This window comes from Callithrix jacchus, chromosome 1 (genome assembly GCF_049354715.1).
Source record: "Callithrix jacchus isolate 240 chromosome 1, calJac240_pri, whole genome shotgun sequence".
Lineage (NCBI taxonomy): Eukaryota > Metazoa > Chordata > Mammalia > Primates > Cebidae > Callithrix > Callithrix jacchus.
In genome coordinates this window covers 99,143,239-99,275,225 of record NC_133502.1, presented here as the reverse complement: position 1 = coordinate 99,275,225, position 131,987 = coordinate 99,143,239, and the positions used below count along the sequence as shown (strand labels likewise).

At 38.2% G+C, this 131,987-nt stretch overlaps 2 protein-coding genes across 2 annotated transcripts; one reads left to right on the top strand and one right to left on the bottom strand.

Moving 5' to 3' along the window:
* Nucleotides 1–19,984: 19,984 nt before the first annotated feature.
* GKAP1 (G kinase anchoring protein 1) lies at nt 19,985–116,795 on the bottom strand. Its single transcript, XM_002742794.5, has 13 exons — nt 116,505–116,795; nt 115,973–116,103; nt 105,201–105,459; nt 100,975–101,118; nt 81,640–81,717; nt 78,108–78,231; nt 74,337–74,359; nt 61,633–61,785; nt 41,851–41,952; nt 31,355–31,418; nt 23,127–23,197; nt 22,534–22,611; nt 19,985–20,308 (listed from the first exon to the last, which is right to left on the bottom strand). The coding sequence occupies exons 3-13, from the start codon at nt 105,414–105,416 to the stop codon at nt 20,261–20,263; spliced, it is 1,101 nt and encodes a 366-aa protein (XP_002742840.1). The 5' UTR covers nt 105,417–105,459; nt 115,973–116,103; nt 116,505–116,795; the 3' UTR covers nt 19,985–20,260.
* LOC144578677 (uncharacterized) lies at nt 115,984–127,105 on the top strand. The gene is made up of 5 exons (XM_078345676.1): nt 115,984–117,063; nt 117,407–117,525; nt 118,748–118,812; nt 119,252–119,380; nt 125,293–127,105. Exon 1 carries the CDS (start codon nt 115,984–115,986, stop codon nt 116,935–116,937), a length of 954 nt encoding a protein of 317 aa, XP_078201802.1. The 3' UTR covers nt 116,938–117,063; nt 117,407–117,525; nt 118,748–118,812; nt 119,252–119,380; nt 125,293–127,105.
* Nucleotides 127,106–131,987: the final 4,882 nt, after the last annotated feature.

Below are 131,987 nucleotides of genomic sequence, written 5' to 3'. Positions count from 1 at the left end.
TTCTGCAGGCTGTACATGAAGCATAGTGCTGGCATCTGTTTCTGGTGAGGGCTTCAGAAAGCTTACAATCGTGGCAGAAAGTGAAGGGGAGCTAGCATGTCACATGACAAGAGAGGGAGCAAGAGAGATAGGAGGAAGTGCCAGTCTCCTTTTAATGAACAACTCTCCTGTGAACTCATTACTATGGGGAGAATATCAAGCCATTCATGAGGGGCCCACTCCCATGAACCAAATACCTCCAACTAGGCCCCACCTCTATCACTGAAGGTAACATTTCAACACGGGATTTTAGGGGACAAATATCCAAACTGGTATCACCTGTTTGCTGTTGTTTCTTTTGGATATATGTCTATGTCTTTTCATTGAGGAATTAGTTCTTTCAGTTTTCTGTTTTCTGTCTTTACTTGCTCTAGAGCCCAGGCTGGAGTGCAGTGATGCTATCTTGGCTCACTGCAACCTCTACCTCTCAGGTTCAAGCAATTCTTGTGCCTCAGCACCTGAGTAGCTGGGATTACAGGTGCATGCCAACATGCCTGACTAATTTTTGTATTTTTAAAGTAAAGACAGGGTTTTACTGTGTTGGCCAAGCTGGTCTTGAACTCCTGACCTCAAGCAATCCACCTGCCTCAGCCTCCCAAAGTGTTGGGATTACAGGTATAAGCTACCACACCTGGCATAATTTTTTTTTTTTTAGACAGGGTCTCATTCATCACCCAGGCTGTAGTGCAGTGATGCAATCTCGGCTCACTGCAACCTCTGCCTCCTAGGTTCAAGCAATTATCCTGCCTCAGTCTCCTAAGTAACTAGGATTACAGGCACATGCTACCATGTCCAGCTAAATTTTGTACTTTTAGTAGAGACAGGGTTTCACCATGTTGGCCAGGCTTTTCTGAAACTCCTGACCTAAAATGATCCAACTTAGGCTCCCAAAGTGCTAGGATTACAGGCATGAGACACCATGGCTGGCCTGCTTAGCAAATCTTTACTGCTAGGTTCTTCCTCTTTTTCAGCTTTACGTGGTGCCTTAAACCCAGATTAACCTCAGCTCCAGTAAATTATTGGAGCACTGTCTGTCCTGAATGGAGGAGGTTCTAAAGGAATCATCATGGCAGTGTGAGAACGCTGGCAAGGGGTTTGTGCCCAAGGGATATGTTAAATTACCTCCTTATAGTGTGGAGCTGGTGAACAGCCACTCTGACTTGCCATCCCATTTGGCTGAGTTACAAAGCAATTTCCAGAGCTAAGGATGGTAGTCACACCTTCCCCTTTTGTTTCTACCTGTCCTCATTGGCTATTTCTCAATACTGTCCCTTCAGACAGTCACAGTGTTTCCTGTGGGTAAAGGCAAGGATAAGTCTCCTGCCAGGGAAACCAGGATGGTGGAAAAGTTGGTTGGCCACCTAAATCTCACTTTTTTCAGTGTAGAAACTGAGTTGGGGAAATTTTTTTTTTTCTTTTTTTTTTTTTGCACGCTTACTGCAGGGCAGAATGGGGGATGAGGTAGGCTTTGCAGATGAGAAAGTCTAATTCTCCTACTGTCTGCTCAGAGCTTATTCACTTCTCTGTAGTCCTGGGATCTGTCTCATCCTTCTGTTTGAAGTCTGGGTTGTTGCTGGTGTAAATCTCATCACTGTTTATCAGGTTTTTGTTTTCTGTGGAAGAGAAAGTGAAGCCAGCTTGTTTCTATGCTGTCATTTTAAAATCAGAAGTCTCTAATTTCAGTTCTTTTAAATGTACTAAAGCTTATTTTGTTGCCTAGCATATGATCTATATTTGCAAATATTCCATGTGCCCCTTAAAAAGATACATATTCTTACAGTTTATGGGGATTTTATAAATAACAACTAGGTCAGATTGGTTGATTGGTTGTTCAAGCATCTTACGTCCTTACTGATTTTCTCCCTGCTTGTTTAATCAATTAACAAGTGTTGAAATCTTCAACTATAATTATAAGGTTATTTCTGTTTTCAGTTAAGTCAGTTTCTGTTTCATGTACATACACATTTAATACTTTATTATAAAAGGTTCACTATTGTTCTAAGTAATAGTCCTTGTTTTGTCTCCTATTAGGTAGTCAAGATTTATTAAGATCAGTGTTTACAGAGTATATATTATTCCATCCTTTTACCTTTAATCTGAATCTTTGTATTTAAAATGAGATTTCTTGTAGATAGCACATCCTTGCTTTAAAAAATCTAGTTGGATAATCTTTGCCAATCATTTGGGAAATTTAGATCACTTACATTTAACGCAGTTATCAATATGCTTGGATTTAGATCTACCATCTTATTTTTATTTTCTCTCTGTTACATCTGTTTTTTATTTCCTTGTCCTTTTCCTGCTTTCTTTCAGAGTATTTTAAGTTCTGGGATACATGTGCAGGTTTGTTACATAGGTAAACATGTGTCATGGTGGTTTGCTGCACCTATCAACCCGTCACATAGGTATTAAGCCCAGCATGCATTAGCAGTTTTTCATGATCCTCTCCCTACCCCTGGCAAACCCCAACCCTGATAGGCCCCAGTGTATGTTGTTTCCCTCCCTGTGTCCATGTGTTCTCATTGTTCAACTCCCACTTATAACTGAGAACATGCAGTGTTTAGTTTTCTGTTCCTGCATTAGTTTGCTGAGGAAGCTGTTATTCTTGGCAAACTAATGCAGGAATGGAAAATGATCATGTTCCTTTTTGTGGCTGCATAGTATTCCATGGTGTATATGTACCAACTTTTCTTTATCCAGTCTATCATTGATGGGCATTTCAGTTGATTCCATGTCTCTACTATTGGGAATAGTGTTGCAATGAACATATGCACGACTCTTTACAATAGAATGATTCATACTCCTTTCAGTAATGGGTTTGCTGAGTCAAATTGCTGGTACTTCTGGCTCTAGATCTTTGAGGAATTGCCACATTGTCTTCCACCTTGGTTTAACTAATTTATATTCCCACCGACAGTGTAAAAGTGTTCTTATTTCTCCTCACCTGCATTTGTTGTTTCTCAACTTTTTAATAATTGCCATTCTGTCATGAGATGGTATCTCATTGTGGTTTTGATTAGTATATCTCTAATGATCAGTGATTTTAAGCTTTTTTTCATATGTTTGTTGGGTACATGAATGTCTTCTTTTGAGAAGTGTCTGTTCATTTAGTGTGCCCACTTTTTAATTTTTTTTTGTAAATTTGTTTAAGTTCCTTGTAGATTCTGAATATCAGACCTTTGTCTGACGGATAGATTAAAATATTTTCTCCCATTCTTTAGGTTGCTTGTTTCCTCTAATGATAGTTTCATTTGCTGTGTAGAAGCTCTTTAATTAGATCCCACTTGTCAATTTTTGCTTTTGTTGCAATTGCTTTTGACATTTTTGTCATGAAATCTTTGCCTGTGCCTATGTCCTGAATGGTATTGCCTAGATTTTCTTCTAGGGTTTTTATAGTTTTGTTTTACATTTAAGTCTAATCCATCTTGAATTAATTGTTGTATAAGGTGTAAGAAAGAGGTCCAGTTTCAATTTTCTGCAAATGGCTAGCCAGTTCTCCCAGCACCATTTATTAAATAGGAAATCCTTTCCCCATTGCTTGTTTTGTCAGATTTGTCAAAGATCAGATGGTTGTAGATTTGTGGTCTTATTTCTGAATTCTCCATTCTGTTCCATTGGTCTATATTTGTGTTTTTGTACCAGTACCATGCTGTTTTGGTTACTGTAGCCTTGTAGGATGGGTTGAAGTGTCTGATGCCTCCAGCTTTGTTGTTTTTACTTAGAATTGTCTTAGCTATATGGGTTCTTCTTTGATTCCATATGAATTTCAAAGTAGATTTTTCTAATTCTGGGAAGAATTTCAATGGTAGTTTAATGGGAATAGCATTGAATCTATAAATTACTTTGGGCAGTATGGCCATTTTCACAATATTGATTCTTCCTATCCATGAGCATTAAATGGTTTTTCTTTTTTTGTGTGTCCTCTCTGATTTCCTTGAGAGTGGTTTGTAATTCTTCTTGAAGAGTTCCTTCACTTCCCTTGTTAGCTGTATTCCTAGGTATTTTATCTCTTTGTAGCAATTGCCAATGGGAATTCATTCATGATTTGGCTCTCTGCTTGTCTATTGTTTGTGTATAGGAATGCTTGTGATTTTTGCACATTGATTTTGTATCCTGAGACTTTGCTGAAACTGCTTATCAGATTAAGAAGCTTTTGGGCTGAGATGATAGGATTTTCTACATATAGGATCAGGTCATCTGCAGACACAGTTTCTGACTTCCTCTCTTCTTATTTGAATACGCTTTATTTCTTTCTCTTGCCTGATTGCTCTGGCCATAACTTCCAATTCTATGTTAAATAGGAGTGGTGAGAGATGGCATCCTTATCTTGTGCTGGTTTTCAAGGGGAATGCTTCCAGCTTTTGCCCATTCAGTGTCATGTTGGCTGTAAGTTTGTCATACATGGTTCTTATTGAGGTATGTTCCATCAATACCTAGTTTATTGTTTTTAACATGAAGCAATGTTGAATTTTATTAAAGGCCTTCTTTGCGTCTATTGAGATAATCATGTGGCTTTTGTCATTCATTCTGTTTATATGTTGAATTATGTTTATTCATTTGCATATGTTGAACCAGCCTTGCCTCCTGGGGATGAAGCCAACTCGATCATGGTGGATAAACTTTTTGATGTGCTACTGGATTCAGTTTGCCAGTATTTTATTGAGAATTTTTACATTGATGTTCATCAGGGATATTGGCCTGAAGTTTTCTTTTTTTGTTGTATCTCTGCCATGTTTTGGTATTAGGATGATGCTGGCCTCATAAAATGAGTAAGGGAGGAGTTCCTTCTTTTCAGTTGTTTGGAATAGTTTCAGAAGGAATGGTATCAGTTCCTCTTTGTACCTCTGGTAGAATTCAGCTGTAAATCTATCTGGTTCTGGCTTTTTCTGGTTGGTAGGCTATCTATTATTGCCTCAATTTCAGAACTTGTTATTGGTCTATGCAGGGATTCAATTTCTTCATGGTTCAGTCTTGGGAGGGTGTATATGTTCAGGAATTTATCCATTTCTTCTAGATTTTCTATTTTATTTGCATAGAGGTGTTTATAATATTCTCTTATGGTTGTATGTTTTTCTGTGGGGTCAGTGGTGATGTCCCCTTTATCATTTTTATTATGTTTATTTGATTCTTCTCTCTTTTATTGTTTATTAATATAGCTAGTAGTCTTATCTATTTTATTAATTTCTTTCTCAAAAAGCAGCTCCTGGATTTACTGATTTTTTGGGGTTTTTTTTTTGTGTGTGTGTTTCTGTCTCTTTCAGTTCTGCTCTGATCTTGGTTATTTCTTGTTTTCTGGTAGCTTTGGGGTTTTTTTGCTCTTGGTTCTCTAGTTCTCTTAGTTGGGATATTAGGATGCCAAATTGAGATCTTTCTAGCTTTTTGATATGGACATTTAGTGCTATAAATTTCCCTCTTAACACTGCTTTAGCTGCATCCCAGAGATTCTGGTACATTGTCTCTTTGTTCTCATTAGTTTCAAAGAACTTCTTGATTTCTGCCTTAATTTCATTATTTACCCAGGAGTCCTTGAGAAGCAGGTTGTTCAATTTCCATGTAATTGTGTAGTTTTGATTGAGTTTCTTAATCTTGAGTTGTCATTTGATTGTGCTGTGGTCTGAGAGACTGTTACGATGTTAGTTCTTTTGCATTTACTGAGAAGTATTTTACTTCCAATTATATGATTAATTTTAAAGTGCCATAGGGTGCCAAGAAAAATTCATATTCTGCCATTTTGGGATGGAGAGATCTGTAGATAACTATCAGGTCCACTTGATCCAGAGCTGAGTTCAAGTCCTGAATATTTTTGTTAATTTTCTGTCTTGATGATCAGTCTAATATTGATAGTGAGGTGTTAAAGTCTTCCACTATTATTGTGTGGGAGCCTCTTTGTTGGTTTCTAAGAACTTGTTTTATGAATCTGAATGCTCTTGTATTGGGTGCATATATGTTTAAGATAGTACCTCTTCTGGTTGAATTGAGCCCTTTATCATTATGTAGTACTTTTCTTTTTAATTGTTGTTGGTTTAAAATCTGTTTTATCAGAAACTAGGACTGCAACCACTGCTTTTTTTCTGTTTTCCATTTGCTTGGTAGATTTTCCTCCATCCCTTTATTTGGAGCCTGTGTTTCTTTGCACATGAGATGAGTCTCTTGAATACAGCCCACCTATGGGTCTTGACTATCCAGCTTGCCATTCTGTGTCCTTTAATTGAGGCATTTAGCCCATTTACATTTAATGTTAATATTGGTATGGGTGAATTTGATCCTGTCATCATGATGCTAGCTGGTTATTTTGCAAACTTAATACTGTTGCTTCATAGTGTCATTGGTCTGCGTACTTCAGTGTGCTTTTGTAGTGGCTGATAATGGTTTGGAATTTTTTTTTTAGTGTTCCATTTGATCTCCACCTCTGGGTGTGTGTGTGTGTGTGTGTGTGTGTGTGTGTGTTATGTCTATATATAGATACAGATATATACAGACACACACATATACACATTCTTTATATATATTGTATATATATTTTTGTGGCTGCTCTAAGGCTGTAAAACAGTGTTTCTCAACCAGAGTTGATTTTTCCTCCCCAAGGGATATTTAGCACTGTCAAGACATTTTTGGTTGTCACAACTGGGGGGCAGGGAAGCCTGTTTGGCTACTATTGGCATCTACTGGGTGGAGACCAGGGATGCTGCTAAATCTCCTTTTGTGTACAGGATAATGCCCCTCAAGAAAGAATTATCCAGACCCAAAGTCAATAGTGCTAAGACAGAGAAACCCTTCTCTAAGTTTCACAAGTAGCATCTTGAACTCATCACAGTTTACCTTCAAATAATGATATACCATTTTTCATATAATGTAAGAATCTTGAAAGACTATACTTCCATTCTTTGAGCAAGATAATGTTGTCCTGCACTATATATGTAATCAACTCTATAATACATTATTATTACAGCTATCTTTAAAGAAATTAGACTATGAGGAAAATGATTTTTTAAAATATACTTATTGAACATTCCATTTCCACTGATTTCTATTTCTTGGTGTAACTCGAGATTTCCATCTGCCATTATTTTCTTTCTGTATGGGGTATTTTCTTTAACATTTCTTGTAATACATATCTGCTAACTGTGATTACCTGAGTCCTTGTTCATCTGAAAATGTCTTTAAACTTTATTTTTAAAGAATACTTTCACTGGTTATACAATTCTGAATTGATAGGGGTTCCCCCCTCTGCCCCAACCTTTCAGCACTTGAAAAATGTCATTCTGTTTTTCTGGCTTGTAATTTTCTGAAAATAAGTCTATAGACATTATTTATTCAGCTATTAAGAATTTTTTTTTCCTCCACGTGCTATTAAGCTGTTTCTATGTGTCACTGGTTTTCAGGAATTTGATTATGAAGTGTTTGGACATAATTTTTAATTTCTTTTATGTACTATCTTTCTTGGGGTTTGTTGAAGTTCTTGGACCTGTGGGGTTATAATTTTCATCTAATTTAAAAATTTTCAGCCATTATTTCTGCAATATTTTTTCTGTCCTCACCCTATCTTCTGGGACCCAAACTACATGTATATAAGCCTACTTAATGTTGTCCCCAAATTTCCAAGACTTGGCTAATTTTGCTCAGCAGTTTTTCTCTCTTTGCTTCATTTTACATAGTTTCTATTTCTATGCTTCAATTTCAATAATCTTTTCTGCAACAGTGTCTAATCTGTATTAATTCCATTAAATTTTAAAAATACCATATATATTTTTCATCTCTAGAAATTATAGTTTTAAAAATTTTTAATTTCTCTCCTGCTCATTCTTCCTTTTGAATACATATAGTTATCATAGTTATTTTAACACTCTTATTGCTAGTTCCATCATTTTTGTAATTTCTGAGTCTGTTTCTATTGACTGGATTTCCTTTTATGTGCTACATTTTTCTGCTTTCTAGGCACTTGTAATTTTTTATTGGATGTTGGATACTGTTAATGTTGATTAGTTCAGATTAGGTTTGAATTCCAACTATACTCAGAAGTGAGAAGAAAAGTTTTCAGTCTTTTGCCTAATATGTATTTCTCATTAGACTGACAAATTTGTAAGACATTTAAATCTTCTGACTGGTGATATCTAGCTTTTTTCTCCTTATTGCAGGATGTTAATGTTGCTTGAAAATTAGTGTGATTACTCCTGAACTTGGATTTTACTTTGCTGTTTTGATCTAAATCAACCACACCTTTCTGCTTTGAGTTGCCTTGTCCACTGCAAATTCAGCAACTGATGTCTTCACAAATAAATCCTGGTGAATTAGTAAAATGCTTATTTTTAGTTAATATCACTTTTTAAAAGTCAAGCTGGGCTGGGCATGGTGGCTTATGCCTGTAATCCCATCACTTTGGGAGACTGAGGAGGGTGGATCACTTGAGGTCAGGAGTTTGAGACCAGCCTGGCCAACATGGTGAAATTTCGTCTCTACTAAAAAATAAAATAAATAAAAAATAATTAGCTGGGCTTGGTGGCAGGCGCCTGTAATCCCAGCTACTCAGGAGGCTGAGGCAGGAGAATTGATTGAATATGGGAGGTGGAGGTTGCAGTGAGCCGAGATTGCACCACTGCACTCTAGCCTTGGCGACAAGAAGGAAACTCCATCTCAAAAAAAAAAAAAGTCAAGCTGGAGCTAGTTGACATTTTTTTCACAAGGTACAGTGGGTCTGTTGCTAAAAGAAAAAAGAGGCAGTTATCAGAAGTTATCTGTGATAACTTATTTTTGAAATATTTTCATTATAAAATTTTAAATCTTTTTTCTCTTTGTAGTTTAGAAATATGGTACTTTACAATGAGTTCATTTTATTCACAATGTACCATTTGAAAGCAGTTCTATTTCAAATGAAGCTCTTTTAAAATAGGCTTCCACATATAGGAGACACTGTTACCTCTAATCTTTTTGGGTGATTCTCTCCCTACCTTCACATAGATTTCTTGTGTGCAAGCACTTGTAAGTACTCTGTTGGATGATCTTGGTAGAGCACTGCAGATATATGGAGTTCTCGCTGTGTGTTGCTCTCTTTTCTCAGATATGTTGTCCTGTAGACTTTAGCTGCTTTGTTCACTCTGAACTCTCAGATTCATCTCCTTAACACAGGGAGTGTGCAGGGCTCTGCCTGGGTTTTCCTGTCTGATCTGTGGCCTGGAACCTCTTTGAAGGCAGTAAGCTGGGGCAAGAGTAGGGCTTATGTTAGTTGTTTACCATCTCTCAGGGATCACTGTCATTTGTTGCCTGATACCATTTTGAAAACTGCTGTATCATACATTTCGTCCATTATTTAGTTGTTTCAGGTGGGTAGGATGGAGCCCTTGGTGACCTTAGAGAACAGTTTTAATGAAGTAGTGAGAACAGCAGGGTTGAGTGAATGAGAAGTAAAGACATGTATCGTTTGAGAAGTTTTGCTGTTAAGACAGACGAGAAGTCAGGTTGTAGCTAGAGGGGAATATGGTTTAAAGAGGTTTTTCCTTTAAATGATAAATGATAGAGCATATTTGATGCAGATAAGAATTATCTAATTGAAAAGAAGAGGTGGATAAAGCAGTAGAGAGGGGTGAAAGATTGAGGCCTTTCTAAAGACACAGGATGAGACCCAGAGTACAAGTTCAAAGAGTGGACTTTGATAGGGCCAGAGAAATTTTTTCTCTTTAACTTGGAATATGATTACAGATAAAAGTTCTGATAGTGGTAAAGAGAAATAACTCAACTCATTGCTTTCATTTTTCCAATAAAATATAAAAAGGGTCATTAGATGAGAATAGAGTGTGGGAAGGGAGGCAAGAGAGATGTGTGAAAGAAGTTGAGAATGGAAGAGAAGCTATGAAACGATCATTTTGGAAAAGTGGAAAGGCAAACTCGCTAGGGAAACTTGGCCTGCTTGGCAGTGTTCAGTGCCCACTTGAGGTGTGTGTTAGGGTTCTCCAGAGGGACAGAACCAATGGGATATATGTATATTAAAAAAGAGTTTATTAGGGAGAACTGGTTCACACAATTACAAGGTGAAGTCCCACAACAGGCCTTTTGCGAGCTGGGGAAAGAGAAGCTGGTAGCATGGCTCAATCCAAGCCTGAAAGCCTCAAAACCAAAGAAGCTAACAGCGTAGATCTCAGTCTCAGGCCAAAGGCCTAAGAGCATCTGGGAAGCCGCTGATGCAAGTCCCAGAGTCTACAGGCTGAAGAACCTAGAGTCAGAGACACCCAAAGGCAGGAGAGGAAGCAAGTGCCCCGCAGGACATGGGAAGAGACAGCAGGAGACTCAGCAAGCTGCTTATCTCCATTTTTCTGCCTGCTTTGTTCTAGTTGTAATGGTAGCCGACTGGACAGTGTCCACCACACTGAGGGTGGGTCCTCCTCTCCCAGTCCACTGACTCAAATGCCAGTTTCCTCTGGCAACACTTCATTCACAATCACATCCAGAAACAATGCTTCATCAGCCATCTGGGCATCCCTCAATCCAGTCAAGTTGACTCCTAACATTAACCATCACAAGGTGTATGATCTTGAATTTAAAGTAAAACCAACCAACAAACATTGTTATGCTTTTTCCTTGACAATATCCATTACTTTGGTGCTAGTATGGAGAAGACAGACATTTAGATTCAATCAGAGTGAGGCTTTGTGGTAAATATGATAGAGTAAGAGGGAACAAAGGAGTCAGCAGTCTTCACTAGTATATGATTTTAATGATGTATCATGAAACTCAAGCTGAGTAACAGCAAAAAGGGTAATGGTTTGTGGACAAAGTACTGGAGTTAGAAAGTAAGGAAATAATCAAATAATTATTGAGGCATACCAAGAGGAAGAAGCCAATTTGAAGAGGCACCAAGTGGCCAAATCTGGGGAAATCTGAGCAACACAGTCACGATAGCTAAAAGATATCCTAAAGAAAAAAATGTGCCCTAGATCACGTCAGGGTCACCACCTGAGATGTGGGTCCCACCACCATGGAAGTCTGACCGGCAGACCCTGACTCAACGATGGATGAATGAATGCATTTTCACACCATTACAGCATTCCAAGTGGGCTAGGGAATGGCCACTGGCTGCTTTCAGAGGGCGAAATGCAATCAATCCACCCAGACCCTCTGTCTGTCCATACTTTCATTCATAACAGAGGTTCTAAGTTAACATACTTGTGAATAATTAACATGGTTAAGAGAACAGTTTTATGACTGACAAAAGCTTTAGGTTTGGGGCCCAGAGTAAATGCTATTCACAAGTAATTCCGCTTAGATCTTCCCCAAGGCCATCCAACACAAAATTAACATGAGTAAACAGAGTGGAGACAAATGGGTGTAGGGTAAGGCCTTTGATCATCTCTCTCTCTCCCTAACTTAATGCACTGGCCGCCTTCGGCCTGCCCCAATAAAACCCTTTGGCCTTCCAAAAGGTTTGAGGCTAATCTTTAACTTTCCCTAATATATATTTAATATTTTCTGAAATATTTTGACAACCACATCGAGTGAATCTAAACAAAACAATAAACATCTAGGATTCCATTTTATTATTTCATTTATTTTTGAGACTGAATCTCAATCTGTTGCCCAGGCTGGAGTGCAATAGTGCAATCTTGGCTCACTGCAACTTCTGCCTCCCAGGTTCAAGTGATTCTCCTGCCTCAGCCTCCCGAGTGGCAGGGACTACAGGCATGTGCCACCAAGCCTGGCTAATTTTTGTATTTTTAGTAGAGACAAAGTTTCACTAGTTTAGCCAGGCTGGTCTCAAACTCCTGACCTCAAGTGATTTGCCTGCCTCAGTCTCCCAAAGTGCTGGGATTACAGGCATGAGCCACCATGCCCGGTAGATTCCATTTTAAAACAAACAAACAAACAAATGGTGCAAAGGAGCTGCTTTTTATTCTAGTAGAATAACAATTAATAAATGCAAGAGTAATGGTAGCAATGAAAATCACCACTTGGCCAACACCATATTATGCTGCAAGCAAGAATCATTGACCATGCTAAAATTTGTGGGCAAATGCATGATGGTAAGCAGGATATTTCCACAGTGTCAAAGTATCTCTTCACAAAATACTCATTACCAAGAGAAAAATGGTAATTCTGCAGTAATAAAACTGGCAGACAGCACCTTAAACAAGTGATCAAAGTTAACATCAGCACTAATAACAAATATTGACATCATGTACTCCCTTATGTGATGGGTTGAAAAGGCCACAATATCCATTCTGTTATATTCTTGCCAAAAATGCATAATTTTCATTTAAAATTATGAGAAAGCAACATCGAAATTGAAGAACATTGTACAAAATAGCTGGTCAGTGACTTCAAAACTGTCAAAATCATGAAAGATGAAGACTGAGGAAGTATCCTAGGTTGGAAGAGATTAAGAAGACATGACTACTAAAGGCTATGTGGGATCTTAGATCTTGACAAGAAAATGAGCAAAATTTTTGCAGTTTGTGAAATTTAAATAAGGACTGTTGATTAGTTACTTGTGTTTTATCTGTGTTAATTTCCTGTTATAATTGTATTATGGTTATAAAAATGTTAATCACAAGAGAAGCTGGATAAAGGATATACTGCAACTGTGTACACTAGTTTTGCAACCTATTTGTAGGTGTAGAATTCTTTTAATTCTTGATAAAAAGTTAAAAAGTCAGGAGTTAGTGGATTTAGAGATCTGAATGAAATTAAACAAATATTTTTATGACGTACTAGCAAAAGCCCTGGAAATATAGGTGCTCTTCAGGGAGTGGAATGTTTGATGTTAAGATTTTGGGGATGCTAGAATGTTAAAGTGGTGTAGGAAATGTAGAAAATTACTACATCAGAAGTATTTACTCCTAATAGTTAGTAGTATTTCAAGTGGGATGCAGGAAAAGAGAGTTGAAGGTAAAAATTTTAAGGAAAGAGGCCACTGGCTGGGCACAGTGGCTCACACCTGTAATCCCAGCACTTTGGGAGGCTGAGGTGGAGGGGATTACTTGAGCCCAGGAGTTCGAGATCAGTCTGGGCAACATGGTGAAACTCCATCTCCACAAAAAACACAGAAATCAGTTGGTCACAGTGAGGTGTGGTCATAGTCCCAGCTATGCTGGAGGCTGAGGTGGGAAGATAGCTTGAGCCTGGGAGATGGAGATTGCAGTGAGCTGAGATTGTGCCACTGCACCCCAGCCTGGTTGACAGAGCAAGACCTTATCTCAAAAGAAAAGAAAAGAGGCCATCAACTCAACAACAAAAGACAAGTAACCCAATTAAAAATGGGCAAAGAATTTGAAAAAACATTTCTCTAAACAAGATGTACCATGGCCAATAAAGCACACACAAAGATGCTTCACATAATTAACCATCAGGGAAACACCAACAAAACCCCAGTGATACCACTTCACATCCACTAGTGTGGTTACAATAAAAAAGACAGATGATAATAACTATTGGTAAAGATGCAGAGAAAGGAACCCCCATATATGGCTGGAGGGAGTGCAAAATAGTGCAACCACTTTGGAAAACAGTTTGGAAATTCCTCAAAAGATTAAACTTAGAGTTACCATATGACCTGGCAATTCCACTCCTAAGTATATACCCAAGAGAACTGAAAACGTATGTCCACACAAAAACTTGTATATGAATGTTCACAGCAACATCATTAATAATAGCAAAAAAGTAGAAACAATCCAGATGTCTAATAATTGATGAATAGATATGCAGAATGTGGTATAGCCATACAATGAAATACTATTCAGCAAGAAAAAGTAATAAAGTGCTGGTACATGCTGGTTGTCCTGAGAACACTGGTGCCATTGAATTTCTCTCAAATGGCACTGGTTTATCACAGCATTTTCAAGGTTCATCCACGGCTCTGGTTCCTCAAAGTTGGATCAAAGTTCATCAAAGTCACTTACTGGCCCTGATATACATGGGAGTATGAGAGGATGTATCTGCCATTAGAGAGGACTTTAATGACAACAGTGTTCTTAGGATAACCAGATTTCAACTAAGTTGTAAGGAGCTTGTGGTAGAGAAAGCAGATCACATAAGCTTATATCGCAGTGAGTATTACAGAAGGAAAATAAGTTTTTACCCATTTGAAAGATTAAAATGATATATGCTATAAAAAACTAACATAATCTTCTTGCCTTTGTAGAAATAGGTCTCTATTGAATGTATTTTGCTAGATATTTTGGAATTACTTTGTTAACATATTCACTTACAACACTGTCATGAATGCCATGTAGAAATAAAAAATTCAGTTGGTTTAGAGTCCAAAATTCAAACACTCCTAAACTTGGACAACAAAAATGATGATGAGTTCACTATCTGAACTCATAAACCTTGCAAAAGTAACACCATCCTCAACTGGGCAACATAAGGTTTTTCCATACTGTTCAGGCTAAAAAGGAGGTTTAAAAAGTGCTGAAGCTTCAATATTGTTGCAATTTCAAGATGTTCATGATTCTTTATAAATAGGCAGCTGATGCCAAAAAGGAAAGACAAAGGTGGTTTTAAATATTAGAATATTGTATCTCTTTAAGCTACTTAACCAATAATCCAACCACTATTTTGTATTATCTCTCATTGTGCAGTGAATTGACTGAGTTCAGCTTGTCAGATCTTTCTCTGGGTCTCTTGTGTTTGCATCAAATGAGGGCTGGAGTAATCTGAAAGCTAGATTGGACTGGATATCTAAGAATACACAGATAGATATATATATGTATATATTATTTATGTGTAAACATAATATATAGATACATATATACATATATTCTTGTGGAATTCACTATATTCCACATTTTAATTACTTTTGTGCTATGCTCTTTTATTCCAAATTATAATGAAAATAATTTGAGGGTAGAGAGTGTGTCTTACACAGCTTTCACAGTACTTTCACAATTTGTTCTCATTTGAAACTCAATTTCACTGTCAGTTGCTTACTGAATACCCAGTATGGATCAAGGTCACACAACTAATAAGTAATAGAACTGGGACTTAAAAGTTGCTCTAGCTCCTCTGGCTTTACTAACACATTATAAAAGATATCAAAAATATTTGTTGAATCTGACTATATTGCCATAATCACATTTTAAGACATTAATGGACTTTGAAATAATTAAATGTCTAAAATACCTTTTAAAACAGTAAGATGTATTTTCTTTTATAATACAATCAGTGTGAACATACTAGTATTATTAGAATATTTTATGATTATTTCTTTACATTTCTTTCCTCCCAAATGACTGCAGACACCGTATCAGGATGTCTTATTAGATTTGCATCGCCAATATTTAACACCATGCCTGGCACATAATGAACTATCAATAATTTCATGCAACATTCAGAAACCTGAGAAGAATCTAAGCAATGATATTTATTAAAATGAAATATATGAGAAGTCAATTAACAAAAGAAATCACCAATTGACCACTGACTATCTTTTCTTTTTCTTTTTTTTTGAGATGAGAGTTTCACTCTTGTTGCCCAGGCTTGAGTGCAATGGCACGATCTTAGCTCACTGCAACCTCCACCTCCCAGGTTCAAGTGATTGTCTTGCCTCAGCCTCCTGAGTAGCTGGGATTACAGGCTTGTGCCACCACGCCTGGCTAATTTTGTATTTTTAGTAGAGACAGGGTTTCTCCATGTAGGTCAGGCTGGTCTCAAACTCCCGAACTCAGGTGATTCACTTGCCTCAGCCTCCCAAAGTGCTAAGATTACAAGCATGAGCCACAGCGCCCAGCCTGTCTTTTCTTTTACTAAAGTTTTCCCTGAAGAAATTGATATATTGGTCTAGACTCAATTAATAAAGCCACAGGAGTGAATACATCAATAAAAGAAGAATAGCAGGCCAGGAGTAGTGGCTCATGCCTGTAATCCCACTGCTATGGGAAGCCAATACAGGAGGATTGGTTGAGGCCAGCCTGGGTAACACAGCAAGACCCCATCACTAAAAAAAAAAATTTTTTTAAATAGCTTGATAAGGTGGCATGCACCTGTACTCCCAGATATTTGTGAGGTCAAGGTGAGAGGACTGCTTGATTCCAGGAGTTGGAGGCTGCAGTGACCTACCATTGCTCCATTGCATTCCAGCCTGGGTGACAGAGTGAGACCCTGTCTATAAAAAAATGAAAATTTAAAGAGAAAGAGAGAGAATAATTTAGGGGCAAAAGCCAGAGCTATGAATACAGTACTCTAGGAATGCCCAACACAAAAAAGAATGATCAATGGAGAATTTTATGTCAATGAAGAATTTTCTGTGTCCAGGTGATTTTTAACCAATAGGCATGAGTAGAAAATAGCATATCTGTTGAGTGTCTACTATGTACCAGCCATTGTACAAGGGTGCTAGATAATGTACCAAATGGATAATGTGCAGGTAGATAATCAAAAGCAGGTGATAATATAGTGTGCTTTGACAATGTAGGTCAATAACAACTTGGATAATTAAATTACAATTGAAACAATTCTGATACAAGTTCTATTCTTGTTTATATAAGACAGCATTAGAAATCTTTATCACTGGTTTGAAAAATTTGTTATCATGGAATACTACCATACGTTTAATATATTAATTACCGATTCTTAACCAAAGGTAAACTTAGGAGAAAACTATCTTTAAAAGCCTTACGATTTTGTTAAATATTTCTTTAGCACCTATTCTGTACTTCATAGTAGACTAGCCTCTGGGAATATAGGAAATAATAGGTTGAATTCTTTGCAATGTTCATATAACCTCATGGGAGAGGCCAGACATATATAGGTGATGACAATTTCATTACCTTTGTGTTTTATTCTTCAAAGACTGTCATGAAGTGTAATTTTTCATATAATGCTGGTTTTGGAGGCCAAGACCAGCATTTTAAAAAGTTTTAAGTTCATGGGTACATGTGCAGATTTGTTACATAGGTAAACTTGTGTCACAGGGGTTTGTGGTACAGATTATTAAATCATCCAGGTATTAAGCCTAGTATCCATTGGTTATTTTTCCTGATCCTCTCCCTCCTCCCACTCTTCACCCTCCAGTAGGCCCCAGTGTATGTTGTTCCCCTTATGTGTTCATGTGTTTTCATTTAGCCCTCCACTTATAAGTGAGAACATGAGGCATTTGGTTTCCTGGTCCCGCATTGGTCAGCTAAGGATACTGGCCTCCAGCTCCATCCATGTTCCTGCAAAGGACACAATTTTTTTTTAATGGCTGCATAGTATTTTATGGTGTATATGTACCACATTTTCTTTATCCAGTCTGCCATTGACGGGCATTAGGTTGATTCCTCATCTTTGTTATTTTGAATAGTGCTGCAATGAACATATGCATGAACAATTTATATTCCTCTGGGTATATACCCAGTAATAGGATTGCCGGGTCAATTGGTATTTCTGGTTTTAGTTATTTGAGAGATCGCCACCCAGTCATCCTCAATGACTGAACTATTTTATACTCTCACCAAGAGTGTATAAGCATTCTTTTTTTTCCACAACCCCACCAGCATCTGTTATTTTTTGACTAATAGCAATTCTTACCAGTGTGAGATGGTATCTGCCTTTTGATCTGCCTTTCTCTAATGATAGTGATGTGACCTCTTTTTCCTATGACTATTGGCCGCATGTATGTCTTCTTTTGAAAAGTGTCTGTTCATGCCTTTTGCCCACTTTTTAATGGGGTTGTTTTTTTCTTGTAAATTTAAGTTCCTTATAGATGCTGGATATTAGACCTTTGTCAGATGCATAGTTTGCAAAAATTTTCTCCCATTCTGTAGGTTCTCTGTTCACTCTGTTGACAGTTTCCTTTGCTGTGCAGAAGCTCTTTAATGAGATCCTGTTTGTCAAATTTTGCTTTTCTTGCAATTGTTCTTGGTGTCTTCATCATGAAATCTCTGCCCATTTCTATGTCCAGAATGGTACTGCCTATGTTGTCTTCCAGAGTCTTTATAGTTGTTTTACATTTAAATCTTTAATCCATCTTAATTTTTGTATATGGTGTAAGGGGTCCAGTTTCTGTTCTCTGCATATAGTTAGCCAGTTATCCCAGCACTATTTATTAAATAGGGAATCCTTCCCCCATTTCTTATTTTTGTAATGTTTGTTGAATATCAGATAGTTGGAGGTGTGTGGCCTTATTTCTGAGTTACCTATTCTGTTCCATTGAAGACCAGCATTTATGTGTTCATCTTTGTTACCACACATACAAAATTATATTTTTATTTTTTTGAGACAGTCTTGCTCTGTCACCCAGGCTAGCATGCAGTGATGTGATTTCAGTTCACTGCAACCTCCACCTCCAGTGTTCAAGCAATTCTTGTGCCTCAGCCTCCTCAGTAGCTGGGACTACAGGCATGCACCACCACGACTAGCTAATTTTTGTATATTTAGGAGAGACAGGATTTCACCATGTTGCCCAGGCTGGTCTGGAACTCCTGGCCTCAGGTGATCCACCTGCCTCAGCCTCTCAAAGTGTTGGGATTACATGTGTGAGCCACTGCACCCACCCTACAATCCAGTATTTTAATAAATCATAATTGCATTTTACTGCCTCTACTAAAAGCAACTGAATCCCACAAACTACTAATTATTCTAGCAATTGATTAGCCCAGTGAAAAAAATCTCTCATTTATTCCTCCTACACACCAATGCTTTTTTTTTTTTTTTTTTTAAAGACAAGGTCTTGCTCTGTTGCCCAGGCTGAAGTGCAGTGTTGCAATCATGGCTCACCGCAGCCTCAACCTTCTGAGCTCAAGCAATCCTCCTACCTCAGCCTCTGAAGTAGCAAGGACCCCAGGCACATGTCACCACACCTGGCTGATTTCAAAAATTTTTTGTAGGGATGGGTTCTCACTATGTTGCCCAGGCTGGTCTCAAACTCCTGGGCTCGTGATCCTTCCACCTCAGTTTCCTAAAGTGTATGAGTTTCCTACAGGTATGAGCCACCAAACCCAGCTATCAGTACTCTTTCTATTCCCAGCCCTTATGGTGAAAGCATTCATAGACTTATTATTTTTATAGAGAAAGGGTTTCACCATGTTGCTTAGGCTGGTTACAAACTCCTGGGCTCAAGAAATCTATTCACCTCAGCCTCCCAAAGTGCTGGAATTGCAGGTGTGCCCTAGCCCTAATTCCTTTGTCTTCCAGGACGCAGTGGTAAGATCACAGGTTACTGCAGCCTTGACCTCCCAGACTCAAGTAATCCTCTCACCTCAGCCTCCTGAGTAGCTGGGGCTACAGGCATGTGCCACCACACCTGGCTTTTTTTTTTTTTTTTTTTTTTAAGAGACAGGGTCTCACTATGTTGCACAGGCTGGTCTCAAACTCCTGGGCTCAAGCACTCCTCGTACCTCTGCCTCCCAAAGTGCTGGGATTACAGGAATGAGCCACCATTACCAGCCTACAGACTGTTCTTCATTCTGTCTGCCTGGAATGCCTGTCAACAAATTTACAGAAAAAGTATCTATCCTCTAAAAACTATCTCATGCAAGTTTTCTCAATATCCAAACAGTGCGACTTCACACTCATATCTATGGTAATTATTTTTTGCTCGTTTTACCCACCTCCCCTTTTTTCTTTTTTTTGAGACAGGGTCTCTCAGTGTCGCCCAGCTCACTGCAACCTCTGCCTCCCAGGTTCAAGCGATTCTCCTGCCTCAGCCTCCTGAGTAGCTGGATTACACGTGTGTACCAGCATGCCAGGCTAATTTCTGTATTTTTAGTAGATATGGGGTTTTGCCATATTGGCCAGGCTGGTCTCAGACTCCTGGCCTCCAGTGATCTGCTCACCTCGGCCTCCCAAAGTGCTGGGATTATAGGTGTTAGCCACCACACCTGGCCTATCCACTCTCACCTTCTATTTCCCCCATATTTCATCTTGCATGTCCTGTAGGATTTAGTGTGCAGAAAGTGCTGAGAAAATACTCACCTAACTGATAGGCTGTGCTGTAAGCAAAAATACTTTCACATTTCTGAAACTTAACATATCAAACATATTAGTGGAAGAGTAAATTAACTTTATTGACTGATGAAAAACTAAAGTGATAAGAAGTGGATAGTAAACAATAACCACTGACTTCTGCTGGAATTCTCTATTTCTTCTTTTTCACTTTAAGCCAAAAGAAATAAAATTATAGACTGTTAGTGAGCTAGTTGCTTTTAGTTCCTTCAACAAAACTGCATAGTTTAGCAGTTGCACAGCATTAAATATATACAATTTTGCAAAATCTTGAAAGTTTTAAACTTTGTGTTGACTTCAAAGGCTAATGTAATCACCTACACTGGTCAGATTCAGAGTTTCTTTTCCCTTTTCTGCCACCCTGTAAAAAAAAAAATAGAGCAAATTATTTAGGACACACCATTTTGGGGCCATTTCATTTTAAGAATATAGACCAAAGGCATTTTGGGGCATGAGAAGGAAGCAGTTTCTTTTTTGATTTTGTTGTAAATTTGAGTCTACACACCACTAAATTATTTTAATATGGTTATTTTTATAAATGGTTTAAGTCGGTTTTTGAAAAGTTACTTCTATTTGAGTAAGTCTTGCCTTAGGTAAGATTACCGGTATCTTATTTTTATAGAGCTCATTTTGACTGTTCCAGAATTTTTTAAAAAAATAGTTTTTGATCAATACTAAAAGAAACCATACACTTAATTTGTTCCATATGATCAGAAAATTTACTAATTCAGTTCATTACCTTTTGGGTAATTCAATTTATAATTCAAGTTCTGTTTAGTGTTGCTCATACTAGCAGTAGAAATTTGATTTTGTTCATTAGTGGACTGAAAACTAGGTTGGGCTTTTCATATTGCTCAGTTGCATATATAATATGTATTTAATCTGTTCCATATGAAACATCACTTATGGTATTTGACTTGAGCCAAGGAAAAGGAAAGGCAGCATAAACGACAAGAAGAGTTTTACATAACTATTTTAACATAAGCATAACATCTTCTGTTTATTCTGATTTAAAAAGCAAATACTCATTTGTAAAAATATGGAAAGTATAAATATAAAAAGAAGAAAATTAAAATCATCAATAGCTATTCTATCCCCCTTCAACTTAACCATAAATAATTGTTTGATATATTTACCTTATAATAGTTGTATGCATAGTTTTTCCCATTTTATAAACTTTGGCAATGGTATCTAAACTTAGCTGATCATCAGAATCACTTAAGTAGTAATATTTTTAGAATTCTGACATCTAGGCTTTGTCCCACACCTATTTAATTGGATAACAATCTGTAATTCAAAGTTTCCAACTGATGCCAATGATCAGCCAAGTTTGGGAACTACTTTCTCTGTGCAAGTGCATTTCTTAAAGAGAGGTAGTTGTATTATGGGCAAGCCCAAACTCATTTGATAATGATAGCAGCTTCTCTTCATTTCTTTTACTGTTTTTCTGACTATCACCTCTCTCTCGGAGTCAAAAACATTTCTACAACAACATTATAAAACAAAATGAAATAATACTGAAGTATAATAATGCTGTCATTCACTTCTGACCATATAAAAATTATCCCAAGATTTATTCAGAGAAAAAGAGTATGAATAGATTTTTCGGAACATAAGATGTGTAATGATATATATTAAAAACAAGATTTATTTCCTGGTAGCAGAAAAATTAAAATAAATTTAGCAAAAATATTTTTTGAAGTAGATACCCCCCTAAACTCCTACCATGCTTCTTGATGGGATTTCTTAAAAATCCAAAACAACACACACACAAGAATTATTTTCAAGGTCTCTCAGGTAAAGGGAATTCTCTTTCCTGGACTGATTAAAATTTAAAGCCAGGGCTAATCAACTGCTATGTTCTCCACATTAGTGGCTTTTGAGCTTTTTTGGCTATGATCCCAGTTAATGTATTTTATATAATTTTGAAACACATATATACACATAAATATATATTACACACACACACACACAGAGAGAGAGAGAGAGAGAGAGAGACAGAGAGAAAGAGACAGAAACAAAGCAGTGGTATTTTTAATTGCTTCATCCAGGAACAAAATGCTGAATGCTAGCTTATAAATGCAGAAGAAATGGTAAGAGTTAGAAAATCACTATTTTGCAATCACCAAAACAAAAAACAAAAAACAAAAAAGGATGCTAAAGCCACTGGATGAAAAGGATATTCATACAATCTCAAAGTATCACCTCACATGTTAATTACAAAGGGGAAAAATATATATTTACAATGGAGCTATCTAGGAGGTATCACTGTATCCAAGTGATCAACCTTATAAACAAGACAACTGTCCTTTTGTACCTATCCCCAATATGATTCAATGGTATGTATGCTGTATCTATGTATTACCAAGGATTTTCCTAAATTATGCTAGTTATTGCTGTATATACCACTATCTAGAATAACTTTAACATCTTCTAAATTGTAAATTATATGACCAATAACAAAATTGTCAATATATTTGTGAGTAAGTTTTGGCCTAAGAATAAAATACTGCATTTATTCCCACACAGTATCTACTCCAAATGTATTATTTGTGATAAAAACACTTCTAAATTATAAAAGCATACCTGGTATTTGGCTAATTCTGCTTGTAATACTTTCACTTTAGATCTTTCTTGTTCTAATGCAGCATGAAGTGAAGTCACCTATAACCAAATATTCAATCATAAAAAGACATTTTTGGGTCTTTTTTGGCAAATACGCTACTTCTTAACATATTCACAACGATAGGTTTTTGACAACTAAATGGATAAGCAGCAGAGAAGAAACTCTCCCCATAATTTCCATTTGGTATTTTACACAGCTCTATATTAAAGATGGGGCAAACTGACTGTCCTGAGAGAAGAAGACAATAAGGATGTGAAGGGAGGAAAAATCAAGCCCGGATATAGAGTAAGTTCTATCTGCCCTTTCTGTCTCTACAGTCACAGTTCATTAAAATACAACCTTATTGTCCCCCATTCTTCAGGGAGAAGGACATATCTACCTCTTTTAGTGCTATAAGCAGAATCTTCATTTATGTGCTATCATATAATAATAAAGTATAATTTATACCACTTTCTTACAGTATTGATGGGCTATATTTGTTTAGTCAAGTTTAATAATTCAAGACTAGAGACAGCTTAAGAAAACCAGTCATATATACTCCACAGTTTCTCACCTGAATAGTGAGCTCATTCTTGATACTTTGTGATTCATCAACTTGCAGAAGTATTTCTGCCTTATCTTTCACTGACAAAAAAAGAAAAACAGCAGTTGAAAACAATACTTCAGAGAACTAAGACATAGCAGTGCAATCAGAACAATGATTTCTTGTCTTACTTAAAGAATGTACTTCTTGACCTTGTATAGCTCTTACTTTTCATTGGTAAATTTTTGTTTGTTTTACATTTTCACCGGTAAACTCTGATCATTATCACCACAGCATTTTTTCTTAGAAATTTTACATTTTCTATAGTGTTAAAATATTTATTGCTAGGCGTGGTGGCTCATGCCTGTAATCCCAGCACTTTGGGAGGCTAAGGTGGGCAGATCACTTGAAGCCAGGAGTTGGAGACCAGCCTGGCCAACATGGTGAAATCCCATCTCTACTAAAAAATATCATACAAAAATTAGCCAAGTGTGGTGGCACATGCCTATAATCCCAGCTACTTGGGAGGCAGAGGCATAAGAATCCCTTGAACTGGGGAGGTGGTGGTTGCTATGAGCCGAGATTGTGCCACTGCACTCCAGCCTGGGTGACACAGCAAGACTCTGTCAAATAAAAAATACATACATTTTTTAAATTGCACAAATATGACCCATGATTAATTTTTAATCTTCTCTAGGAGAAGTATACAAGAAAATAAATACATTTCACATATGGCAAAAACTTTAAATACCTTGAAAAATCTTAAAGCAAGATTTTAAAAACAATCTTGGTAGCTCACACCTGTAATCCTAGCACTTTGAGAGGCCAAGGTGGGCAGATCACCTAAGGTCGGGTTCAAGACTAGCCTAGTCAATATGGCGAAACTCTGTCTCTGCTAAAAATACAAAAATTAGCTGGGCATGGTGGCGCATGCCTGTAATCCCAGCTACTCGCGAGGCTGAGACAGGAGAAACGCTTGAACCCATGAGGCAGAGGTTGCAGTAAGCCAAGATCGTGTCACTGCACTCCAGCCAGGGTGACAGAGTGAGACTGGTCTCAAAACAAACAAACTATAAAAACAATGTAGTGTTTTTTTGTTGAATTGTTGGGGTGAGCAGACTATAATGCCAATAAAATTATTCTTTGACTTTTCATACCAATAAAGCACTGTCAACTAAATGTAGCTCATGATCACAAATGATCGTATGACATGTGTGGTCTCTTAGAACTATTCATTTGTCTAGAAGCTTCTCTCTCAGGAGAAGCAAGATATCTATATTTTGGCCCTATGCTTACTAAGCTTCAGAAATTTTCACATGGCAAGAACGTCCTTAATTCATGGTAATGGCTAATGTATGAAAAACTAACTCCCCCCTCTAAAAACAAAGTAGGAGAGACTAAAGAGGTAAAACCGTAATAAAATTAGCAAAAGAGGAAATGTTGAAATATGTAAGTACTGATATGATATGATACACAGCTCTGCCAATGTAAGATTGTAGTTCAAATTTATTTTCATGTTTAATATGACGCTCAATAAGATGAAACACCCTATCAAGAATCAATTCAGTCTCTCAAGAATCAACTAGGCAACTTTTACAAATTATGCTTTCTATTCCTCCATTCCCAGGATTATAAGCACTTGCTAAAAACTAGTGATTTTTAATAACTATGTAATATTTCAATTATAGCCAGTTCTCCTATAATCCTTGTTTTGAAAACACAAATTTGTTTCAATGAGGTTGACGTATTAGGTAACAACTTGAACATAACACATTTTCAATCCACTTAAGTACAATTTTATGAACAGAGAAAACCACACCCACATGTACTCCCTGAATATCTACCAGCTACCTTGGTTCACTATGTTAGGGGCCCAACTTTCAATCCTTCCATCATGAAACAGTAACACACAACCTGCAACCCTTCCAAGACCTACTCCCCACAAGCAAGCTTCAGGTTTTTTTCAAGGTAAAGCACCATATTTATGTAATATTTATGTATTTAACCATTTTAACATGTGTAAAACTGTGTTACTGTTTTTATTCGTTTCCCATCTTTTTTTAAAATTATACTTTAAGTTCTGGAATAGATGTGCAGAATGTGCAGGTTTGTTAATATAACACGTGCCATAGCGGCTTACTGTACCCATCAACTGGTCATCTACATTAGGTATTTCTCCTAATGCTATCCCTCCCCCAGGCCCTCCCTGCTGACATGCCCTGGTATGTGATGTTCCCCAGCCTGTGTTCATGTGTTCTCATTGTTCGACACCCACTTATGAGGTGTTTGGTTTTCTGTTCTTGTGTTAGTTTGCTGAGAATGATGGTTTCCAGCTTCATCCATGTCCTTGTAAAGGACATGAATGCATCCCTTTTTATGGCTGCATAGTATTCCATGGTGTATATGTGCCACATTTTCTTTATCCAGACTATCACTGATGGGCATTTGGGTTGATTCCAATCTTTGCTGTTGTGAACAGTGCTGCAAACATTCGTGTACATATGTCTTTATAGTAGAATGGGTATATATACCCAGTAATGGGACTGCTGGGTCAAATGGTATTTCTGGTTCTAGATCCTTGAGGAATTGCCACACTGTCTTCCACAAGGTTTGAACTAATTTACACTCTCACCAACAATGTAAAAGCGTTCCTATTTCTCCATATCCTTTCCAGCATCTGTTGTTTCCTGACTTTTTAATGATCACCATTCTAAGTGGTGTGAGACAGTATCTCATTGTGGTTTTGATTTGTATTTCTCTAATGACCAGTGATGAGGAGCCTTTTTTCATATGTTTGTTGGCTGCATAACATCTTCTTTTGAGAAGTGTCTGTTCAAATCCTTCACCCTCTTTTTGATGGGGTTGTTTTTTTCTTGTAAATTTAAGTTTCTTGTAGATTCTGAATATTTAGTCCTTTATGAAATGAATAGATTGCAAATATTTTCTCCCATTCTGTAAGCTGCCTGTTCACTCTGATGATAGTTTCTTTTGCTGTGCAGAAGCTCTTTAGTTTAATTAGATACAATTTGTCTATTTTGGCTTTTGTTGCCATTGCTTTTGGTGTTTTAGTCATGAACTCTTTGCCTCTGCCTACGTCCTGAATGGTATTGCATAGGTTTTCTTGTAAGGTTTTTATGGTTTTAGGTCTTACATTTAAGTCTTTAATCCATCTTGAGTTAATTTTTGTATAAGGTGTAAGGAAGGGGTCCAGTTTCAGCTTTCTACATTTGGCTAGCCAGTTTTCCCAACACCATTTATTAAATAGGGAATCCTTTCCCCATTGGTTATTTTTGTCAGGTTTGTCAAAGATCAGATGGTTGTAGATGTGTGGCATTACTTCTGAGGCCTCTGTTCTGTTCCATTGGTCTATATATCTGTTTTGGTACCAGTACCATGCTGTTTTGGTTACTGTAGCCTTGTAGTATAGTTTGAAGTCAGATAACATAATGGCTTCAGCTTTGTTCTTTTTGCTTAGGATTGCCTTCGCAATGCGGGCTCTTTTATGGTTCCATATGAAATTTAAAGTAGTTTTTTTCTAATTCTGTTAAGAAAGTCAATGGTAGCTTGGTGGGAATAGCATTAAATTTATAAATTACTTTGGGCAGTATGGCCATTTTCACGATACTGATTATTCCTATCCATGAGCATGGAATTTTTTTCATTTGTTTGTATCCTCTCTGATTTCCTTGAGCAGTGGTTTATATAGTTCTCCTTGCAGAGATCCTTTACATCCCTCTTAAGTTGTATTCCTAGGTATTTTATTCTCTTTGCAGCAATTGTGAATGGGAGTTCACTCATGACTTGGCTCTCTGTTACTGGTGTATAGGAATGCTTGTGATATTTGCACATTGATTTTGTATCCTGAGACTTTGCTCAAGTTACTTATCAGCTTAAGGAGATTTTGGGGTGAGATGATTGGGTTTTCTAAATATACAATCATGTGATCTGCAAAGAGAGATAATTTGACTTTCTCTCTTCCTATTTGAACATGCTTTATTTCTTTCTCTTGCCAGATTGCCCTGGCCAGAACTTCCAGTACTATGTTGAATAGGAGTGATGAGAGAGGGCATCCTTATCTGGTACCAGTTTTCAAAAGGAATGCTTCCAGCATTTGCCCATTCAGTATGATATTGGCTGTGGGTTTGTCTTAAATAGCTCTTATTATTTTGAGATACATTCCATCAATATCTAGGTTATTGAGTTTTTAGCATGAAGGGTGTTGAATTTTATTGAAGTCCTTTTCTGCATCTATTGAGATAATCATGTGGTTTTTGTCACTGGTTCTGTTTATGTGATGAATTACATTCACTGATATGCATATGTTGAATCAGTCTTGTATCCCAAGGATGAAGCCGACTTCATTGTGGTGGATTTTAATGTGCTGCTGGATTCAGTTTGCCAGCATTTTATTGAAGATTTTTGCATCAATGTTCATCAGGGATATTGGCCTGAAATTTTCTTTTTTTGTTGTGTCTTTGCTAGGTTTGGGTATCAGGATGATGCTGGCCTCATAAAATGAATTAGGGAGGAGACCCTCTTTTTCTATTGTTTAGATTAGTTTCAGAAGGAATAGTACCAGCTCCTCTTTGCACCTCTGGTAGAATTTGGCTGTAAATCCATCTAGTCCTGGGCTTTTTGGTTGGTAGACTATTAGTTAATGCATCAATTTCAGCACTTGTTATTGGTCTAATTCAGGGATTTGACTTCTTCCTGGTTTAGTCTTGGGAGTGTATGTGTCCAGGAATTTATCCATTTCTTCCAGATTTTCTGTTTGTGTGTGTATGTGTGGAGAGGGGTTTATAGTATTATATGATGGTAGTCTGTATTTCTGAGGGATCAATGGTGATATCCCTTTTAATATTTTTTATTGCATTTATTTGATTCAGCTGTCTTTTCCTCTTTATCAGTCTGGCCAGCAGTCTATCTATTTTGTTAATAGTTTCAAAAAACCAGCTCCTGGATTCACTGATTTTTTGAAGGGTTTTTTTTGTGTCTCTTATCTCCTTCAGTTCTGCTCTGATCTTAGTTATTTCTTGTGTTCTGCTATATTTTGAATTTGTTTGCTCTTGCTTCTCTAGTTCTTTTAGTTGTGATGTTAGGGTGTCGATTTTAGATCTTTCCTGCTTTCTCCTGTGGGCATTTAGTGCTATAAATTTCCCTCTCAATACTGCTTTAGCTGTATCCCAGGGATTCTGGCACATTGTGTTTTTGTTCTCATTTGTTTCAAATAATTTCTTGATTTTTGCCTTAGTTTATTTTCCCAGGAGCATGTTGCTCAGTTTCCATTTAGTTATGCAGTTTTGAGTGAGTTTCTTAATCCTGAGTTCTAATTTGATTCCACTGTGGTCTGAGAGACTGTTTGTTATAATTTCCATTCTTTCGCATTTGCTGAGGAGTGTTTTACTTCTAATTATGTGGTCAATTTTGGAATAAGTGCAATGTGGTGCTGAGACAAATGTATATTCTGTTGATTTGGGGTGGAAAATTCTGTAGATGTCTATTAGGTCCGCTTGGTCCAGAACTGAGTTCAAGTCCTAGATATCCTTGTTAATTTTCTGTCTCGTTGATCTGTCTAATATTGACAGTGGGGTGTTGAAGTCTCCCACTATTATTGTGTGGGAGTCTAAGTCTCTTTGTAGGACTGTAAGAACTTGCTTTATGAATCTGGTTGCTTGTGTACTGGGTGCATATATATTTAGGATAGTTAGCTCTTCTTGCTGTATTGATCCCTTCACTATTATGTAATGCCTTTCTTTGTCTTTTTCAATCTTTGTTGGTTTAAAGTCTGTTTTACCAGAGCCTAGAATTGCAACCCCTATGTTGTTGTTTTTTGCTTTCCATTTGCTTGGTAAATATTCCTGTATCCCTTTATTTTGAGCCTATGTGTGTCTTTGCACATGCGATGGGTCTCCTGAACACAGCATGCTGATGGGTCATGACTCTTTATCCAATTTGCCAGTTTGTGTCTTTTAACTGGGGCAGTTAGCCTATTTACATTTAAGGTTAATATTGTTAGGTGTGAATTTGATCCTGTCATTATGATACTAGCTGGTTAATTTGTCTGTTAGTTGATGCAGTTTCTTCATAGTGTCTGTGGTCTTTACAATTTGGTATGTTTTTGCAGTGGCTGGTACCAGTTTTTCCTCTCCATATTTAGTGCTTCCTTTAGGAGCTCTTATAAGGCAGGCCTACTGGTGACAAAATATCTCAGCATTTGCTTCTATGTAAATGATTTTATTTCTCCTTCAATTATGGAGCTTAGTTTGCTGGATGTGACATTCTGGGTTGAAAATTCTTAAAGAATGTTGACTATTGGCCCCCACTCTCTTCTGACTTCTAGGGTTTCTGCAGACAGATCCACGGTTAGTCTGACGGGCTTCCCTTGGTGAGTAACCCGACCTTTCTCTCTGGATGCCCTTAACATTTTTTCCTTCATTTCAACCTTGATGAATCTGAAGCTTATATGTCTTGAGGTTGCTCTTCTCAAGGAGCATCTCTGCTGTTCTCTGTATTTCCTGAATTTGAATGTTGGCCTGTCTTGCTAGGTTGGGGAAGTTCTCTTGGATAATATCCTCAAGAGTGTTTTCCCACTTGGTTCCATTCTCCCCATCACAACAATCTTTGGTCTTTTCAGAGTCCCATATTTCTGGGAGGCTTTGTTGGTTCCTTTTCATTATTTTTTCCTTAGTCTTGTCTTCATGCTTTATTTCATTAAGTTGATCTTCAATCTCTGATATCCTTTCTTCCACTTAATTGATTTGGCTATTGATACTTGTGTATGCATCATGAAGTTCTCATGCTGTTTTTTTCAGCTTGATCAGGTCATTTATGTTCTTCTCTAAACTGGTTATTCTAGTTAGCAATTCCTCTAAACCTTTTTTCAAGGTTCTTAGCTTCCTTGCATTAGGTTAGAATATGCTCCTTTAGCTCATAAGAGTTTGTTATTACCCACCTTGTGAAGCCTACTTCTGTTAATTTATCAAACTCATTCTCTGTTCAGTTTTGTTCCCTTGCTGGTGAGAAGTTGTGATCCTTTGGAGGAGAAGAGGCATTCTGGTTGTTGGAATTTTCAGCCTTTTTGCTCTGGGTTTTCCTCATCTTCATGGATTTATCTACCTTTGGTCTTTGATGTTTGTGACCTTCAGATGGGGTTTCTTTGTGGACATCCTTTTTGTTGATGTTGATGCTATTGCTTTCTGTTTGTTAGTTTTCCTTCTAAAAGGCCCTTTTGCTGCAGGTCTGCTGGAGTTTTCTGGAGGTCTATTCCAGACCCTGTTTGCCTGGGTATCACCAGTGGAGCCCGAAGAACAGCAAAGATTGCTGCCTGTTCCTTCCTCAGGAAGTTTCTTCCCAGAGAGATGCCAGCTGGAGCTCTCCTCTATGAAGTGTCTGCTGAACCCCTGCTGGGAGATGTCTCCCAGTCAGAAGGCACAGGGCTCAGGAACCTGTTTGAGGAGGCAGTTGGCTTCTTAGCAGAGCTCAAGTGCTGTGCTGGGAGATCCACTGCTCTTTTTAGAGTAGGCAGACAGGAATGTTTAGTTTAAGTCTGCTGAAGCTGCGCCCATAGCCACCCGTTCCCCTAGGTACTCTGTCCCAGGGAGATGGTGCTCACCCAGGCTGCAGGACAGTGGTGCAATCTCAGCTAACTGCAACCTCTGCCTCCCAGGTTCAAACAATTCTCATGCCTCAGTTTCCCAGGTAGCTGACATTACAGGTGTGCACCACCACACATGGCTAATTTTTGTATTTTTAGTCAAGACCTTGGTCTCTACTAAAAATACAAAAATTAACCATGTTGGTCAGGCTGGTTTCAAACTCCTGGCTTCAAGTGTTCTGCCCTCCTTGGCCTCCCAAAGTGCTGGGATTACAGGTGTAAGCTACCACGCCTGGTCAGCTATCCAGCTTGTATCACTCTGAGAAACCTTTTTACTTTGAGTCTTTTTTTCAATTTTTTTATTGGCACATAATAATCATAAATATTTATGGGGTGCCTGTAATATTTTGATACATGCATACAAAGTGTAATGATCAAATAGGTATTTAAGATACCTGGTAATGCAAACATTTATCATTTCTTTGTGTTGAGGGTACTTAAATCTTTTCTTCTAGGCATTTTGAAATATACAAATTATTGTTAACTATAGTCACCCTATTGTGTTATCAAACACTATTTTGTTGAGTTGATAAATCACATATTTGCAAGTTATCTTCAGATATTAAGATAAACTTTTAATTACAAAAACATAAAATTCACTTACTTTCACCTTCCTGAAGCATTTTCAGTAATTGTGCATTTCTTGCCTTTACTTCCTTATACTTTGCCTAATAGTCAAAGAAAAAATATTTAGTATTTTTAAAAGTAAGTGATATAATTTACTGTCAACTTACAGAGCTCTGAATTCTAGGCTTGCTTAAAGATATAATAACTTTTAAAAGAAAAAGGATGGAGGAAAATGTATTCAGAATTATCTATAACTTAAAGGACTGGCAAAAATAATAGATATCAATATTATACATGACTGAAAATTAAATAAGAGAGGGCTAAAAGTGGAGAAAACTCAGGAAAATACTAAATTTTCTAAAGAATCTTCTTTTCTTCCTCAGATAACCCTTATACAATTCAAAATAATTTAAATGAAAACCAAAAGGAAAATGAGTCACAGTTCTAAACCAGTACTGTTCGGCAATATACTAGGACTTTCTACATCTGCTCTGTATTTGCCACTGTCCAATATACAGCTACTGAAAGAACACTAGCAATGTGGCTAGTGTGACTGAGAAAAATTAATTTTTAAATTTAAGCTTTAATTTTATAGGGCAGTTCTATACCTTCTCAGTTGAGGATTCACTAATTGTTAGTTATTTCACTGACTAATCACCATTATACTTTTTGGCTTGTGTGCATTAGTGATTTACCCAAGTATCTTTCAAGTCTTTTTTAATTTCTTTTTCCAGATGGCTTAGCTTCTTCTCACACTACATAAATAATACAACTACATATTTATGAGCAAGAAGGATTGTTCCCACATTAATATCCAGATTCTAGGCAATTTTACCCCTATGCTACCTTTATTCAACATGTCTCATAACACTCTCTGAATCACTTATTTACTTTTTATTTTTTGAGACAGAGTCCTGTTCTGTCACCCAGGTTGGAGTGCAGTGGCATAATCTCAGCTCACCACAACCTTCACCTCCCGAGTTCAAGCAATTTGCTTACCTCAACCTCCCTAGTAGCTGGGAATACAGGTGTGTGCCACCACACCTGGCTAATTTTTGTATATTTAGTAGAGATGGGGTTTGAACATGTTGGCCAGGCTGGTCTTGAACTCCTAACCTCAAGTGATCCACCTGCCTTGGCCCCCTAAAGTGCTGGGATTACAGGCATGTGCAACCATGGCCAGGCCTGAATCATTTATAAAGCTGTAATACATTAATACACTAGAAAAAACAATGCATTTAACATAGTATAGAAAAACAAGATGGTGCTGTAGGACAAACTCAGGATTGCAGCTCCCAGTGAATCCGCAGAGGGTGAGTGGACACCACATTTCCACACGGATCTTTATTGTCCACAGACCAGGAGATTCGCAGGTGTAAGAGCCCCATGGGCCGCCAGTGCGGCTGTTTGGGCCGGCACGGCTGTTTGAGCTGAGGCCGCAGCACAGTGACACTCCATACAAAATACACTGGTTTGGTTGCCCTGTTAAACCGGCAACTGGAGATGTCAGAAGGCAGAGTAGCACATTCATCTGATTAAATGGGACTTAAACAGAAAGCCAGGCCAGAAGATTCCCAGGCAGCAATGTGGTTTGAGCCGGTGCAGTGGGTCGCTGCACAGGAAATCACACAGATACCGGCGCCCCCTGCAGCAGGCGACAGGAACACCTGGGAAAGAGTCAACCATTCAACTTAAAAAAAAAAAAAAGAGCTCTGAGGCAGGGAGCCAGGTAAAGAGGTTCGGCGGGTGCCACCCCCACAAAAACAAAACAGCAATTGGAAACACTCAGGGTTGAGAGTTTCACAGCAAGCACAGCTGAACCCAGGACAGTACAGCTTGGTGGGGGACGGTCGTCTGCCACTACTGAGGCACGGGACCCCTACAGAGGTACTCTGCCATTGCTAATGCAGCCTGCCATTGCCGAGGCAACCCACCATAACAGAGACAGTCTGCCACTACAGAGGCAAGCCACCATTGCCACTGCAGTTCTAACCACACCCATATAAACAGGACTACAGGGAATTACACACCACAGCAGGGCAGAGCCCACGACACCAAGACAGAGCCCACTGCAGCAGGGCAGAGCCCACGGCAACAGGGCGGAGCCCACAGCAGCTCATCATAGCCACTACAGGCACGCAGTGACTAGACTGCCTCCTCGCTGGGCAGGAAAGTGCAACAGATACTAATAAATGAAGCCCTAACTCCCCAGGAGAGAGTACCTGAGGGAAAAAGAAAAGGGGGCTTTATGAGTTCTGCTGCAGCAGACTTAAATATACCTGCCTAGCAGCCCTGAATGAACAACGGAGCTCACAGCTCAGCATAGGGCTCCTATAAAGTACAGACTGTCTCCTCAAGCAGCTCCCTGTCCCGCATATATCCAAAGAGTCACCTCACAAAGGACTGATCATACTGACATTTGGCGGGCCTTATTCAGAAACAAAGATAGCAGAAGAAGAATCTGGTAGCAACCCTCACAGTACCACAGCTGCTACAGGAGTTCAACAGGCAAGCAGGGCCTGGAGTGTACCTCAGCAGTCCTACAGCATTGGGCCAGACTGTTAGAAGGAAAACTAAGGAACAGAAATACTTCATCTTCAACAATCTGGACGTCCACTCAGAGACCCAATTGGAAAATCAGCAACCACTCAAATGACAGGTGGATAAATCCACACAGATGGGAAGAAACCAACACAAAAAGGACGAAAACACTCGAAACCAGAACACATCACCTCCTACAAAGGAACAAAACTCCTCACCAGTGAGGGAACAAAGCTGGACGGAGAATGAGTGGGATGAAATGACAGAATCAGACTTCAGAAGCTGGGTAATGAGAAACTTCCGTGAGCTAAAAGAACATGTTCTAAATCAATGCAAAGAAACTAAGAACCTTGAAAAGAGATTTGAAAAAAGATTTGAGGAAATAACAAGAATAAACAACATAGAGAGGAATATGAGTGAATCGAAAGAGCTGAAAAACACAATACGAGAACTTTGTGAAGCATGCACAAGTTTCAACAGCCAAATTGACCAAGCAGAAGAAAGGATATTAGAAGTCAAAGACCAACTCAATGAAATAAAACGAGAAGCCAACATTAGAGAAAAAAGCGCAAAAAGGAATGAGCAAACTCTCCAAGAAATGTGGGACTATGTGAAGAGACCTAATCAACATTTTATAGGTGTACCTGAATGTGATGAAGAGAATGAATCCTTCTCTTCGTCCTGGAAAATACTCTTCAGGATATTATCCAGGAAAATTTCCCAAACCTAGCAAGGCAGGCCAATATTCAAGTCCAGGAAATACAGAGAACACCACAAAGATATTCCGCAAGAAGAGCAACCCCAAGGCACATAATCGTCATATTCACCAGGGTTGAAATGAAGAAAAAAATCCTAAGGGAAGTCAGAGAGAAAGGTCAGGTCACCCACTAAGAGAAGCCCATCAGACTCACAGCAGATCTCTCGGCAGAAACCCTACAAGCCAGAAGAGAGTGGGGGCCAATATTCAACATCCTTAAAAAAAAGAACTTTCAACCTAGAATTTCCTATCCAGCCAAACTGAGCTTCATAAGTGTAGGAAAATTAAAATACTTTGCGAACAAGCAAGTACTCAGAGATTTTGTCACCACCAGGACTGCTTTACAAGAGCTCCTGAAAGAGGCACTACACATAGAAAGGAACAACCAGTACCAACCATTCCAAAAACATACCAAATGGTAAAGAGCATCAACATAATGAAGAATCTACATCAACTAACGGGCAAAACAGCCAGCTAGCATCAAAATGGCAGGATCAAATTCACACGTGACAATATTAACCCTAAATATAAATTGGCTAAATGCACAGATCAAAAGACACAGACTGGCAAATGGGATAAAAAGCCAAAACCCATCGGTGTGCTGTATCCAGGAAACCCATCTCACATGCAAGGATACACAAAGGCTCAAAATAAACGGATGGAGGAAGGAAGATTTACCAAGCAAATGGAGAGCAAAAAAAAGCAGGAGTTGCAATTGTCGTCTCTGATAAAATAGACTTTAAAGCAACAAAGATCAAAAGAGACAAAGAAGGACATTACATAATGATAAAAGGATGGATACAACAAGAAGAGCTAACGATCCTAAATATATATGAACCCAATACAGGAGCACCCAGATATATAAGGCAAGTTCTTAACAACTTACAAAGAGACTTAGACTCCCACACAATAATAGTGGGAGACTTTAACACTCCACTGTCAATATTGGACAGATCAACCAAACAGAATATTAGCAAGGATATCCAGGGCTTGAACTCAGACCTGGAACAAGCAAACCTGATAGACATTTACAAACAAGCAAGTTCTGATAGACATTTACAGAACTCTCCACCCAAAATCCACAGAATATACATTCTTCTCAGCACCACATCACACCTACTCTAAAATTGACCACATAATTGGAAGTAAAGCACTCCTCAGCAAATGCAAAACAACTGAAATCATAACAAACAGTCTCTCAGACCATAGTGCAATCAAGTTAGAACTCAGAATTCAGAAAATAACTCAGAACCGCACAGCTTCATGGAAACAGAACAACTGGATCTTTAATGTTGATTGAATAAACAATGAAATGAAGACAGAAATAAAAAAGTTCTTCAAAACCAATGAGAATGAAGACACAACATACCAGAATCTGTGGGACACATTTAAAGCAGTCTCTAGAGGAAAATATATAGCAATAAGTGCCCACATGAGAAGAGTGGAGAGATCCAAAATTGACACCCTATCGTCAAAATTAAAAGAGCTAGAGGAACAAGATCAAAAAAACTCAAAACCCAGCAGAAGACAAGAAATAACTAAGATCAGAGCAGAACTGAAGGAGATAGAGACACGAAAAACCCTTCAAAAAATCAATAAATCCAAGAGCTGATTTTTTGAAATGATCAACAAAATAGACCACTAGCCAGATTAATAAAAAAGGAAAGAGAGAATAACCAAATAGATGCAATAAAAAACGATAAAGGGGAAATCACCACAAATTCCACAGAAATTCAAACCATCATCAGAGAATATTACAAACAACTCTATGCACATAAACTAGTAAACCTGGAAGAAATGGATAAATTCCTGGACACTTGTGTCCTCCCAAGCCTAAACCAGGAGGAAGCCAAAACTATGAATAGACCAATAACAAGGTCTGAAGTTGAGGCAGCAATTAAGAGCCTACCACACAAAAAAAGCCCGGGTCCAGATGGGTTCATAGCCGAAATCTACCAGACACACAAAGAGGAGCTGGTACCATTCCTTCTGAAACTATTCCAAATAATCCAAAAGGAGGGAATCCTTCCCAAATCATTTTATGAGACTAACATCACCCTGATACCAAAACCCGGCAGAGACTCAACAAGAAAAGAAAACTTCAGGCCAATATCCATGATGAACATAGATGCAAAAATCTTCAATAAAATACTGGCGAACCAATTGCAACAGCACATCAAAAAGCTTATCCATCATGATCAAGTACGATTCATCCCGGGGATGCAAGGCTGGTTCAACATACGCAAGTCTATAAATGTAATTCACCACATAAACAGAACCAAAACCAAAAACCACATGATTATCTCAATTGACGCAGAGAAGGCATTCGACAAAATTCAACAGCCCTTTATGCTAAAAACCCTCAATAAACTCGGTATCGATGGAACGTATCTCAAAATAATAAAAACTATTTATGACAAACCAACAGCCAATATTATACTGAATGGGCAAAAACTAGAAGCATTCCCTTTGAAATCAGGAACTAGACAAGGATGCCCTCTCTCACCACTCCTATTCAATATAGTACTGGAAGTTCTAGCCAGAGCAATCAGGCAAGAAAAAGAAATAAAAAGTATTCAAATAGGAAAGGAGGAAGCCAAATTATCTCTATTTGCAGACGACATAATAGTATATCTAGAAGACCCCATTGTCTCAGCCCAAAAACTCCTCAAACCAATAAGCAACTTCAGCAAAGTCTCAGGATATAAAATCAATGTGCAAAAATCACAAGCATTCCTACACACCAATAACAGACTTAAAGAGAGCCAAATCAAGAATGAACTGCCATTCACAATTGCTACAAAGAAAATTAAATACCTAGGAATACAACTCACAAGGAACGTAAGGGACCTCTTCAAGGAGAACTACAAACCACTGCTCAACAAAATGAGAGGACACAAACAGATGGAGAAACATTCCATGTTCATTGTTAGGAAGAATCAATATCGTGAAAATGGCCATACTGCCCAAAGTAATTTACAGACTCAACGCTATCCCCATCAAGCTACCATTGAACTTTCTTCACAGAACTGGAAAAAAACACCTTGAACTTCATATGGAACCAAAAGAGAGCCCGCATAGCCATGTCAATTCTTAGCAAAAAGAACACAGCAGGAGGCATCACACTACCGGACTTCAAACTATACTACAAGGCTACAGTAATCAAAACAGCATGGTACTGGTACCAAAACAGAGATATACACCAATGGAACAGAACAGAGGCATCGGAGGCAACACAACATATCTACAACCATACAATCTTTGATAAACCTGACAAAAACAAGCAATGGGGAAAGGACTCCCTGTTTAATAAATGGTGTTGGGAAAACTGGGTAGCCATGTGCAGAAAGCAGAAACTGGACCCCTTCCTGACACCTTACACTAAAATTAACTCCAGATGGATTAAAGACTTAAACATAAGACCTGGCACCATAAAAACCCCAGAAGAAAATCTAGGCAAAACCATCCAGGACATAGGAGTAGGCAAGGACTTCATGACCAAAACACCAAAAGCATTGGCAACAAAAGCCAAAATAGACAAATGGGACCTAATCAAACTCCACAGCTTCTGCATGGTAAAAGAAACAGTCACGAGAGTGAATCGGGAACCAACAGAATGGGAAAAAATTTTTGCAGTTTACCCATCTGACAAAGGACTGATATCCAGAATTTACAAAGAACTCAAACAGACTTACAAGAAAAAAACAAACAAGCCCATTCACAAATGGGCAAAGGATATGAACAGACACTTTACAAAAGAAGACATACATGAGGCCAACAAACATGAAAAAATGCTCATCATCACTGGTCATTAGAGAGATGCAAATCAAAACCACATTGAGATACCATCTCACGCCAGTTAGAATGACAATCATTAAAAAATCTGGAGACAACAGATGCTGGAGAGGATGTGGAGAAATAGGAACACTTTTACACTGCTGGTGGGAGTGTAAATTAGTTCAACCATTGTGGAAGACAGTGTGGCGATTCCTCAGGGCCTTAGAAATAGAAATTCCATTTGACCCAGCAATCCCATTACTGGGTATATATCCAAAGGACTATAAATCGGTCTACTATAAGGACACATGCACATGAATATTCATTGCAGCACTGTTTACAATAGCAAAGACCTGGAACCAACCCAAATGCCCATCAATGATAGACTGGACTGGGAAAATGTGGCACATATACACCATGAAATATTAAGCAGCAATCAAAAACGAGGAGTTCGTGTCCTTTATAGGGACATGGATGAACCGGGAAACTATCATTCTCAGCAAACTGACACAAGAACAGAAAATAAAATAGCGCATATTCTCACTCATAGGCGGGTGATGAACAATGAGAACACATGGCACAGGGAAGGGAGCACTACACGCTGGGGTGTATTGGGGCGAATAAGGGAGGGACAGCAGTGGGGGAAGCTGGGGAGGGATAGCATGGGGAGAAATGCCAAATGTAGTTGAAGGGGAGGAAGGCAGCAAAACACACTGCCACGTGTGTACCTATGCAACTATCTTGCATGTTCTGCACATGTACCCCAAAACCTAAAATGCAATTAAAAAAAAGAAAAACAAAAGCCTAAAGAAAACATTAATATAAGAAACATTTTTTCCTTTCAACATATACATACATATGTATAGAAATTACCAGATTCAAATCTTTTTTGAAAGCAAATTAAAATGTATTTTAAATCCAATAAAGATGGTTTTTACTATATAGTACTCTGTCCATTAAATTGCGGATAAGTCAATAATGTTTATTGAGTAATATTGCAGTCACTACAGTGAACCAAAGTAAGCACCATATTGAATATAAACAGAGGAGGACTGCTGAGAATCTAAGAAATCAACAAGGGAGATCAGTCAAATGGAAACATAAAAATATAATGGGGGAAAACACATACACTCAACTACAACTATATTCGCTATGAATATAGAAATATTCAGTGTGAATATGAAACTACATTCACTATGAAATTCCCACTCTCAGGGCTTCAATCTACGTTAGTATTTTACCAAACTCTATCTCTGGCTCAAGCTTTTATTCAAGGGTCAGATCAGTCTTCACAGAGGTACATCTTATTCAACGTTTAGGGTCTACAATCAACTCATAAACCAAAAAATTGCAAATGAGCATGATTACCTATGACAATTATTTGCATTGCTTAAAAAATGCATATATAAAAATGTAAATGTACAAAATACCAATAACATATAGCTTAATAATAAAGTGCGTAATAAAGCATAATAGCATAATAAAGAGCACATATGAAATACATAACATTCTTACTAGTATATTTAATTTCATGAGGGGATACAAAGTTGATAAAATTAAATACACATGTGTAGTTACTGCACTGTGTCTAAAAAAGCAGCCATTTCAAATGCAACACGTCCAAAATAAAATCTATCAGTTCCCATTCCCCAAACCAGTTAAAGATGTGCTCTTCCTCTTACACTCTATACTTATCCATTGTTTTACCAGACTGTCTTTACTCCAAGCCTCAGCTACATGCATTATCATTCCAAATATCTTCCCAACATCATCTCATAGCAGCTGCATAGTTTTACATTTCCACCAGCAGTGAACAGGTTCCAATTTCTCGACATCCTTTCCAGCCCTTGTTATGTATACATTTTATTTTCAACCGCAAATCTTACCACCTCCCTTAGGCTTTTTAAAAAGTATACTTTAAAATCTATTATTCATCTCAAGTATCATTCTTCTTTGACAATATTAACTAATGTAACAATTTATTCAGTGCCAATAATGTGCCAGGTACTTAATAATTATCATGTCACTTCCCTTCTAGAGATCTTTAATGCCCTAATATGCCTTCAAATTCTGACCCCAACTCATATCTGCAATTTCAACTTCTAGTTTCCCATTTCTCTAAATGTCAGCCACAATGTACTTTCCATCATATTCCCATGCCTTTGTATACACAATTTTCTCTACCTGAAAAAAATCATCTTTTCTGTGATATCCTTACCAATTTTTGATAGCAGCAACTCATTTATTCCTTTGTGTGTTCTTCTGGAGCACTGCCAAATCCTACACTGTACTGCAACTATTTATATGTTTATCTTCCCCATTAATCTGTAACCTTCTTGCTAGCACATCTTTGTATTACCTGTGCCTAGTACAACAAAAGCAAAGGAAAATATAAATTAAAAGCCAAGGTAAATGAGTGAGTGCAGTCAGAAAAGGTTTTAGTAGGAATGATTCTTAAAGGCTCAGGGCTGGAACTTGATTTATATTTTTTCACCACCACATACACAGGGTTCAAAAAGTATCCGGCACGTTATAGACACTAATAAATAATTGTTGAGTAAATTAACATTAGTAAAAAAAAGAATATTTGAGATGAATAATAGATTAAAAAATAGATTTTTTAAAAATCTAAGAGAAGAAGTAAGATTTGTAGTTAAAAATTAACTGTATACATCATAAGTGCTGGCAAAAACGTGAAGGTATTGGACCCGTGATCACTGCTGAATCTGGGAATGTAAAATGACATGGGTGCCATGGAAGAGTCTGGCAGTTCCTCAAAAAGTTAAACGTGGAATTACATAATCCAACAATTCCACTCTTACGTATGTATATGCCCAAAAGAACCGAAATCACGGACTCAGATACTTGTGCACCAGTAAACAAAATATGTTATATACATACAATGAAAAATTACTCAGCAATAATAAGGGATGAAATTTTACATATGCTAAAATGTGGATGAACCTTAAAAACATTATGCTAGGCTGGGCGTGGTGGCTCACGCCTGTAATTCCAGCACTTCGGGAGGTCAAGGTGGGTGGATCATGAGGTCAGGAGTCCAAGACCAACCTGGCCAACATAGTGAAACCCTGTCTCTACTAAAAATACAAAAATTATTTGGGCATGGTGGCATGTGCTTGTAGTTCTAGCTACTTGGGAGGCTGAGGCAAGAGAATCACTTGAACCCAGGAGGTGGAGGTTGCAGTGAGCCAAGATCACACCATTGCACTCCAGTATGGGCAACAGAATGAGACTCCATCTCAAACTCATAAATAAATAAATAAATAAATAAATAAATAATCATTCAGACTTTAAGCCATTAATCAAAGCTTAAGAACATAAAAAATAGAATGACTATTCCCATCAATTGCATATTAAAAATACCTACATATAAGAAAAACACAAAATGAGATAATTTATAGAATTATTTTCTTTAACAACAGTAAATGGACACAAACCTCCCATTGAGTGATCACATTTTTCAGCTTCTGGATTTCAGCATCTTTCCTTTCAAGCTCTAACTTTAGTCTTTCAATTCTTCCATCTTTCAGAACCATTTCCTGAAAAGAGAAACAACATTTTAGGACTTTGATTGTTCTGCTAATCGTGGTTTACAATTTCCTTTTTTTTTTTTTTTGTGAACCCTAGAAGGTAAGGATCATGGAGGCCTCCTTAAAAGTTTGTCTGCCTAATGGGTCTGGAGATTATGCAAATCCTATTTGCAGGGTGGAATTAATGCCTTATCAAAGATGGTTTCTGTACCTCAAAAGGCAATGGAGTGCCTTGTTTTTATTTTTTTCCTCTTCTATGCTGCAAATAGGCAACTCTCAGAAGGGTATTTTTTTTTTTTCAGAGACACTGCATATTGTTTATATTTTTTTTTTTTGCAGCACTGTTTACAATAGCAAAGACCTGGAATCAACCCAAATGCCCACTGAAAATAGACTGGATTGGAAAAATGTGGCACATATACACCATGGAATATTATGCAGCAATCAGAAATGATGAGTTTGTGTCGTTTGTAGGGACATGGATGAATCTGGAGAACGTCATCCTCAGCAAACTGACACAAGAACAGAAAATGAAACACCGCGTATTCTCACTCATAGGCGGGTGATGAAAAATGAGAACACATGGACACAGAAAGGGGAGTACTAAACACTGGGGTCTACTGGGGGGAAAAGGGGAGGGCCAGTGGGAGGGGGAGGTGGGGAGGGATAGCCTGGGGAGAAATGCCAAAAGTGGGTGAAGGGGAGAAGGAAAGAAAAGCACACTGCCATGTGTGTTCCTACGCAACTGTCTTGCATGCTCTGCTCATGTACCCCAAAACCTAAAATCCAATTAAAAAAAAAAAAAAAAGAGAGAAGGAAAGAAAGGAAAAAAGGAACGAAGGAGAGGAAGAAAAAGGAAGAAAAAGAGGGAGAACAGGAATGTTGCTTTATTCTAAAAATGGGTATTGAAAACCTCTTTTACGCCAATAATTGTGCTTAATAATGGCCAATCAATATTTCATTTAAGCCTATGAGTAGGGGTGATGTGGTACTGACAAGAATGTATGTTGTGTGTATTTAAAGTGGAGAGGTCTATAAATGTTTATTAAGTTTACTTGTTCCAGATCTGAGTTCAAGTCCTGGATATCCTTATTAATTTTCTGTCTTGTTGATCTATCTAGTATTGATGTTGAAGTCTCCCACTATTATTGTGTGGGAGTCTAGGGAGTCTAAGTCTCTTTATGGGTCTTATGTATCTGGGTGTTAGGGTTGTTAGCTCTTCTTGTTGCATTGATCCTTTTACCACTATATTTTTGTTGCTTTAAAATCTATTTTATCAGAGGCAAGAATTGCAACTCCTGCTTTTTATTTATTTATTTATTTTTTGCTCTCTATTGGGTTGGTAAATCTTTCTCCATCCCTTTGTTTTGAGTCTTTGTGTATCCTTGCATGTGAAATGGGTCTGGATATAGCATACCATTGAGTTTTGGCTATATCTTTTGATTTGGGGATTTAGTCGATTTAAATTTAGGATTACTGCCATTTGATGTTAACTGGCTGTTTTGTCCATAATATAATATATATTGTCCATAATATAATATATATATTTGTCCATAATATAATATTCCTTTGTGAGAAGTATAGGAGGAAAAATTCTGACCTTAATTTTCTGAGGCCATCTTATGCTGTTGACTACATTTCCATTTTCACTCAATTATATAATCCTAACATATACAATGCAAACAAGGAAGTGTTCATAATTAACCTAAGCACACTGACGAACAGTATCAGGGCTTTCAAAGGATATTTCTATTCTGGAATAAACATATTAAAAGTGCTTTGTGACAAGTTGTTATTAGTCTATCTTAAAAATCCAAAAATTTGAAAAATGACTAAAAATGCAAATAGTAGAAAATATTTTTAAAAAACTAAAATAAATAGCTTTTCTCTATATTAGCCATTAACAGGTAGAAGACATAAGAAGAAAAATAATTTCCTCATAATAGCAAGAAAAACTAACCAGAAAAATAAAACTAAGAAGTGATTAGAAGCAACACTAAGAAAAGTATAAAATCTTGAAAATGACACAGAACAAAGTATTGTTTGTAACTAGGAGGGTTATAGGTTACTTTGTAAGTTCAATAACATTTCAACAGAAATTCCAATAGGATTTTGTTCTTTGGAACTTATAAAGATAGTAAAAACTTCATCTGGGAGAATTCAGGATGGAAACAAAAGTTAATTTGATGAAGGATTTGCCTATGAATTATATACTGTAAGGCAAAATAATTAAAATTATGGCACCTAGGTTGACAGAACAATGTTCTAGAAAAGAAAGTCCAGAAAGAGACTTGAGATATAAGAACTTATTGTAATGTAAGAATGATACTTTTAAAAAGTGAGAAAATGCTGAAAAATAGAATAATGATAGGTTATAAGACAAATGGCTAACTGGGAAAAATCAAGTTATACCCCTGTCATCTTGCACTATATACCAAAATAAACAAATTCAGTTTAAATAATCACCCCAAAGTCATACTTTTGATGAGAATACGAATGTTCTATTTACCTAAGGAGTAATGTAGCAACATCAATGTAGTCCTCTACAAATACTGACTGAGCATCTAAACTTCTAGGAGCTGGGAACACAACAGTGAACAAAATTGAAAGATTCTTCTTTCCTTGATTAGTAAAGCTCTCCAAAGTGCTGACACTTAAATTGAAACTTGTGTCATGAGTAGGAACTAAGTAAAAAAGGGAAGTTAGAGCTTTCCAGGTAGAAAAAACAGTTATGTTTAAAGGCCTTGAGACAAAGAAGAGCCTGCAGAATTTGAAAAAAAAATAAAATAAGCCAGCATGTTAAGACAGTAAGGAGGAAGGTGGTACAAGATGACTTTAGAAAAACCAGTAGAGACCTGATCTTGGAGGGCCTTGTAAGCCATAAGAACAGTCTGCACATTATTCTAAGTAAAACAGAAAGCAGTGAAGGATTTTAGATTTGATTACGTGAGATTTATGTTTGTAAAGGATCCCTTTTCACACTGTGTGGAAAATGAATTGGAGTGAGGTAAGACAGGTAGAAATATCCTTTAATTGCTACTATAACCCCAAAATAAGATTATACAGCAAAACTTTAATTATAACTGTCTGTGAACCTGAGATTATGAAATATTTCACTGTCTAAAATTTCCTTTTATCAAAATTATTTTATACTGAGTAAATAATCATAAAATAATAGAATACTATTTTACTTTTGAAAAAACCCATATATTATTAAAAATCTAGATGAATATGATTATTATCTTTGAATAGAAAGCCTTTGTGAAATTGACATTTAAAAAAAGAGTACAAATCAAAATATTATTTGGTGACTTGTGTTTTTCGTTAAATGCTATGCTCCTGATATACATCCATGTTGCTAATGAATAACTACAGCTCATTCACTTCTCTTATTCTTTTGTTATCACAAACAACTGTGTTTTGAACATGTTTTTGGACATGTCTTCAGGGTTTAATCTAGGGATAGAATTTCTAGAACATAAGGTCATGCCCACTATCTTCAACTTTAAAAGCTAATGCCAATTGTTTTCCAAAATGGTTAAACCAATTTACATTCCAACTAGTGGTATGTTAATGCTGTTCTATATCCTTACTAATAATTAGTACAGTCTTCACTTTCTTCAGTATTTTCCTAGGCACTGCAGTGAAATTAATATTACCATAATAAACGTTGCTTTCTACTCAAAATCCTTCAAACATTCTTTAATGTCTTCTGACTGATAAACGAGGCTTTAAATCTGACACAATTTTTTCCAACTTAACTTACCAAATTTATATTACATTCCTCTATAAACCTTCTATTTTAATTAAACTGGTTTATACTCCATTACCTCCATACTTATACTTAAGGGATCCCAGTTTCTTCTTCATCTCTGCATGTTGAAATTCGATTGTCTTTATAGAATGGCTGAATGGATTAAAAAAATAAGACCCTATAATCTGTTGCCTACAAGAAACACACTTTACATGCAAAGAGATATGCAGAATGAAAATAAAGGGATGGAAAAAGTATTCCATGCCAAGGGAAACCAAAAAAGAGCAGGAATAGCTATATTTATATTAGACAAAATAGATTTCAAGACAAGAACTATAAGAAGAAACAAAGAAGGTCACTATATAACGATAAAGGGGTCAGTTCAGCAAGAGGATATAACAATTTTACATACATATGCACCCAACACTGCAGCACCCAGATATATAAAGCAAATATTATTAGAGCTAAAGAGAGAGATGGGCCCCTATTAATAGCGGGTGACTTCAACACTCCACTTGAAGCACTGGACAGATCTTCTAGAAAGAAAATTAACCAAAAAAAAAAAAAAACAAAAACAAAAACAAAAAACCACTGAACTAAATCTACACTATAAACCAAATGGACCTAAATAGATATTTACAGAACTTTTCACCTGACAGCTGCAGAATACACATTCTTTTCTTCAGCACACAGATAATTCTCAAGGCTAGACCCTATGTTAGGTCACAAAACAAGTCCTAAAACATTCAAAAAATTGAAATACTATCAAGCATTTTTTCTGTCAACAATGAAATAAAACTACAAATCAAGGACAAATGGAATTTCAGAAACTATACAAATACATGGAAATTAAACAATATGCTCCTAAATGATCGGTGGGTCAATAAAGAAATTAAGAAGGAAACTGACAAATTTTTTGAAACAAATGATAATAGAAACAACACACCAAAAGCCATGGGATACAATGAAGGCTAAGAGGAAAATTTATAGCTATAAGTGCCTACATCAAAAAAGAAGAAAAATTTCAAATAAACAACCTAACAATTAATGTTAAAGAATTAGAAAAGCAAGAGCAAACCAAACACAAAATTAGAAGAAATAATAAACATCAGAGCAGAAATAAATGAAAGTGAAATGAAGAAAGCAATACAAAAGAAATAAAACTGAAATAAAGATAGCAACCCAGAGGTTGATTTTTTGAAAAGTTAAAATTGAAAATAAAAAATAAATTTAAAAACTTAAAAAACAAAAAAAGATTTAAAAAATTAAACAAAATTGACAAACCATTAATCACACTAAGAAAAAGACCCCAAAAAACAGAGATTTGTAAAAAGACATTATAACTAATACATTATAACTAATGAAAAGTATCATTAATGGCAACTATGAGCAACTATATGCCAATAAATTGTAAGATCTAGAAGAAATGTACAAATTCTTAGACACATACAACCTACCAAGATTGAACCATGAAGAAATCTAAAATCTGAACAGACTGATAATAAGTAACAAGATTTAAGTAATAATAAAAAGTCTTCCAGTGAAGAAAAGCCTAGGACCCAATGGCTTCATTGCTGAATTCTACCAAACACTTAAGGAATTAATACCAATCCCACTCAAACTATTCTGAAAAAAGAGGAGGAAATACTTCCAAACTCCTTCTATGAGGCCAGTATCACCCTGATACCAAAACCAGACGAAGAAACATTGAAAAAAAAGAAGACTAGAAGCCAATATCTCTGATGAATATTGATGCAAAAAATCCTGAGGAAAAAAATACTGAATTCAACAACACATTAAAAATATCATTCATTTTGACCAAGTGGGATTTATGCCAGGAATGCAAGGCTGGTTCAACACATGTAAATCAATCAATGTGATACATCATATCAACAGAATGAAGGACAAAAACCACATGATCATTTCAATTGATGCTGAAGAAAGCATTTGATAAAATTCAACATCCCTTCATGATAAAAACCTTCAAAAAACTGGACATAGGAGAAACGTATCTCAACATAATAAAAGCCATATAAAATAAACCCACAGCAAGTATCATACTGGACAGGGAAAAACTGAAAGCCTTTCCTCTACGATCTAGAAGAGGACATTATTCAACACAGTACTGGAAGTACCAGTGAGAGCAATCAGATGAGAGAAAGAAATAAAGGGCATCTAAATTGTAAAGGAAGAAGTCAAATTATCCTTGTTTGCAGATGTTATCACTTTATATTTGGAAAAACCTAAAGACGCCACCAAAAAAACTATTAGAACAGATAAATTCGGTAAAATTGCAGGATACAAAATCAACCTTAAAAAATCAGTAGCATTTCTATATGCCAACAGTGAACAATCTGAAAAAAAAATCAAAAAAGTAATCCCATTTATAGTAGCGATAAATACAAGTAAATACCTAAGAATTAAGCAAACAAGATCTCTATAATGAAAACTATAAAACACTGATGAAAGAATCTGAAGAGACAACAAAATGGAAATATATTCCATGTTCATGGGTTGGAAGAATGAATATTGTTAAAATGTCCATGCCACCCAAATCTACAGATTAAATGCAATCCCTATGAAAACCAATGATATTCTTCACAGAAATAGAAAAAAAACTCCTAAAATACATATGAAACCACAAAAGACACAGAATAGTCAAAGATATCTAAGGCAAAAAGAACGAAACTGAAGGAATCGCTTTACCTGACTTCAAACTATACTACAGTGGTATAGTAACCAAAACAACATGGTACTGGCATAAACACACACACATAGACCAATGGAACAGAATAGAGACCCAGAAACAAATCCACACACCTACAGTGAACTAACTTTTGGCAAAGATGTCAAAAACATACACTGGGGAAAAGACAGTCTCTTCAATAAATGGCACTGGGAAAACTGGATATCCATATGCAAAAGAATGAAACTAGACACCTATCTCTTGCCATATACAAAAATCAAATAAAAATGGAGCTGCCATATGATCCAACAATCCTACTGCTCAGTATATACCCAAAACAAAGGGAAATCGCTATACTGAAGAGGTATCTGCACTCCCATGTTTATCACAGCACTGTTTATAACAGCCAAGATTTGGAAGCAATCTAAGCGTAAATCAACAGATGAATGAATACAGAAAACGTGTATTTATACATGGAGTACTCTTCATCCATATAAAAAGATTTTGTTACTTGCAACAACATGGATGAAACTGGAGGTCATTATGCTACGTGAAATAAGCCGGGCACAGAAAGGCAACCATCACATGTTGTAACTTATTTGGGAGATCCAAAATTTAAAACAACTGAACTCATGAAGTTACCAAGTAGAAGGATGGTTACCAGATGCTGGGAAAGGCAGTGAGGAGGTGGGCAGGAGGTGATAGTATTTGATAGCAAAACAGGGTGACTATAGTCAATAATAATTTAACTGTACATTTAAAAATAACCAAAGATGGCCAGGCACGTTGGCTCAAGCCTTTAATGCCAGCACTTTGGGAGGCCAAGGTGGGTGGATCACGAGGTCAGGAGTTCAAGGCCAGCCTGATCAAGATAGTGAAATCTTATCTCTACTGAAAATACAAAAATTAGTCAGTTGCAGTGGCAGGCGCTTGTAATCCAGCTACTCAGGAGGCTGAGACAGGAGAATCACTTGAACCCGGGCAGCAGAGGGTGCAGTGAGCCGATACCGCACCACTGCACTCCATCTTGGGCAACAGAGTGAGACTCTGTCTCAAAATTAAATAAAATAACCAAAAGGGGAGACCAACTCAAGATGGCGCAATGAGAACAACCCAGGATTGAAGCTCTCGGTGAACGCACGGAGGGTGAGTCAGGTCCGCATTTCCAGACGGATCTTCATTGCCCACAGAACGGGGAAATTCCCAGGTATAAAAGAGATGTGGGACGCCAGTGAAGCGGTTTTGGCTGGTGCTGCCGGCGGCCGGTTCAGCCAGCGGCTGGCGCTGGAGCGCAGCGGCGCTCCACAGCGCTCCGCACAAAGTGCACTGGTCCGGGAGCCCTGTTTAACTGGCAATCTGAGACGTCAGAGGGCAGACTGGCATATCCATCTGATTGAATGGGACTTTGACAGTGAGCCAGGCCAGGAGATTCCAGGGAAACGGCGTTTGGGCCAGAGCAGTGGGACAAACAAAACGGCGATTCCAAATGCTCCAGGTGGAGAGTTTCACTGCGGGCACAGCTGAACCCAGGACGATGCAGCTCAATGGGCGAGGGGCGTTTGCCATTACCGAGGCAACCCGCCCCTACTGAGGTATACTCCCATTGCTGACGCAGCCTGCCATTGCCGAGGCAACCCGCCACAACAGAGAGACTCCACTGCAGGGCATAGCTCGTGACAATAGGGCAGAGACCACAGCAGCAGGGCAGAGCCTGCAGCAACAGGGCGGACCTCACACCAGCAGGGCAGAGCCTTGGCAGGCAAATAGTGACTAGACTGCCTCCTAGCTGGGCATGACAGCACAACGGACACTCACAAAGAAAGCCCCAATCCCCCGAGACAGAGCATCTAAGAAAAAAAGGATTTTTTTATGAGTTCTGCCGCAGCAGAATTAAATGTAGCAGTCTAACAGCCCTGAATGAACAACAGAGCTCACAACTCAGCACTTGAGCTCCTATAAAGTACAGACTGTCTCCTCAAGCAGCTCCCTGACCCCTCTATATCCAGAAGACTGACATTTGGCAGGCATCATTCTGGAACAAAGATAGCAGAAAAAGAAACCGGTAGCATCCCTCACTGTTCCGCAGCTGCTATAGGTGCACCCCAGACAAGCAGGGCCTGGAGTGGACCTCAGCAGTCGTACACTGGAGGGGCTAGACTGGTAGAAGAAAAGCCAAGTAACAGAAATACTTCATCATCAACAATCTGGGCATCCACTCAGAGACCCAATCGAAAAGCCAGCAACTACTCAGACGACAGGTGGATAAATCCACAAAGATGGAAAGAAACCAGCGCAAAAAGGAGGAAAACAGCTGAAACCAGAACACCTCGCCTCCTACAAAGGACCAAAACTCCTCACAAGCAAGGGAGCAAAGCTGGATGGAAAATGACTGTGATGAAATGACGGAATTAGACTTCAGAAGGTGGATAATGAGAAACTTTTGTGAGCTAAAAGAAGATGTTTTAAATCAATGCAAAGAAACTAAGAACCTTGAAAAAAGATTTGAAAAAAGATTCGAGGAAATGATAACAAGAATGGATAACTTAGAGAGGAATAAGAATGAACTGAAGGAGCTGAAAAACACAATATGAGAACTTCACGAAGCATGCACAAGTTTCAACAGCCGAATTGACCAAGATGAAGAAAAAATATCAGAAGTCAAAGACCAACTCAATGAAAAAAAATGAGAAACCAAGATCAGAGAAAAAAGTGCAAAAAGGAATGAACAAGGTCTCCAAGAAATGTGGGACTATGTGAAGAGACCTAACTTGCGTTTGATAGGTGTACCAGAATGTGATGAAGAGAATGAATCCAGGCTGGAAAATACTCTTCAGGATATTATCCAGGAAAATTTCCCCCACCCAGCAAGGCAGGCCAACACTCAAATGCAGGAAATACAGAGAACACCACAAAGATATTCCGCAAGAAGAGCAACCCCAAGGCACATAATCGTCAGATTCACCAGGGTTGAAATAAAGGAGAAAATACTAAGGGCAGCCAGAGAGAAAGGTCAGGTCACCCACAAACGGAAGCCCATCAGACTCACAGCAGATCTCTCAGCAGAAACTCTACAAGCCAGAAGAGAGTGGGGCCAATATTCAACATCCTTAAAGAAAAGAACTTTCAACCCAGAATTTCATATTCAGCCAAACTGAGCTTCATAAGTGAAGGAAAAATAAAATCCTTTGCAAACAAGCAAGAACTCAGAGATTTTGCAACCACCAGGCCTGCTTTACTAGAGCTCCTGAAAGAGGCACTACACATAGAAAGGAAAAACCAGTACCAGCCATTCCAAAATCACACTAAATGCTAAAGAGCATCAACATATTGAAGAATCTACATCAACTAACGGGCAAAACAGCCAGCTAGCATCAAAATGGCAGAATCAAATTCACGTAACAATATTAACCCTAAATGTAAATGGGCTAAATGCACCAATCAAAAGACACAGACTGGCAAATTGGATAAAAAGCCAAAACCCATCGGTGTGCTGTATCCAGGAAACCCATCTCACATGCAAGGATACACAAAGGCTCAAAATAAATGGATGGAGGAAGATTTACCAAGCAAATGGAGAGCAAAAAAAAAAAGGTGAAGTTGCAATTCTCATCTCTGATAAAAATAGACTTTAAAGCAACAAAGATCAAAAGAGACAAAGAAGGACATTACATAATGGTAAAAGGATCGATACAACAAGAAAAGCTAACGATCCTAAACATATATAAACCCAATACAGGGGCACCCAGATACATAAGGCAAGTTCTTAATGACTTACAAAGAGACTTAGACTCCCACACAATAATAGTGGGAGGCTTTAACACTCCACTGTCAATAATAGACAGATCAACCAGACAGAAAATCAACAAGGATATACAGGGCTTGAACTCAGACCTGGAACAAGCAAACCTGATAGACATTTACAGAACTCTCCACCCCAAGTCCACAGAATATACATTGTTCTCAGCATCACATCACACCTACTCTAAAATTGACCACATAATTGGAAGTAAAGCACTCCTCAGCAAATGCAAAACAACTGAAATCATAACAAACAGTCTCTCAGACCATAGTGCAATCAAGTTAGAACTCAGAATTCAGAAACCAAACCAGAACCGCACAGCTTCATGGAAACTGAACAACTGGATCTTTAATGTTGACTGGATAAACAATGAAATAAAGGCAGAAATAAAGAAGTTCTTCAAAACCAATGAGAACGAAGACACAACATGCCAGAATCTCTGGGACACATTTAAAGCAGTCTCTAGAGGAAAATATATAGCAATAAGTGCCCATATGAGGAGAATGGAGAGATCCAAAATTGACACCCTATCGTCAAAATTGAAAGAGCTAGAGGAACAAGATCAAAAAAACTCAAAACCTAGCAGAAGACAAGAAATAACTAAGATCAGAGCTGAACTGAAGGAGATAGAGACACGAAAAACCCTTCAAAAAATCAATAAATCCAAGAGCTGGTTTTTTGAAAAGATCAACAAAATAGACCACTAGCCAGATTGATTAAAAAGAAAAGAGAGAACAACCAAATAGATGCAATAAAAAATGATAAAGGAGAAATCACCACAGATTCCACAGCAATTCAAACCATTATCAGAATATTACAAACAACTCTATGCACATAAACTAGTAAACCTGGAAGAAATGGATAAATTCCTGGACTCCTGTGTCCTTCCAAGCCTAAACCAGGAGGAAGCTGAAACTATGAATAGACCAATAACAAGGGCAGAAGTCGAGGCAGCAATTAAGAGCCTAACACACACAAAAAAGCCCAGGTCCAGATGGGTTCACAGCCGAATTCTACCAGACAGACAAATAGGAGCTGGCATCATTCCTTCTGAAACTATTCCAAATAATCCAAAAGGAGGGAATCCTTCCCAAATCATTTTATGACACCAACATCATCCTGATAGCAAAACCCAGCAGAGACCCAACAAGAAAAGAAAACTTCAGGCCAATATCCATGAAGAACATAGATGCAAAAATCTTCAATAAAATATTGGCAAGCCGATTGCAACAGCAAATCAAAAAACTTATCCATCATGATCAAGTAGGATTCATCCCGGGGATGCAAGGCTGGTTCAACATACTTAAGTCTATAAACGTAATTCACCACATAAACAGAACCAAAAACAAAACCACATGATTATCTCAATTGACACAGAGAAGGCATTCGACAAAATTCAACAGCCCTTTATGCTAAAAACCCTCAATAAACTCGGTATCGATGGAACGTATCTCAAAGTAATAAAAGCTATTTATGACAAACCAACAGCCAATATCATACTGAATGGGCAAAAACTGGAAGCATTCCCTTTGAAATCAGGCACTAGACAAAGATGCCCTCTCTCACCACTCCTATTCAATATAGTACTGGAAGTTCTAGCCGGAACAATCAGGCAAGAAAAAGAAATAAGGAGCATTCAAATAGGAAAGGTGGAAGCCAAATTGTCTCTATTTGCAGACGACATGATACTATACCTAGAAGACCCCATTGCCCTAGCCCAAAAACTCCTGAAACTGATAAGCAACTTCAGCAAAGTCTCAGGATATAAAATCAATGTGCAAAAATCACAAGCATTCCTCTACACCAATAACAGACTTAAAGAAACCCAAATCAAGAACGAACTGCCATTCACAATTGCTACAAAAAGAATAAAATACCTAGGAATACAACTCACAAGGAACGTAAGCGACCTCTTCAAGGAAAACTACAAACCACTGCTCAACGAAATCAGAGAGGACACAAACAGATGAAGAAACATCCCATGTTCACGGCTAGGAAGAATTAATATCGTGAAAATGGCTATATTGCCCAAAGTAATTTACAGAATCAACGCTATCCCCATCAAGCTACCACTGACTTTCTTCACAGAAGTGGAAAAAACCACCATGAACTTCATATGGAACCAAAAGAGAGCCCGCATAGCCAAGTCAATTCTAAGCAAAAAGAACACAGCGGGCAGCATCACACTACCGAATTTCAAACTATACCACAAGGCTACAGTAATCAAAACAGCATGGTACTGGTACCAAAACAGAGATATACACCAATGGAACAGAACAGAGGCATCGGAGGCGACACAACATATCTACAACCATACAATCTTTGATAAACCTGACAAAAACAAGCAATGGGGAAAAGATTCCCTGTTTAATAAATGGTGTTGGGAAAACTGGCTAGCCATGTGCAGAAAGCAGAAACTGGACCCCTTCCTGACACCTTACACTAAAATTAACTCCAGATGGATTAAAGACTTAAACATAAGACCTGGCACCATAAAAACCCAAGTAGAAAATCTAGGCAAAACCATCCAGGACATAGGAGTAGGCAAGGACTTCATGACCAAAACACCAAAGCATTGGCAACAAAAGCCAAAATAGACAAATGGGACCTAATCAAACTCCACAGCTTCTGCACGGCAAAAGAAACAGTCACTAGAGTGAATTGGCAACCAACAGAATGGGAAAAAATTTTTGCAGTTTACCCATCTGACAAAGGGCTGATATCCAGAATTTACAAAGAACTAAAACAGATTTACAGGAAAAAAACAAACAAGCCCATTCAAAAATGGGCAAAGGATATGAACAGACACTTTACAAAAGAAGACATATATGAGGCCAACAATCTATGAAAAAATGCTCATCATCACTGGTCATCAGAGAGATGCAAATCAAAACCACATTGAGATACCACCATCTCACGCCAGTTAGAATGGCGATCATTAAAAAATCTAGAGACAACAGATGCTGGAGAGGATGTGGAGAAATAGGAACACTTTTACACTTTTGGTGGGAGTGTAAATTAGTTCAACCATTGTGGAAGACAGTGTGGCGATTCCTCAGGGCCTTAGAAATTGAAATTCCATTTGACCCAGCAATCCCATTATTGGGTATATATCCAAAGGAGTATAAATCGTTCTATTATAAGGACACATGCACATGAATGTTCATTGCAGCACTGTTTACGATAGCAAAGACCTGGAACCAACCCAAATGCCCATTGATGATAGACTAGATTGGGAAAATGTGGCACATATACACCATGGAATATTATGCAGCAATCAGAAATGATGAGTTCGTCTTGTTTGTAGGGATATGGATGAATCTGGAGAACATCATTCTCAGCTGACACAAGAACAGAAAATGAAATACCGCATATTCTCACTCATAGGCGGGTGATGAAAAATGAGAACACATGGACACAGGGAAGGGAGTACTAAACACTGGGGTCTATTGGGGGGAAAAGGGGAGGGCCAGCGGTGGGGGGGAGCTGGGGAGGGATAGCCTGGGGAGAAATGCCAAATGTGGGTGAAGGGGAGAAAGGAAGCAAAACACACTGCTATGTTGTGTACCTATGCAACTGTCTTGCATGTTCTGCACATGTACCCCAAAACCTAAAGTACAATAAAAAATAAAAAATAAAAAACCAAAAGGGTATAATTGGATTGTTTGTAACCTAAAGGATAAATGCTTACAAGATATGATTATGTCAGTACTGCATGCCTGTATCAAAACGTCTCCTGGAACCCATACATAAATATACCTGCTATGTACCCACAAAAATTTAAATTTAAATTAAAAAGAAAAAAGCCAAGAAAACCCAAATTCTACTCTGTTTCTAATTCAAATGCTATTTTCTCCTCACAAAGCCTTCTCTGATCCCCCTTCCTGTAAATTACTGTAGCATTTTAACAGTGTATCTTTTGGGGGGCTTACCATTATTTGCTTGTACAAAGAACAATTATTAAGTGCATACTATGTAAAACATATTCTGCTAAACATTTTAAATCATAATCCATAACTTTCCTAATAGTGTAAGAAAGACAGGTAATTTCATTCCAATGCAATACAACTGATAAAACTTTTATTTCAAAGTCTGTTTTATTTTCAGTATGTCATACTGTCATACTGTCACTTCGGTTTTATTATATCATACTGCTACCTCATTATGTAATTAAACTTGTATATACACAACTTTGTTCTATAAAGGCCCTGAGGAACCTAAGTATTTGCTGAAATATACAAATATGATTTCTTCTAACCAAAAATGATCTCAGGTGGCTTTAAAAAATAAGAAGATATGAACTACAAAGGGGAAAATCATAATGAAAAAGGAAAATCATAACCAATCAATAAGGAAGAAGTGAATATGCTAACCATAAATGTTAATTAACATGGTTGTTTGGTGATATGGTTTAGCTGTGTCCCCACCCAAATCTCATTTTGAATTGTAATAATCTCCACATGTCAAGGTGGGACCAGGAGGAGATAACTGAATCACAGAGGCAGTTTCTCCCACACTGCTCTCAAAAGATCTGACGGTTTTATAAGGGGCTTCCCGTTTGCTCGACACTCATTCTCTCTCCTGTCGCCCTGTGAAGAGGTGACTTCCACCATAACTGTAAGTCTCCTGAGGTCTCCCTAACCATTCAAAACTGTGAGTCAAGTAAATCTCTTTTCTTTATAAATTATCCAATCTCAGGTATTTCTTTATAGTAATGTATGAACAGACTGATACAGTAAATTGGTACCACAGAGAGCCAGGGGCTGCTAAAAAGATACCTGAAAATGTGGATGTGACTTTGGAACTGGGTAACAGGCAGAGGTTGAAACACTTTGGAGGGTTCAGAAAACAGGAAAATGTGGAAAATTTTGGAACTTCCTAAAGACTTGGAGGGCTCAGAAGACAGGAGAATGTGGAAAAATGTGGAACTTCCTAGAGACTTGTTGAATGGCTTCAACCAAAATGCTGATAATGATATGGACAATGAAGTCCAGGTGGTCTCAGATGGAGATGAGGAACTTGTTGGGAACTGGAGTAAACACTAATCTTGCTATGCTTTAGCAAAGAAACTGGTGGCTTTTTGCCCCTGCCCTAGAGATCTGTGGAACTTTGAGCTTCAGAGAAATGATTTAGGGTATCTGTCAAAAGAAATTTCTAAACAGCAAAGAATTCAAGAGGTGACAGAGTATAATCCAAGCACTTTGGAGGATAAGGCAGGTGGATCACCTGAGATCGGGAATTCAAGAACAGCCTGACCAAAATGGTGAAACCCTGTCTTTAAAAAAAAAAGATTAAAAATTAAAAGTTTGAAAAATTTGCAGCCTGACAATGCAGTAGAAAAAAAAAACTTGGGCCAGGCGCGGTGGCTCAAGCCTGTAATCCCAGCACTTTGGGAGGCCGAGGCGGGTGGATCACAAGGTCGAGAGATCGAGACCAACCTGGTCAACATGGTGAAACCCCGTCTCTACTAAAAATACAAAAAATTAGCTGGGCACGGTGGCGCGTGCCTGTAATCTCAGCTACTCAGGAGGCTGAGGCAGGAGAATTGCCTGAACCCAGGAGGCGGAGGTTGCAGTGAGCCAAGATCGCACCATTGCACTCCAGCCTGGGTAATAAGAGCAAAAAACTCTGTCTCGAAAAAAAAAAGAAAAGAAAAGAAAAACTCACTTTCTGGGTAGAAATTCAAGTCTACTGTACAAGTAAGGAGGTGCCAAATGCTAATCACCAAGATAATGGGGAAAATGTCTCCAAGACATGTCAGAGACCTTTACAGCAGCCCCTCCCATCATAGGCCTAGAAGCTTAAGAGGGAAAATTGGTTTTCTGGGCTGGGTCCAGAGCCCCTCTGCTGGGTGCAGCCTTGGTGCCCTGTGTCTCAGCTGCTCCAGCCATGGCTAAATGGGACCAAGGTAAGCTTAGACCTTTGCTTCAGAGGGTGCAAGCCCCAAGCCTTGGCAGCTTCTACATGATCTTGATCTTGTGGGTGCACAGAAGAGAAGAATTGAAGTTTGGAAACCTCTGTCTATATTTCAGAGGATGTATGGAAACATCTGAATGTCCAGGTAGAGGTATGCTATAGGTGCAGAGCCCTCATGGAGAACCTCTGCTAGGGAAGTGCAGAAGGGAAATGTGGGGTTACAGTCCCCACACAGAGTCCCTACTGGGCACTGCCTAGCAGAGGTATGGGAAGAGAGCCAGACCCCAGAATCATAGATCCACCCAGTTTGCACCAGAAAAACCACAGACACAAAACACCAGCCATGAAAGCAGACAGTAAGTGGGGGCTATACCCTGCAAAGCCACAGAGGCAGGGCTGTCCAAGGCTGTGGGAGCCCATCTCTTGCATCAGCAAGACCTGGATGTGAGACATGTAGTCAAAGGAAATCATTTCAGAACTTTAAGGTTTAATAACTACCCTACTGGATTTCAGACTTGCATGGGAGCCTAGAGCCCCTCTATTTTGGCCAATTTCTCCCATTTGGAATGGGTGTATTTGCCCAATGCCTGTACCCCCAATGTATCTAGGAAGTAACTACCTTGCTTTTGACTTTACAGGCTCAGAGGTGGAAAAGACTTGCCTTGTCTCGGATGAAACTTTGGACTTGGACTTTTGGGTTAATTTGGAATGAGTTAACTTTGGGAGACTGTTGAGAAGGCATGATTGTGTTTTGAAATGTGAGGACATGAGACTCAGGAGGGGCCAGGGGAAGAATAATATGGTTTGGCTTGTCCCCACCCCAGTCTCATCTTGAATTGTAATAATTCCCCTGTGTCAAGGGCAGGACCAGGTGGAGATAACTGAATTATGGGAGAGTTTCCCCCATACTTTTCTTGTGATAGTGAGTACTCACAAGATCTAATGGACTCAGCACTCATTCTCTCTTCTGCCACCCTGTGAAGAGGTGCTTTCTACGATGATTATAAGTTTCCTGAGGCCTCCCCAGCCATGTACAACTGTGAGTCAATTAAACTAAATTACCCAGTCTTGGGTATTTCTTCATAGCAGCATGAGAACAGACTAATATGCTTGCATTGTACATAAAATTTGGAAGTCGAGGAATGATAGGAAACCATTAAATTTAATTCAATGTCAGAAAGAACCTCACAAGTCCATCAGGGTAGGCAAGGATTCCCCACTACTAAGTTAAAATAGATTTTCCATAAGAAATAGTGTTATTTATATACAAATCTTATTGCTGCATTAGAGTAAAAAGTTATTAAAGCTTTCCTTGTATACCATATAACACAAATATTAATAGATGGTATTAATTTGCTGTATGACTGAATTTACCAGTCTTTGTAGTAAACAAAGAGATAACATCCACTGAAGAGAGGAAAAGATGAAAACAGATGGGAACCAGATTCTTCGAATTTATAATGGCTACTATAGGAATCTATCAAAGTTAGAAAGACCAAAGGACCATAAGTAGAAATGAGACTATGGCAAAAGTTACATAGCATTGATTTTCAGATGAGAACATTAGAAGTGTTTTTAAAAATACTTTTTAAACACCCTGTGGCCGGAGAATTAAAATAGGCAAGGTAGACAATAATGTGAGAGTCAATGCTCCATACCGGCAAGAAGGGCATCACAGAAAATAAAGGTAAGGGTAGTGTTCATGGGGACATTACCAAAATTACTACAAGTTTCAAGCTGGGAGAACTGATAGATTGGAGGTCAATATAGGGTAAAGAACAGGTTCATAGTTAAGATGCACTAAGAGACTAGTGGTTATGGTGAGAAAAATAAATGCAGACATAGAGGTCTGAGAGGTAACACACCTTCTCTGCATGATGAATTTAAGATGTGGCAGTGAGGGTCTTGGAGTAGGTCACAGTCTTCCTGGTCCCATATACCCAGGACTGGGGTATGAGGAGAGAAAGCATCATTTTCTCCCTCAGATAATATATTTTGGGTAACACTGGTCTGTAGCAGAGGCTCACAAAATTTTTGTGTAAAGGGCCCAACAACAAACATCTTAGGCTTTATGGGTTTTATGCAGTCTCTGTCATATAATTTTTTTTTTTTGAGACAGTTCTGTCCCCCAGGCTGGAATGCAGTGGTGCAATCTCGGCTCACTGCAATTTCCGCCTCCTGGGTTCAAGTGATTCTCCTACCTCAGCTTCCTGAGTAGCTGGGATTATAGGTGCCCACCACAATACCCAGTTATTTTATTTTTAGTAGAAACAGGATTTCACCATGTTGGCCATGCTGGTCTTGAACTCCTAACCTCAAGTGATCTGCTGGCCTCAGCCTCCCAAAGTGCTGGGATTACAGGTGTGAGCCACAGCATCCAGTCATATTCTCTTTCCTTTTATAATTTATAAAATCATTTATTTATTTAATTTTCAAACAGAGTCTCGCTCTGTCACCCATTCTGGAATGCAGTGGCATGATCTTGACTCACTGCAACCCCACCTGCTGGGTTCAAGCAATTCTCGTGCCTCAGCCTACCAAGCCGCTGAGATTATTGGCATATGCCACCATGCTTGGCTAATTTTTGTATTTTTAGTAGAGATACGGTTTTGCCGTGTTGGCCAGGTTGGTCTTGAACTCCTGGCCTCAAGTGATCTGCCCACTTCACCCTCCCAAGTTGCTGGGATTAAAGACATGAGCCACCATGCCAGACTGTTCTGTTTTTAAATAGTATTTTGAAAACATGAATACCATTCTTGGCTTACAGTCCTTATAACAACAGACCACTGACCAGATTTGATTCATGGGCTACAGCTTGCCCTGCTGTATAGGATAAAATTCTAACTTCTTAGTTTCACAGAAAAGACATTTATGACATAAATCCCATCTATTTCTCCAGTCATGTCATCCATACTTGCTTAACCATAAACTTCTTAGCTGCAGAATTTTTTAGTTTCCTAAACATTCAGTCTCGGGCCTTTTATAATTCAGGACATCTGTTCTTGCAGTTCCCTTAGACCCAAAGTCTTTCTCTATTTCTCAGTTTATACAGTTCCTCATTATTCATAATCCATCCCAAATGTCACTTTTTTATATGCCCATCACAATTCATCCAAGAAGTGATCAATTACCTTTGCTATTCAAAACCTCTTTTTTATTGTTCATATCTCCCTTAAAGTCTTCATTTGTGCTGAATGATGATCCTTTTACAGGTCTACCTCTCCATATCCCCACAACTCTGAGTATCTAACTGAAGAAAGGTCTTACCCATCTTCCTGTTTCCACTCCCTCGCACTAGTGCCGAATAGTACACAGTTATGGCACATGCTCAGCAAATAGTCATCAATGAATGAACTAATTCATATAGTTATTAGTAAACGTCATACTTTTTAATATGAATATCTTTGCATGATAATTACTATCATATCCTAAAACTACTACTTTATACAATCATAATTTGGTTCCACTGCTTAAGAAATAAAAATTACATTTCAATTTCACTGTGATTTTAAGAGAATTTTCTACTTTACATGCCTGGTTGTGTTCATGAGTTGTACAATTATCTGTTCCATTATATTCTGTAAGCTGTTCTCTTCGTTTTTCTCTAATAAGAATTTTATGAACATCGTCTTCCAGTCTATTGAAGAATCCTCCATCATGTGATAAAGTCTGAGAAGAACTCAATTCCTGTCAAAAATAAATTACAATTTACTGTCATTCAACACAAAAGCATATGCATTTAATAAACCTAAACATCCACTAAAAGGATTAAAAAAAACACAGACAGCTAAGAGACAATCAAACACTTGATCCTTCTCTATCTCCAGAAGGTAAACAGTAGAGACACATTTGCAAATTTCCTTTCTTACTTCATTTTTTGATTTAGATATTGCTTTTTAAATGCTATTTATATACTATACAACTCAGCCATTTAATGTGTACAAGACAGTGGTTTTTAAAATATATTTAGAGTTGTACAATCATCACTCCAGTCAACTGTATGACATTTCCATCACCTCTAAAAGAAACTGTACCCATTAGCAGTCACTCCCCATTTCCTCCTAATACCTGCCGCCCACCCCAGGCAACACTATTTACTGCCTGTATAGATTTGCCTATTCTGTATATTTTGTATATATGCAGTCATCCAATACGTGAACCTTTGACTGCCTTCTCTGACTTAGCAAAATATTTTCAAGATTCATTCACGTTATGGCTTACATCAGTACTTCATTCCTTTTTATTGCCAAATAATATCCCATTCTACATTTTACTTCTCCATTCGTTGGTTGATAGACATTGCAGTTGTTGCTACTTTCTGGCTATTATGAATTATGCTGCTATAGTATTCATGCACAAAACCTTATGTGGGCTTATTTTCAATTCTCTTGGGTATATAACTAAGAGGATAACTGCTGGTGACTCTATGTTTAACCTTTTCAGATATTGCTAGATAATTTTCTAAAGCAGCCCACCATCAGCAGTCTCAGTGGGTTCCAATTTCTCCACATTCTCATAAACACTTATTATTATTGGCCTTTTTCATGATAGCCACTGGGTATGAAGTGGTATCTCATTGTGGTTTTCAGCTGCATTTCCCTGACAGCAAATGGTGCTGAACATCCTTTTGTATATCTTTTTGGAGTAATGTCTTCTCAGATCCCTTCCCATTTCTTAACTGGGTTGTTTTTAATTTTTGGGTTGTCAGAGCTCTTTATACATTCTATATGTCTGTATCTTATTCAATATGATTTGCAAACATTTACTCCCGTTTTGTGAGTTGTCTTGGCATATTCTTGATGGTATCCTCTGTATTGTATAAGTTTTTTTTTTTTTTTTGAGATGGAGTTTCGCTCTTGTTGGAGACTGGAGTGCAATGGCGCAATCTCGGCTCACCGCAACCTCCACCTCCTGGGTTCAGGCAATTCTCCTGCCTCAGCCTCCCAAGTAGCTGGGATTACAGGCATGCACCACCATGCCCAGCTAATTTTTTGTATTTTTAGTAGAGACGGGGTTTCACCATGTTGACCAGGATGGTCTCAATCTGTTGACTTTGTGATCCACCCGCCTCGGCCTCCCAAAGTGCTGGGATTACAGGCTTGAGCCACCAGGCCCGACCCCGTACAAGTTTTTAAATTTGATGAAGTCCAATTTTATTCAAGAAACCACTGCCTAACTCGAGGTCACAAAAATTTACTCCTATATTTTCTTCTAAGTTTTATAGATTTACCTCCTATGTTTAGTTCTGTGATTCATTTTTAGTTAATTTGTGAACACGGTGTGAAGAAGGGTTCAAAATTCACTCTTCTGTATGATGATATCCAGCATCATGTATTGAGAAGACTGAAGTGTGTTGAAACTCCTATCCAAAATCAAGTTTGTTTCTGAACTCTTAATCCTACTCTATCAACCTGTAAATGTTTGTTCTTATGCCAGTACCACACTGTCTTGATTAATATAGCTTTTGTTGCTCAATCTTTCACATGGCTTTTTAAAAATTTTTTGAGACAGAGTTTCACTCTTGTCGCCCAGACTGAAATGCAACAACATGATCTCAGCTCACAGCAACCACCACCTCCCGGGTTCAAGCAATTCTCCCATCTCAGCCTTCTGAGTAGCTAGAATTACAGGCATGTGCCACCATGTCGACTAATTTTGTATTTTTAGTAGAGATGGGGTTTCAGCATGTTGGCCAGGCTGGTCTCGAACTCCTGATCTCAGGTGAACTGCCCACCTCGAACTCCCAAAGTGCTGGGATTACAGGTGTGAGCCACCGTGCCCAACCTTACACTGCATTTTAAAATAATTTTTGTATAAATTCTACATGCCAATAAAATTTTTAAAGATAAGATTTTGGGGAGGACTCAAGATGGCGCAGTGAGAACAACCCAGGATTGAAGCTCTCAGTGAATGGGCGGAGAGGGTGAGTCAGGGCTGCATTTCCACATGGATCTTTGTTGCCCACAGAACATGGAAATTCCCAGGTATAAAAGAGAGGCGGGACGCCAGACAGAGGTTTTGGCTGGTGCAGCTGGCAGCCGGTGCAGCCGGCGGCCGGCGCTGTAGCGCAGTGGCACTACACAGCGCTCCGCACAAAGCACACTGGTCCGGGTGCCCTGTTGAACCAGCAATCTGAGATTTCAGAGGGCTGAACTTGAGACTGAATGGGACGTGGACAGTGAGCCAGCCCAGGAGATTCCAGGAAAACAGCTTTTGAAGTAGCGCAGAGGGACAAACAAAACGGAGACTCCAAACGCTCCCGGTGGAGAGATTCCCTTAGGGCACAGCTGAACCCAGTACGGTGCAGCTCCGTAGGGGAGGGTTGTCCACCATTTCCGAGGCAATCCACCCTACTGAGGTAAACGCCCATTGCTGTGGCCGAGGAAACCCGCTACAACAGAGGGACTACGCCGCAGGGCATAGCCTGTGACAGCAGGGCGGAGACCGCAGCACAAGGGCAGAGGCTGCAGCAACAGGGCGAACCTCACACCGGCGGGGCGGAGCCTCGGAAGGCAAATAGTGACTAGACTGCCTCCTAGCTGGGCAGGACAGCACAACGGACACTCACAAAGAAAGCCCCAACCCCCCCCCGCCGAGACAGAGCATCTGAGAAAAAAAGGGCTTTTTTTATGAGTTCTGTTGCAGCAGAATTAAATGTAGCAGCCTAATAGCCCTGAATGAACAACAGAGCTCACAGCTCAGCACTTGAGCTCCTATAAAGTACAGACTGTCTCCTCAAGCAGCTCACTGACCCCTCTATATCCAGAAGACTGACATTTGGCAGGCATCATTCTGGGACGAAGAGAGCAGAAAAAGAAACTGGTAGCATCCCTCATTGTTCCGCAGCCGCTATAGGTGCACCCCAGACAAGCAAGGCCTAAAGTGGACCTCAGCAGTCATACAGTGGAGGGGCTAGACTGGTAGAAGGAAAACCAAGTAACAGAAATACTTCATCATCAACAATCTGGGTGTCCACTCAGAGACCCAATCGAAAAGTCAGCAACTACACAGACGACAGGTGGATAAATCCACAAAGATGGGAAGAAACCAGCGCAAAAAAGGAGGAAAACACCTGAAACCAGAACACCTTGCCTCCTACAAAGGACCAAAACTCCTCACCAGCAAGGGAACAAAGCTGGACGGAGAATGACGGTGACGATATGACAAAATTAGACTTCAGAAGGTGGGTAATGAGAAACTTTTGTGAGCTAAAAGAACATGTTTTAAATCAATGCAAAGAAACTAAGAACATTGAAAAAAGATTTGAAAAAGGATTTGAGGAAATGATAAGAAGAATGGATACCTTAGAGAGGAATATGAATGAATTAAAAGAGCTGAAAAACACAATACGAGAACTTCGCGAAGCATGCACAAGTTTCAATAGCCGAATTGACCAAGCAGAAGAAAGCATATCAGAAGTCAAAGATCAACTCAATGAAATAAAACGAGAAACCAAGATCAGAGAAAAAAGCGCAAAAAGGAATTAACAAAGTCTCCAAGAAATGTGGGACTATGTGAAGAGACCTAACCTACGTTTGATAGGTGTACCGGAAGGGGACAAAGAGAATGAATCCAAGCTGGAAAATACTCTTCAGGACATTATCCAGGAAAACTTCCCCCACCAAGAAAGACAGGCCAACAATCAAATGCAGGAAATACAGAGAACACCACAAAGATATTCCGCAAGAAGAGCAACCCCAAGGCACATAATCGTCAGATTCAACAAGGTTGAAATAAAGGAGAAAATACTAAGGGCAGCCAGAGAGAAAGGTTGGGTCACCCACAAAGGGAAGCCCATCAGACTCACAGCAGATCTCTCGGCAGAAACGCTACAAGCCAGAAGAGAGTGGGGGCCAATATTCAACATCCTTTAAAAAAAGAACTTTCAACCCAGAATTTCATATCCAGTCAAACTGAGCTTCATAAGTGTAGGAAAATTAAAATCCTTTGCGAACAAGCAAGTACTCAGAGATTTTGTCACCACCAGGCCTGCTTTACAAGAGCTCCTGAAAAAGGCACTACACATAGAAAGGAACAACCAGTACCAGCCATTCCAAAATCACACTACATGCTAAAGAGCATCAACATAATGAAGAATCTACAACAACTAATGGGCAAAACAGCCAGCTAGCATCAAAATGGCAGGATCAAATTCACATATAACAATAATAACCCTAAACGTAAATGGACTACATGCACCAATCAAAAGACACAGACTGGCAAATTGGATAAAAAGCCAAAACCCATTGGTGTGCTGTATCCAGGAAACCCATCTCACATACAAGGATACACAAAGGCTCAAAATAAATGAATGGAGGAAGGAAGATTTACCAAGCAAATGGAGAGCAAAAAAAAGCTGAAGTTGCAATTCTCATCTCTGATAAAATAGACTTTAAAGCAACAAAGATCAAAAGAGACAAAGAAGGACATTACATAATGGTAAACGGATCAATACAACAAGAAGAGCTAATGATCCTAAACATATATGGACCCAATACAGGAGCACCCAGATATATAAGGCAAGTTCTTAACGACTTACAAAGAGACTTAGACTCCCACACAATAATAGTGGGAGACTTTAACACTCCACTGTCAATACTGGACAGATCAACCAGACAGAAAATTAACAAGGATATCCAGGACTTGAACTCAGACCTGGAACAAGCAAACCTGATAGACATTTACAAACAAGCAAGTTCTGATAGACATTTACAGAACTCTCCACCCAAAATCCACAGAATATACATTCTTCTCAGCACCACATCACACCTACTCTAAAATTGACCACATAATTGGAAGTAAAGCACTCCTCAGCAAATGCAAAACAACTGAAATCATAACAAACAGTCTCTCAGACCATAGTGCAATCAAGTTAGAACTCAGAATTCAGAAACTAACTCAGAACCGCACAGCTTCATGGAAACTGAACAACTGGCTCTTTAATGTTGATTGGATAAACAATGAAATGAAGGCAGAAATAAAAAAGCTCTTCAAAACCAATGAGAATGAAGACACAACATGCCAGAATCTGTGGGACACATTTAAAGCAGTCTCTAGAGGAAAATATATAGCAATAAGTGCCCACATGAGAAGAGTGGAGAGATCCAAAATTGACACCCTATCGTCAAAACTGAAAGAGCTAAAGGAACAAGATCAAAGAAACTTAAAACCTAGCAGAAGACAAGAAATAACTAAGATCAGAGCAGAACTGAAGGAGATAGAGACACGAAAAACCCTTCAAAAAATCAATAAATCCAAGAGCTGGTTTCTTGAAAAGATCAACAAAATAGACAGACCACTAGCCAGATTAATTAAAAAAAAAGAGAGAGAATAACCAAATAGATGCAATAAAAAACGATAAAGGGGAAATCACCACAGATCCCACAGGAATTCAAACCATCATCAGAGAATATTACAAATGACTCTATGCACATACACTAGTAAACCTGGAAGAAATGGATAAATTCCTGGACACTTGTGTCCTCTGAAGCCTAAATCAGGAAGAAGTCGAAACTATGAAGAGACCAATAACAAGGTCTGAAGTTGAGGCAGCAATTAAGAGCCTACCACACAAAAAAAAGCCCAGGTCCAGATGGGTTTACAGCCAAATTCTACCAGACACAGAAAGAGGAACTGTTACCATTCCTTCTGAAACTATTCCAAATAATCCAAAAAGAGAGAATCCTTCCCAAATCATTTTATGACACCAACATCATCCCGATACCAAAACCCAGCAGAGACTCAAAAAGAAAAGAAAACTTCAGGCCAATATCCATGAATAACACAGATGTAAAAATCTTCAATAAAATAATGGCAAGCCAATTGCAACAGCACATCAAAAAGCTTATCCACCATGATCAAGTAGGATTCATCCCGGGGATGCAATGCTGGTTCAACATACGCAAGTATATAAACGTAATTCACCACATAAAGAGAACCGAAGAGAAAAACCACGATTATCTCAATTGACGCAGAGAAGGCATTCGACAAAATTCAACAGCCCTTTATGCTAAAAACCCTCAATAAACTCGGTATCGAGGAACGTATCTCAAAGTAATAAAAGCTATTTATGACAAACCAACAGCCAATATCATACTGAATGGGCACAAATAGGAAGCATTCCCTTTAAAATCCGGCACTAGACAAGGATGCCCTCTTTCACCACTCCTATTCAATATAGTACTGGAAGTTCTAGCCAGAGCAATCAGGCAAGAAAAAGAAATAAAGGGTATTCAAATAGGAAAGGTGGAAGCCAAATTGTCTCTATTTGCAGACAACATGATAGTATACCCTGAAGACCCCATCGCCTCAGCCCAAAAACTCCTGAAACTGATAAGCAACTTCAGCAAAGTCTCAGGATATAAAATCAATGTGCAAAAATCACAAGCATTCCTCTACACCAATAACAAACTTAAAGAAAGCCAAATCAAGAATGAACTGCCATTCACAATTGCTACAAAAAGAATAAAGTACCTAGGAATACAACTCACAAGGAATGTAAGGGACCTCTTCAAGGAAAACTACAAACCACTGCTCAACGAAATAAGAGGACACAAACAGATGGAGAAACATTCCATGTTCATGGCTAGGAAGAATCAATATTGGGAAAACAACTATACTGCCCATAGTAATTTACAGAATCAATGCTATCCCCATCAAGCTACCATTGACTTTCTTCACAGAACTGGAAAAAACCACCATGAACTTCATATGGAACCAAAAGAGAGCCTGCATAGCCAAGTCAATTCTAAGCAAGAAGAACACAGCGGGGTGCATTACACTACCTGATTTCAAACTATACTACAAGGCTACAGTAATCAAAACAGCATGGTACTGGTACCAAAACAGAGATATACACCAATGGAACAGAACAGAGGCATCGGAGGCAACACAACATATCTACAACCATACAATCTTTGATAAACCTGACAAAAACAAGCAATGGGGAAAAGATTCCCTGTTTAATAAATGGTGTTGGGAAAACTGGCTAGCCATGTGCAGAAAGCAGAAACTGGACCCCTTCCTGACACCTTACACTAAAATTAACTCCAGATGGATTAAAGACTTAAACATAAGACCTGGCACCATAAAAACCCTAGAAGAAAATCTAGGCAAAACCATTCAGGACATAGGAGTAGGCAAGGACTTCATGACCAAAACACCAAAAGCATTGGCAACAAAAGCCAAAATCGACAAATGGGACCTAATCAAACTCCACAGCTTCTGCACGGCAAAAGAAACAGTCACTAGAGTGAATCAACAACAAACAGAATGGGAAAAAATTTTTGCAGTTTACCCATCTGACAAAGGGCTGATATCCAGAATTTACAAAGAACTAAAACAGATTTACAGGAAAAAAACAAACAAGCCCATTCAAAAATGGGCAAAGGATATGAACAGACACTTTACAAAAGAAGACATATATGAGGCCAACAATCATATGAAAAAATGCTCATCGTCACTGGTCATCAGAGAGATGCAAATCAAAACCACATTGAGATACCATCTCATGCCAGTTAGAATGGCGATCATTAAAAAATCTGGAGACAACAGATGCTGGAGAGGATGTGGAGAAATAGGAACACTTTTACACTTTTGGTGGGAGTGTAAATTAGTTCAACCATTGTGGAAGACAGTGTGGTGATTCCTCAAGGCCTTAGAAATAGAAATTCCATTTGACCCAGCAATCCCATTATTAGGTATATATCCAGAGGACTATAAATCGTTCTACTATAAGGACACATGCACACGAATGTTCATTGCCGCACTGTTTACAATAGCAAAGACCTGGAACCAACCCAAATGCCCATCGATGATAGACTGGACTGGGAAAATGTGGCACATATACACCATGGAATATTATGCAGCAATCAGAAATGATGAGTTCGTGTCCTTTGTAGGGACGTGGATAAATCTGGAGAACATCATTCTCAGCAAACTCACACAAGAACAGAAAATGAAATACCGCATATTCTCACTCATAGGCGGGTGATGAAAAATGAGAACACATGGACACAGGGAGGGGAGTACTAAACACTGGGGTCTATTGAGGGGAAAAGGGGAGGGCCAGTGGGAGGGGGAGCTGAGGAGGGATGGCCTGGGGAGAAATGCCAAATGTGGGTGAAGGGGAGAAAGGAAGCAAAACACACTGCCATGTGTGTACCTATGCAACTGTCTTGCATGTTCTGCACATGTACCCCAAAACCTAAAATGCAGTAAAATATTTTTTAAAAAATGAAAATGATAAAAAAAGGAAAAGAAAAAGAAGAAGAAATAAGTCGAATCTATCAAACTCAAAAGCTAATTAATAGTGTATAAGAAATTCTGTAAAGCTATAATCCTGAGATCCCCAAGTAATCATGTTATCTAGCCTGAAGTGAAGTAACAGATAGCAGCTGAAAGTAGGGAGTGAATTGCAGAGTCCTAAAGCTGTCTAAATGCCTGGAGCCAGTCAACTATGAGGTCAGGTCTCCCCCTATTCTTACATGGTGTGGCTGTATTAACCAAATAACCATCTCTGTTTTGTTTATCCTGATTATGTTGGGCTTTTGTTGCTTACAACCAAAAAGAGCTAACAAATGTAACACATACAAACAAGGAAAGGCTTAGTGACAAGAATGAGCTCAAACACATTGAGAATAGAAAATAGGTTAAATTACTTAGGTAAAACCAGATTCTAGGTGAGATTTACTTAAAGCCAGATTAAATTTATTTGCTTTTTAAATGTAATAGTCTAAAAAAAAAAAAACAAAATAAAAAATGTAATAGTATATTATTACTGCTACTCTCCCGTGTGTTGGTAGCATTAATAGAGTTCATTTTTTAGCATATTTTTCTTTATTGTTTATTTCAATTGCACTTGATCATTTATCATAATTTTAGAAATCAATAGATGCAACATTACTCTTCATAATATAACTAGGGCCTAAAGTGAATAAATTATTTGTCCACGCTTATAACCAGCTGAAGGCAGACATGTGGAAGCATAGTGCTGTAAGAAGGAAGTAAGCTGTAAAGACAGATAGGACTGGGTTTGTTTCCTGGTTCCTTCCTTCACCCAGTAATTTTTGGTTTTAATATAATTTTTACATAAGTAGTACATGGACATGACAGAAAATTCAGAAGCTTATATTGTGAAAAGCAAGCTATTCCTCCTATCCGTTTGTCCAGTATCTACCCCCCACCACCTCTGACAACCACTGTTAAAGTTTCTTAGGTACTCTTCCAATGATAGTGTATTCAAGCATATTGAAGACTTGACTGTTTAGACTTAAAGACATACAATGATCACTAAGATTTTAAAAAGTACAAACATACTAGAAAGATTGAAGTTTGGAAGGCCAGATAAAAGTGGGACTAGAGAGAAATGAGTATCTATGAGATACCCTTCCCAACAGTTCTGGCATATAAAAAGCAACAAACTAAAATTTAAAAACAAAATGACTTCAACAGAAAAAAAAAAAAAGACAGAATCAAATAAAAGTCCTGAAAAGGCATGATTCGTTGATATTTTATGAAGAGGTATATACAAGCACCTACTTTAGACAGAAGAAGAAAAGAACAATGAAATTAACCTGACACCATGTTTAGCTAGCAGTTAGAGGAATACAAATACACAGTTCAAGAACATCTCATCACCTGTCAATAAAGTAAAATCTTTTCCCTCCTGAATTTTATCCAATAAATAACTGATTTAAGGGGAGGTAGAAAAGAAAGATATTATTCTCCACAGATGTGAGGAACTTTAGAGTAGCCATGAAAAAAAAAAAAAAAAAACCCTTGGCCTAGGTTACATATTAAAGATCGAATGAAGTCAATCATTCAGCATACAATGTTAACAAAACTACATTTGTAGGAGCAAAGAACGTATTTTATTTAAGAGATCAAATTGAAATTTTCTTTAGGCTTTTATGGATTCTCTGTGGAAAAAAAAGATCTTCTAAATTTCTAGAGCAGTGGTATAACCATTGTAACATTTAAATATTTAAGTCCCAGAAAGTAATACCTCTGATGGAAATGGAAAATAATTTTTGCATACTTTTAATAAGTATCAAAAGGTAATATGTCCCACACCAGTCAGAATGGCTATTAAAAAGTAAAAAAATAAATAAATAATAACAGATACTGGCAGTTACAGAGAAAAATAAATGCTTATACACTGTTGGTGAGAGTGTAAATTAGTTCAACCATTCTGGAAAGCAGTGTGGCAATTCCTCAAAGAACTAAAAACAGAAATACTATTTGACGCAGCAATCCAATGGGTATATACCCAGAGGAATATATATCATTCTATTATAAAGACACATGCACGTGTATGTTCACTGAAGCACTATTCATAATAGCAGACATGGAATCAACCTAAATGCCCATCAATGGTAGACTGGATAAAGAAAACATGGTAAATATGCACCATGGAATACTATGCAGCCATAAAAAAGAATGAGATTGTGTACTCTGCAGAGATATGGATGGAGCTCAATGCCATTATCCTTAACAAACTAATGCAGAAACAAAAACCAAATACTGCATGTTCTCACTTATAAATGGGAGCTAAATAATGAGAACATATGGACACACAGAGAGGAACAACACACACTGGGGCTTACCAGAGAGTGGGGGGTGGAAGGAGGGAAAAGATCGGGAAAAATAACAAATGGTTACTCGGCTTAATAGACAGGTGATGAAATAATCTGTATAACAAACCACCATGATGCAAGTTTACCTATGTAACAAACCTACACATGAACTCCTGAACTTCAACATTAAAAAAACAAAAACAAAAATAAAGGTAATGTGAATTACATATTCTTACAACCAATTTTTTCATATAGTTAAGAGAAATAAATTATAATTAGAATGTATTTACAAATGTGGAACTTAATCATTAGAAATCTTCAAAATGAATTTTATTATATGTGAAATTATTTTACAAGACAGAACACAGCTCTAAAATTGTAAGAGAAAATATATTATTCTACATACAGAAACTTTTTTAAACACAACCATCTTTAATATATTAATAGGATCCTGTCAATTTGCATTTTTTGTCTTCTTTCAAATCAGGAAAGAAGAAAAAGCAAGCATGAAAGTTTACAGAATCATCTTAGGAGTAGGGTGTGTACCATATGTACCTACTTTCTCATTTGTATAACACTATCCCTTAAATCAATGAACAGAAATAAATTGGAATCCGTCCAAAAGCATGTTTTCTACCTTCAAACACAGAATTAATATTCAGTCTATATAGGTAGTCATTTAAATTTTAATCTAAGAAATGATAACAATGGTTTGCAAATAACTTTTAAAAAGTTCAGCCATCTGTTTTAACAACAGATCAATTCTGTGTTTGCATGCACAGTTGTTAAAGACTAAATTATTAATACAGAATTATTTAGATGTAATTTTTTTTTAAAGAGATGGATTTGTTTTCCTAGCCTGTCAAGCAAATGTCTGAAACAAAAAAAAAAGGTCAGAAGCCATATATATATCTTTTAAAACTATTAGCTATTTTATTTAGAATATATATATACTAAAGGGAAATCAAGAACCATCTTGATTAAAAAAGTTAATCAATGAAATTACTAATAAGAACACATATAGAATGAAACTTTAAAATTCCCTTAAAAATAATTTTAATATTTTATTAGTATCTTTCTCAATGTTAAGAGAATTTTTTAATACCACAATCTCCCAACTAAAATTATTTGTAGAGGCTGTACTACGGTCTTTAAATAACAGGAACAAAACAACCCAAAATCCCCAACACTAGGAAGTACAGGCTACACTAACAAGAGAAGTATATTATCAGGTTACTCTTACCCATGAGTGTATCTAAAGAATCACAGTTCATTTCAAATCTCCATAATTCCAAAATACTATCAGACATCTTCTCAGGATAAGTTTTTAATAAAGTAAAATATAATGTGGGAGATTAAACCACTTTTCTCTGAGATTTTAAGCTTGGCACACAGAAAGTAACCTTTGGTTCATTCACACATACACACAAATTAGAATGATAAGCCAAATGATATTACGCTTCTTGCAAATAATCGTATTTTTCTATAATAATGCATTTTATATTCTTATATAATGCCAGAATCATTACTGGCTTCACTCAAGACAAACCTATGGGTTGTCCTTTAAATGGTTACATCTCACAAAAGACTTATTGATAAATATTAAAGTATTATTCTTAAAATCATCAGTGTTTTCTACAATATGGCTACAATAAGACTTACCTCAGTCTTTTTACTAACGTGATCTGTAAATGAAAAAAAAAAAAAGATGAGACTTCATTGAAGGAATTTAACATATAAAAGAAAAAAAATGAAAGAATTTCAAAATTATAATAGGAGTTACAGAAGTCACTTAAGGGTTTTCTAGGATTCTCATTTACTTTTCCAGGTTTAAGATGTTAAAAGTCAGTATACTGTTACCAATTTACTCAGCTTAAGGATCAAGTCTTATTATCCTAGTAAATGCCACCCATATCAAGGGATATTACTGCATTTTAAGCATATGAGTTTCACATAATTTAGTTTTTTGGTTCCACATAATTTGGGAGGCTGTGGGGAGCAAGTCAAGGGGCCACAAATATGTCCAAAATCAAATCAGAGGTTACTATAACTACAAAAAATGTTCAGATTACTGCTTTTGTGTAACACAAAGGTAGGATAGTAATTTGTGTCTTTTAAAACTATTTGCTATTTTATTTTAAAAATGTGTATCATAGTGATCTGATAGTACTATGAAAAGATCCTAAAAACTGATATATATATATATATTTATAGAATAAACACAAAAAAATAACCCACAACAAATATATCTAGATGAAACAAATTATTGGCCTAGAAATAACACAGCATTTCTGGAAAGAAATTACCAAGAGCAGAATGAGGACAGGCTAAGGGAATCTACACAGATACACAGTTGAAACTAAAGTACAAATAAGGCCAGGGGCGATGTCTCATGTCCGTAATCCCAACACTTTGGGAGGCTTGAGGCGAGCAGACCACCTGAGGCCAGGAGTTTGACACCAGCCTGGACAACATGGTGAGACTCCATCTCTACTAAAAATACAAAAAATTAGCTAGGCGTGGTGGCACACACCTGTAATCCCAAGTACTTGGGAGACTGAGGCATAAGAATCATTTGAACCAGGAGGCAGAGGGTACAGTGAGCCAAGATTGTGCTACTGCACTCCAGCCTGGGGGACAGAGCAAGACTCTGTCTCTAAGTGAATAAATAAAGTACAAATAGTTAGGAAGTATTTTTATTTAAATTGAAGATGATCAGGATATCTAATACTTAATAATGCTTCTTGTGGATAGAGAAGTTTTCTATTCTCAAGGACTAAAAATAATATGACTTTCTTACGACTGAGAATCAAAAAGTTGGTCCAGTTCTCTAAAGAATTTCTTGATCAGAATAGTGTCAAAAAAAAATAGTGTCCATAAACACAGTAAATGCCAAAGTCATCAACTTCATATCAAACTTCCAAATCCTGGTAAGTTAAACAGTCATTCTTCTAGCATGTTCTATTTGGCATACAGTGTGATGTCAGAACCCAAGAAAGAACCTCAACTGCGTTCATCATGACATGCAAAAGCTGTGTAGCTTCTCTTTAATAACATATGGATGTTTTTCTCAATGGAGCTAATAAATTTACATACTAAAGAAATCAAATGTGGAAAATAGGAGTTTTAGAAGGCATTCTTTCCATCTTTCTCCCTAGTTTTTAATACAATATATTTCTTCCTTTTTTTAAGAGACAAGATCTCACACTGTTGCCAAGGCTGGAGTGCAGTGGCATATGTATAGCTCACTGTAGCTAGCCTCTGGCTCCTAGCCTCAAGCAATCCTTCTGCCTTGGCCTCCCAAATCAATGGGATTATAAGTATGGCCCACTGCATGTGGCCCAAAATAGATTCCTTAGGTGCAGTTTCAGTCTTGTTGCCCAGGCTGGAGTGCAATGACACAATCTTGGCTCACTGCAACCTCTACCTCCTGGGTTCAAGCAATTCTCCTTCCTCAGTCTCCCGAGTAGCTGGGATTAAGGCATGCACCACTATGCCTGGTGAATTTTTCTGCATTTAGTAGAGATGGGGTTTCACCATGTTGGCCAGGCTGGTCTCAAACTCCTGACCTCAGGTGATCCACCTGCCTCAGCCTACCAAAGTACTGGGATTATAGGCATGAGCCACCCGGCCTATTTTTTTTTTTAAAGACAAGTCTCGCTCTGTTGTCCCAGGAGGGAGTGCAGTGGCGCAAACTCGGCTCACTGCAACCTCCGCCTCCTGGGTTCAAGCGATTCTCCTGCCCCAACCTCCGGAGTAGCTGGGATTTCAGGCCCTGCTAATTTTTATATTTTTAGTAGAAGCAGGGTTTCACCATGTTGGCCAGTTTGGTCTCAAACTCCTAACCTCAAATGGATCCGCCTGCCTTGGTCCCCCAAAGTGCTAGGATTACAGGCATAAGCCACCTCACCCAGCCAAAATTTGGAAATTTTAATATGTATTTGTTCTTTAACCCCAAAACAAAGCAACTTAATCACTGGAAGCCTATGGGTAAAAGCATTCTTGATCCTCAAAGGAAAACAATATAATCTTCTAAACATATTCTCTGATTTTCAAAAAAAAGGCTCATTTCTGAAAGCAGTATTTAGGTTCTTTTCGAAATTACCGCAATGGTAATATTTATCATTAAACAATGCCCAATGTACTAAAGCTGAATTCATAAGAATCAAATAAAATGCTCTGTCAATGAACAAACAGCTGTTCATATGGTGAGCAACTATTCTGACTGGTATAGACAAAGCAGTGTTCAATAAGTTTCTGTGATGATAGTAATGATCTATACCTGGACTAACATGGAAGCCACTAGTCATATGTGGCTACTGAGCACTTGAAATATGGCTAATGCAATTAAAAACTACATTTTCATTTTAATTTTTATTTAAGCTGCCACACAGGAATAGTAGCTACCACATTGCACAGCGGAGGCTAAGGATTTTTAGCATTTCCCATATTAAAAATAATGTGCTTTGTGGTTTGTCTTCAAAAGTTTAGTGGATAGTAAAATTCCTTCTGTCTTCTCCATTTGATAAAAAATACAAATGGACCAGGCACGGTGGCTCAAGCCTGTAATCAAAGCACTTTTGGAAGCTGAGGTGGGAGGATCACCTGAGGTCAGGAGTCAAAATTTCTGATTTTAAATTACTTTAAAACGCCAAATGGTTTTAGTTTATTTCCAAACAGTTTTGTCCCTTCTAAAACTCATGCTGAAATTTAATTGCTGCCAGGCACAGTGGCTCATGCGTGTAGTTACAGCACTTTCAGAAGCTGAGGCTGGTGGATCTCCTGAGCTCAGAAGTTTGAGACCACCCAGGGCAACATGGTGAAATACAAAAATTTTGTAAAAAATACAAAAAATTAGCTGGGCATGGTGGTACGCACCTGCAGTCCCAGCTAATCGAGAGGCTGAGGCATGAGAATCGCTTGAGCCCCAGAGGGGGAGGTTGCAGTGAACTGCGACTGTGCCACTGCACTCCAGCTTGGGCTACAGAGTGAGACTCTGTCTTAAAAAAAAGAAGAAAGAAACTTAATTGCCATGCAACAATATTAAGAGGTGGGATCTTTAGGCTCATGAGAGCCACATCCTCACAAGTGGCATTGGTTATAAAAGGGCAAATTTGGTCCCCTCTTGCTCTCCCACCCTCTTGCTTTCACTCTTGCATGTGATCGCTTGTTAAGAAGACCCTCACCAGATGCTGGCATCTTAATATACCAGCTTCCACAACTGTGAGCCAGTAAATTTCCATTCATTATAAATAACCCAGTCTCAAGTACTCTACAGCAGTACAAAGCAAACTAAGACACAGGTTTACATTTTTTAACATTCTACACAATACATAAACAACTTTTACTTTTTTAAAATTAGATATTTACAACTGAAGTATAAAATAGAGGTAAAATAGTTATTTTAGGATAATAGCACTGTATATATATTACCTTCTGAATGAAAATCTTTTAGTGATACTGTGAGAGGTTTGTCTTTTCCCTGATGATTTTTTCTTTTATCTTTTTTATTCATAACTTTGGACTGAGTTGAAGCATTTTCAGCATTTTCATACTCCTAAAAAGAATTAGCAACGATTAAGTTCAGTTTACAAATTGTAAAATAAACTCATCAATAAGTAATATGTTTCTTAAAGTTTACTTTTTAAAGATAAAAGGCTAATAAAAAAATAAAATTTAGGCTAGCCAAATTGCATAAAGGGATACCTCCTTATATATTTACTCAATCCTTACGTCTTAAACATTAAAATAAAACAAACAAACAAAAAGTCATACTTAGTTTGTAACCCCCCTCCTCATTGCTACCTTCTTCCTTTCAAGACCAAATTTAAGACCATAATCAGCAATTTCCTGCCTCAGCCCACTGAAATCTGGCTTCTGCCGGTTCTCTGACACTAAAATTAAGGTAAACCTCCTATTTATTGCCAAATCCACAAACACATTATTTTTTTCAAGCATCTCTTGGTGTTCTTAATATATTTCTAACTACTGCTAAGTCTCCTTTGCTGGCTTCTTTTCTCAACCTTCTAAAAAATGTAGCTGTTGTTCACATTATCGCACTCTTAACCTATTTTTTTATGCTTTATACCCACTGCTCTTCAATCTCAAAGTTTAAAGTTCTGCCAACAAACTATTTCTGTACAGAGACAACGAAACTGCAATGTTCAATAAGCATCTCCACAGTAGATGTATTCTATCTTCCCATCTCACCACCCTGCCTTCCCCACTCTATCCTTTATGAAGTACCTTGTTATGCTGCCACCACCTACGTGTCTAAGTTGGAAAGCTCAGAGTATCCCTGCCTACTCTCCTATACACCTTATAGCCAATTAATTACTAGGTCTTGTTTAACTTATCTCCTGAAGATCTCTTAAATATGTTCTCTCTTCCTTGTACATTTTGTCATTCACCCTATCTTCTTTTGCTTGGATACTGCAACAGTCTCTAATTTTAGCTCCTCAATCCATCTTGTATACTGTTACACATGAGTTTCTAAAATAAAAACCCAAAATCAATCTAAAAGTTAAAATGATTAAACAGCTTTCTGCTGATGGACGTATAAAACCCAATCTCCTTGCTGAGTACATGAGGTAATTTATGTCCTATCCTTCTGGCTGTATCTCCAGAAGTTCTAGGTCCTTAAATGACAGTTTTTCAAATTATGCTATATTCTTTCATGGGTACATGTTATATACTTGCCATTCCTTCCTTCATGCCTACCTTTCCTCTTGTCTATCTCATGAACTTCTAATACATCTAATAAGACTCTTTTTTGAGAATCCTTTCCTGAAATGTATACTCAAAGGCAGTCAAAAGTCTTCTATTTTTCTGAATTTCCACTGCACTGAGAACACACATCTATCTCTCAATACTATACACTATGTCTCCTTCCACTAAACTCAAAGGGCGCATTTTAGCTATTCAATAAATACTTGATGAATAACTGGTAGAACAGAGTAGAAAATGCCATCCCAAACTGTAGTTATCTGTTATAAAAATCCTTAGGCTAAAACAATTGTATTAAGAGTTATTTTATTGGAATATTGACTTTTATCTCAATGACTACACATCAGTATAATCACATCAAACTACCTATTGCATACAAAAGAAGTTCTTCCTTTCTCTTAGTCATTATTGTCTGCTAAAACCAATGATTTTGAGTACTGCACCTATGACTGCACAAAGAACACCGGCTGGGAGTATGACATTTTATCAGCACTATTTACTTCTCTTCTAAGGATACAGGTGAACCTTCTAGCTTTAGAATCTAGACATACATCCATAAATCTAACAGCAAGAAGTCACCTTTGTATGATAATATTCTATTTTATAAATTTTATCTTCTAATTGAGCAAGACAGGATTACTTTTCCAGTGTAACCTGATAGTCCACTTAAATGATTAAATCATAGTAAAACCAGCTGTATCAATTTTTGTAATTTTTCTGCTTTGTGTCTAAATGTATATGTAACAATAATGGTCATAGTTCATTCTTCATCATTTGGCATAACAGAAAGAGGAATATAGAAAAGAAACACACATAATATACACAGCCCACTTTATTGACAACTTTTTTCCTCTTCCCTTGAACTATAAATAAGTAGCAAAATCAATGCTGTGAATTTTTTTGTTAAGATGGGATCTCCCTTTGTTGCCCAGGCAGGAGGAGTACAATGGCACGATCATAGCTTACTGCATCCTCTAACTCCTGGGCTCAAGGGATTCTCCCACCTCAGCCTCCCAAGTACCTGGGACTACATGCTCACACCAACTACCATGCCCAGCTAGTTTAAAATATATATACGTATATATTTTTAGAGATAGGGTCTTGCTGTGTTAACCCAAGCTAGTCTCAAACTCCTAGCCTCAAGCACTCCTCCTGTCTCAGCCTCCTGAGTTGCTGCTGTGAATTTTAATTATTTGCTTCTTTCCATTTTGGATGAAGACACTAATGTCCAAGAACATGGCCAAGAAGTCTTAAAGATGACCAGAGGCCATTTATGATCAACCACTGAGTAATCACAGCTTAAACAAATGTTATGAACCAAAAAACAATCCCAATAAATGTTAAGGACTAAACTATTAAATGAGATTAAGATAATGAATACTCACACAATTTAAATACAGAAACTGTAAACCAACACTTCTCTTTACTTAAATACTCCTACAATAACAAGCTATAAAATGGATTTCAACACACAACCTATTATCAAAGCTCAGTGACAAATGCTGAGTTTTCAAGGCCAAAATTTCAGAAATGGCCTATTTACTTGATTATAGTGCATCTCTGGCAGAGGGTCTCTTAATAAATGCCCCTGTAGTAGTAGCCATGTTAAAATTTTAAATCCACTTATTTCTATGTTCATTTAAAATGAAAATAATCGAAAATTTACGCCTGTAGCACTTTGAGAGGCCGAGGTAAGTGGATCAGCAGAGCTCAGGAGTTCAAGTACAGACTGGCCAACATGGTGAAATCTCATCTCTACAAAAAAACAAAAATTAGCTGGGTGTGGTAGCTCACACCTCTAGTCCCAGCTACTCAAGAGGCTGAGATGTGAGAATCTCTCGAACCTGAGAGGCAGAGGTTACAGTGAGCTGAGATCATGCCACTGCACTCCAGCCTGGGCAACAGAGTGAGACTCGGTCCCAAGAAAAAATAATACTAAAAATAAATTAAATTAATCATCTTTTGTGAATTTTATTTTCTCTCTTCCCTTAATCTTGGGTGGGGAAACTCCTTAACCAAACATTCCAAGTCACCGGACAAAGCTTAGTCCAATTATTTCTGTTCTCTCTCAAAACAAGAAGAAATCCTATTATAAACATGTCTTGGTAATATTTTATTACAATAATTAATTTTTTGACAAACTTTATAAAAGAAATTTTATGTAAAATTCAAGTAGGTTGGTTTTAACTTTTCACCAGTTAAACTTCTAAAATATCAAAATCAATAACTATGTAAATACCTTTTTGCGTTCTTCATATTCTAATTTACTTAGCAACAATGCCTTCTCAAGATCTGCTTCAAACATTTCAGATGTCAGCTAAAAAAAAAAAGTTTCACAACAAACAGTATCATTACATCACACGAGCAAAATAACCATACACATGACTACATATAGAGGAAAAGAAAGCAAATACGTTTTAAAAAAATATGGAGTCCCCAAAGTTATCTTAACCACGTCAAACTAGGAAGCCTATATTCTATAGAAGATATCAAAATACAAACTTCCAATTTTGAGGTTTCTATTTTTCCTCTTCATTGTTAATTATCTGTTGTATATGATATAACCTTATTTTTTATCTTAATAAAAAATCTTAAACAGTTGGCACTGTAATAGATGTCAAAGACAATATTCAGTTTAGGAAACCAAAAGTCATGAGTGATTATTATTCAAAAAATATTAACACTTAAAAATAACTCAACAAGAATTATTAAACACAATATACCATTTCCTGAATATAGAAAACAACCACAGGTACAGAATAAGGTTGCCAAATGTCCTGGTATAAGGTGTTACAGAGTAATTGTTTATAGTGCATCTTTTTACTCTTAAAATGACAATGTGGTTGCTTTACCTTTAAGTCATCTAATGAAGATCATTTAATTTGTGATCTCTATTTGTTTATTTTTCACCAATCTCACCTAACTTCTTACAATCTAGCTTCCACCACCCTCCAATCAAATTAATCTCTACAACTTACTTTTCCTAATTATCAAACAAAATGCTGCAGTAGCTGGATGGGACTTTAGGTTTCCACTACTGGGGATAAGGTGAGTGTGTCTGCAGCTGTATGTAAGATAGCTGCAACATGACATGGGTAAGCATCCTGGACTTGTGTACATGTATGTATCTGACAACAAAAGCATCATTTTAGTGGATACCTCTTGTTTTTATCTGTCCAGAATCCCTTCCTTGATTCATTTAAATAACTACACTTCATTCCAAAGTCCAATGGTTTCAGCAGGATAGCCAGTCACATAATTCTGTATACTAAGCACTACCATACCACACAAACACACAAGCTATCATCACCAATGACAAAAGGTGGAGGCAAGTCATTCAACTCATTTTTTTTTTTTTGCTCTCCGAGGAATTAAATTTTGAGAACAAAGAAAAAGCAATGGGGGTTTATTAGCTGATGGTAACCCTCAAAAAGTGACATCTTCTAGCTCATGCCTCTGAGCACTCCCAAATCCCTTGGTTTCCAACTTTCCCATGACCTAATTGTTTAGTTTTTAATTCAAATCTGAGAATCACTCAGTATCCTTCAAAAAAGTTTTCTTGCCTAAGCTAATCATAACTGTTTCTACTGCTTAATGATTTTTAAAATCTAAACTAAAATAGAAACCAACTCCAAAAAAGAAGTGATCTGTTTCAAAGAAATACCCTAAAAACTAGAAAAATGTTAATACTGGACACTATGAACTAAACCTTTCATTTCTAAATAAAGTCATCCCTTTGAAAGCATCTCATCTAATCTTATGGTGCGACAATAAGAAGAAAGGAAAAAAGATTAAGTTTACACAGAAAAACATTAATCTTACACAGAAAAACATTAACTCAGAAAAATACAATTAGAATTAAAATGGTAAATAATGGTATATAGGACTAGAAAATCAGATTAAACCCAGTGTAAATTACACATTCTTTATGGAATAACTGAAAAGAATTGAAGAATTAATTTAAATTAGTAATTAGCAGGAAAAAGTAATAAATTACTCTTTTAGACTTGTATATATTTGTTATGTACATGGGTATTCAATAGTTATAAGGTAAAAGGAAGTTTACATCAATGTATCCACCTAACCTCAAAGCAAACTGATGAAAAATGTTTCACTATAATTAAAGAACAGCAGTCAGCTGAGTGCAATGGCACACGCCTATAATCCCAGGACCTTGGGAGGCCGAGGTGGGCAGATGATGAGGTCAAAAGATTGAGACCATCCTGGCCAACAAGGTGAAACCCTGTCTCTATATTTAAAATAGAAAAATTAGCTGGGCGTGGTGGCAAGCACCTGTAGTCCCAGCTACTGGGGAGGCTGAGGCAGGAGGATTGCTTGAACCCGGGAGGCGGAGGTTGCAGTGAGACAAGTTCACAGCATTGCATTCTAGCCTGGTGACTGGCGACACAGCGAGACTCCATTAACAAAAAAAAAAAAAGGTAACAAAACTAGGCTGACATGGTGGCCCATGCCTGTAATCCCAGCACTTTAGGAAGCCAAGCTGGGCAGATCACCTGAGGGCAGGAGTTCAAGATCACACTGGCCAACATGATGAAACCCCATCTCTACTAAAAGTATTAAAAAAAAACAGGCTGGTGTGGTGGAGCGTATGCACTTGTACAGTAGCTGGGACTACACGTGCATATGGACCATACAAGGCAGGACAATTGCTTGAACCTGGAGGTGGAGGTTGCAGTGAGCTGAGATTGCGACACTGCGCTCCAGCCTGGGTGACAGAGTGGGACTCTGTCTCCAAAAAAAAAAAAAAGTAACAAAACTACTTAAGTTTATTCTGAACACAGTTGGTTCAATTTGCCACTAAACTTTTAATCCCTATTGATGACATTTATTAATTGTAGAACGGGCATTTGAGATTATTTCTAATATGTCACATAGTCTGATGATATTCCAAAAATAAGTTACTGGGCAGATCAGGTCAGGAAGTTGAAAGTCTTACTAGATGTCATTTTTATTTTTCATCATATTAACTCACAGAATTTAAATATTAAGACAGCTCATTCTAATAGCATCATAAGAACTGAATGAAATGAAATTTTAAAGTAAAATATATGGCCCTCCCAGCAATTAATTCTAACTGTAGTAGTTCAGACTTTAAATTTACCTTTTAATTATTAACACAAACTAGTATAGGAGAAGATGCAGGTAGACAAAAATGATTTAAATTTAAATTTTTGAAAACTAGAACAAATCTAAAAATTTCACTGCATGATCAATCAGCCACTAAAGATTTATTTAGAGTCTTCTAGGGTCTGTGCCCTCCCTGCCTATGGAGCTTTAAATTTAAAGCAGCAGCATAAATTTGGCTTTTGCCCTTGAAGAATTCCTACCCAGTTGAGAATGTAAGATTAACATGTATAAACTACAGAAAATAGAATAAGACATTAAGAGAGCTACAAAAGTTCAGAGAAAGATTAACAACAAAGGTAATTTCAGAGATATAGACAAAAATCAATTTAAGTTGGTATTTAAACATAGATACAATTTGGATAGGCAGAAATAGAATTGCAAGAAGAGCAAGCCACATTATAATGTTATCATATTAAAAATAGATATGCTATGGGATACTAAGAAAAGTCATTCTGACAAAAAGTGATTTTAAACATTACAAGAGAAAGATGTGGAAAAAACACAGGAATTGGGGGATCTTAGAAATGAATAATTCAAATTCCTATTCCACCCATGCTAACTGTGATTTTGAACAAGTTTTATTAACTTCTGTGAATCTCAGAACATTTAAAAAGGACATTGAAATATCAACTGTACAAGGTAGTTTTGAGGATTTAAAGTTGTAATATGTATGAAGTGCTTAGCACATTTCCTGGCATAAAACCAGTACTAAGCAAATTAGAGTTACCTTCCCATGTTGGAGAATAGCAGAAAATATGATTGCTTAGGGCAGCATTAAGTTCCAGACACTGTCTAAACTTTGAGGACATAAGGCAGATAAAAGAGGAATGCTAATACCAAATAAAAGTAATTTTTAAGACATAAACTGAAATATTAGAAGAAGGAGAACCTAGAATCAATGTGTCTGACTAAGCCATTGCAATCTCAGACAGCATATGGGCACCTGGACCAAAATGTAGCAGTGTAGAAAATAAAGAAGGTTCTATCTTAGAAGAGACTGATTAAGTTTTGGAACACTGACTACATGAAAAGTGTGAAAGAATCAAAGATAAGCTTTTTGACCTTAGATAATAGGGAGATGGTAGCACAAGACTAACACATCAGAAAAGAGAAAGAAAACATGATTTGAAATTCTGTAAACATAGCTTTATTCTCTGTCAGAGACTGCTATGAATGTAGCTGACAATCTAATCAGTAAATGTATAGGTAAAAGAGAGAGAGACAGAGACTGGGCCTGTAAGGCTGGCTCCAGGCAATAAAATGAAAATAAAACCATACTTTTAAAAAAGTACCTTGTTTAACTTTGTGAATGTTAAGTTCCTTACTATTTTCTTTTTATTTCTGGGAGAAGGAGGAAAGGAAGAAAAAGAAGAAATAGTAGGTACTAAAATGCCTACAGAATTCAAGAAGATACTTACATGTGCATAAGATGGAGTACTTCAGATCCCCTTTCTCTTGACTTCCTCATTGCCTCCTAGTCCCCATCTAATTGTAAAATTTATTTTTTCTATTTAAGCAAATCTATAGCTCAATCAGTTAAAGAGTATGAAGAACCAATGAAAAACCTAAAGGAAAGTAAATATTTTGGTACGAAGACTTTTTTTAAAAATTAATTTTTAACTCTAAGTACCATTACAATTTTCCCCATTTACATCCAAACAAAACAAAGTGCAAATGAACAGTCTTCAATTCTTATAGTAAGCATGGAAATATAGTTATTATAAAACAAAAGAGATAACCATTCTGAAGACATCTAACACTTGCAGTCAACTAATTAGACATAATAGCATTAGTGCATTGTGGTCCTCTAACTCAGCGATTTTCAAAGTGTAGACTACCTATCTTTCAGTAACTTGGAAGGTAGGATTATTGTCCCAGAAATCTTACAGTAGTCTTATTGAACATAATTATTTTAAAGGTTGTCAGAGTTCTACAAATACTACATATATCATTCACATTCATTACCACATTAAGTTCATCTCAGCTAATGTATTTTTATGTCTTTTGAGTGCTGCTTGCATTTACTAAGTCTGCATTTTTGTTGTATGCTTTATCATATCTCCCAGCAATAAAAATGGTTCAATGAGTCACGAAAGAATTAAAAGTAGTGAAAACAGAACCGTAAATAATGCAACTTATAAAAACAATAAATTTTGAAATTAACAGGACTCCAATACAGTGAATATAGACTATAAATGTGAATGTATTAGGATGAGAGTGACATCACAAAAGCAGCAGAAAAGCAAAGTTATAAATAGAAAATTAAGATAATGGGCCGGGCGCAGTGGCTCAAGCCTGTAATCCCAGCACTTTGGGAGGCCGAGGCGGGTGGATCACGAGGTCAAGAGATTGAGACCATCCTGGTCAACATGGTGAATCCCCGTCTCTACTAAAAATACAAAAAATTAGCTCAGCATGGTGGCGCGTGCCTGTAAACCCAGCTACTCAGGAGGCTGAGGCAGGAGAATTGCCTGAACCCAGGAGGCAGAGGTTGCGGTGAGCCGAGATCGCGCCATTGCACTCCAGCCTGGGTAACAAGAGCAAAACTCTGTCTCAAAAAAATAAATAAATAAATAAAAAGAAAATTAAGATAATGAATATTTAAGTTTTTAACTTATTGAGTCATCAATCTATTTGCTCCTAGCTACCTGCCATTAAATCTGGTCAGAAGACTGGGTGTTGTGGCTCATGCCTACAATCCCAGCACTTTGGAAGGCTGAGGTTGGTGGATTGCTTGAGACCATGAGTTCAAGACCAGCCTGGGCAACACGGCAAAACCCCATTTCTACTAAAAATACAAAAAATTAGCCAGCCATGGTGGAGCATGCCTGTAGTCCCAGCTACCTGGGAGGCTGAGGTGGGAGAAACATCTGAGCATGGGAGTCGAGGCTGCAGTTAGCCATGATCACGTCACTGCACCCAAGCCCAGATAATGTGAGTGAGACCCTGTCTCAAAAAATATATAAAAATTAAAAAAGAAAGAAACTTGGTGACCAGTGGCCTGAAGACATCACAGTTTTTGTTTCACTTTCAAACAAAGCCTAGAGACCTGTAGGAGTCTTTCCAGAACAAGTACTAAATAATGCTTTCCAGCACAAAAGTGATGAATTTTCTTGTTAAAGAGCCAAAAATACAATGGATTTATTTGAATTTACATTACTTATAAGGAAATCAGGTACAAGTCAAACTACTGCCAATGGATTTATTATAGAAGCCACAAAGTTAGTGATCAATTTATACTCACAAACAAAACCAGAACAAGCTATTGGAAAAATACTTTTATCAAATGAACTGAAGGATGTCAGGTGAGAGAGAACTTTCTATCACGCACATGCTAACAGACATTTCACTTTAGAGGGAGAAAAATACCAGAGATGTGTAGAGTTTGAATCAATACAGTAACAGGAAGAAACACACAATAAAATTTGGTCTGTTTATCACTGAAACCCTTAAGAAGAGATTTTTCTACTTAGTTAACTTTTGAGTCATGACTTTTAAAAAAAGGTACACTGCCCATTCAGTATGATATTGGCTGTGGGTTTGTCATAGATAGCCTTTATTATTTTAAGATACGTTCCATTGATAACTAGTTTATTCAGAGTTTTTAGCAGAACGGGCTGCTGAATTTTGTCGAAGGCCTTCTCTGCATCTATTGAAATGATCATGTGGTTTTTGTCTTTGGTTCTGTTTATGTGATGGATTATGTTTATAGATTTGCCTATGTTGAACCATCCTTGCATCCCCAGGAGGAAGCCTACTTGATTGTGATGGATAATCTTTTTGATGTGCTTTTGCATTCAGTTTGCCAGTATTTTACTGAAGATTTTTGCATCTATGTTCATCATAGATATTGGCCTGAAATTTTCTTATTTAGTTGTGTCTCTGCCAGGTTTTGGTATCAGAATGATGTTGGTCTCATAAATAAGTTAGGGAGTATTCCCTCTTTTGGTATTGTTTGGAATAGTTTCAGAAGGAATGGTACCAGCTCCTCTTTGTACGTCTGGTAGAATTCGGCTATGAACTCATCTAGACCTGGACTTTTTTTGGTTGTTAGGCTATGAATTGCTGCGTCAACTTCAGACCTTGTTATTAGTCTATTCAGGGATTCAACTTCTTCCTGGTTTAGTCTTTGGAGGGTGTAAGGAATTTATCCATTTCTTTTAGATTTACTGGTGTATGTGTATAGAGTAATTTTTAGTAATCTCTGTATTCCCTTTGAAAATTGTCACTAAACAAGGGTTCCTTCTCTCACCATTCCTATTCAATGCAGTATTGGAAGTTCTAGCCAAAGTGATCAGGCAAGAAAAGGAAATAAAGAGTATTCAATTAGGAAAAGAGGAAGTCAAATTGTCTCTGTTTGCATATGACATAATTGTATATTTAGAAGACCCAACTGTCTCAGCCCAAAATCTCCTTAAGATTATAAGCAACTTCAGCAAAGTCTCAGGATACAAAATCAATATGCAAAAATCACAAGCATTCCTATACACTGATAACAGAAAGAGAGCCAAATCATGAACAAACTCCCATTCACAATTGCTACAAAGAGAATAAAATACCTAGGAATACAACTAACAAAGGACATGAAGGACCTCTTCAAGAAGAACTATAAACCACTGTTCAACAAAATAAGAGAGGACACAAACAGACGAAAACATTCCATGCTCATGGTTAGGAAGAATCAATATTGTGAAAATGGCCATGCTGCTCAAAGTAATTTATAGATTCAATGCCATCCTCATCAAACTAGCATTGACCTTCTTCACAGAACTGAAAAAAACCACCTTAAACTTCATATGGAACCAAAAAAGAGCCTGCTTGGCCAAGACAATCCTAAGCAAAAAGAACAAAGCTGGAAGCATCATGCTACCTGATGTCAAACTGTACTATAAGGCTACAGTAATCAAAAGAGCGTGGTACTGGTACCAAAACAGAGATACAGAGAAATGGAACAGAACAGAGGTCTTGGAAGTAATGCCACACATCTACAACCATCTGATTGTTGACAAACCTGACAAAAACAAGCAATGGGGAAAGGATTCCCTGTTTAATCAATGGTGTTGGGAAAAGTGGCTAACCATGTGCAGAAAGCTGAAACTGGACCTATTCGTTACACCTTATACAAAAATTAACTCCAGATGGATAAAAGATCTAAACATAAGACCTAGCACCATAAAAACCCTAGAAGAAAATGTAGGCAATACCATTCAGGACATAGGCATAGGCAGCATAGGCAAGGACTTCACGGCTAAAACACCAAAAGCAATCGCAACAAAAGCCAAAATAGACAAATGGGATCTAATTAAACTTAAGAGCTTCTGAACAGCAAAAGAAACAATCATTAGGGGGATGGAGGCAGCAAACCACATTGCCATGTATGTACCTATGCAACAATCCTGCATGATCTGCACATGTACCCCAGAATCTAAAATACAATTAAAAAAAAAAAAAAAGAAACAATCATTAAAGTGAACTGGCAACCAACAGAATGGGAAAAATTTTTTGCAAGCTACCCATTTGACAAAGGGATAATATCCAGAATCTACAAAGAACCAAACAGATTTACAAGAAAACAACAACCCCATCAAAAAGTGAGTGAAGGATATGAACACGCACTTTTCAAAGGAAGAGATTTATGCAGCCAAAAAACATATGAAAAGATGCTCATCATCACTGGTCATTAGAGAAATGCAAATCAAAACCACATTGAGATGCCATCTCATGTCAGTTAGAATGGCGATCATTAAAAAATCTGGAGACTTAAATGAAAGTTGCCAGGAGTAAAAAAGAAAAAAAAAATCTGAAGACAACAGATACTGGAGAGGATGTGGAGAAATAGGAACACTTTTACAGTGTTGGTGGCAGTGTAAATTAGTGCAATCATTGTGGAAGGCAGTGTGGCAATTCCTCAAGAATCTAGAAATAGAAATTCCATTTGACCCTGCAATCCCATTACTGGGTATATACCTAAATGATTATAAATCATTCTATTATAAAGACACATGCACACATATGTTCACTTTGGCACTGTTTACAATAGCAATACTTGGAACCAACCCAAATGCCCACCAAGAATGGACTGGATAAAGAAAATGTGGCACATATACACCATGGAATACTATGCAGCCATAAAAAATGATGAGTTCGTGTCCTTTGTAGGGACATGGATGAATATGGAAACCATCATTCTCAGCAAACTGACACAAGAACAGAAAACCAAACACTGCATGTTCTCACTCATAAGTGGATGTTGAACAATGAGAACACATGGACACAGGGAGGGGAACATCACACACTGGGGTCTGTTGGGGGTTGGGAGGCTAGGGAAGTGATAGCAGTGGGTGGGGGGGTTGGGGAGGGATAACATTAGGAGAAATACCTAATGTAGGTAAAGGGGGGGATGGAGGCACAGCAAATCACCATGGCATGTGTAATAATCCTGTAAGATCTGCACATGTACCCCAGAACTTAAAGTATAATAATAATAATAATAAACACTGCATAGATAATTCTTTCAAAAAAAAAAAAGGTACACTGGAATTAATAATATCAGTGCATCATGAATAAAACAATTATACCTGAACAACATCTACACAGAGATTTACTCATAGGCAACAGCTGTTGGTGAAAGTTTCTTGATCTTGTTCAATCATTTTAAAGAACTAAAAATTATGCCTACAACCAAGTCAAAGCCATGCCCTACATGTTTTTTTAAAAACAGCTTTACTGGCCGGGCACGGTGGCTCAAGCCTATAATCCCAGCACTTTGGGAGGCCGAGGCGGGTGAATCACGAGGTCAAGAGATTGAGACCGTCCTGATCAACATGGTGAAACCCCGTCTCTACTAAAGATACAAAAAATTAGCTGGGCATGGTGGCGCGTGCCTGTAATCCCAGCTACTCGGGAGGCTGAGGCAGGAGAATTGCCTGAACCCAGGTGGCGGGGGTTGCAGTGAGCCAAGATCGCGCCATTGCACTCCAGCCTGGGTGTCTCAAAAAAAAAAAAAAAAAAAAAAAACAGCTTTACTGGGATATAATTTACATATCATTTCTATACATCATATATCATAACACCCATTTCAATTAAGAAACATATACATCTTCTGATATGTACATCTCTACGCAAATAATAAGTGGGTAGAGGATTTTTCACAATGAAGTATGCTGGGATAGATAAAAGTTCGCTACTACTTAGAATTAATTATTTATTTAACTAGCTTAAATACTCAGCACCAGTGTTTTTTGATTGTTGGTGCTCTTTATTTAGATTTGTTTTTTAATTGGCAGGAGCACATTTCAGAAAAATTTGCAGAAAGTATAATGGTGGTATACTTTCTCAGTTATTGTATATCTGAGAGTGTTTTTATTTGTTTTTTGAGATGGGGTCTCTGTTACCCAGGCTAAACTGCATTGGCATGATCACGGGCTCACTGCAGCCTTGACCCCCAGGCTCCAGCAATCCTCCCTGCTCAACACCCTGAGTAGCTGAGACTACAGGCATGCACTACCACACCCAGAAAATTTTTGTATTTTTTTGGTAGAGATGGGAATTTGCCATATTGCCCAGGATGGTCTTGAATTCCTGGGCTCAAGTGATCTGCCTACCTTGGCCTCCTTAAGTGCTGGGATTACTGGCAATGGCTGCTGCACCGGACCTCAGTATATTTCTTTCACATTCACACAAATGACTTCTTGGCTAGATATGGAATTCTTGGTCCTAACATTTTGGTTCTGGTATTTAAAGTAGCCAGCCTGATTCTTTACCCTGTGTAGGCAACCAGTTTTCTCCTGTGCATATATTTATACTATTATTTCTGTATTCTTCATTCTTAAAATTAGAATCTAATTCTTAAAAGACTTAAATTTGGTGTTATTTTCAAGCTTAGATTCAAATCTTAAGCTTAGGGAAATTTTTATCAACATAATATTTTTTGTAGAACTGGGGTCTCGTCAGGTTGCCCAGGCCAGTCTTAAACTCCTGGCCTCAAGCAGTTTTCTTGCCTCAACCTCCTAAAGTGCTGGGATTACAGGCATGAGCCAGTACACTTGGCCTATCAATATAGGCCTGCCTCTGTTCTGTTTGTTTCAGGGACAGTAATTATGCCTCTGCTGGATTTCAATTCAGTATTCCAATCTATCGTGTCAATTTTATCAGCAAAATTTATCTCAAATTTTCCTTCACATGATTGGCTCAGCTTTCTTTAGCAGATACTCTGGTCCTTCTAATGAAGTTTTTAATCTGCTATGATGTTATTTCCTAAATTTTAAAATTCACCCATCTCACTTTTAATTCACCCATCTTCCCTTTTAATTTCTAACTTTTTAAATTTTAGTCCATTATTTTATCTTAACTTGTTATGTAACACTACTATTCCCTTGACTTTTACAAAATGTTCTAGCCTTTTTTTATTAAAGCAAAACATAGGTGTTATCTCAAATCAACTTATTTCCTGAAGCAAATCTTTTTCAAGGTGTGCTTTCACTCCAGACACTAAGTACAATGTTTTTTTCCTTCATGTGGCAGAAACTTTTCTTCAGTTGACATGAGATCAACTAAGATCCAGTGTTTGCTCCTAAGTCGGTGAACAGGGTGCTTCCCTACTGTCCATCTGATTGGTTAATTCTAGTTCTCAGACTGAACGCTGAGGCTTAGTTGATGTAAATCTGCATTATCAATATGGAGATTTGGAAGTAGGAAAACTCTGTCTTAGTATGATTTCTCTTTTGTGTTTGACATAAGCAGCCAAGTAACAGCTAAGTTTTCCACATTCAGCTTTGTCTGGCTCAGCCCTCCATGCCTGAAATTTCTCATACTGTATCAGGAAAACACCCACCATACTGTATGCTTTCTGCTTAGTATGTAATCATTGACTGATCCCTCTACATGTAGCTACTTTTGAAATCTATTATTAATCTATTAATCATAATAAAATAGATTCCAAACAGTATACTGTCCATCAGTTGCAAGGCTTACCCTTGTCTCTTCCTCACCTCTCAGGGTAATTATCCCAAGATCTACTCTACTTCCACACCTTTGATTATTTTCTTCCAAGTGAGGCTCCCACATAAGGTTCCAGGTCTTCCTAAGTGACCCATCAGTAGTATACTCAGCAGAAATTTGTGTAAGTTCCTGGGCCTTGAATGGCATCCTCATATAGGATCAGGGCCAAGAGTCAGACTATTTCCTTTTCATCATTACCTGGTCATTTCAACAGCAATCACTGGGAGCAGAAGAAAAAGCAATCAGACATCTGTGCTCAAGTTCCCATGTTGCATGGAATTTATTTTGGGGCAAATTTGAGTAGTTTTCCTTCATCAGTTCTCCAGTGCACTTTGGGCCACTAGGAGAAAGTCTCTCCAATGAAAACACTAGTAAATTCTATTACTGGCTAAGCAAGTAGATCATCAAAACATTTATACTTGTAAACAAGAATCGGACATAATGAATATCTTATAAAGAAAAATAAATCAAATAACCCCTAGAAACAGTACAAGATTATTTATCCAGTATAGCAGTGCCTGGAACTGCCATTTGAACAGCACTACCTCATGGCTCTACAGTAATAATTGATGCTCATAATGATGAGCCTGAGGCACTGCAAAATTATTTCCTTCCTAAAAGAAATGTTATAATTTGCATAGTTTATGTTAAGAGAATAACTTAGTACAGTCTATTTCTTTTAAAACTGGCAACCCAAGAATGATAGGAATAGCCACTCTACTAGATCTAACATTTGCTAGAATGATACTCATTCTCAAGACATCAAATGACAGTTTAACAGGCAAATATTCTCATCACTTACTATACATATAGCATCTCTTAGAGTACCTTCCAGGCTTAGTATGTTATTTTCCTGGACTCCACACACAAAAAAGAAATACATTGGTCTTAATGAGTTATCTATTTTATTTGGTTGTTAATAATGACATTTAATAGAGACAGAGAAGAACAAAATATCATGTATAGGTTAAAGAAACAAACAACAGTCAAGTTTCCCAAAGACTTTATATATTTTATACATATATAAATAAAAAAATATATATTTTTTATTTATATATAAATAAAATATTTACTATATATATATTGTATTGCACTTTAGGTTCTGGGGTACATGTGAAGAACATGCAGGACTGTTGCATAGGTACATACATGGCAATGTGGTTTGCGGCATCCATCCCCATCACCTATATCAGGCATTATTCCCTATGTTATCCTTCCCCCCCCTACTCCCCACTGTCCCTCCCCTAGTCACCACCCACAGACCTCAGTATGTGATGCTCCCCTCCCTGTGTCCATGTGTTCTCATTGCTCAACACCCGCCTATGAGCGAGAACATTCAGTGTTTGATTTTCTGTTCTTGTGTCAATTTGCTAAGAATTATGGTTTCCAGGTTCATCCATATCCCTACAAAGAACACAAATTCATTGTTTTTTATGGCTGCATAGTATTCCATGGTGTCTATGTGCCACATTTTCCCTGTCCAGTCTATCATTGATGGGCATTTGGGTTGGTTCCAGTTCTTTGTTATTGTAAACTGTGCTGCAATGAACATTCATGTGGATGTGTCCTTATAGTAGAATGATTTATAATCCTTTGGGTATATACCCAGTAATGGGATTGCTGGGTCAAATGGAATTTCTATTTCTAGGTCCTTCAGGAATTGCCACACTGTCTTCCACAATGGTTGACCTGATTTACACTCCCACCAGCAGTGTAAACATGTTCCTATTTCTCCACATCCTCTCCAGCATTTGTTGTCTCCAGATTTTTTAATGATCACCATTCTAACTGGCGTAAGATGGTTTCTCAATGTAGTTTTGATTTGCATTTCTCTAATGACCCGTGATGAGGAGCATTTTTTCATATGTTTGTTGGCCTCATATATGTCTTCTTTTGAAAAGTGTCTGTTCATATCCTTCGCCCACTTTTGAATAGGCTTGCTTTTTTCTCGTAAATCTGTTTTAGTTGTTTGTAGATTCTGGATATAAGGCCTTTGTCAGATGTAGATTGCAAAATTTTTTTCCCATTCTGTTGGTTGCCGGTTCCCCTTGATGATTGTTTCTTTTGCTGTGCAGATGCTCTGGAATTTAATTAGATCCCATTTGTATATTTTGGCTTTTGTTGCCATTGCTTTTGGTGTTTTAGCTGTGAAGTCCTTGCCTATGCTGCCTACGCCTATGTCCTGAATAACTTTGCCTAGGTTTTCTTCTAGGATTTTTATGGTGTTAGGTATTATATTTAAGTTTTTAATCCATCTGGAGTTAATTTTGGTGTAAGGTGTCAGGAAGGGGTCCAGTTTCTGCTTTCTGCACATGGCTAGCCAGTTTTCCCAACACCATTTATTAAACAGGGAATCCATCCCCCATTGCTTGTTTTTGTCAGGTTTGTCAAAGACCAGATGGTTGTAGATGTGTGGTGTCGCCTCCAAGGCCTTTGTTCTGTTCCACTGGTCTATATCTTTGTTTTGGTACCAGCATCATGCTATTTTGACTACTGTAGCCTTGTAGTATAATTTGAAGTCAGGTAGCATGATGCCTCCAGCTTTGTTCTTTTTGATTAAAATTGACTTGGCTATGCAGGCTCTCTTTTGGTTCCATATGAAGTTTAAGGTGGTTTTTTCCAGTTCTGTGAAGAAGGTCATTGGTAGCTTGATGGGGATAGCATTGAATCTATAAATTACTTGGGGCAGCATGGCCATTTTCACAATATTGATTCTGCCCTAACCATGAGCATGGAATGTTTCTCCATCTGTTTGTGTCTTCTCTTACTTCATTAAGCAGTGGTTTATAGTTCTCCTTGAAGAGGTCCTTTACATCCTTTGTTAGTTGTATTCCTAGGTATTTTATTCTCTTTGTAGTAATTGTGAATGGCAGTTTGTTCTTGATTTGGCTCTCTTTAAGTTTGTTACTGGTGTATAGGAATGCTTGTGATTTTTGCACACTGATTTTGTATCCTGAGACTTTGCTGAAATTACTTATCAGTTTTAGGAGATTTTGAGCTGAGACAATAGGGTCTTCTAAATATACAATCATGTCATATGCAAACAAGAGACAATTTGACTTCCTCCTTTCCTAACTGAATACCCTTTATTTCTTTTTCTTGCCTGATTGCTCTGGCTAGAACTTCCAATACTGTATTGAATAGGACTGGTGACAGAGGGCGTCCTTGTCTAGTGCCATATTTCAAATGGAATCCTTCCAGATTTTGCCCATTCAGTATGATATTGGCTGTGGGTTTGTCAAAAACAGCTGCTATTATTTTGAGATACGTTCCATCAATATCTAGTTTATTGAGAGTTTTTAGCGTACAGGGCTGCTGAATTTTGTCAAAGGCCTTCTCTACATCTATTAAGATAATCGTGTGGTTTTTGTCTTTGGTTCTGTTTATGTGGTGAATTACATTTATAGACTTGTGTATGCTGAACCAGCCTTGCATCCCCAGGATGAAGCCTACTTGATGGTGATGGAAAAGCTTTCTAATGTGCTTTTGCATTCAGTTTGCCGTATTTTATTGAAGATTTTTACATCTATGTTCATCATGGATATTGGCCTGAAATTTTCTTTTCTCGTTTAGTCTCTGACAGGTTTTGGTATCAGGATGATGTTGGTCTCATAAAATGATCTGGGAAGGATTCCCTCTTTTTGGATTGTTTGGAATAGTTTCAGAAAGAGTGGTACCAGCTGCTCTTTGTATGTCTGGTAGAATTCAGCTGTGAACATATCTGGACCTGGGCATTTTTTGGTTGGTAGGCTATTAATTGCTTCCTCAACTTCAGCCCTTGTTATTGGTCTATTCAGGGTTTCAACTTCTTCCTGGTTTAGGCTTTGGAGGATTCAAGTGTCCAGGAATTTATCCATTTCTTCCAGGCTTACGGGTTTATGTGCATAGAGTTATTTGTAGTAATCGCTGATGGTGGTTTGTATTTCTGTGGAATCTGTGGTGATAACTAACCTCTTATCATTTTTTAGTGCATGCATTTAATTCTTCTTTCTTTTCTATTAATCTGGCTAGTGGTCTATTTTATTGATCTTTCAAAAAATCAGCTTCTGGATTATTGATTTTTTGAAGTTCTTTTGGTGTCTCTATCTCCTTCAGTTCTGCTCTGATCTTAGTTATTTGTCTTCCGCTAGCTTTTGAGTTTTTTTGATCTTGCTCCTCTAGCTCCTTCAATTTTGATGATAGGGTGTATATTTTAGATTGAAAATTGGGCGTTTTCTCATGTGGGCATTTATTGCTATAAATTTTCCTCTAGACACTCCTTTAAATGTGTCCCAGAGATTCTGGCACATTGTGTCTTTGTTGTAGTTGGTTTCAAAGAACATCATTATTTCTGCCTTCATTTCACTGTTCATCCAGTCAACATTCAAGAGCCAGTTGTTCAGTTTCCATGAAGTTGTGAAGTTCTAAGTTAGTTTCTCAATTCTGAGTGCTAATTTGATTGCACTATGGTCTGAGAGACAGTTTGTTATGATATCCGTTCTTTTGCATTTGCTGAGGAGTGATTTACTTCCAATTATGTGGTCAATTTTAGAGTAGGTGTGATGTGGTGCTGAGAAGAATGTATATTCTGTGGATTTGGGGTGGAGAGTTCTATAAATGTCTATTAGGTTTGCTTGGTCCAGGTCTGAGTTCAAGTCCTGGATATCCTTGTTAATTTTCTGTCTGGTTGATCTGTTTAATATTGACAGTGAAGTGTTAAAGTCTCCCTCTATTATTGTGTGGGATTCTACATCTCTTTGTAGGTCATTAAGAACTTGCTTTATGTATCTGGGTGCTCCTGTATTGGGTGCCTATATATTTAAGATCGTTAGCTCTTCTTGTTGCATTGATCCCTTTACCATGATGTAATGCCCTTCTTTGTCTCTTTTGATCTTTGTTTGTTTAAAGTCTATTTTATCAGAGACGAGAATTGCAACTCCTACTTATTTTTGCTCTCCATTTGCTTGGTAAATCTTCCTCCACCTGTTTATTTTGATCCTATGTGTATTCTTGCATGTGAGACGGGTTTCCAGGGTACAGCACACTGATGGGTTTTGACTTTTTATCCAAATTGCCATTCTGTGTCTTTTGATTGGGGTATTTAGCCCATTTACATTTAAGGTTAATATTGTTGTTACCTTGCCATTTTGATGCTAGCTGGTTGTTTTGCCTATTAGTTGATGTAGTTTCTTCATTGTGTTGATGCTCTTTACCATTTGGTATGTTTTTGGAGTGGCTAATACTGGTTGTTCCTTTCTATGTTTAATGCTTCTTTCAGGAGCTCTTGTAAAGCAGGCCTGGAGGTGAAGAAATCTCTGAGCAATTGCTTATTCATAGAGGTTGTTATTTCTCCTTTGCTTATGAAGCTTAGTTTGGCTGGATATGAAATTCTACACTGAAAGTTCTTTTGTTAAAGGATGTTGAATGAACTCTCTTCTGGCTTCTAGGGTTTCCGCTGAGAGATCTGCTCTGAGTTTGATGGGCTTCCCTTTGTGGGTAATCCGACCTTTCTCTCTGGCTGCCCTTAGCACTTTTTCCTTCATTTCAACCCTGGTGAATCTGATGATTATGTGACTTGGGATTGCTCTTCCTGAGGAATATCTTTGTGGTGTTCTCTGTATTTCCTGGACTTGAATATTGGCCTGCCTGGCTAGATTGGCCAGGTTCTCCTGGATAATATCCTGAAGAGTGTTTTCCAGCTTGGATTCATTCTCTCTGTCATATTCAGGTATACCTATCAAACGTAGATTAGGTCTTTTCACACAATTCCATATTTCTTGGAGGCTTTGTTCATTTCTTTTCACTCTTTTTTCTCTAATCTTGCCTTCTCATTTTATTTCATTGAGTTGATCTTCAATCTCTGATATCCTTTCTTCTGTTTGGTCGATTCAGCCATTAAAAGTTGTGTATGCTTTGCAAAGTTCTCCTGTTGTGTTTTTCAGCTCCATCAATTCATTTATATTCCTCTCTAAGCTGTTTATTCTCATTAGCATTTCGTCAAACCTTTTTTCAAGGTTCTTAGTTTCTTTGCATTGGGTTAGAACATGTTCTTTTAGCTCAGATAAGTTATTACCCACCGGCCGGGCACGGTGGCTCAAGCCTGTAATCCCAGCACTTTGGGAGGCCGAGGCAGGTGGATGACGAGGTCAACAGATCGAGACCATCCTGGTCAACATGGTGAAACCCCGTCTCTACTAAAAATTACAAAAAATTAGCTGGGCGTGGTGGCGCGTGCCTGTAATCCCAGCTACTCAGGAGGCTGAGGCAGGAGAATTGCCTGAACCCAGGGGGCGGAGGTTGCGGTGAGCCGAGATTGCGCCATTGCACTCCAGCCTGGGTAACAAGAGCGAAACTCCGTCTCAAAAAAAAAAAAGTTATTACCCACCTTCTGAAGCCTGTTTCTGTCAATTCATCAAATCCATTCTCCATCCAGCCTTGTTCCCTTGCTGGTGAGGAGTTGTGATCCCTTGGAGGAGGCGAGGCATTCTGGTTTTTGGTGTTTTCATCCTTTTTGCGCTGGTTTCTTCCCATCTTTGTGGATTTATCTAACTGTGGTCTTTGTAGTTGGTGACTTTCAAATGAGGTCTCTGAGTGGAAGTCCTTTTTGTTGATGAAGTTATTTCTTTTGGTTTCTTAGTTTTCCTTCTAACAGCCAGGCCCCTCTGCTGTAGAACTGCTGGAAGTCCACTCCAGACCCTGCTTGCCAAAGGCTTTCTTTTTTTAAGCAAAACTGTCACTGGGTATTTTCTGCTTTGTTTTTGTTTTGAGAAAGGGCCTCACTCTGCCACCCAGGCTGCAGTGCAGTGACAGAATCATGGCTCACTGCAGCCTCCACCTCCTGAGCTCTGGTTCCTCAGTTACTGAGTAGCTGGGACCACAGGTGAGCACCACCATGCCCAGCTAATTTTTCTATTTTTTCGTAGACACACAGGGTTTCGCTATGTTGCCCAGGGTGGTCTTAAACTCCTACACTCAAGCAATCCACCCACCTCAGCCTCCCAACGTGCTGAGATGACAGGTGTGAGCCACTGCTGCCAGCCTAGTCACTGTGTATTTTTAACAAGAGACCTCTGGTCCTATGAATGTGATTTTCTTACTTGGAATAATTTAACACTGTTCCCCTATGTTTCCCTGTCACTCCCTAATTTGTAAAAGGCAGATAATTTTTAAAACCACAAAATAACTGCTTTGTATTGCCAAAACTAACAAACAACAAATGTATCAATTTTCTTTTTGAGTAGATCAAAAACAGAACCTCTTATTAAAAGCAGCAAATGTGAATTAATCCAATACAAATTCCTTCTAAAAACAGTGGTGATATAAATTCAGAGGCACTGCCATCTTAAAAATCTATAAATTCATCGCTTCTCGGCCTTTTGGCTAAGATCAAGTGTAAAAATCTATAAATTCAATGAAAAACAAAGTAATTTTATTTACTTAGTTGTACCTGCTCATCTCTTTGTCTCCATTCTTGCCAATTTTCTTCTCGTGAATCCTTCTGTACTGGGTTTGACAGTGGAAGATCATGTTGAGCGTTACAAACAGCATGAGAGGATTTCTGGGGAATTTTCTTAAAAGCAAGATTCCTGAGCTACAACACAAACAAAAAATATTAAATTTAGTTTATTGATCCTGGGATAAAAATGATTTTTTTATTAAAAAAAATGACATTTTTATACTTCTACTCCAAACACTCGTATGCTAACTCACACAACTAAAGTCATTATTTGTGTTTTCTATAATCTTTGTAGAATGTTAATTTTGCCAGCATTTGAGATAATGCTCTTAGATCTATATATGAAATGATTAAGTGAAAAATGTATTATACTATATTATGCCACCATTTTAATCACTCTTCTTTCCTAAAGAAAAGTTTATAGGAGTAGAAAACAGTAAAACAAGTTTGCTTTTAAAATGCAAAACATAGCTGAGTTTACCTGTAATCTTAGCCCATTGGAAGGCTGAGGTAAGGTGGACTGCTTGAGCCCAGGAGATTGAGACCAGCCTCAGAAACATGGCAAAACCCCATCTTTACAAAAAAATACAAACAAACAAGCAAAATAAAAACTAGCCGGGTATGATGACACACACCTGTGGTCCCAGCTATCCAGGAGGCTGAGGTGGGAGGATCACCTCAACCCGGGGGTTTGAGGCTGCAGTGAGCAGTGATCATGCCACTGTACCCCAGCCTGGGTGACAGAGTGACACCCTGTCTCAAAAATAAAAATAAAACACAAAACAATACAGTTCAGAAAGCGTGCACATCTAAAAGTTTAAATAGTTGAGAGATCAACTAAGCAACCACGACAACTACTTTGCTAGTACTGAAAAATACAGGTCCTAGTCCACAAAGTACACAATGAACTAAAACAGTATGGACAAAGCCACTCCCAACAATAAAAATAATCTAAGACAAAGGAGTTGAAACAAGAGAGAAAAACACTGAGAGGGTGTTATGAACTGAATTTGTTAAATTAGGTCTAGCCAGCAAACTCTGGACATACTGCCTATGAGCTAGCTCTGCTCAGAGCAGTTAAAAAAAAAAGAAGTTTAGTCAAAAGCTGCCTCCTTACATATTTTAAGTTCAACTTGAAAGTTTCACCATACATAATAAACTATAACCTAACAATGTATAAACAAACTGTAACCTACTCTTGTACCAATCACCAAGTTTTAGCCAATCACAGGTGGCCAATTGTTCAAACCACGTTCAAATAAGGCAAAGGTAGAGCTGTAACCAGTCCAGCTCTTTCTGTACCTCACTTCCTGTTTCTGCCCTTAAGTACTATGTGACCATCTGACAGCCCAAGAGTAGCTCTGAACCTATTTTCTGGTTCTGGGCACTGCCAAATTGTGAATTGCTCTTTGAGCATTTGAACTGTTCAACTTAAATTGTCTGAAGTTTTTAACAAATTGTAGCCTCCCTAAAGATACCATGAAGCCCTAACGCCCAGTGTTTGTGAATGTGACCTTATTTGAAAATTGGGTCTTTACAGATGTAATCAAGTTAAGCTGAAGTCATGCTGAATTAGATTGGGCCCTAATCCAATAGGACTGGTGTCCTTATAGAAAGAGGTGAAAACACAGACACACAGAGAATGCCACATAACAACACAGGCAGAGATTGGGTTGATGACACAGCAAGCCAAAGGAATGCCATGGATTGGGCATTCCTACCACCCAGAAGCTAGGAAGAGGCATGGAAAGATTCTACTCAGAGTCTCAGAGAGGGAATGGCCCTGTTGACATGTGGATTTGGACCTCTACTAGACTCTAGAACTGTTAAAAAGCAAATTTCTGTTGTTTAAAGCCACCAAGTTTGTGGTATTTTTTCTGGCAGCCCTTAGAAACTAACAAAGAGGCTTTAAATTGAGGATCAATAATTTTAACTGGTCATATTAGATTGGTGCAAAAGTAATTGTGTTTTTTACCTGATATATTGTTCTATAAACAGGAATAAGATAAAAACACCACAGTAAGTAGCTGGTTTCTGATTCGGAAAGGACATTCAGAAGGAGATGCTGCTGGAAATGAAGCACTGGCTGCTATCTACTTTACAGAAAGTAAAGACTGATGGACTAGAACTGCAAATGGCTGAAGTAGAAAGTATCCTTCACACTCATTGTTTTACATGTTCTTATTCTCTAATATAAACTCCACTATTGCCTTATTTTCTGTTTCTTCCAAATCATCTTTAATTCCTCAAAGAAAATAGTGGCAATCAAAAGTTCTGAAAGATCTTACTTCTGAAAGGTCATCATCCAGGGAGGAAAATGTCTTTCCTTTAAAGTTACTGTGTGGCAAGCATTTTAAAGAATAGTTAGAAAGCAATGGAGGTGGAAATTTAATGGGAAAAAATAATTGAAAAGGCTTTTTTCTAAGTCTTAGGACATCATAAAATAACTATGATAATAAAATACTTTTACTACTTCTCACATTAAATAATAATGAGAAAAACCCTTATATACCTGACTGCTCCTTCTATTAAAACAAAACACATGCTAGAGTTGTATATCAGCATTTCTTTTAAAAACAATGGGCATATTAAATGTTGGTCATATAACTAATGCCAAAGATGTCTAGGAAAAAAAGGGCCTTCCATACAGTTTTTACTCTGAAGGAAAAAATGACCATCGAATGCATAAAAATGTCCATTCAAGTTGAATTACAAAGGGCCAGGCATGGTGTCTCACACCTGTAATCTCAGCACTTTGGGAAGCTGAGGCTGAGGTAGGTGGATTGCTTGAGCCTAGGAGTTTGAGAACAGCCTGGGCAACATCCTGTGACCCTGTCTCTACAAAAAAAAAGAAAAAAGAAATTAGCTAGGCGTGGTGGTGCTTGCCTGTAGTCCTAACTACTTAGGAGGCTGAGGCGAGAGGACTGCTTGAGCCCAGGAGTTTGAGGCTACAGTGAGCTATATCATGCCATTGAACTCCAGCCTGGGCAACAGGGAGAGATTCTGCCTTCTCTTTGGAGAAAAAAAAATAAGACGCCAGCACAGTGGCTCGTGCCTGTTTAATCCCAACACTTTGGGAGGCCAAGGCAGGTGGATCACCTGAGCAACATGATGAAACCTCATCCCTACCAAAAATACAAAAACTAGACTGGCATAGTGGCATGTGCCTGTGCTCCCCGTTACTCAGGAGGCTGACATGGGAGCATCACTTGAGCCTGGGAGGCAAAGGTTGTAGTGAGCCGAGGTCACACCACTGGATTCCAATCTGGGTAACAAGAGTGAGACCCCATCTCAAAAAAACAAAAACAAAAACAACTAGTCATATGATTTTTGCCTGTAACAGTAAGAAACAGGAAACAACCCAAATGCTTATTCTGAGTTCAATTAAACAACGTATGAAATAACCGTGTAATTAAATATTGTAAACTGTGGATTCATTTAAAATATCATAAATCTGTATTTACAAGTATGGAAAACTGCTCATGACTAATTTTTTTAAAAGCCAGTTATAAAACAGTCTATTATATAATTCCATTTTCATTTAAGTGTAATATGGATACACATATACATGTATATAGGCAGATAAATTTATATATGTGTACAGAAAACATATACCAAAATATTAATTGATTATATCTCTGGTTATATCTATAAATGACCTTTGTTTCCTTTAAGACTTCCCTATTTTAAACTTTATGCAATGAACACACAAGCTTCCACAGTCAGAAAAATTATATTTTAAAAATGTTCAGGCAGGGTATGGTGGCTCATGCCTATAATCCCAGCAGATTATAAGCCCAAGCAAGCAGATTGCTTGAGCCTAGGAATTCGAAACCAGCCTGAGCAACATGGCAAAACTCCATCTCTACAAAAAATACAAAAATTAGGCATGGGGGCATGTGCCTGTAGTCCCAGCTACCCAGGAGGATAAGGTGGGAGGATACCTTGAGCCCAGGAGGTTGAGGATACAGTGAACTGTGATCATCTCACTGCATTCCAGCCTAGGAGACAGAGTGAGACACTGCCTCAAAAAAAAATGTTCATTACATTTGACTTTAAATATACACAAATTCACATCCATTCACTGAAGTAATATTTACAGAGTACCTGTGAAACAGGTACTATGGATACATAGGTGAACAAGATAGTATCTGTTCTCAGGATGATTATCGTCTATTGGGAAAGCAGACAACACAAAAAATTATAATTGTTATTACCTCATTTGCTTCACTCTGTTGCTGTTCCTTCTTTTTTCTTCTTTTCTCTCTCTTTTTCTCATTTGTAGTTGATTTGCTTCCCAAAGTTTGAGACTTTCCGGTATTTCGACCTTTACCTTTTCCAGGTTCAGAATCAGAACCACTGCCACTATCCACTTGTAACAGGGCAAAACGAGAAGCGGTGGTGGGAACAGAGCTAAGTACTGCTGAGGCCATAGTAAAGATTTTTCTTCTAAAATATTTCTGTCAAGAATAATTTCTGTGGGGAGAGAGAAGAGTAGGCAGATGAGTAAACACTCAGTAAAATCTTTTCTAGATTCTAAACACAACCATATGAATATAAATTTCTTCTGACACTGGATGAAGTAAATTTGGATTTAATACCCACAGCACTATTAGCAATAACATACTTTTAGATTTAAGTAAACAATGTAACATTTTACAATAGAAAAATGATATGAGATTTCAAATGTACTCATTTTTCCATACATACTCTAGAAAAATTCATGGTTTTCCTCTCAATAATTCTGTAAATATACATACTTATAAAGAATATCCTAAATCAATATGGTTTACAGTGGAAAAGAATTTTTTTCATTATACACAAAAAAGACCTTTACTCCAACTATATGTTAACTCCCAATTCCAATACAAGAAAAAAAGGAGTAAAGACGGGCTATCATTCTTATCATGTATAAAGACTACCATAAGTTTGATTCTAGAGACTGTGATTCAGAATGGACAGCAAAAATAAAGAGCTTAAATTCTCTCAACTAAAGGAAACTTTTCAAAATGCCTTCCACATTATGTTTTAGTTCATTAGTTTCCATGCAAGCATAGGTGAGTGTAGCTTCATTCTGTGTGCTGTCAGCTTTTCCACAACCATTTAAAATCCTTTAGTTATACAGCTAAGGTAAGTGGAGTTTAGGTTGGTTATGTGACTTCCCTTAGTTCTTCCTGGAAGTTAGTGGCTGAGTCTGCACCTGGACCTAGATTTGCTGAACCTTACTCTGAAAGTCCAAATTAAGAAGCCCTATAACAACCAGAAGACTAAGTACTCTTCCAATTAAAAAAGACATAGATTGTCTTAATAGAATGGCAACTCAGACATTTATTTTTATTTTGAAATGTTTCAAAACTGAATACTCAGTTTTGAAAAAATCAAGATGAACATTCCAAGTAGCCAGGACAATGGTTACTAAAATGTTGACTGACTCCTATGCCTCCCCCAGTTGCATTCCCCCACTGCACCAGCCAGCGATAACAAGTATCCTGATTTTTGTATAACTTATTCCTTTGCTTTTCTTTATAGTTTTATCCTATGTCTTGATTCACAGTGCTCATATCTGAACTCCTGTCATTTCACAATATCCCACTGGTTACACATATATTTCTTCCTATATCGCATTATCACACAGGTCCACCCTATTCATTGTGGGAAAGGGCTATGTAAAGGTGAATACTAGGAAGTAAGGATCATTAAGATCCATTCTGAAAGCTAACCACACACTATCATTTATTTGTATGTTTTCCGGAGGGAAGAAAAATGAGAAGCATGTATAAAATCTTCCACCTTAAGTAACCGGAAAAATATTTGGAAATCTTTCACACTTTTGGTATACAATGAAGAAAAATGATAGTAAGAACTGATGTCTAAAGATGTCACCTAACAGTCATTAAATGATAGCATTTTTATTATACCATGTTAAGACAAATTACTCCTGTGCCTAGAAATATGCAAATCAAGATGTACAGAAATGACACCACATTGATAAATTGTGGTATTTTAGGTTCCAATCTCTCCTGCAAGCATGAGAATGAAAGCTCCATAAGTTATGACAAAGAAGAAAATATTTCAAAATGGAAAAGAAATTCTAGACTCAAAAATATCATGGAAAAGATGAATTCTGCTTCAACCTCAACATAATCCTATAGGTCGGGTGCAGTGGCTCAGGCCTGTAATCCCAGCATTTTGGGAGGCCGAGGCGGGAGGATCACTGGAGGCCAGGATTTTGCCACCAGCCTGGACAACATAGTGAGACCCTATCTCTACTAAAAATACAAAAAAATTGCTGGGCATGGTGATGTGCACCTATAATCCCAGCTACTCTAGAGGCTAAGGCATGAGAATCTCTTGAACCTAGGAGGTGGAGACTGCAGTAAGCCAAGAATGCACCACTGACTCCAGCCTGAGCAAGAGTCAGACTCTCTTTCAAAAATAATAATAATCCTACATAAAATTTTAGTTTCTTGAGCCCTCGAGGTACAATAATCCCATAGAGCTATTTAACTATCATTATATCCAATTTTAAATGTTGGGACTATTAACTGGAAGTGCCAGCTCTACTACTGTTCACAAATATTCACTGTCCCTCCCTGAAGGGGAATTATACTATATTCCACTTCATATATATATATTCCCCCTATGATATATATATCACTTCTCTGTTGAAGGCAGGCATAACCAGGTAACTTACTTTGGCCAGTGAAATATAAACTTTAAACAGCTTTACAAGTCAGTGTGTGGTTCGATATGTCCTCTTTTCTCTGCTTCTGTGATTGTGGAAGCATATGCTGAGATGGAGTCTCCATCAGCCAGATCTAATAAAGTCTGCAACCTCAGTGAACAAAGCCCCCTTACTAACCTGTGATGGACGTGTAGCTTGACCAAGAAAGCAACTTTGCTGCTTTCAGCTGCTGAGATTTTCAGATTGTTATTGAAGCCTTATCATGACTTACGTCATACACAAAAAATTTCTTTCCGTTCTAGGACTGATTAGAAAACTATGAATTTCACAGCTGGATTGTTTGCATGCATTAAGTGTTCATAAATGTCTATTCTGAAACATCTCTCCAAGACTCATAGCAATTTTCTTTCTGTAGCGTAAGACAGAGCTATCTTACCAGGGTATCCTTAGATAAAGTTTTTCTTAGGCCTTGGGGCAGCATAGAAAACCTTGAAAAAGTGAGAGCCTCTGTTCCAGTCACCTCCAGATACAACCAACCTCATCTGGTGCTCCTCAGTGGGTAACTCCTGCACTTGCTGCTTTGCGATTATGTCAGCTACGAAAAGGGAAGTGTGATCTACCTCATTAGACAACTGCAAAATGCACAGCTACCCATTATTATAGATAGGCCTGTGAAACTGTTGGAAGATTATGTTCAAGGTGCCTCAACAGCAAAGGCACACAACAAGCAGCAAGTCAAGTACATCAAGGAGCAAGTCAAGAACAGGGGAGCCCAAAATCTAGTGAGGAATGTTTCCATCAACAGCCTTATATCTCTATATTGATTATATTTTCCCCATTTGCCAGTGACATGCATTTTCAGCAGCATCAGATCTAGCTGCAAGGTGACTGCTCAAACAATGCATATGTTTTCTGTCACCTAGAGCTTTGTCATTATTTTTAAACACTTGAAATTAGAAAGTCCAGTTGAATTTGGAATCCTGTCATTCACTCATTTATTTATCTGTTTGTTTTTGAGACAGGGTCTCACTCTGCTGCCCAGGCTGGAGCGCAGTAGCATGATTATTGTTCACTGCAGCCTCAACTTCCTGGGCTCAAGTGATTCTCCCACATCAGCCTCCTGAGTAGCTGGGACTACAGGTGTGTGCCACCACACCTGGCTAATTTTTTCTTTTTTTTGAGACAACATCTCACTCTGATGCCAGGCTGGAGTGTAGTGGCACAATCTTGGCTCACTGCAACCTCTGCCTCCTGGGTTCAAGCAATTCTCCAGCCTCAGCCTCCCGAGTAACTGGGATTACAGGCATGCTCCAGCACACCCAGCTAATTTTTGTATTTTTAGCAGAGACAGGGTTTCACCATGTTGGTCAGGCTGGTCTCGAAGTCCTAACTTTGTGATCCTCCTGCCTTGGCCTCCCAAAGTGCTGGGATTACAGGTGTGAGCCACTGCACCCAGCCAATTTTCTCTGTTTTTTTATAGAGGTGGGGGCCTCCCTATGTTGCCTAAGCTGGTCTCGAACTCCTAGGTTCAAGTGATCCTACCTCCTTGGCCTCCCAAAGTGCTGGGATTACAGGCATGAGCCACTGCAACTGCCCCAAATCCTTTCATTTTATTACAAGAAATTTTCTATTACATTTTTGATGTAAAGAGCTGTTAGATTATTTAAAAATAATTCCAACTGTCGTAAATTACTGAATGCTTAGATTAAAGTTGTTTGTTTTTATTACCTACTCCTACAAAGGAAATTTTAATGGGCACTCGATTCTAAGAAATCATTATTTAAAAGTCTAGATCAGGAACTGAATAGTCTTATTTCATGGATAAACTTATTTTAAAATGAAAATTTTATGTTCACAGAAACAAGTACAATTCCCATTAGAAACCGTGAAAAGAGTTTGAATTTTTATAGAAATTCAACATTTTATATTTCCTATTAATTTATATTACGTTTTACTTATCCTAATCATATACTATAACAAAAATGTTTTCCGTATTTTTGTCCATCTAGTTCAATACAGATACTTGTAAATCTCTTTCCAGTTCTGAGACAATGAGACACTTCTGGTTCTTTATGTCAGTAACGCAAAAGGCAAATGGCAGGGAGCACCAGCACAAGACCACTGACCTGGAGCCAGATGCCTATCAAACCCAACTTGCTATGTACTCTAAGTCCTCAAGCAGCCTACTTAACCTCTGAGTTGTTGTAAAGACTGAAGAAGTTAATATATGGAAAGTATTCAGTACAGTAACCAGAAGAACTCAGTAGTCATGCATCACTTAATGATGGGGATATGTTATGAGAAAAGCATCATTAGGTGATTTCATCATTGTGTGAGTATCACACATTATACTTACACAAACCTAACTCGTACAGCCTACTATCCACCTGGGCTACATGGGATGGCCTATTGCTCATAGGCTACAAATCTGTACAGCATGTGACTGTATTGGAGGCAACTGTAACAAAATGATCAGTATTTGTGTATCTAAAGAAAAGTTACAATAAGAATACCACATTATATGTCCATCATTGACCAAAACAAAACATAGTTAATGGACCACATGACTATATAAGCATTTACAGGTGTTCTTACTATTACTATTAGACTGAAATACCATGAGGCGCTATGAGGCATAGGAGAATTGGTACAAACTATTTAAAAAATTGACTAAGCATGCCTGACTCCATTGCAAAGTGTTTTGAAACTTAACATCTGGCCCCTACACAAGCTAAGGCTTTAATCTTTGAAATAGAAGAAAAGCCAGGCATGGTGGCTTATGCCTGTAATCCCAGCACTTTGGAAGGCAAAGGCAGGCAGATCACGAGGTCAGGAGTTTGAGACCACCCTGACCAACATGGTGAAACCCTGTCTCTACTAAAAATACAAAATTAGCCTGGCGTGGTAGTGCATGCCTGTAATCCCAGCTACTTGGGAGGCTGAGACAGGAGAATCGCTTGAACCTGGAAGGTGAAAGTTACATTGAACCGAGATCCTGCCATTCCAGCCTGAGCAATAAGAGTGAGACTCAATCACAAAAAAAAAAAAAAGAAATAAAATGAAGACAGCAAACCACCATGGCATATATGTACCTATGCAACAATCGTGCAAGATCTGCACATGTACCCCAGAACCTAAAGTATAATAAAAAAAATTTTTAAAAAGAAAAAAGCTTTAGGCATTGAGTAGGTGAGTGGTCAGCCACTGAAAAGAGTCAAAGACCTAAAGATTAACATGACATACTATAGAAGGAAAACACCTCTCTACCAGAAACCCGAGAGTCAGTTTAGACTATATCTTAAATAGTGGGTATACAATAGATAGTAAATGTTTCTTGAAAAGAAATAAGAAAAAAAAGACAAGGCAAAAAGAAAGTACTACGACAAATACTGTTAACCAAGAAAAGAACCAATGGTAAACACTCAAAAGACAAAATTATATTTCTGGTAAAGCAGCTACCTATGCTATGTCATATCAGCAACCTACGTGCCAACATATTTTAATTTACGAAAGGATAAAATAGAAAGGGAAATGCTCACCTATAACGATCCTTGTTTTATCAGAGTAAGGTACAAAAAAAGAATAAGACAGTGGCAGCCACTTGCATTATATTATACTTTACATAACAGTAAATATTAAAGACAAAAAATAGCACTACTTAATCTGCAGCTAAGGGGATAGATGAGACAACAGGAAGGGCTCTATCATCTGTGCTATGCTACTTAAAAAAATAAAACAGCCAACAAGTCAACAAGTCATCTACCTCAACAGCCCTGACAGAAATCTACATACTATGTCAAAAGGTACACTGACCAGTATTTCAGAAGTGGAAGTGAAGGAAATTTAATTTTAAATGAAATAAGGGAATAAAACTTACTATGATAATAATCCCCAATTTGTAAACGTGTATTTATACACATACCAAAAAGAAGAAATGCATGGGATTACTCATTATGCTTATTTTCCTTTATTTTATTGTGTGCGCAGACAATATGTGCGCGCGCGTGTGTGTGTATGTGTGTGTGTGTGTGTGTGTCTTACTCTCATATCCAGGCTAGAGTGCAGTGTTGCGATCATGGCCTTGACTTCCTGGTCTCAGGTGATTCTCCCACCTCGGCCTCCCCAGTAGCTGGAACTACAGGCATGTGCCACCATGCCTGACTAATTTTTTGCAGAGCCAGGGTTTTGCCATGTTGCACAGGCTGGTCTTGAACTCCTAGACTCAAGCAATCCTGCCACCTCAGCCTCCCAAAGTGCTGGGATTATAGTAATGAGCCACCATGTCCAGCTCTACAACAATCATATTTCTTCTAAAAAAAAAAAAAATCTCAAAAAGAGAAAATGGTTACCTATACTCAAGTTGAAAAAGTTAAGCATAATGTAATCAATACAATATTGATTTTTTTTTTTGCCCTGTGTCAAAATTTAGAAAGGGCAACCACAGGTCAGAATTGACAACGAGACGCCTTTGGCCATCCACATTAGTGATGCAGAACACAAATGACAGACAACTATCAAAGACTAATATATGTTGCATACTTTTAAGAGAACATTACCCTTGTTAACTAATTTTTCGGAATTTTCAAAAAGATAGTCGTGTCATGCAATTTAGGAACTTCTTTGTAATTTTTTCTTAAACCTTAATGAGAAAGAAATAAGGAGACCAAGAAAACATTAGGCTTTTTAAAGATACTATATTTCAGGTCATGGCGAGGATTAGTATTCCTTCAGTCTTGTGTCCTCAACTTCAGCATTTCCACATACAGTCACATGTAAGAGATGTTAGGATAATAGATTTAAACACAGCTCTTCTCTTTTCCTCTCTATACTTTTTCTTTCTCTTTCAAATATACTTGGTCTTTAAAATTTAGATGCTTCTATGCTCAGACATTTATATACACATAATAATATAATTAAGGTATACAATGCAAATGAAAATACACTGGACTGCCAATTAAGTTACATACATTAGTCTATGAATATGGTGGCTAATACTGTATGTTAAACATTTACGTATTATTAAAATAGTATACAAATCAGGTTTTTGGGGCAGAAATCTAATGATTATTTATATTTTTCCCCTCTTCCCTTTGAGTGTCCTTTTAAAAATAATTTCAAGGATATCTGGGCTCAGTGGTACACATCTGTAATTCCAGCTACTTGGGAGGTTGAGGCAGGAGGTTCACTTATGTCCAGAAGTTTGGGACCAGCCCAGACAATATAACAAACCCTATCTCAAAAAATAAATAATAAAACTAATTTCAAGGATAATGTATGGCTGAAGACAAAATAAATTTACAAGATAATTTTAAAAACAGAAATCTTTCAGAACAAAATGTGAAACACATATTCTCAATATGCAGGCAGCTCACCATATATAAATGTATCTTCTATTATTTTCCATAATTTATTGACTACCACAATTAAAATCTATTAATTCCATTATACTTAAGATGGCAGCAGGCCAGGCGTGGTGCTTCATGCCTGTAATCCTGGTACTTTGGAAGGCTGAGGTGGGTAGATCACTTAAGCCCAGGAGTTCAAGATCAGCCAGGGACAACACGGCGAAACCCCTTCTCTACAAAATGTACAACGGTTAGCAGGCATAGCGGTGCATGTCTATGGTCCCAGCTACTTGGGAGGCTGAGGTGGGAGGATCACCTGAGCCTGGGGGTTCGAGGCTGCAGTGAAGTGATTGTGCCACCTCACTACAGCTTGGGCGGCAGCCTAAGACCCTTTGTCAAAAAAAAAAAAAAAAAAGATGGCAGTAATGTCAAAAGTATAACAAAGTCTCTATTTCACATAAACTTCATAACCAAAAGGCCAATTATTTGTAATAGCAGTTTGGGCTTTCTATAGCAACCCTCTTTCTTCAGATTTTGCATGTACTCCAAGAAAAAACAACTTGAAATTTCCTCACACACAATTATTTTACTTGTTCTTTCTTATCTTTATGCTGTTCTCTTTTGCCTATGATGTCATTCATCTCTTCCATTGAAAACTTCCACTTATTCCTCAAAATCCTGCTCAGGTGCTAGAATATCTATGAAGCATTCTCTGACCTGTTCCTGAAGTCAAACATACTCTTCTCTGTAATATTTTCATACTTTAAACATACCGCTATTGAATGTATTCAAAAAAATTCTCTCTTTATTGTTGTGCCTAAGCCCAATGATCATGATTTCCAGATCCTGAAAGATAAGAGTTTCTTTCTATCCCTTACAAATACCACAGGAACTGGCATATAAAAGACACAACTACTGAACTTAGTGTTTTCTTCATGTTATATTCCTCAAGTATACAGCTATCTATGCAGTGAAAGATGTGCTCTACAAACAGAAAAAGAAAAATGTGAAGTGCTCTACAGATAATCCTCAATTCCCATAATGCAGATGTGCATGAGCAATTATTAGCAGTTCAAAGTTGTTTCATCATGGTAAGTACCATTCTACCAACTAATCACCACAACCAATTTTGTCTAGGAAGCATATCTGATTTTAAAGTGTTCATTTAAAAGAATTAGGGTGCATTAGTTACTTAAGTAAACTGCTTTTAAAAATGAAACCTAAACTACAAGCAGAAGAATTTCTTTTTTTATCTTTCTGTATACATGGGGTCTCACTATGTTGCCCAGCCTGATCTCAAACTCCTGAGCGAAAGCAATCCTCCAGCCTCAGTCTCCCAAAGTGCTGGGATTATAGGCATGCACCACCACACCCGACCCAAGCAGAAGAATTCCTAAGCAGCTGGTAGTGTTGACCTCTACTGAGGTCTGGAGGTACACTGCCATTATGATCTTATCCCTCTACACTATGACCTCACTAGAGTCAAGACAGACAGACAGCAGCCATATCTCAGTCCAGAAGACAATAACTGGAACACTTCAGAACACATACACACACAATTATATACATAAAAATTTTAAATCAAGAACAACCAAATATCACTTTTTATAAGATGAATGATAGTCATCTTCTATTAACACTACTAACCAATTAGGCTGAACAAAAAAGATATTACTATGGATGCTAATTAGTATGGCCTCACTGAAATATAACTTAGATCTAAATTAACTGAGCATAATATGAAATGGCACCAAGTATCACAGATTTAACACCTGGTGAAATCAAAATTGTGTTATCTCATGTTCTGTTCTTCAAATAACCAAACAGTATCTTCACTTTGGCTTTTTAAAAATTAGGATTCACAGGCCGGGCGTGGAGGCTCACATCTGTAATCCCAGCACTTTGGGAAGCCAAGGCAGGAGTTTGAGATCAGCCTGGCCAACACGGTGAAACCCCATCTCTACTAAAAATACAAAAAAACAAACCAAAAATAGAATTAGCTGCAAGTCTGGCAGGTGCCTCTAATCCCAGCTATTCAGGAGGCTGAGGCAGGAGAATTGCTTGAACCTGTAAAGCAGAGGTTGCTGTGAGCTGAGATCGAGCCATTGCACTCCAGCCTGGGCAACAAGAACAAAACTCTGTCTCATGGAAAAAAAAAAAAAATTAGGGTTCACAGTCAGCAAGTGTGAGGTGTATACTAAAACTCTGCTCAAAACACACTTACTGCAAACGATGTAAACCCAATGGGCACGCCCCAAACTACATTTTTTCCTCATAGTTAAGTACTGCCACCCCTCTCCAATCTGCAGCTCCCACTTTCTGTAGGCCGAGAAAGCTAAGCAAAAAATACACAAGCAGGTACCGAGTGAGGACCTGAGGGATTCTCCCATGAGTAAAGTATATGTATTTTCATTTCCCTGCAACGTTCTTTTGGTCAGCTTCTGGGTTTTGCTCTTACTCCAGAGCTGAAGTGTTATAAACCTGTTGAGAAAATAAATCTAGATTTCTATGAAGGTTTTAATAATTTGCCAAAAAGCTTCTCAAATATTCTTATAGCTACAAGTCGTATTTATTAAATAATTCGAGTTACAATCCCAAGCACATTTACTACACAAAGAGACAATGCTAAATGGTGAGGAAAAGTGTCTCTGGCTTTTTAGTGTAAGACAGATGATATTTCATTAGTCGTCCTAATGAAGCCATTAGCATCTATTCTAAAAAATCTGGCGAAGGTAAAGAGTGAAAAAGACGATGAAGAGAAAAGGCAATCAGAAATTTAATAAACTATTTTTGCTATTACTGCTCAATATTTATGACGCACCTTAATGCTAGAGATCTGACAAAAATCGCGAAGGCTCTTCCAAACAATAACAGAATTAAAAAGATCCTGTTCATTTACTTTTTAATAGCTGGCGGGGGAGGAGGAGGATCACTATATTAAAAAAGTAATTCACTATACCTCATTCATGAATGAAAGCCAAATTCACCCATAGGCTGTTAAGCGATGCTCTGAAACTTATTCGCAAAGTACATAGAGAAAGAAATTGCGCTGGGCGAGACCTAACTCCCGCAGAGAAGCTGCTTCAAAACCTAAAAGGGAGAAAACAACGAATCAGGTTGTTGCTCCAGAAATTTCCGAGCGCCTGGCTCTCCGGGAGGGAGCACGGGCGCCAGCGGCGGGGAGGGGACGGTGGCACCTGTCACTCGAGCAGCCCCCGCGGGGTCTCGGGAGGCTCAGCTGCCGCCGGAGCGCCGGGCCTGGGGGTAGGGTGCGTGTCCCTCTTCGCCGCCCGGAGCCTTGCGCCGAGCGTCGGGCCGCGGCCCTCCCGTGCCCTCTGCCCAGCGGCTCCGGCCAGTGGGGCCCGTCGCCTCAGGCCGAGTCCCCACCATCCGAGCCCGGGGCGCCGAGGGGAGCACGGTCGAGCCGCCGCCAACGCCTCTGGGGCGCTCAAGCGGACCCCCGCAAGGCGGGCCCGCCTCCGCGTACTCACCGGGCCTCCCGGGCCGCCGGCTCCGCTCTCCTCTCCCTCCTCCCCCCGCAGCCGCCTCTCTCGCGGCTCCCCGGGCGGCGGTACTGGGCGTTGGGACTGGGCTGAGTCAAGTGTCGGCAGGGGTGCGGACAGGCTCACGCTGGGCAGGGGTAGCGGTCGGCCCGTGGGCCAGGCACTGACGGGTCCCGGGTCGCCGGGGCGGACCGCGGCGGTGAGCGCGGCTGCAGGCTGCTGTGAGGGGCGGGGAGAGCGCGGCTGCGAGCTGGCGAGCGAGCGGGCGGGCAGAGGGGTGGAGGGAAGCCCGGGCGGAGGGGGCGGTGTGAGAGCCGCGGGGCGGGGGCGGGGCCTGGCGCGTCCTCCGCGCGCGGGGGTTTGTTTATTATCGCGGTTGGTAGCGGCGCTGGTGCTGGTTAGAGGTTCGCCAGTGACGTGAGCGCCCGAGTTGGGGGAGAGGACCAGAACCACCTGCTGGAGAAGGGGAGCTACGGGGGCCGGGCAGGGTCCAAACGGCTCACGTAGGCGGCGGCGCCACGGTCTTCGGGGTCACAGGGAGGAGAAGGTCTCTCCTGGAGCGGGTGGAAGGAGGGCGGCCTCCCGAGGGAATGGGACTCCAGGCCACTCCCCCGCAGCAAGGCAGGATCACAGGCGTCGCGGAGAGCAGTTAGAGGGCCTATGGTGGAAAAGGGCGGTGGGACCTGGTAGCTCGGGTTCCCTGCAACTTGGGGCTTGACCTCCAGGCAATGAGTAGGGATGGTCCTGCAAGTCAAGATTCCAATAGCGAGACTGCATCAGATCTTCGTAAGGAAAATAACGAACGTCGCTCACTTCCCTGTAGAGTTGGAGGGCGCTTTAACGTTATCTCCCTTGGTGCTCCATCAGGTAGTAATGGTCTAATTTTACAGGCGAAGTTAAGTGACTTACCCAAAGTCATGCAGCTAATAAACGGCAGAGCCATCACCCAGCTGTACTGGCTTCCAATCTCTATAAATCCCCGATTCAACTAATATTAGACGCCCCACAGGTAAGATGCTGTAGAGTTACAGAGGGAAGTTGAAGATAACTTTGCCTTCAAAGACTAAGGAATAAAACAAAGATAAAACAGACAGTAAAAGCAAACCATGATAGGTGCCATGTGAAAAATGGCAGAGTACTGCAGGGAATCAAAGAACCGTGTATATCTGTCTTGGGGAAAAGGAAAGAAAGGCAGTATGAAGGAGTAGGCATTTAGGATTGACCTTGAAGGAGGTGGGGAGGGTTTTACAGCAAGAGGGATCGCATGAGAATATATATGAAGGTGAATTAGTGAAAGCTGTGTTGGGGAAAAAGCAAAGACTCCAGGATATCTTGAGAAGTAGCGAGACAAAGGAGTATGGGGCCTAAGATCCCAAATGGATGAATTTGTATTTAATTCAGTATTTTGAGTTTTCAGAGTTCAGAAATTTGGGGGAAGAAAATGATTTTTTTTTCTTTGTGCTATTGATTTATCTGTGAGGAGAAGCAGAAATTAGAGGTAGAAATACTGTCAGATCTACTGTAGGCCAGGTAAAAGGTAATGATGAGTCTGACCTAAAGGGACAGCGTGGGTATTTAAAAGAGCGTGGTTGAGAGATGATGTGCATGCAGAATCTGTAGAATTTGGCAACTGATTGATTAATTGTGGGTAGGAAGAGAGAAATCAAAGATAGTGGAGGTTTTGAGTTTGTAAATAATTGTAAGACAGAAAAGAGACAAAGGAAAGAAGGAGCTACTTCTTAAGAGAAGATCAGTTTAGATATGAACACTTTAAGGATTCAAAGGATTGTCAAGACAGCCAGAGAGACATGAACACTAGTAAGTTAGAAATAAAGGTTTTGTAATATGGGAAAGGGGACTGAACTAGAAAGTAGACTCATAAATAATCAGCCTAGGAGTGATATCACTGTGAGATAAAAGAAGAAAACAAAGGTCAGAATCTTGGAAAACACCCTCTTTAGAGTATTGCTATTCAAAACATGGTCAATGGCCCAGCAGCACTGACGTGAGAATGTTAGTTAGAAACTCAGAATCTCAGGCCCCGTCCCAGACCTGCTGAACCAGCATCTTCAACTTAAAAAAAAAAACCTGAAGAGATTTGTGCCACATCAAAAAATTTGAGAATCTCTGATCTAGATGAGCAAAGCCAGCAAAGAAACAGTGGGGTGGGGAGGTGCAGAAAGTGGGAGGAGAATTGGGTAATGCAGAGGTAAACTGGTGTTTCACAAAAGCATGGCTGGAAGGAGTGTTGATCAAGATCCAAAACCACAGAGGTTGAAAAGCACAAGGAAAGAAGGTATGTTTGCATTTTGTGATTAGGTAGTACGGTCTTTAAGACCACATTTTTCTCATTGAAAGCCTGGAAAGAAAGATCCCCTTTGTGGTCAAGGTTAGTCTAGGAACCCCATCTTCCCCAGTTCCCACATATATGGGGCATATTAAGATAAGTAGATAGATTTGACAGTGGGAGAAAGTAGTTCTCTTCCAGTTGCTTCTATTTTCTCAGCAAAATGAGGAGGAGTAAGGTTATTTCGGCAGACTACTAATTGTCCATCACAATTTAGTCTTCCCTTCTCCCTGAACACACAGACTGCTTTTCTCAGCCTCTGTTTCAGGTGCATATGGTCAAGTATTAAGTTATAGAAAGTGAGCAGATGTTATGTCTGCCACTGTCAGGCCAGGGCCTTTACTTTGAGAGTGCTTGTGCCTCTTTCATGCATTTTCCTTTCTGCCAGCTGGACCCTGGACATGGTGACTCTGCTTCAATTATGCAGATGACTGAAAGCCTCTGGGGTTGGCAGAGCCACAAGAAAGAAGGTGCCTGGATGAAGGAGAGCTATCCACTGACCTGGACACCTAATTATGTGAGCAACATATATTTCTATTGTGTTGGAGCCATAACATTTTGCATAACATTTAGAGTAGGCTGACCTGCTATTTGTTATAGCTTAAGTATTCACTTTGCCATCGTTCATTACATCTGTACATCTTAAGACCCAGTGGCAAGGGGACTTCTGGTTAAGCATAGTGTATTGAACACATATTTGTCTCTACTTACTCCAGAGACCTCATTAAAATGACAGTAAAGGGATTAAAAAATACATATTTTTTTAAAAAAGCAGACAGGGAAAGAGATCTCTGCTGAATTAAATGCCAACAAAACTTAGGAATGTGGAAAGCGGATGGATGAGTGATCACTGACTTACCGAAGCCACCACAGTGAATATTTAAGCTATAACAAATAGCAGTTTAGCCCACTCTAGGTAATGTAGTCCTTAACTGAAAGTAATGAGAAGAGAGAAGAAGGGAGGTGAAATCAGAGTTTATGAATGAGGGAGAGTGAACTGACCAAAGAACATGGTAAGGTTTCCAGGCATTACTAAGAGCCCCATTGAGTAAGTGGTCATGAATTTATAGTGAGGCCAGCCACTTGGTTATGCAATTTTCTCCAGCCGTATTCAGCTGCTCATGTGCAGACACTGAGTAGGCAGTTTTGGCTGTAACCAGGACTGAGATTTGGCCAGGCAAGTATAGTGAGGAGAAAAGGGCAGAGTTGGTGGTGGTAGAAGCAGAGGCCTTATGATTTCAGAAGTGGTAAGAAGTTATGAAAGGAGTGAAGAACGGTAGAAAGATGGTAGAGTGACTGAATTTTGTTGAAAGTTGATCAGATTGAAGAATTGTTGAAGTTTAGTTATTATATGGAATGACCTTGGAAAGATAAGAGATGGCTGGAGAGTGGAGGCTTGAATTAAAGGAAGGGCTATAGTTATGGTTATAGAGTGTAAGTAATGCTCATGAGAATGGATAATTGAGGTAGCAGAGAGAATGAGATCCTTTGAAGGGAGGTTTAATAATTGAAACACAGTAAGGATTTTGAAATGAATATCCATATATATATATAGTACATACATATGTACACATATACACATACCCCTCACAAAGAATTACCGCAAGAGCGGTACCACAATAGTGTTGTAGTAGTGAGTAGTTTTGGAGAGAGTGATAGCAGCCACAGTACAAAAATCTTTAATGTATAAGGGGTTGAATTCTTCAAATTAGGCTGCACAGGGACATCAGTGGTTTCATATGTTAAACTCTTGCATATATCACATTTTATTAAACAGATGCTTTTACATTTTATGTTGCTAAAGTGAGATTTCTAATTACTTCTCTCTGACCTCTCAAATTACAATGGTAACTGCCTTCTTTTACAGGAAATGCCCATCTGTCTGTATTATAAACTGACACATGCCAGGTTTCTCAATTTAAATGGCAGTGCTTTAAAACTTGTCATAGACTACTCTGTCCTACTTCCAACGTATATTTCAAGTAGATACATCAACAGTGATGCCAGCTTTGCCACATTAAATGTTTCAAATCTACATTAAAACCTTGGTTATAAAGAGCTAGATACCCCATTTTATATGACGTGATTATTACACATTGCAAGCCTGTATCAGAACATCTCATATACCCCATAAATATATGTACCTATTGTATACCCACAAAAAGTAAAGTTATTATTATCATTTGAATTGGAGTCTTGCTCTGTCATCCAGACCAGAGTATAGTGGCACAATCTCAGCTCACTGCAACCTCTGCCTCCCAGGTTCAAGAAATTCTCCTGCCTCAGCCTCCCAAGTAGCTGGGACTACAGGTGCATACCACCATGCCTAGCTATTTTTTGTATTTCTAGTGGAGATGGGGTTTCACCATGATGGCCAGGCTAGTTACAAACTCCTGACCTCAAGTGATCCACATACCTCAGCCTCCCAAAGTGTGGGGATTATAGGCATAAGCCACTATGCCCAGGCCAAAAATTAAAATTAAAAATTAAAAAATTAAAACTTCAGTTATAGCTTAAGTTAACAATAAGTAGGACTTGACTAAAGACCTGATAAATTGAAAGTAAGATTACCTGTAGCTTGGGAAATGATGAGCCATGTTATATAAGATAGGGGCTTTGGAGTCAGACTGCCAGGGGTTGAATTATGAGGTTATTGTGAGGATAAGACATATTATACACACACACACACACACACACACACACACACACACACACACAGGCATTTTAAAGACTAAGTATGTATAAGCATTATGTCAGTATGGTTATTCTGTTATCATACTTATATCTAATTCTTACTGAATTGCTATAACTATACATGGACTTTTACTACATCGAAAATGTTCATTACATCTGTACATGCTAAGACCCAGTGGCAAGGGGACTTCCTGGTTAAGCATAGAGCATTGAACACACATTTGTCTCTGCTTACTCCAGAGACCTCATTAAAATGACAGTAAAGGGATAAAAGAGATATAAATCTATGAAGAAAAAGCAGACAGGGAAAGAGATCCCTGTTGAATTAAATGCCAACGAAACTTAGGAATGCGGAAAGCAGATGGATGAGTGATCACTGACTTACCGAAGCCACCAAAGTGAATACTTAAGCTTTTGGGAGGAGGCAGAGCCAGCCAGAAGTGAACGTATCCATGTCACAGCACCCTGGAAAGGCTCTAAAACTAGAGCTGCCTTCCCTCCAAAAGCAGAGGTTGAGCAAGGCTGGAAAGGAGAATTCACTGTGAACGTTTTCTAAAGAGCAGTGAGATCCTGCCTCCCCCATATTCCCTACTCCATTTCATGCTGCCCAAATTCAGCAGAAGATATCTATCTTTTACTCTCTGGAGAGGTTGACTCAGAGTTCTCCTAGGCACCAGACAGAACTGAGGACAGGGATGACTCACTACACAGAAAAGCAGAATTAAGTGAAGTTGTGTATATTAAATTATAAGGCAGACCCCTTTCCCCCAGCTTCATTCACAAATTCAGATCCTGGAATGTTGGGAAAGCTAGCTGGTCCAAGAGAAGAGGTCTCCAAATATTGAGGTTTGGGGATCCCATGGTAAAGACTGTGGCTTGTTACCTGTCTCTTACAGTCAGTCCAACAGTCAGCAAACCCTGATCGTGTGTACCTATAGAAGCTCTCATCAACATTGTATTGCCTCATTCTTTTACATTATTTAAAAAATGTTGGCTGGGTGCAGTGGCTAACACCTGTAATTCCAACACTTGAGGAGGCTAGGGTGGGAGGATCACTTGAGCCCAGGAGTTCAAGACCAGCCTGGCCAACATAGTGAGATCCCATCTCTACAAAAATAGAAATAAAAAATTAGCTGGGCTTGGTGGTACATGCCTGTAGTCCTAGCTACTTGGGAGGCTGAGGCTGGAGGATCATTTGAGCCAGGAGTTTAAGGCTGCAATGAACTGTGATTGCACCACTGTACTCCAGCCCTCGTGACAGAGTGAGACCCTCTCTAAAAATAATAAAAATTTAAAAAGTTTTTAAGGATGGGGTATTTCTGTGTTGCCCGGGTGGGCCTCAAATTCCTGGCCTCAAAAGATCCTCCTGTCTCAGCCTCCGAAGTAGCAGGGACTAAAGGCAAGAGACACCACACCCAGCCATCAACTTATTCTTAAATGTGATGAATAGTTGAGGATCTGCATGTATTTGAAGAAACCTCCTTACATGAAAGACAGAGAACCTACAGTAAACAAACAAGAAAAAAAAAAAAGAACGTTAGAGGCTGGGAGTGGTAGCTCACACCTGTAATCCTAGCACTTTGAGAGGCTGAGGCAGTGGATCACCAGAGGTCAAGAGTTTGAGACCAGCCTGGCCAACATGGTGAAAACCCACCTCTACTAAAAATATGAAAAAATTAGCTGGTCGTGGTGGCACATGCCTATAATCACAGCTACTCGGGAGGCTGAGGTAGGAGAATCACTTGAACCCAAGAGGTGGAGGTTGCAGTGAGCCAAGGTCACCCCACTATGCTTTAGCCTGGGCAACAAGAGTAAAACTCCGTCTCAAGAGAAAAAAAAAAAAAAAGAACTAGGAGGAAATAAAAGCTGTGCAGAAAATCAGAACACATGTCAAAATCAAGAAATTCTCAAATTTTTAATTTTCATACACTCTTCTCACTCAGGAAACTGCTAGAAGGAGCACTCCACCCAAGTAAAGGTATAAATCAAGAAACAGAAAAACATGTGACTGGGCACGGTGGCTCACACCTGTAATCCCAGCACTTTGGGAGGCCAAGGGGGGTGGTTCACTTGCGGCCAGACGTTTGAGACCAGCCTGGCCAATATGTTGAAATCCGTCTCTAACAACAACAACAAATAACTGATATGGTGTCACTTGCCTATAATCCCAACTGCTTGGGAGGCTGAGGCAGGAGAATTGTTTGCACCTGGGAGGCAGAGGCTGCAGTGAGCTGAGATTGTGCCACTGCACTCCAGCCTGGGTGACAGAGTGAGACTCTGTCTCAAAAAAAAAAGAAAAAGAAAAACATGGGATCTGGTAAACAGGAACTCCAACAAAGCAGAAAACAAAGAGAATTCCCTAGACCAAGCTTGTCCAAGCTGTGATGTGTGGCCCAGGATGACTTTGAATGTGTCCCAACATAAATTTGTAAACTTTCTTAAAACATTATTCCTTTTCGTGGTTTTTCTTTTTTTTAGCTTATCAGCTATTGTTAGTTTATTTTATGTGTGGCCCAAGATAATTCTTCTTCCAGTGTGGCCCAGGGAAGACAAAAGATTGGATACCCTTGCCCTAGATGAAGGTGAAGGGAGGTTCCAGGAAGTCAGCTATGTAGCAGGCCTGGAGAGCACACTAGAGGATGGAAGGCTCTAGAAGGGATGTCTCCAAGAAAAGAAAATGGAAATGATGCATTATCTAGTATGTTTGAACCTTTTGAACAAAATTCACAATTTTATGGAACATAAGAATATGTAATGGTAATAGGTATAGAGAAAACTAAGCAACTGCCAAATGTGGTGGCTCACACCTGTAGTCCCAAAGTTTTGGGAGCTGAGGCAGGAGAATTGCTTGAGCTCAGAAGTTTGAGAGCAGGCTCGGCAACATTTTGAGACTTTGTCTCTCTCTACCTTAAAAAAAAATTAGCCAGGTGTACTGGTGCATGTCTATAGTCCCAGCTACTCAGGAAGCTGAGGTGGCAAAATCACTTAAACCTGAGAGATTGAAGTTGCAGTGGACTATGATTATGTCACTACACTCCAGCCTCAGTGACAGAGTGAAACCCAATCTCAAAAAAGAAAAAAGAGCAAGAGAGAGAGAAAGAGAGACAGTGATAGATAAAACTAAGCAACTTAAAAAAGAGGGAATTAACTCCAGGAAAACAAAATATTAGCCATAAAAAAGGACGAAATCATGTCCTTTGCAGCAACATGGATGCAACTGGAGGCCAATTATCCTAAAAAGTTCGTGCAGGAACCAGAAAACCAAATACCATGTGTTCTCATTTACCTGACCCCTAAAAGTTAGATGCCCTTCCTCCATACTCCCACAGTACCCTCTATATTTTTACCAGAGTTATTATATTCTGCTTTACCTCGTGAGCCCCTTAAAAGCAGAGACCTGGTCTGTTTAACTCATTGGTATGTCACTACAGTGTCAGGCTCATTGTTTACATTCAAATGACTGTTGAATGAACAAACTCCAGTGTAACTGCCTGTTTACTCGTCTGTCTTTCTTCAACAGGCTGTATGTTCCTTGGTGGATGCATCTGTGGTTTATTAAACTTTTTTTCTTTTAGCATCTAGCACATAGAATTTTTTTAATAAATTAACTTTGTCAGCATTATAATTAATCTGTAAAATATGGTATATATAACATTGAGGAGTATATAGAAAGTATTCTCAAGATACAGAGAGACATGGGTTGCTCAGGATTGTTCCTTTGTGTTTCACTTACAGGAAAAATACATATGAAAGATCTCACATTATAGACTGCAAATGCCAAATGACCTACTGTGCTCTCACCACCCTTAACCTAGAAATAAAATAGAAACAACTTCTAAGGAAATAGTCTTTAAAATAACCAGCTAAAATTTTTATCAACAATAACAAAAAAGTAGCTGGGGTTTCTGCTCATTAAATTAGTTTGTATGGGTAAGCACCATCTAAGTTTTTTGATTCGGGGGAACGATTCAAGATGGCCGATTGCTAACATCTCAGGATTGCAGCTCTCAGTGAAAGCGCAGAGAACGAGAGGATGCCATACTTTCAGACAAATTTTGGTCGCTCACAGAGCAGAAGATTCCAAGTGGACGAGCTGCACGGGTCGCCAGCGCGACTCTTGTGGCCAGCGCGGCAGCTCTTGGTGCAGAGTAAACGGGACTGGTTTCCCTTCTGACCGAGGTTCAGAGGAGCTGCAAGGGTCGCGAGCGCAACTCTTGTGGCCAGTGCAGCGGCTTTGCCGGCATCTTGGCGCGGCAGCTCTTGGTGCAGAGTAAACAGGACTGGTTCCCCTTCTGACTGAGGTTTGGAGCTCTGGGAAGGCAGAGTCGCCTATTACGGACTCAAGAAGGAAGCCAGACCTGAGATTCCCGGGCAGAAAAGCACCATCAGTCTTAACGCCACTGTTTTGGCCGGCGCAGTGGGTTGCTCATATTTTGGCCCTGGGAATTAACAACTTGGACGTCCACCCAGAGACCTAATCTGAAAGTTGGTAATTACAAAGACGACAGGTGGATAAATTTACAATGATGGGAAGAAACCGGCATAAAAAGGCTGAGAATACTCAAAATCAGAATGCCTCTCCCTCTAAAAAGGATCACAATTCCTCATCAACAAGGGAACAAGGCTTGATGGAGAATGAGTGCATCCCATTAACAGAATCAGGCTTCAGAACATGGATAATAAGAAACTTCTGTGAGTTAAAAGAACATGTTGTAGCCCAATGTAAAGAAACTAAGAACTTTGAAAAAAGGTTTGACAAAATCCTAATGAGAATAGACAACTTAGAGAGGAATATAAGTGAATTAATGGAACTGAAGAATACAATACAGGAACTCCTAGAAGTATGCACAGGTTTAAACACTCGAATTGTTCAAGCAGAAGAAAGGATATCAGAGGTCGAAGTCCAACTTAATGAAATAAAACGAGAAGATAAGATTAGAGAAAAAAGGATAAAAAGGAATGAGCAAAGTCTCCAAGAAATGTGGGACCATGTGAAAAGACCAAATTTACGTTTGACAGGTGTACCTGAATATGATGGAGAGAATGAATCCAAGCTGGAAAATATTCTTCAGGATATTATTCAGGAAAATTTTCCTAAACTAGCAAAACAGGACAATATTCAACCCCAGGTAATACAGAGAACACCACAAAGATATTCCTCAAGAAGAGCAACCCCAAGGCACATAATCATTAGATTCACCAGGGTTGAAACGAAGGAGAAAATACTAAGGGCAGCCAGAGAGAAAGGTCAGGTTACCCACAAAGGGAAGCCTATCAGACTTACAGCAGATCTCTCAGCAGAAACTCTACAAGCCAGAAGAGAGTGGGGGCCAATATTCAACATCCTCAAAGAACAGAACTTTCAGCCCAGAATTTCATATCCAGCCAAACTAAGCTTCACAACTGAAGGAAAAATAAAATATTTTATGAACAAGCAAGTACTCAGAGATTTTATTACCACCAGGCCTGCTTTACAAGAGCTTCTGAAAGAAGCATTACACATAGAAAGAAACAACCAGTATTAGCCTTTCTAAAAATATACCAAAAAGTAAAGAGCATCAACATGAAGAATTTACATCAACGAATGGATAAAACAGCCAGTTAACATCAAATGGCAGTAATCCCAAATTTACATCAACTAAATCCCCCAATCAAAAGATACAGCCAAAACCCAATGGTATGCTACATCCAGACCCATTTTACATGCAAAGATACACAAAGACTCAAAACAAAGGGATGGAGAAAGATTTACCAACCAAATGGAGAGCAAAAATAAATAAATAAATAAAAAGCAGGAGTTGCAATTCTCGTATCTGATAAAATAGATTTTAAAGCAACAAAGATATAGTGGTAAAAGGATCAATGCAACAACAAGAGCAAACGGTCCTAACACCCAGATACATAGAGACTTAGAGTCAATGAGACAGAAAATAAGGATATCAAGGACTCGAACTCAGATCTGGAACAAGTAAACTTAATAAATATTTATAGAGCTCTCCACTTTAAATACACAAAATATACATTCTTGTCAATACCACATCACACCTACCCATAGGTTTAAATGAAATATTGATTGGCCATTATTAATACCTATTTTTTTTAGAATAAAGCAACATTTCTGTTCTCTCTCCCTTTTTTTCTTCCTCTCCTTCATTCCTTTTTCTTTCCTTCTCTCAAAAAAAGAAGAAAAGAAATCAACTTGTAGAACTCTAGATCCAGGTCGGCAATGTCTCTCTCATTGCCTGATTTCCTTCCTTCCCTTCTTCCCTCTCTCCCTCTCTCCCTCCCTCCCTCCCTCCCTTCCTCCCTTCCTACAAAAAAAAAAAATTTTTTTTATTCATGGCATGTGTTTCTAAACCAATTTACTATCCACTAAAAATAAATAGTAATCAATATACAAAAAGCAGTTGTACTTCTTGACACTAGCAATGAACCATCTGAAAATGAAATTAAGAACACAATTCCACTTATAGTACCATCAAAAATAACATATTTAGAAATAAATTTAACCAAGGAAATGCAAGACATGTACACTGAACACTAAAAAACATGGTTAAAAGAATGGAAAGAGAGCTCATGTTCATGGAATGGAAGACTGAATATTGCTAAGATGGCAGTACTCCCCAAACTGATTTATGGATTCAATGCAATCCTATCAAAATTCCATCTGCCTTTTTGTAGAATTTTACAACTGGTCTAAAATTCATATGGAAACTTAAGGGACCCCAAATAATCAACAAATATTGGAAAAGAAGAACAAAGTTCATGGATTCACACTTTGACTTAAAATTTGCTACATAATGAAGACAGTGTGGTACTGTCATAGGATAGACCAATGGAATAAAATTGAGTCCAGAAATAAACCTGTGTGGTCAATTGGTTTTCAACAAACATATGAAGACAATTTATTAGTTTTTTTTTAACAAATTGATAGACACAACTGGATATCTACATGTAAAATAATGAAGTTGGACCCCATCCATCTCATACCATGTACAAAAACTAATTCAAAATTTATCAAACACCCAAACATAAGACTTAAAACTGTAAGTGCTCTTCTTCCATCAAAGCTGGTTGGATGTGATTTCTGTGTTCAGATACAATTTATGATACTTGCTCCTTTTGAGCATGCATACATTAGAAAAGCATTTTTTGGTAAGTTTACATATAGTTCTTACAGCTTTATGTATGTATGAGCTCAGAAACACATTTCCACCTGAAAAAGCACCCCTAGTTTTCTATTTCCTTACCCTGTTTTACTCTCTCCATAAGTAACATCACTGGACTATAAGTTCCTTGAGGGATAGGACTTTTAGTTTTCAGCTCTATCAGCAAAAATAAAAGGTTGATAGAAAACATAAAGCAGGAAAATGTCTGTAAATTAAAAGCCTGTGGAAATTTTCATGTTTACATATAGACAACACCATTTTTTGATGTTTTCAGAAAATACATAACTTTAGCTACCAGCTCACCCTTTAGAAGAGGCATGGATTCTTTCCCATATAAGAACTAAACCCCACAGTACTGGCCCATGTCCTGAAGGGTGAAGGGCCAGCTATACTCACATAATCAGATGCTTAAACCTACCTTCTTTTCTCATGGGAAACACTGAATTTTTAAATAAATCTTACTAAGACTACCTCATACCACTGAAGGTAACTCAGGAAAATTGTATGTTAGTACCCTTTTCTGATTTATTTGTTCACAATCCACTGGAATACTTATGATTGTAGGTTCCATTACCCTTGAAGTCTTGACCTTCTCTTTACTTGGCTACTGAGATTCTATGAACTAGAGATAAAATATTCTTTACACTGGCAGCTACTTGCAAGCTAAGGGGAATGAGCTTTCCTGTGAATGTTTATGAAGGAGAGGCCACTATGGTAATGTTAAATTTAATTCTAATACACTTCTTGTATTTAGGAGCTAAAAGTCTCAGATGCTAAATGAAGACTGATTTGCTTTTTATTTGATCATATACCTATACATGTGCAAAAAATTAACTTCTTGTTTTATAGTTTCTTTGAGGGAAAATAGAGTCTAAAATTCTTACCAGTTTAAAGTTATTTTCTAGCCATAGTTCAATAGTTCACAAATGTAGCTGTTATTAAAAAAAAAAAAAAAAGTAATAATTAGCCAAAAACTGGTGCTCAAAGATCCAGTAGAAAACATCCTCTTTGGGGCCGGGCGCAGTGGCTCAAGCCTGTAATCCCAGCACTTTGGGAGGCCGAGGTGGGTGGATCACGAGGTCAAGATTTCAGCATGGTGAAACCCCGTCTCTACTAAAAAAAAAACAAAAAATTAGCTGGGCATGGTGGCGCGTGCCTGTAATCCCAGCTACTCGGGAGGCTGAGACGGGAGAATTGCCTGAATCCAGGAGGCGGAGGTTGCGGTGACCCGCGCCATTGCACTCCAGCCTGGGTAACAAGAGCGAAACTCCGTCTCAAAAAAAAAAAAAGAAAACATCCTCTTTTACTCATAAAGCAAAGAAACAGTCATGAAACACTTCTATAGCTATAAAAATAAATTCAGCAAGTTTTTAAAATGTTAGAATTCACGAGTCTTCCCAGAGACTCTTATTTATACCGTTGATAACCCATATAACTAAAACATATAAATAATTTGTTTAGAAGATGTCTTACGATATGCATTTATATAAAATAAACAACCATGTGTGCCAAACAGTTATCCCATTTTGGCAGCCAACTGTATGGAAAACCTACTTATAATTTAATCTTAAATATATATGATGCTTCAGTTTCCAAAGTGCTTTCATTTGATCAAGGTTTTTTTGGTAAAGCAAGATTATTTTCTATATAGCAAAAATAGTAATTTCCCTCCTAATTATTTTGTGTTGAATTTGAAAATTTTGATTTTAAATGCAGGGTAGTGATTCATAGATTTTTTTTAAAAGGCTGATTTAGAAAATATTATTTAATGTACTCCATTAATAAGATGATAGCCTGTGTCATTCTAGTCATGTCTTAACAGCTGGTGACACCTGGAGCTAGCCAGGAAAGTGTCTAGAGAGACCGATGTGCTTAGGCCCAGGCCTTGAATGTAACAATTCAGATGCTGCCCAACTCTCCCAGGTGATGGGAATTTCGAAAGGAGATTGACTCCTCAGTATTAAGATACCCTTCCCTGTTCTCATTATTCCCATCTAGAAAAAGCATGCTAGAAAGTAACAACAAAACTTTGACAATTTTAAGAGTTCTAAATTATCAAAATTGTCAATTAGTTGAACTCAGATAACTCCTCACTCCTTTTCACTTGTAGAGGACAGGACAGTGAAGTGCAACTACAAGCCACAAATGAAAATGAGTAACATTAATCTAGCCTCTCAAGGCATGCCAATAGCTGCTGGTTTGTTATCATGAATTAAAGTTTTTTATACACAGGTTTTTTTGTAGAAAAATTCAGGGATATTTTAGCAGAGGGGAAAAAATAAGCAAACTAGTTGAGATATTGTTTTATAAAAATAAATCCTATTCTGCCTACAATCAAATGCGGGGGGTTTTGGTTTGTTTTGGCATATCATTCATGATTCTTCAAAGGTAAAACCACTTAAGACCTAACTGCTCTCTTCAGTGTAGGTTGTTAGGCCACTAGAATTTATCCCAAACTGCAATTTCTTGTAATTCTCTATTGAATGGCTCCACTATTACTATTCAAATTCAATCTAGGATGGCTTCTTCTCATGATATTCTGAGTGAATAAACAAAGGAAAAGGAACCAGTATAAAAACTGAGTTGTCTATTTTTATATGGCAAAGTCAGTACTAACCAAGAGGATTCTTTAGTGGGTAGAGATAGCCAAAGGTTGAATTTAAGTTTCAGTCCTTACGCCAGAGAAATATATTCTCTCAAAATACTTTTTGAAAATCCTTTGCTCGTCTATGGAATGCTTTCACATAAACTTCTTTCCCTCCTGTCTCCCTCCCACTCCAGTCATCTGTCTTAGAACTACTGGAATCCTGGATCACTGTGGGAAGTGAAAAGTATATGCCTATAATTTGTTGTTGGTAATTGGGGTGTGGGGTCCAAGGAATGGTTCATTTAAAAATAAGACACATTAGATCACATAACTTCTAACAATATTTACCACTTTGGACTTGAAAAATTATACGTTGCTTTATATATATGCTATAGTAAGCTTAAAAATACAATAAAAATACAAGTATGGTTTTAAAATAATTCCTTTTGTTCTACTTCAATTATATAATTATTAATAGATCATTTTAAATTTCCAAGAATCATTAAGTAGACATTTAGAAAAATATTTCGTTTTCTGTTCTTTTCTGTTGTGAATGGTTTTGTTCCTTGGGGATATAGGGATCTTGCTTGTTGTAACAGATTGTGAGATTGTTGGATTTTGCTCTTAAAATACTATAGAGATAACTCAATAGAGCTGTGTGTTATAATTAACCA

What these genes read in the sequence shown, in the direction of transcription:
- GKAP1 (XM_002742794.5), bottom strand. Translation starts at nt 105,416, where the DNA reads ATGGCCTCAGCAGTACTTAGCTCTGTTCCCACCACCGCTTCTCGTTTT. An exon ending in AAAAGATTTTCATTCAGAAG is followed by an intron (nt 74,360 to 78,107) that starts GTAATATATATA and finishes TTTCATTTACAG; the next exon opens with ATCACGTTAGTAAAAAGACT. An exon ending in AATGCTTCAGGAAGGTGAAA is followed by an intron (nt 23,198 to 31,354) that starts GTAAGTGAATTT and finishes TTTTTTTGTCAG; the next exon opens with TGAAAGATAAGGCAGAAATA.
- LOC144578677 (XM_078345676.1), top strand. Translation starts at nt 115,984, where the DNA reads ATGAAAGCCAAATTCACCCATAGGCTGTTAAGCGATGCTCTGAAACTT.